Here is a 144,179-nt window from a genome sequence, read left to right as displayed (position 1 = left end):
GCTCTGTGACCTTTTTACCTGTGCTGGACTATGGTGATTTGTTGTATATGAATGCACCTGCCCATTGCCTGAACAAGTTAGATGCCGCCTATCTTTGTCACTAATTGTAAAGCACTTACTCATCACTGTACCCTGTATGCCAAGGCAGGTTTGCCATCACTTACAGTAAAGAGGCTCAGTCATTGGTACACGTTTATTTATAAGGCTTTGTTGGGTAAACTCCCGTATTATATCTGCTCTCTGATAACACAGAGAGTTGCAAGCAGCTATTGTCTGAGATCGCATGATGTAGTATTGTTAGATGTGGACTGTCTTAGGTAAGACAGCTTTTATGTGCGCAGCTCCACTTGCTTGGAACAATCTTCAGCAAGAATTGAAACTGAGCAATCTCATTCCTCTGCATGTTTTTAAAGCTAGGCTAAATTAAATGCTTGTTGATACTATGGGCACTTGTAAATGTCTATAACTATGTAAATGTATCCTGTAAATATAATGTTTATGTCCTTTATTGTTTTATGTTTCATGTGGAACCTTTATGCTGCAGGTTTCCCTTGAAAAAAAGATCTATGATCTCAATGGGACCAATCTGATTAAATAAAGGTTTGAAATGAAATGAAAGGTTACTGGCAGATGCCGCTGACTCCAGAGCCGTGAGTTAACAGCCTTCCGTACACCATGGGGTCTGTACCAGTTCACCGTAGTGCCGTTTGGACTACGTTCCAAAGATGAATGGATCAGGTATTGTTGGGATTGTCAGATTTTGCTGCAGCATATCTTGATGATATTGTCATTCACAGTGCTACATGGGAGGATCATTTGGACCATCTGAAGGCAGTCATTGGACGTCTAAAGGAGGCTGGGTTGACTGTCAACCACTCAAAGTGCCAGTTTTGCAGGACTGAGACTGAATATCTTGGTTATATTATTGGCAACGGAGTCATCAAACCCCAGACCCACAAACTACAAGCCATCCAGTCATGTCAGCCTCCACAGACAAAGACTCAGCTGAAATCATTCCTGGGAATGTCAGGTTGGTACAAAAACAGAGCTACCAGCGCAGCGCCCCCCAGATCTGGCGCCCTAGCCTAGACAACCCCCTATGACAAAAATCGGCCCTGCCTAGTACATACGGTGCATGTCTCAAGACTTAGCAAAAATACACCTTTATTGAACTTACAGTAACACAAATACTACAAATCCACATAACAAACAATCAAAAATGAAAAAGGGTCGACACTTATTATTATTTTAATTTTTTAATTTATTTTTTAAAAATATATATTTTTATTTTTTATTTTGTTTTGGGTACCTGGCTGGCGCCCCCTAGCAGCGGGGCGCATATCTCAGCAGCGGCGCTGCGCCGCCGCTATTTGTATATAGGGGAAACACTGGACATATTTACATGCTTAGACACATGCATCCAATCGGCTCTATACGGGGCTATATGGATGAGGGGAAGAAATGCCCCATACGTAATGGAGAATATAGGTAGAGCGATTAAAAAAGTGGAGAGGTGGTCATATAACTGGGGATTCAAAATGTCAGAAAGCAAGTCATGCTACATGATATTTACAAATAAACGCAAGATTGATGGCCAACAGCTAACAATATATGATCGTTCAATTACAAAGGTGAATGAGTTCAAATACCTAGGACTGTGGTTTGATGGCAAATATACATGGAAAATGCATATTAAACAAGTGGAAACAAAATGCAAAAAAGTATTACATCTATTACGAGCTGTAGCTGGATGCAACTGGGGCACAGACAATCAAGCATGAATAAACATACAGATCAATTATGAGGTCCACAATAGACTATGGTTGTATAGTGTATGGAGCAGCAGCAAAAACATCACTATTACAAATTGATAGACAACAATTTAAAGCATTGCGGCTGTGTGTTGGAGCGATAAAGTCATCCCCTATTAATGCAGTTTTGATAGAAGCAGGAGAGACGCCCCTAGAGATCAGAAGAGAGAAACTTGCTCTGTCATACTGGGTCAGGCTACAAGGAAGTGGAGAGGGAAATATCACAAACAGAATACTACAGGATTGCTGGGAATATACAAAGTTCCAGGGGCGTGGGTTTGGCTGGACGAGTAAGGAGAGAACGAGGGTATATTAAGTGGAGACCATAAAGAAAAAAGAGTGGCAAATAAATAAAGTGGGAATTAAAATGAGTATGTACCTGAACAAAAAGTATTACAATTACCTCAACATTTACACAGATGGATCTAAGAAGCAAGAATGCGTGGGGATAGGCGTGTATATCCCAGAATTCAAAATATCAATATCAAAACTATAGTATCGAATCACTTATCAGTTTATACAGCAGAAATACTCACAATAATTATTGGGCTACAATGGGTTGAAGAGGTCAGATAGGGTGGTGATATGCACAGACTCACTATCTGCTTTGAAAAGCATACAGTCAACAATAACTGTTAGAGAAGATTTAATCATTGAACTTATCCATTGCTTACTGAGACTTCAGAGGAGGGGAATATATGTGCAGTTATGCTGGGTGCCTGCACATGAGGGGGTTAAAGGAAATGAGCATGCTGATAAGTTAGCAAAAGATACGTCACAAAAGGAAATAGCAATACCAGTTTCACTTGGGAAAGGAGAAGGAAAAGCAATAATTAAGAAGAAGGGTATGGAAATATGGCTGAAAAGGTGGGAGGAAGATCAGAAAGGGAGGAGATGCCACTAGTTACAGAAATCCGTCATAACAAAGATCTATACAGAAAGGAACAGACGGGAGGAGATCATCATCACTAGACTCAGACTGGATCATACAGGATTAAACGGCACAATGTTTATAATAGGAAAAAGCGAAGTTGAAGAATGCAGGGGGTGTGGAGTGAAAGAAAATGTGGAACACATCATATTACACTGAAACATGTACAAAACAGAGAGGGGACAACTAGGAGACAGGTTCAGAGAGGCAGGAAGGGAGTGGAGCCTGATGGGGATACTGGGAACACAAGGTGAGGGGTTATGGCTAGAAAGGATCCGTCTAATGTAAATATGACGTCACGTTCTCGTTCTAACTCTCGTTGTAATCGGAGCGGCTCGGCTGTAATCGGAAAGGGTCGGGGTGGGCGGGACGCGGGAACATCGCGGGAACATCGAGAAGAGACGTCGTTCTAACTCTCGTTGTAATCAGAGCAGTGGTAACCACTCAAAGTCCTCAAGAGATAGGAAACGACAGCAGTGTGGGACCTTATTGCGGGAAATTACTGAGCACACATACCACCTACAGGATGAGACGTTCATGTGTACAGTGATATCAAGACTAAATGATCTTTTGGAGGACGTAAAGCAACACACCCCACATGACAGTAGTCTTCCTCTCACCTTCACGTCCCCCCAAACACAAAAGGCAGAAGAGGACCATAACACCTCTCAGTACCAGCCATCGTAGACACCCTTTTTCAGGCCGGGTGGGTCATAAAGCTGAGGTCATGAGATCCAACTACAGAGTGGACAGCTTGAACAAGATTTTAAAAGCTAAGTCCCCAGAGTCTAATGCGGGAGGAGCAGGCAGGGGTACGAAGAGGAGGATAGATGCTTTAGGTAAGAACAAAGTATATTTACTTTTGCCATCTCCTCTATATTCACAAAACACAGCCAATCATCCATTCCAATCCTATGTGACATGGCACAGTTCATTTCACTCCAATAGAAACTGATATAAAAGAGACCATTAGTCTTCTCATTGTGCTTATTGCTGTGGATAGGTGTTAACTATTGTTGTTGTATTGTATCATATCAAAAGTTGTTTTCATCCAAGGCACCACCGCCAGGTGAATGTTGGAAGCTTGGAGATGAATGGAGCTGGAAAGAGGTGCTAAGTAAAACAACCTTTTGAATCCATTGCATGTGATTGATGTAGTTATAAAAAGTATATCATAAGCTGTCATTACAGTCTAAATATCTAACAGTAAAAGGAGGAGAGGAGATGAGGAAAACAGAGGAGAGGAGACAGCAAAAGGAGGAGAGTATGAGGAGAGGAGAACAGGAGAGGAGAGGATACAGCAAAAGGAGGAGAGGAGATGAGGAGAACAGAGGAGAGGAGACAGCAAAAGGAGGAGAGTATGAGGAGAGGAGAACAGGAGAGGAGAGGATACAGCAAAAGGAGGATAGTCTGAGGAGAAGATGAGGAGAGGAGAACAGAGGAAACAGAGAAAGCAGAGTAAAGAGCAGAGTTGAAAGAGAAGTTGAAAGCAGAGCAAACAGTAGCAGGAGAAGTAGAGCAAATGTCAAATTAACTTTGAAAAGTATCAGCAAGAAGATCAGAGTTGCATAATGTTATTTTGTTTTATTCGTTACTGTTATATTAATGTTGTATGTTCATTTTTGTACATAGGATAATAAAGATGATCTTAACCTTGAACTCGATTCATGACCTCATTTCATTATTAAAACCTTAATATCAAATTACAGACTGGATTCAAATTAGGATCTCCAAATGTGTTGATGTAATGTTTGTGATAAACTGAAGGATAAAGTGTTCCTTTATGTGTTGAGAAAATTATCCTCCCTCTTAAGCCAAGTAAGGTGTTTAAAAAGCCTCTTGGATCAGCTGGAAAATACATCATCACAAAGCTGAAAACAGCTGTTTCACTTTACTTTTGAAAGATACGACAGAGACAAAGCGACACATATATGATGATATTATAGAATATGGTGCATTGCTGCAGATTAAACTACCCAACGGGATATAAAGGTAAACACATCTACAGCAGTAACATGCAACATACATTTTATTGCACCAGGAGCTATCTTGGGACTTTTACTGCAACAACGTTGACTTGCCTGTGAATACAAAATAAACCATAGTGTTGCTGATCTACAGTGTTGTCATTCTTCTTTCAACAGCAAGACCGCTAACAAGTATTTACATATTTAATATAGTTGAGTTTCTCGCCATCCCAAACGTAAACATTCAGCCACGTTACTGCGCTTCCGAGCCGCTCCGATTACAACCGAGCCGCTCCGATTACAACGAGAGTTAGAACGAGAACGTGACGTCATATTTACATTAGACGGATCCTTTCTAGCCATAACCAAGGTGAGGGGGTAAGAGCTACCAGGGAGGCCATTATTAAGTATTCGAGTGAAACAGGATTGATTAGAAGAACTTAAAACAACGTAAATACAGTGGTATAATTCCACAAGTGGTGATAAGATGATATGGTGATACACACTCTTGTACAGTAGGTGGCGGTATGCACCTTAAAGTTGTTTACAATCCGCCAAAAACTGAGAGAAGAAGAAGAAGAACCTGGATCCATGTGGCATCTCGTCGCTACGGTTCTCTCTCTCTCTGTCTCTCTGTGTTCCCGATAAAGTGTGTGAGCTCCAGCACTACTGATCCATCATCTGTGTGTCTGGATAAACCTCTGAATGGACTCTGTGCTCTTTTTTCTGGAGCGTTTACCTCGGACTATAGGAGCTAGCTTAGCATGCTAGCTGGAAACACGTTAGCAACACTAGTTGAGGAAGAGAGAAACAACGCTGTATTTAACGAGTTAGCAGGAACAGGTGATCTAGTAAACATGAGTGAAGTCCAAATGCTGCTGTCGTTGAAGAAGCAGCGACTCACTGCTGCTGCTGAAGAGATATTTGCTCTGTTTGAAAAAACGATAGCAGAGCTCGAGGAGGCGCTGTCTCTTTCCAAAGAGGAGAACGAGAGACTCCAGAAATTACTGGACGCTGTTTTACAGCCTCAGCTTCGGATACACAGAGCAGGTATGTTCCCTTTACTCTTAAATAACACTTTAAAGTAGGGGTGTCCAAACTACGGCCCGGGGGCCAAATGCGGCCCTTGGCCATTTTGAATCGACCCTCAGCTAATTCAAAAAGTATAATGAAATATGGCCCACAAATGAAACTTGTGCTTTTCTTATATTGTACTTCTTAAATATAAATGTCCAAATATATTACACAGTAGTATTCATGTGTTGATAAGCCCACTTTTAAAATAAATTCAGTAAATTCGTGTTAACATTTTCTAACAAATCTTAGTTGATACAAAAAAGTCTAATAACTTATTTACATAACAAGCTTGAAATAGACCCTTCATACTTCATCTTATTATAATCACTCTGAGACTTCTGTTTTTAAGGGATGAGCTGCCAACAAGATAAATGAAACCCTATAGAGAGCTGTGATATAGACGTTTTTTTTTTCTTAAAGTCATGTATCGAGCCTAATTTACCTACATGTTGCTAACTTATAACCAGGGTTGAGAGGGTTACTTTGTAAATGTAATCAGTTACTGATTACATGGCTCTGAAAGTAATCCGAATACAGTTACGTGTCTTACCTCACTGAGCCTCTCAGTCTGACAGGAGAGCTCTCCTCCACCCTAGTTGTAGAAACATTTACTTCATATATCCGTTAGCGCAGTTAGCACCAGATTCTAATAACAACAGCGCCGGTACCGGTGCACCCTCTCCCTTGCTCGCTCTCTCGCTACCACGCTTGCACTTTGGCTGTGAGCTGCGGGCGCCTGATAAGCCAACATCCCCCCCTTTCATCACTTACAGAGCCCACCGTACAGAGCAAATTAAACGTGTAACCGGGGTGAAAAGGGTGTTACATTTACTTAATTATGAATGTTGTTACATCAAGGCCGAACATTTGGATGAGCGCAACGGTCAAAAATGTTTTTTCCCTCCCAGAGCTACCAGCCCTAGGCGACCGCCTGTGTCACCTATGCCAGAAATTGGCCCTGCCTAGTATACAGTGGCAATGTCTCAAGATTTAGCAAAGATACAACTTTATTGAACATACAGTAACACAAATAGTACAAATCCACATAACAAACAATCAAAAATGAAAAAGGGTCGCCACTTATTATTATTTGAAGAAGAAAAAAGTTAAAAAATATATATATTTTGTTTTTTTTTGGTACCTTGCTGGCGCCCCCTAGCAGCGGCGCTCATATTTCAGCAGCGGCGCTGCGCCGACACTATTTGTATGTAGGGGAAACACTGATTTAACTTCTGTTAGACAGCTAACAAACTGTGGAATGGCCTCCCTCCCATTGACCATTAGACAAGCCCCTTCACTGTCCATTTTTAAAACTCGCCTAAAAACCCATTTTTATTCCTTGGCTTTTAACCCAGCATGAGACTCTGTTTCTGTTTGTTTTTATATGCTTCATTGGTTTTGTTGTTTTTATATTGTTATTTATTGTTGTTTTGTTTTTGTTTTTTATGGCGTGTACAGCACTTTGTTTCAGCTCCGGCTGTTTTGAAAAGGGCTTAATAAATAAAGTTGAGTTGAGCTATCATACTGAATAAATATTTACTGTGAATGTATGCAAAAATGTATGACATATGGCTGTCTAACCGAAGTTAATTCCATTTCTCTCTTATTCTGACAATGTACTTAACCCCAAATAAAAGAACCCAATAAAAAGAGTTAGGGCTGCACGATATTGAAAAAAACTGACATCACGATTCCCCCCCCCCCCCCCCTGCGATATATATTGCGTTTTTTTTAACTATATTTAACCGGATGAAGGTATTGTCCTCCTGTGCCTCGCTCGTTTTTTACCGGTGTTTTGATTGTCTGCAAACTAGCGGGGCGGGGCCTGCTGTGATCTGATCAAGAATGATTGTGATTGGTGGTTTGCGGTGCATGCAGAGCCTGCATGTCACTCACTCAAGTACCCCTGACATGAGAGCCGTGCAAGTTTTCCTTTTGTAGCAAGCAGCCACAGCAGCCCTGCCTCTGTACTGGCTTGTAGTTAGTTTATAGCATAACGTTAGCATTTTGCTTCTGGCGACGAGATTTATGATTAAAAAATTATAAGAGTAGGGTTGACATGTGGAGATTATCCGGCTGAACAAAACGTGATCCCTCTCTTAAATGTGTGTCAACCACAGACCTTATTTCGAGCTATTTTCCAAAATCCTATGGAGAATTTGCATTGGTTTTTGACGAAGCAACCGGAAGAAGACATATTTTAAGCTCAAATACTTTGTTCTATGTTTAAACCTTCAGACACATTTTGACGTGTTTCAGTTCAGCACATTTTATTTTGTGATGATTTTAAAGTACAATCCAGAATAATATACGTACTCGCCTTTATCTTTTTGCCATCTTAGCCTTTTGACCAATTTCTTCACAGTTTTGCATGATGTCCCTGTAGGACAATGTTTTAAGGATCTCTTGTCGAGCTAGGTTGTCAGTTTGAAATGTCTGGATGAAGATGTAAATTATTTACAAATGTCAAAAAATGTTTAAAAAAATGCGTCTTTTCATCCTCTGTCTGAGGGAAAACCCCAAAAAGCATGACAGGGCGAGCCAGCCCCCTTTAAGTTATTTTATTTATTTGTGTCTGCTTCTGAGAAGCTAATGTATAAGTTATACAGTTATTTCTGCAAGAAAATTACAATACAATTACTGTTTAATCTTCACATCTTGTATTCATGTCTATAATTTTGAACACCAAATTATTGAAAAGTATCGATAAGAGTATCGAAAAATACCGATACCGACAAGCAGTATTCCGGTACCGGTATCGATAAAATCCTAACGATACCCATCCCTAATTGTTATGCACTAGGGGTGTAACGGTTCACAATAGGGCTGCACGATATTGAAAAAAATGACATTGCAATATTTTTCCCCCCTGCGATATATATTGCGGGCGGGGTCGGTTTGTAGCAGGCTGCAGCAGGCAGCAGCAGTCTGCACTCTGCGCAGCCTGCGCTGCTGGCTTCCTCCAAGTTTACAGTAAAACAAACTGGTGGTGTGACCAATGGCCATTTACAATTATTAATATTATTACTATTATTAGCATTAGTCTATATTTTGGTTGAAACTAAGCCAGGAAAAAAAAGAAAAACATAAATAATAATAAAAATATATATAAATAAAATCGAATTTTTTTAATAATCTTCGATTATGGAGACTGTAAAGAATATTCGAAACATTGAATATTCGAAACATCGAATAATCGCTGGCATCCCTAGTTGCTTACCCTTAAATAAGGGGGTTCATCTGTGAATGAAGAAGAGAAGAACCTTTTTATTATCCAAAATAGTTCCAGATGGCAGATGTTGCTTTTCTTTTTGGAAGTAAATCTTCTTTCTCGTCGGTTTTGTCCTCCTGTGCTCATTTTCACCGGTGTTTTGATGGTCTGCAAACTAGCGGAGCGGGACTTGCTGTGACCTGATCAAGAATGATTGTGATTGGTAGTTTGCTGTGCATGCAGAGCCTGCATGTCACTCACTCAAGTACCCCTGACATGAGAGGAGCCGCGCAAGTTTTCCTTTTGTAGAAAGCAGCAAAATAATTGTAACACAACGTGTTTGAGTTAATGTACCTACTTAATATCACATGTCCTAAAAAAAAAAAATTGCACGTCCCTGCGATGCGCATATCGCGGTTATCGCCATGACACGATATATCGTTCAGCCCTAGTTCACAAACATATCGGTTCGGTACGTACTAGAGATGTTAAGATTCACCGATTCGCATCGGTGCACCGGCATAAACGTTCAAGATGCGAGTGCACCGGTTGAAAGACTGCACATCGGCTACAGTTTGGGTTGAACCGGGTTGAACTCGCGATGCATCGATTGCGTAGCGTCTTTGCATCGGTAAAAAAACGATTCATTCATATAAAATCCCCTCATCTTGTCAACGCTCAGCAGAGACGATCTTTGATATTTGCTTCGCCACTACGGAGAACGAGAGTCTCAGTTATCAACACACACGGAAGTTGAGGAGAAAGAGAAACACAGCGCACCGAAAAATACCTACAAATCAAACGTTTGGCAAAACTTCGGATTGTTCAAGAAAGACGGTGTGATAGTCATTTATGCTATATAGTTGAGCGCAGGTCATGGAGAGTAATAAGGTATCCGTAGACCTTTGTATGAGGTATCTTTATTACAGGTCTACAGCCATGATACATAGATCCGTCCTAGATGCGGACTTGCATACACACAGTATCACTCCGCAGCCGCACCCCATCAGTAACGTCCTGATGGTATATGTGCGCGGCACTATTACTACAGACGGTCAACTTGAAAAATCACTCGCAAATTGTTAACGATGCCGAGCCGCTTTAAAGTACACAAGTAGTACGAGGAACTTAGCGACGCACATAAAGAGGCTACGTGGGGTCTGCGGCTGAAAAGAGAAACCTGAAAGTGAGACATATGAGTTAAATCACTCAGTGAGGTGTTCTGTCAGAGAGAGGTGTTTAGCTTACAGCAGCCTGTGACGGCCAATAATAATTTAAATGTCTTCCTTACTGTAAGCAGTTATGAAATACCTGTTTTTGAAAGGTTATTTGTTTTCTTTATTGTTCATATAGAACCCACTGCTTTCTGCTCACTGGTGAGTTAGCCTCTGAGTGTTAAGCACATCAGGCTGGCAGCTGTATGGGCATTGCTCTATGGTAGCTGTTATTTGCACATTGTTAATCATGAGCAATGCATCCTTACATTGTTTAACTGTGAGGTGTTATACAATGGTACTCTGGAGAGCTTTTAAAGTTAAAAAAATAAACGGCATGATGGGATGTGCAGTACCAAATATGTAAAGCACTTTTTTGTTAATGTATGATTTTCTGCATATCAGGAATAAAACAAAAATCCTCTGTCGTACCATATTGAAGTATCATTATTTTTGCATCGTGTTGAATCGCATCGTATCGCCCCGAATCGCATAATGTTGAATCAAATCGTATCGAACTGTATCGCAACAGGGGTGAATCGTATCGTATCGCATCGCCTGGTGTTTCAAAGGTATCGTTAATGTATCGTATCGTGGCAACGTATCGAGATGCGCATCGCATCGGCCTCAGTGATGGAGATGCACATCCCTAGTACGTACCTTGGTTTTTAGGTCACGGTTCGGTACGTTTTCGGTACAGCAGAAAAAATGATCACAAAACATAAAATATTTTTGGGGTTTTTTCAATTATTATTAAACTGTGAATAATGTATTCCCTCAAATAAATACAAAATATAATAAAATAAACATTAAGGTGCAGCATTTCGATGAACTGAAATAATCTGTATTTGAACTTTACTGTACTAGTACCCAAGTGAAGGAGTTCAAGTATCTCGGGATCTTGTTCTCGAGTGAGGGAACAATCGAGCGTGAGATGGGTCGGAGAATCGGAGCAGCGGGAGTGGTACTGCAGTCGCTTTACCGCACCGTTGTGACGAAAAGGGAGCTGAGCCAGAAGGCAAAGCTCTCTGTCTACCGGGCCATTTTTGTTCCTAAGCTCACCTATGGTCATGAAGGATGGGTCATGACCGAAAGAACGAGATTGCGGATACAAGCGGCCGAGATGGATTTTCTCCGCAGGGTGGCTGGCGTCTCCCTTAGGGATAAGGTGAGAAGTTCGGTCATCCGGGAGGGACTCGGAGTTGAACCGCTCCTCCTTCGCGTCGAAAGGAGCCAGTTGAGGTGGTTCGGACACCTAGTTAGGTGCGAGTTTTGCGAGTGGTGGAGGCTTAAAAGCTAGTGGGAGTTGGGTTTGCACTTCAGTTTTTTTCTTTTGGTACCGGTGATATTCATGTTCGGCTGATGCCTTTTCAAATGAGTGTGCAAGTGTGATGTATTGCCAGCCGCGTAACCAGTTTTAGTTGAACAATGCCGACAAACAGCTTTGGTTCGGTCCACCTGTCTTTGTCCGTCATCCTTGTACGTAACTGCGAAAACAAAAATGTTCCCAAACCGGAGACTTCAATGATGCTGGAGGATTTTCGAGCTCAACTTGATCTGCGTTCGCCATTTCGATAGTTCCTCAAATTACTGACTAAGTTTAAACGCATCCCTGTGACCAGCTCTCATAGTATGCCTCTCGTCCAATGAAATGACTTGGTCGCTCTATGATGCGTTGAACCCAATGGGAGCAAATTACTCTGAATGCTGCGACGCAGCACCTGAGATTACTTCCAAAAAGTTGTTCACGTTCTCAATTTTTTCACATGTGTACCGAACCAAAGGGCCCGTACCGAATAATTTTGGTACGGGTACGTATACCGTTACACCCCTATTATGCACACAATTAAAAAGTAGTGTATTGCTTACTTTTATTTTAAACAAATAAGGTTATTTTTAACAGTAGGTCTATTCCCTTTACAGAGTAGCATTTAAAATATTTCTTGTAAATCTCAAAAAACATTAATGTAATTAAATATAAAACCAAAGCTATTTGCCACTGCCAGGGCATTAACGTTTTATCTAGTTTGTTATAGAAAGCAAGTTAGCCTCCGAGTCCAGTGATAAGGAATGTATATTTTTCTGAGAATACTTGCGTACTTTTAATCAACCTATTAAGCCCCAAGCCTGTTTTTCAGGCCTCAGGCTCTAAAATGACATTCCCAGAACAAATGACTATATATTCACTTCTAAAAGGGGTACATTAATAAAAAAAATTCTCTAAGCAATGATAAACCTGTGAGTTAGATTTAGAAAAGTCAGAATCAATATAGATATTTTTTTATTTCAAAGTAAATTCAGATTGAACATAGTAAAAACATGTAAATTATAGTGTCCTTCCAAAAAAAATACATTACTTATAGTGAAAACCACCCTTGAAGGATGGGATCGGAGACTAAAAGCTTTAGGAATCCAAACTATAACATATAATAAGTACCCTGTATCAAGGTTGATGCTAAACAAGTGACATTGTACCTTTTTTAGAGAGGTTTAGCAAAAAGAAAAAAACACTTCTGGGGTCATTTGGGTGTATTTTCCATATTTCCGGCCCCCCTCGGTCGATTTTGATGATTGACACCTATTTTTAACTGTTAGAGACAATAAAATCGAGGGGAAGTCCCTAAAATCCATCTAAACATTATTCATTGGTGAATGAGTGATGCGTAGCCAGAATGCCCAAAACCGGAAGCTGTCAAACACTCTCGTAGCTATCATTAGCAGCTAATATGAAAACTCCGTTATTGACAATAATATGGTGATGGATTATCATCAGTAATCATTTCAAAGTGACACAGACACATTGGATTAACCTTCAGCAGCGTTTTTACCATTTGAATGCCATTGAACACAACTTTTGATCAGAAACAGCAAAAGGTAATATTTCCTGTGTTTGCTCCGTAAAGCTATGTGGTGTGATGTCTGGGTTTGCGTACCCTGGCGCGAGTTTTGGTCACTCACTGATGATACATATATTTATATAATCTATGGAAGCTCAGCTTGCTTGCTGATATCTTGTTTGTGCAGATCCGATAAGTAATAAGGGTATTTTACCAGGAGTTCTATGCTAAGTGTGTTAGCATTTTTACACTCAGGGCTAATTCAGAGCCTTTGTTATTACCCTTGTCTTTCGTTTAGTTAAAAATAGTTAATATTGTCTGATAGCTGAGTTTCTTCCTGTTAAGTGGGTATGACACATTCATAGTTTGTTAAAGGTCCCGTGTCATGGCCATTTCTACTGATCATAATTCCATTGTTGAGGTCTACTAGAATAGATTTACATTGTGCAATTTTCCAAACTCACATTGGTTTCTCATACATCATCTCTGTATAGTATGTGTATTCACTCTCTGTCCTACACGGCTTGTTGGAGCTCCAATCCAGAGTCCTGCATCGGGTCGGGTATCCGCGGGTACCCAACGGGTGACCCGCAAAAAAGGTGATTTGCGGGTGGTATTTTTTCAAACGCTTTTTTCCGGGTTCGGTTCTGGGTAAAACAAAGATGATGCGGGTCGGGTTGCGGGTGTTGCATAATAAATATATTTAAATAATAATAATTTAGTTTAATGTTTAAATCCTCAGACCTCTCCCCCGCGGGACCGAGCATATTCATAACCTCTGCAGCGCATCTATCTGCTGCTGAGCGCGCCACATTCTGAATGGCTGAGGTGAAGCTCTCTGAGAATACAGCATTTTCAATAACTCTTCCTCAAGAGCGAAATCCAACGTCTGGGAGGCTTTTGGTGTCATCCTAGATGCAGAAAATAACCAACATCCCAGGCTTTTTGAGCCAAATATGCAACTGCGTGTGTTAATAATTGCACGTTTTCACTGCTTATATATATGCGGGTTCGGGTCGGGTTGCGGGTCTTGTGCCGGCGGGTCGAGTCGGGTTGTGGAACTATTGGCAATATGTGCGGGTAGCGGGGCGGGTTCGGTATTGCACGTCGCGGGTGCGGGGCGGGAGCGGGTCTTGAAAATCAGACCCGTGCAGGACTCTGCTCCAATCCCCCCTTACCTGTGAGCCCACTGTGCTCTGATTGGTAAGCTCGCCCACTCTGTTCTGATGAGTCCACCACCGTTACAGCGGAACATCTATGGAAGCAAACAAGAGACAGAAGTATTTGAATTTTATCAGACACCGAATTTATTGCATTGAAAATAATTACTTTGAAAATCATGTATCTGAATTTTTTTTATTCCGAATTTACCTATGTGAAATAAAAATGTAAGAATTCAAGTAAAAAAAAATGTGAATGTTCAAATTCAGATCCCAAAAATTCAACTTAAAAAAATTAGAATGCACAATTTCGGTGTTTAAAATTCGATGTCCAAAATTGCGATGCAACATCATCCGGGCTACCCAGACAGGATAAGCAATCGAGCCTGAATGCAATCAAACCGACTTCTGGCCTATCAGAGCATGGCTTTGTCAGTCATGTGATCACAACAACCCAGGAGAAAAATGACGGAGAACAGTGGGGTAAGTAGTCAGTTTGTGCTTTTTATTTTACAAGCAGTGAGGGCTCGACAACATTTGTATCTTACATTAGCTAGCTAAATGAGTGAAGTAGCCTTCATTAATTGAAGTGAATCACAACGTTACCATGTCCTTTAGTGTGTGTGGGGGGGGTGTGACGATTTGTAAAGTAACGCTACGATCAGATAAGTCAAGTAGACCATGCTACACTATACAAATACTATATATATACAAAATCCCTGCATTTAAACATTTTAATGTTATTTTAGTAAAAGTATGCTAGTATAATTAGGAAAGTGTTGTTAAAGTATTTAAAGTAGACACAAGTTATACTATTATATGATATCATTTGTTTTATTGTTATTACTGTTGCAAGAGTTGACTTAACTGTTGTAGTTGGAGCTCATTTTGAACAATGAGCTAACTAATGATTACTTTCATAATGGTTTAATGTGCTGACTATTTTCTACATTAATAGATGGTCTGGTTTGTTCAAACTCTCAAAATAGCAGGACATGCTGTCATAATTACCCAGAGTCCGAAGTGACACCTTTGCAATGTTTCAGCTGTTAGATAAATGTAGTGATGTAAAAACTAAAATATTCAAGATAGTGTAGTGGAAAAGAGATAATGTTTTAAAAACATGTTACTAAAACAAAATCTCTTGTTTTGGACTGACAGTAATGATTCAAGAAATAGTAGATAAATAAATACACACACATCAATCTGTGTGCATTTGTTGTGGATGGAACACAACAAATGGTGCACTTACCTGTGATGCCTCCTCCACACATTATAACCAGCCTGTATCATTCAAACTATAAGTAACAGTTCTAGCTACTTAACTTTAGACAAACAATTCAAAAGACAAAATCAACACAATTTATTGAAAGACTAATCTTTATCTTACGGTGCCTCTCCTTTTGTTTGTATTATTAAACCCTGTCAATCTAAAAAACTGAGCAACTCAACAGTTAACTTTATATTTCTTATTGTCCAAAGCATCTATTACACTATTTGTTCCACTCACATATTCACAGGATGGATTATTAGAGACTTTGGGAGAAACCTCAGCTTTATGAACGTCCTGTCTGTTGGTTTGGCCAGAGAGGGCTGAGGGTCTTTCCCTGCGAGGAGGACCAGACCTGAGGGAGGAGGACCTGCACCAGTTGCACCTACAGAACTTAGCCCATGCTGGGCATAGCTGTTACCACCTACACAGGCCTAGCCTGTCAATTAACAGATTAACATTTAGTGTAATTTATGCATCTTATTTCGTTTTTATTTATTTTTTTTAAATGGTGATGGTTCATGCTTGATAACTTTTGGTTCACATTTCAATAAATTGTATTTGTATTCCTTTTGTCCGTTATCCTTACTGAAAATGTTAAATTACACATTCACATCTGACTGAAGATTGGCACCATTTATTTTTGACGTTGCAAACTCTGCGGTACAAGGCACAAGTATTGTGAAGCTCATAAAGTGAGGCAAGTGCATTTGATCAGCTGACTTTTGTTTTTTTGCCAAACTTTATAGGCCTGACAATAATCACGCTGTCTCTGAGGTGCAACGTAAAACACAAAACAACACAACAATTAAGTTCCTGTTACACTACAAAGCTAGTCAGTGTGCAGGCCTTTGTGTTACAATATAAGTGTCTCTTAGTGAATGTCCTGTACTGCTCTTAAATCTCATAGCTTTTCCTTTCCCTCTTGGATGTTCTTCTGGACGCTCAGAGAAAGAGAACATGGTTAAGCAGTCCTGTCTCTCAGACATGTCCTTTCCTAACAGAAATATCAAAAAAACATATTGCAGAGCAAGTGTGTTATTTAAGATAGAGGTGTGTTTGTTTGTTCAGGGGCTATACATATAATGATTTTTTTTTTATTTGAATGTGTTTTTTAAATCCAACAGTGTACTACAAAGATAATCAGATTATGAATAAACCATTCTAAATTCATCAACATTGAAATAAATGTATTATTAAAATAATATTTAACTGTTATCAAAACTTAGTGCAACTGTAGAAGCTTGCTCTGTTCGGTTGTCTCACTGAAAGAATCACTTTTAACATGTTTTTTTACAGTCAATATGCAGAGACAAAGGGTCGTAGTTCTCACTGTTCAATAATATTTGCCTTAAATACATTGACATGTGAAAGTTGAACAAAAAAGTTATGTTGCTTGGTAAAATGTAACCTTTTGCTAAGAAATTACACTCAACATCACTGATGTGTAGGTGATCTAGCATTTAGTCATGTGTAATGGGATGTACTTTATATCAGTGTATTAGAGTCATTACTTTATGCATTCTTTGTAAAGTCTGAAAAAGGTGTACCTTGGAATCCGTGCTGAAGTTCTCTGCTGTTAGGAGTCCAGATCTGTCTCTCCTCCTCTGGTCCAGGCTGTCTTGATCACCTTAAGGAGACTTTGAACAAACAGATGTAAAGTTACATGCGTGGGTTACAGAATTATTTACATGCAAACTACTTTTTATCTACTTTTAAAAACAGGTCATAATCTAATTGTTATACTTAAGAAATTGCTGGATATCACAGTCCTTATACTGTATCAGTTTGAGTATTATTGTGTAGGTCCTTTTTATTTTACTGTTACTTTGGATGAGTTTTTCATGAGTCAGTCAAATTAATTTGTTTTCATATGCCATATTCATATGTATCACACACGTAAGGCTAAGACACAAACCTATTCAACAAATGAAATGCAATGGATAAGCTTCATTTTCACTGAAGTCACAGATAACGTCATACTGTATCTAATATTTAAACAAATAATTTCCTTGTCACTTCAGCATTGACTACGCTATTCATCGTTCTTAAATGCAGGCATTAAGTTACATGTTCCGTTCTACAGCCACGATAAGGCTGTTTCTCAAGTGTGATGATGATACAATGAAAAGAGGCATTGGTGATAATATTAAAAACAACAATGTTTGGGTCGTTAGTCGGATAGGCGGTTAGCTGCAATAAATAACTCCAGTTCAACAAACCATATTACAATATCTAAGGGAGCGTTATTTCTGGACCATCTTGAAATGTGACGTTCATATTTTAAAGATACACACATTTTATTGTGAGGTTGATTTAATATACACTAAGCCTCTCTTCAACAATACTTTGACGTTAGCTAGTCTATTTTATGCTATAATAGAGCATAGTGAATTGAAATGAACCTTAACAATGCATACAGTAACCTAACTATCTAACGTACAAGGATGACCTTATTTTACCAACCTCGCACAGAAGCCTTTTGGTATACAGTAGCATCCCGCTTAATGTTTTATGTTTCTCTATTACGTTTAACTTGGATACTACGCATAGCATCGTTAGCACAGATGGAGCTACCGATTGCTGAAATGCTAACCCAACACTAAACATTAATTAACGTTAGCTTAATAAAAACACCAGTAACATAACATAAAGTATGCAGGGTTGACTTTCCGAAGAAACTGCATTCATGGACGGTCTGTTTCAACCGCAGATAAATCCTATATTAGCATGACGAATAGTCCACCAGCAACCAACACAACACAACACACATGGCCGAGTTCAAGTAGTGTTCTCCTCATGAGCTAACGGAGCTAGCAGTGAGACAGAGGAGCTAGGAGCAGCAGTCCCGTTGTCATGAAGGGGGAATCTAACTATATACAGAATATGTTCTTGTGGATCCAGGCTAGAAACATGCTCATTGTCTGATGTTAAGTTGGACATTTTAACATAGGGTCTAGGGCAGTGACCAACAACTGGCGGTCCGCGGGCCACATCCGGCCCGCCAGACATTCTCATCCGGCCCGCACGACGGGGGTGACTGCGTTCGCCCCCCACCCATTTTCTTTTTTACAACGTCTCGTGAGTAAGGTGCAGTACCAGAGTCCAACAGAGAGGCAGCAGCTGCGGGACAGTAGACTGCGTACTGCGAAACCTTCCCTGCCTTGAAGAAGAAGTGATTCTTCGTTGTGAAGATTCTGCTTTATGTGCTCCGCAGCAAAGCAGTATCCCCGTTGAGACAGAGTCCAACAGAGAGGCAAAAGCTAAAAGAAAAAAAGAATTTTTGGTGGAAAAGTTTCCTCAAAATGTAATATTCATTACCGGAAGAACTGTGTGCACACTGCACAGAGAGAGAGAGAGAGAGAGAGAGAGAGAGAGAGAGAGAGAGAGAGAGAGAGAGAGAGAGAGAGAGAGAGAGAGAGAGAGAGAGAGAGAGAGAGAGAGAGAGAGAGAGAGAGAGAGAGAGAGAGAGAGAGAGAGAGAGAGAGAGAGAGAGAGAGAGAGAGAGAGAGAGAGAGAGAGAGAGAGATCTTTTTAAAAAATATTTTGAAAGTTAGAAACGGAGATGGTTGGATAAAATGTGCAAGATAACATTTGCATTTATTTATTGTTGAAATGATGACATTTCATAACAGGATAAAATCAAAGTGAATGGCCTGCTGCTGCTGAATGCATGGGGCAAGTGACTGGAAAACGTTTTAAAAGTTATTACATCGTTTCAGATAATAAATAATAATGATAATTCATTCTATTTAGGGGCGCCTTTCAAAGCACCCAAGGACACCTTACAATTCATAACATATTCCAAGGTACAAAGAATGCAGTTCGGGTGATGTTTTTTTATGTGGGCTGCAGATGAGAGGAAGCTGTGCAGAATGACACCAAGATGCTGTGTTTGAGTTCTTGATAAGCCATTACAACAGTAAAACGTCTCCTGTTCACCAAAACATACCCATCTGTTATGGAAAAATAAAGTATTCCAAAAGTATTCTAAACTATATTCTGATTACTTTCAGAGCATGTATTCAGTAACTGATTACATTTACAAAGTAACCCTCCAGTCCCAACCCTGCCTAGAAGTGATCCTTTGTTAGCGTGAAGAGCCTGCTAAGCTTTATGCAGTCCGCAGTACCTGAGCGTGCTCCACTAGCACCCCCCGGTCAACAACTTCAAAATTCTGGGCTATATAAAAATCGCTGGCCTGCGCTAGTGTCTATTGGATACATATTGGCCCTTGGAGAAATGTAGTTGGTGATCCCTGGTCTAGGGGAATTGCTCCCATCTGCATCCATCGCCTACAGCAGGGGTGCCCAACCAGTCGATCGCGGGGAGATTCCCAGTCGATGGCGAGATGTGTCTAAAAATAGAACAACAATATTCTGTGTTGGAGCTATATATCTCTTTATATTATTTACTAGTTTAACATTTATTCTCTTGCTGTTTTATAGTGTTCATTGTAAATGTATTCTTAGTTAGTCTCATAAGTTAAAGTAGTTTCTATGCTTTTATTTTGAAGGCATGTTTTGGGCACTGGGTGATTAGAGCACCTGGTGTAATTGTATATATTGGAGACAGGTGGAAGTGGAAGCCAGAGCACTAGTAGGCAAACGGTTTTTTACCAGGGTGTTTCGAGCCACAGGGTTTTCCAACCACGGGAAAGGAAAGCCATAGGAAAGGCTTAAGGAACAAACCATAGGAAACCTGTTCATTGTCAATGATATTGGATCATAATAAATGTACAACGGAGAATCTTGTCTGGACCTGGATCATTGTCCTGCGTAAGATCTGCTAACTAGTGCCTCAGCGGCTGTATTATTTTAAGTTAATTATCTGTTTTATTTCAAAAATGATTTTGGCCGCTACAAAGTAAAAAACCGCGCCGCCAAAGCGGAATTGTTTTTTGAAGTTATTTTTTGTGGATTTTTGGATTGCCCGCATTTGAAGTGGAGTATTGGATTTCACTTTAAAAAACACACTGGGCCCTGGACGGACTTCAACAACGGCACAGGAACATGGGCGGTATGTAAACATTTTCTCCAGTGGCTGTATAGGAAAACGGCCTCACTATTGGAGTGCTGGAGTCATTGTTTTTTTATTAATGAACAGTGGAAAAAGTCTAAAGAATAGTCGGACATTGGGAACGGGTGCGCACAGTGATTGCACTCTGACGCGCAGGCAGCGTTTTCTCCTGTGAAAAAAATAACACATGTGGATATTTAAATAAGGACAATCGAAGATGATGCAAGAAGTCGCATCAAAGGACAGAAGTGGATCTTCTGACGAGGTAAATCATAAGGACATTGCACCACACATGTTAGGTTTAAAGGACAATAATTCCAGACCACAGAAAGTATTCAGATTATCAACCGCTCATCTGCAATAATTAAAGCTGAAGCACATTTAGCAGTCCTTAAAGAACGCATGGCTGCATTGAAGAGGAAGCATGCATTGGAAGCCCAGGAGGAGGAGCTTAGAAAAGAAAAGACAAAACTTGCTTTTGAACTAAAACTGTCTGCACTCAATGCCAACATTAACATACTGAAAATCCACACAAGGCGTGGATCGAAAGGATCTGTGGAAAATGGTAACAAACAGAAATCTGAAAAGATAAAGTTTCCTTCTGCCCCGACCAACAACTGTTTTTCTCTCCAACACAACCATCACTTACAGGGTACATGTTCAAGCTTCAATATGAACATAGAAAATGAGGAAACAAATTCCATAAAGGTGGATGGATCTAGTTTTGTTTGCCCAGCTGGTCACATAATCAAAGACTATTGGAGATTTTTGAAGTGCAGTGTGTGTCACCAGAAGCAACTGTCAGCCCTTCACATTGAAGATGAGGACACAGGCACATCCTTAATTAAAGCACATGTTTCACCTGGACAGTCAGAGACAAGTGTTCATACTGGGGCCGGTGGACCTGGAGAGGACAATGGATTCAGCTCTGGCTGCCCTGTTACCTCTCAGCTTGCATTGGAACAACAAGAAAAGATGTCCATCAAACATCAGACCCATCAGGATTTACAAGAAAAAACATCAACAGTGCAATGTGAAAAGCACACAGAGTGAGGAGCAGGAAATAGATCACAAAGAAGAGACCAGCTCCAAGACATCAAAGCCTCACCAAAGTCATAAACCTCAGACTGAAACACAGGATGAAGAAATGGAATCCGACCTCCAGATAGGTGTGAACAGTGATGGAGACACAGAGGAGCCTCCTTATGAAGAGGATTTGGATGACGGAGCGAATGGAAATGGCCCAGAAAATAATTTCCAACAGGAGATATTTTCTTTATTGCAAATACAAGTGGACCCTGGATGAGGGAAAGGACGGACAATGATTGGTCAGCTCTGCAAGCCCCAAATGGAAACCAGTGTCATGGAGAGACCTGTTTGAAGATCTGCCTGCTCCTGGATGCAGCAGCGTAGCATCATGAACATTTATTCTTTCTGTTTCTCTAGACTATTTTTCTTTCTCTCTATTTCTTTTCCAGGAAGCTGTTGCCTGAAGATTATAGACGATTATTTGTATGGTTAGGATAAAGATAGAGTATAGCTCCATTTATATATATTTAAGTAATTGTGTGTTTACACTGGCACAATTAGGGGCCGAAATGTTGGAGCTATATATCTCTTTATATTATTTACTAGTTTAACATTTATTTTCTTGCTGTTTTATAGTGTTTATTGTAAATGTATTCTTAGTTAGTCTCATAAGTTAAAGTAGTTTCTATGCTTTTATTTTGAAGGCATGTTTTGGGCACTTGGTGATTAGAGCACCTGGTGTAATTGTATATATTGGAGACAGGTGGAAGTGGAAGCCAGAGCACTAGTAGGCAAACGGTTTTTTACCAGGGTGTTTCAAGCCACAGGGTTTTCCAACCACAGGAAAGGAAAGCCATAGGAAAGGCTTAAGGAACAAACCATAGGAAACCTGTTCATTGTCAATGATATTGGATCATAATAAATGTACAACGGAAAATCTTGTCTGGACCTGGATCATTGTCCTGCGTAAGATCTGCTAACTAGTGCCTCAGCGGCTGTATTATTTTTAAGTTAATTATCTGTTTTATTTCTATATGATTTTGGCCGCTACATTCTGTTTTATCGTTAATGTCCTATAACATAATCTTCCTGTGCCAGAATAATGCATTTGAACGCATCAACGCTTTGTGATTGGCCGGCGTCACCCCATTTGTCGGGGCGTGGCTGGTGGGCAGTGGGCAGTAGTTCACTGACGTTGTCCATGTCAACAGCAGTGACAGCCCGCACACACACAAGACCGCAATTATGGCAGAAGCAAAAAAGCCCAAAATATATTATTTTCACTCCTAGTGGGAGGATGATTATTTTTGTATCTATTCCAATTCAAAGTCCATCTGTCTCATCTGCAATGCGAGTGTGGCTAATTTAGGAGCGGCATTTCAAAACAGTGCACAAACGCTACGAGACGGAATTCCCTCCTAATTCTGCCCTACGCTCCCAAAAGGGGAGGGACCTGAAAGGACAGCTAAATGCACAGCAGTCCATTTTCACCAGGCCCAACAACAAGAGCAAGGCTGCTAACATAGCATCTTATCATGTCAGTCACGTTCTTGCGAAACACATGAAGTCTTTCAAAGACGGCGAAGTTGTGAAAGAAGCATTCCTGGAGGCTGTCGACGCGCTTTTTGGGGACAGTAAACATAACTAGCATTTCAACAGGTTTTTGATATTATAAAAACTCAAGTTAGATACCGTTATTAATCAGCTGTAAGTTTTAGTTTGTTTGAACTTATTCATTATAATTATTGTACAAAATGGTATAAGAATGCAAACATTAAGATCTGTTCTGTTTAAATTGATTATAGTCTATTATCAATTCAGGTTAAGAAACTAGTGTTGCTTGCATCCTATTTTAAAGGCATTTCTTTTTATATTCTACTAAAATGCAAAAAAGAGTTTGATTCTATTAATTTTGTCTTTTTTATTGCACTTTGGCAGCAGATTCCTGTGTAGCTTCAGATCTGAGTTGTCTTATTAGTAAGCCTAATTTATACTTTTGTAGCAACACTATTTTTATATAATGGCAAAGAAAGGATTCAGAGTCTTTTCTTTTTTTCCTGTGTCATATGTGGCAGCACTGTTCAATGTTTCTTGAAAACATTACCCACTGTAGTATGTGACGTGTGAATAAACTCCAACTCTGTATCAACAACACTGTTGTGTAACTTCAGTTAAATACTTGTATGTGTGTAGATTAGAAAGAGGTAAGATAAAGGATCTGCAGTATTTTATGAAGTATTAATTGTACAAAGGTCAGTTTTAAAGGTCAGTTTTATACATTATATTTATAAGTAGAAGTGTGTATTTACCTGGTAGTAGGCTGTCAGTAATGGCTATGCCTCTCTATTTGGACTGGTAGATCTCGGCAGACTGGCAACTTTAAAAGTAGCTCTCAGTTCAAAAAAAGTTGGGCACCCCTGGCCTACAGTTTGCAGCATTGGGCTTCACCGCACTGTCCCGGAGTTCACCGCTTGGCTCTGATAGGCCAGAACTCGGTTTGATTGCATTCGGGCTCGATTGCTTATCCTGTCTGAGTAGCCCTGATGATGTTGCATTGCAATTTTGGACATCAAATTTTAAACATCGACATTTTTGACGTCGAATTTTATAAAAACATTTTCACTTGAATTTTTGGGATCTAAATTTGACTATTAGAATTTTTTTTATTGAATGGTTATATTTTTATATCACATAGGTAAATTCGGAGCAAACAAATTCAGATACATGATTTTGAAAGTAATTATTTTCAATGGTATAAATTTGTTGTCTGATAAAATTCAAATGCTTCTGACTCTTGTTTGCTTCCATAAACATCAGTGATTATGTGTTACAATGGCGTTTGTTAGCAACCAGAAAATGACACCAGTAATGACAAACAGATGAGAATGCTGCGTGGGGTCTGGGTGCCGTGTTGGCGGGACGTTGCGAGGCTCGCTGCTGCTCACACACAGCCTCGCCGCGTCCCGCCGTCTCGATTGAGAAATCAGTGGAGCTGCAGCTGAGAAAAGATTGCGTGTGTGTGTGTGAGGAAGTCCGTGGATTGGTCAATTTGGACCAATCCGCTGACTTCACGTAACGGCTCCGAGGACGTAACGTAACAGCTCCGCGGATTGGTCCAAATTACGCCAAAAGATAATTCTCCAACGAGGCGTTCTGGGGCAGCATAGACAGGCCTTTTCTGTGTTAGAGTTTTACACAGGGTGTACTTTGAGGGTTTGTGACTCTGCAGACCGTTAACATGCATACAAAGCTACATAACTGTTTGATTTTTAGTTGGGGGGGGTGTTACAACCCTGGGTCGTTATGTCATTTGTGTGTAGATATTTTTCCCTCCTCCTGGGTCTGAATGTGTGTGAGTGAGCAAGCAGGTGGTGCCAGTTAGCTGATTAGATACCTTCAACCTGCTGATTGGTCCACCTGAAGAATAGGGGAGCATTTAAGCTGCAACCATGCAGTTCCTCTGCCCTCTCTCTGACTCGACTTCTCCTACTCCCAACATTGTTGCGTTTATACCTGTCCTGTTGTGCTGTGGTCTTAATTATACCGTATACTGGTCCTCTTGCTTGTCTTGAAAACCTCAGAAAATAAACTACTTTAACCTGTCCTTGTTGTACACGCTTTAATTTATGCAAAAGTGTGAAACCCTTTTCTTTTTGTTAATTTTCGTTTTTCTTATTTGTTAGTTCAGATGTGTTCAGAGATGTGTTTGTTTTGTGGGTTGTTGCGTTTCTTTGTTAAAAACTTTGGTAATTAAAATGACCAAACGGCATTCTCTGTCTCTGTGTCCATGTTCTTGGGAGTGGGAAAAGTGGGGAGAGTGCAAATGTTGTGCTGCGCCTAGGTTCCCCTAGATCTGGGCGTAACACGGGTAATAACCAGGAAAGCATGACATGGGACCTTTTTAAATGTTAAGAAGCCCTCAGACGCTGTTTCTTGCAAGATGTTGCGTTTTACACCCGCACATTTGTTATTGCAGTATCATTACTTTTAATTAAGAAGGTGCTGTAGATTTTTCTCTTAATACTTGCATACTTTTACTTCAATAAGGTTTGAATGCAAGATTTTCATTTGTAACGGAGTATTTTCATTCTATAGGCGTAGTGTGAATGATGCCAAACACAATTCCTCGTTTATATTGCAGCTAGTGCTAAACTGGAAGTTGAAAGAGGATGGGCTACATAAGGTGAATTGAGCCAACAAAAATATACAATAGGTGGGACTAAGAAAGATAATATGAAAGTATAAACCCAAAGGCATTAATTTGGGCTGCAAAATTTCTCCCATTGTAATGGTGATTAGATTTTTAAATGCTAACACTTAACCGTTTTTTATTGCTGTGTGTTTCCTGCAGATGTCCAGCTGCTGGTGGTGGTTAAAGAAGAGGTTCTCCCTGACCAGCAGGAGTGGAGCACCAGTCTGGAGCAGGAGGACCCAGAGCCCCCCCCACACATTAAGCAGGAACAGGAGGAACCCAGGATCAGTCAGGAGGGAGATCAGCTTCAGGAGCTGGAGGAGGCTGATATCACCAAGTCCACTTTCACTCCTGACCCTGTGAAGAGTGAAGATGTTAAAGAGAAACCTCAGTCCTCACAGCCTCATCAAAGACAAACTGAACACATGGAAACAGAAGCTGATGGAGATGACTGTCGAGGACCAGAACCAGCCAGGAACTCAGATCCAGAGAGCAGTTTACAACCAAAGACTGAGGACGATACTGGAGACTCTTCTGAACCTGACACTGGAGACTTTTATGAACCTGACACTGGAGAATCTTCTGAACATGATACTGGAGACTCTTCTGAACCTGAACACAGTGCTGATTGGAAGGAGACCAGAGAACCTGCGTCAGGCTCAAACTCACTGAAAAACAGAGAAGAGTCTGTCAGTGTTTCAAGCCGTAGTGCTGTAAAGAAACAATTTGGCTGCTCCGTGTGTACGAAATATTTTACATATGCAAGAGATGTAAACCTACACATGAGAATCCACACAGGAGAGAAACCCTTTAGCTGCTCAGTTTGTACCAAATATTTTGCATTGAGTGAAAATTTAAAAAAACACATGAGAATCCACACAGGAGAGCAACCATACAGATGCTCAGTCTGTAAGAAAGCTTTTTCACAGAGTGGAAATTTAAAGAAACACATGAGAATCCACACAGGAGAGAAACCATACAGATGCTCACTCTGTAAGAAAGCTTTTTCACAGGGTGGAGGTTTAAAGACACACATGAGAGTCCACACAGGAGAGGAAATATACAGCTGCAATGTTTGTGACAAAAGATTTAAATGGCGTAATCGTTTGAAAAGACACAAGTGTGTTGGTCGTCAGTCCTCACAGCTTAATGAAATTCAAACTGAGGATAACAGAGAGGCAGAGCCTCCAATCAGCAGCCCAGCTGAACACGTGGAAACAGAAGTTGATGGAGAGGACAATGAATAAGTCTTCTGACATTTCACACCATGGATGTATAATAAGAACTGGATACAGCGTCAGAGGCGGAGCCTCGTTCTTTCCTATGAGAGCTGCTCATTGGCGCATGAAGGCAAAAGAGCCCAACTTTTGAGAGAGCAAAACGTCACAGATTACCCGTCATGCCTGGCTCTCAGAGCAGAAGTACCCGTATGTGTGCCCATAGAGCATGCGCAGTCGAGTTGCCCCTTAAGCCCCGCCCCCCGAGCTCCCACTCTCGGCTCACTAGAATGAATTTAGAGAGAAAATAAATCTTGATTCGGCTCTTAGTGCATTTTACAACTTTAAGGACCGAATAATTCTAATAAGGGCTATCAAATAGTTCACTGGGTAGTTTATTTTTATTTTTTTAAAACTTCCACCGATTTACAGACGTCTCTTTCCCCATGTTAGTTAATGGGAAAAAGTTGTTTTGGGCCGGGTGACGTCACGGACTGATACAGAAGTTGCAGTACTGTCGTTTGGACACAACGAATATTGGGCACAGCGTCCGTTGCACTTTCTGGGGGCTTGGTTCACACATGAGAAAAATCTGCCTCACTGGATTAACATTTTTGTACAACATCCATATAAGACTTAAATGAACTCCATCTTTATCAACATAAGTGGACAATATGTTTAATGTTTTTGTCATACTGATTTTCTGATGTATACGTTAACCACTGACTGTTGATGAACCATTTTCTTTTTGATTGAGGTCTCCAAGTTTCCATATAGAGATATAGGAATGATTCGATGCATTGTTCTTTATTTCTAAATGTTTTGTATCATTGCTATCCTGTTAGTGAGCCCTGTTTTACATAAATGTACCTGTTATCTGATTGTTTTTGCTTCTGTAACTGTAAGGGAATACATTTGCTTATTTTGTATCCTGATGACCTAATGCCTAGACCCTCCAGAAAAACGTGATTCTGCGATCGCAGAATTTACCGCATAATCAGCAAAATGGCGCAGATTTTTAAAAGGCCGCATATTTATCAAAAGGCTGCATAATCCCCGCATTTTTCCACACAAAGTTGAGGAAAAAAAAAGTGAACTCCTCTTGACGTGACGTCATCAGCTCGCGCATCACAGAATGTAAACAACACTGTATAGAGTGAACGTGTGGAGCTCACACGATAGAGAAAACATCAAGATTAAAAAATCTAATCCATCTCATTTACCGACGAACATTTCTACTAAAGACCGGGCAAAAAGTGGGGGGAAACTAATCTGTACCCCGTGCAACTGTGTGTTGGAGCATAAGAGAAAATCGACGGTGACGACCCACTTTGATTCATTCAAACATTCGAAAATGCTTTCTGCTGCTGCGGACAAGAAAGCCAAAAAACTCACGTTCACCGAGGCATCAACCTCCAAAACCCTTTCGAGGGCTACAAGAAACGAAGTGAGTAGCCTACAAGATTGAAGCTGGTCAGATAACGAAGGAGTAAATGGTGTGTGTGTGTGTGTGTGTGTGTGTGTGTGTGTGTGTGTGTGTGTGTGTGTGTGTGTGTGTGTGTGTGTGTGTGTGTGTGTGTGTGTGTGTGTGTGTGTGTGTGTGTGTGTGTGTGTGTGTGTGTGTGTGTGTGTGTGTGTGTGTGTGTGTGTGTGTGTGTGTGTGTGTGTGTGTGTGTGTGTGTGTGTGTGTGTGTGTGTGAGAAATAGCCCAATTGCTTTTACAATAAATAAACATTGAAAGTGTTTAATTGAATAGTAAAGGGGTTTAACGTTAGTGGCAGGTTGTGTGAGAGAGAATAAATAAGAGAGCCCAATATTTAAAAAAATTGTTATTCTTTTTCCCCGCATATTTTGCTTTCGCAACTTCCTGCAATTTCACCGCATAAAATCACATAAAAACCCCACATGTTTAATCGCATAATCAAGGAATTTAGCCCGTGTTTTTCTGGAGGGTCTTAATGCCGTTACATGTAATACGTTACTCCCTAAGCCTGATTTCACCCACCTGCAACCGATTCGCTAATAATCACAAATGTTCATTTCTTTGACCCCTTGACTCGACAACTTTCTTGTTTAATGATCGTTACACCTCCTCAGGACCAAGTTCCCGTGTCCTGCCTTTCACCTGCTGATCACCCACTGCTCATTTAAGGTGGACTGACCTTTACAATGGACCAGCTAGTCTTAGTACCTCAATGCAAACGTTTTGTAAAGTGATGCTAGACCAAAAACGTGCTGTTTGGTTGTGTGCTCTCTGCAGGACGGTGTCTGTACTCAAAGATTGTTTATGAAATGAGAGTTTTACTCTGTTTTTGTTGTCCAAATGACGCCAACAGAGCGATACGTCTGATAAAAGCTGTATCTTTTTAAGCAATTCACTCCCTTTTTGTAACACAACATTTGCTTCATTATGGCAATCAATTTCTAAAAGAAATAATGAATGTATAGACTCTTCCACTTCCACTCTCACTTCGGGTGTCTCAGCATTTTTACATATGTTCTATTTCTATTTTCAAGGTCATTTCCCTGCAGCTATGTTCTGCCATGTGTCTCTCTGGTGTCACAACTGTCCACCAGAGAGCGCTGCAGCTCCTGAGATGTAACACTGATGCTGCAGAAAGCTTTCTTACTGCTGTTGAATACATTCCAGTAAGTTCAAACATATTATTAATGCCACTATTCAAAGAAGATCTGTTTTTTTTATGCCACCCGTTATGCCATTTGAAATCAACACAGTGCCCTCTTCTTAAGGAATGAATGTCCCACGTGCTGTTTCCCTTTTGTGGAGATTTTATTTTGTGCTTATCTTAAGAAGCTGTTTCATCTCAGTATATTATTCTTAAAAAACTGTGCAATGGTTTTTGTTAACATTTTGTCTAGAGAAAATAACTTGTACTCTTTGATGCTGAAATGTGCTTTGCCTTAGTTTCAAGAAAATTAAAGTTATAAAGAAACAAACAGTCTGTGTGACGGGCTTCTTCCCTCTTAGTCTTCTTCCCCATTTATAAATAGATATCACGTCCACTTCATGACATCTACTGAACAATTTCATAACAGCTGTTTATATCCTAATGCAGTGGTGGTAGATAGTAACTAAGTACATTTACTCAGTTACTGAAACATTTTTAGGTCATTTACCTAAAAAGTATTTACTTTTCCTGCTACTTTATAATCAAATAGTTGTTCATGTATAATTATAGAGCTTTATTGGTCTCTATGAGAAATGTACAAGCTACCCGGCAGTATATAAAGGTACACTTGCTTCCTATTTATCAGAGGCAACATTTGAGCATTAAAGGATTATGATTTATAATTGTAAAGTATAACATAAGTTTTTCTGACACTTTTACTTTTACAAATATAAGTATCATTTGACGACTTAAGGACAAAGTATTCAGCACTTTAACTTAAATAAAAATAGTAATACCACAGTGTGTAGAAATGATCAACACAATACAAATAAGTCCAGCATTTCAATGTGATAACCACATGAATCCATCACTGATTATAATCAAAACGTATCATATATATTATTTTGAAATGGGTCGATCTGCATATTGAATACTTTTACTTTTGGAACTTTAACTATATTTTGATGATAATTGTCGTGGATATTTTAAACTCATCAATACTGTAAAGATGCACAATGAGAGTAATCAATAATAAACTGGTGAAAGCAAACAGCGTTGTCTTGTTGGTTATTTATTTGAAGCTTCAAAGGCAAAGGTCTCAGAGTATAGGATAGTCTGCAAGAGTGTGCGCAATAGTCACAGAATAGCAAAGCTTATATACAAGATAGGGCGGGTGCACTGGTTTGTGTAGCTAGGCGGAACGCCTCAGAAATCTGCTTTCACACGATGTCTCATATCGCTATTAGACACCTGTGTCCTTGAGCTGTAGCAAGTATAACGGTTATCGGAATATGGAAGTTCAAACTTTGTGTGAAGAGGAGTAGTTTCAACATAGTCTGCCAAATCAGCTCTGTGGCCTTGAAGCGCTTAAGAATAATAACCCTCATTAGAGTATGCAGAGAAAACAGCATATATCAAGAAATGGTACAGTAGTGTTAGATAGTGCTTTTAGAAGCATTTGGTTTTTACCATATAAGGTAACATAAGAAATTGCCACTACATAATACTTTTGTACTTTTACTTCAGTAACATCTTGAATGCAGCACTTTTACTGTAGCAGAGTATTCCTACACACTGGTACTTACTTACTCAAGTACAAGGTCTGAGTACTTTTACTTCTACTTTTACTCAAGTACAAGATCTGAGTACTTTTACTTCTACTTTTACTCAAGTACAAGATCAGAGTACTTATTCAACCTCTGCAGCTTACAATAAGTCAATCAACCACGAGGATGCAAACTCCAAACAGCACGAATCCTGCAAGAACATTAGCTTCAGATATGCCAAACATTTCGAATTGCTATACAGATATTTGATTTGTGTACCTGCGACCTGTTTAGCTTAATGATGTTTATTTATTTTCCCTTTTTCCTTTATGAGTATTTTCTTTTAATAGTTTTTTTGGAAAGAGTGGTTTTATTATTTATCCAGTAGTAGGCGGTAAGGCAACGTCCGGATGCCAATCGTTCTTAAAACCAAAAAGAAGAAATCCTTCCCGCTTTTATTTTGACGTCCTCAAACCGCACCGGAAGTGACGTTCCTTGCCAGCAGCCGGTTGGTTAGGATCGAGGAGGACGGACTGGAAGAAGGAAGTGTAGTCGGAGACACGTTGCAGAAAGCTCAGAGAGAATCGGAAAACTCGAAAACATACAGAAACTGTAGCATTGGAATGTTATTTTGGCGGATTCTCATAAACTGTACATTGACTGTATCATCATGTCAACCAGCTCAGATGGTAGCCAAAGAAACAATATGGAATGGAAGGCATCCAAAGCCGCAAAAAAGAAAAGGGCTTTGAGAGCTCAACAAGAGCGCAAAGTTGGTCGGGTGAAGTAGACAAGGCTAGCCTAAACAAAAAATTAAAAGTCAGTCAAAATGACAACCAAGCCACTTTGAATAAAGAACTAGAACATGAGTGGAAAGTTGTAATATAATTAAATTAGGATGGTGGGCATTACCACCCGATTAAACAGACAAAATCTATAGAGAGAGAAATTGGTAAAAAATCTAATTCGCCAAGTTTTTGAGCAACAAACGAGTTTTGATACAAGCAGCAGCAAGAAAAAAATACTTTAAATGACGTCACTCATTGGGGAAAAAATGAAGGCCCATATCTCAGGAGCAATGGCAATTTTGAGAGTCATATCCGGAGTGCCATTAAATATGTCTATGGATGATGTTAAAAAGGAGATTAAAGGAGGAAAAGTAATTGAGGCCAACAGACTTATGAGCAAACTAAATGGTACATTGAAGGAAACACTTTCAGTAGTTATTCAATTTGAGAAAACAATACCGAAGTCTGTGCAAATAGATTGCCAAAGTGACGCGTCCTAAAACCCGGAAATAAACTCCTTCTGGTTCCTTCGAGAAAAAGTAATGCAATTTCTCCATAGGATTTGGGAAAATAGCTTGAAATAAGGTCTGTGGTTGACACAAATTGAAGAGACGGATCATGTTTTGTTCAGCCGGATAATATCCACATGTCTACCCTACTTTTATAATGTCCCTCCATCTTCTCCCGCTTATCCGTGGTCGGGTCGCGGAGGTAGCAGTTCAAGCACAGAGCCCCAAACTTTCTTTTCCCTGGCCACATCAACCAGCTCTGACTGGGGGGTCCCAAGGCGCTCCCAGGCCAGTGAAGAGATATAATCCGTCCACCTGGTTCTAGGTCTACTCCTTGGTCTCTTCCCAGCTGGACGTGCCTGGAACACCTCCCTAGGGAGGCGCCCAGGTGGCATCCTAACTAGGTGCCCGAACCACCTCAACTGGCTCCTTTCGACGCGAAGGAGGAGCGGTTCAACTCCGAGTCCCTCCCAGATGACCGAACTTCTCACCTTATCCCTAAGGGAGACACCAGCCACCCTGCGGAGAAAACCCATCTCGGCCGCTTGTACCCACGATCTCGTTCTTTCGGTCATGACCCATCCTTCATGACCATAGGTGAGGGTAGGAACAAAAATGGCCCGGTAGACAGAGAGCTTTGCCTTCTGGCTCAGCTCCCTTTTCGTCACAACGGTGCGGTAAAGCGACTGCAGTACCGCTCCCGCTGCTCCGATCCTCCGGGCCATCGCACGCTCCATTGTTCCCTCACTCGAGAACAAGACCCCGAGATACTTGAACTCATTCACTTGGGGTAAGGACTCATTCCTTACTTGGAGTGGACAGTCCATTGGTTTCCTAGTGAGAACCATGGCCTCAGATTTGGAGGTGCTGATCCTCATCCCAGCCGCTTCACACTCGGTTGCGAAACGATCCAGTGAGTGCTGAAGGTCGCAGACCGATGAAGCCATCAGAACCACATCATCTGCAAAAAGCAGTGGTGTAATCCTTAGTCCACCGAACTGCAGACCCCCTCCCTCACGACTACGCCTCGAAATCCTATCCATGTACAGTATATTACAAACAGGATTGGTGACAAAGCGCAGCCCTGAGGCCAACCCTCACCGGAAATGGGTCCGACTTACTGCCGAGGACCCGGACACAGCTCTCGCTTTGGGAGTACAGAGATTGGATGGCCCTGAGTAGAGACCCCCTCACCCCATACTCCCGCAGCACCTCCCACAGTAACTCCCTGGGAACCCGGTCATACGCCTTCTCCAAGTCTACAAAACACATGTAGACCGGATAAGCGTACTCCCAGGCCCCCTCCAGGATCCTTGCTAGAGTAAAAAGCTGATCCGTCGTTCCACGATCAGGACGGAATCCGCATTGTTCCTCCTCAATCTGAGGTTCGACAATCGGCCTGACCCCCTTTCGAGTACCTTAGAGTAAACTTTTTTTTTTAATAATGTTCGAATCATAAATCTATTGATTAGATTTATGATTCGAAAAGACGGGTGGTGCCGTGATGGAATGATGAATGTAGCAGAGCTATTAAAGAGGGAAACAAGGCATTTAGGTCTTTAAAGAAAAACTTGTCACAAGACAATATTACGGATTATCAAAGAAAAAGGGCAGTAGCCCGTAAAACAATAAAATACACAAAGAAGACGTCATGGAGAGAGTTTTGTTCCATCATTGGAAGAGGAGTAAAGTTAGGGGATGTATGGTCTACGTTTAAACGGATGAATGGGGAAAGGAAGTCTGTTAAAATTCCCGCTTTGATTGAAGGGGATAAAGTGGCAGTCTCAAATGAAGAGAAGGCAGAATGTTTAGGTAGGGCATTTGCTGCGTTGCATAGTGGGGAACACCTTGATGACAAACATAGACAGCAAAAAGAGTGTGTATTAAGAGAAAATGAAAATGTGAGGGAAAAGAGACGGGATGATAATTCAGCTCTTGATGTAGACTTTTCCATAGCAGAACTTAAATTAGCTTTACAAGGTACAGGATACTCAGCACCAGGACAAGACCATCACAACATCACACTTGTGTAAATGGATGGAGAAGATGATAGTGCATAGACTATCACACGTCTTAGAACAAAGAGGGTTATTGAGTGGTTTTCGTAAAGGAAGATCCACAATAGATGCTTTGGTTAGAGTAAGCCTAACAATCAACATCAGCACCTCTGTTGTTTCCCCGACTCAGACTGCAAGGAATCTGGGTGTGGTCCTAGATAACAAACTGTCCTTCACTGCAAACATCGCTGCTACGACCCGCTGCTGCAGATACACGCTTTACAACATCAGGAGGATACGTCCCCTCCTGACCCAGAAAGAGACACAGATTCTGGTCCAGGCTCTCGTCATCTCACGCCTAGACTACTGCAACTCCCTCCTGGCTGGTCTACCTGCATGTGCCATCCGACCTCTGCAGCTCATCCAGAATGCAGCGGCTCGTCTGGTCTTCAACCTTCCCAAATTCTCCCACACCACACCGCTCCTCCGCTCCCTTCACTGGCTTCCAGTAACTGCTAGAATCCACTTCAAGACACTGGTACTTGCGTACCATGCTGCGAATGGATCTGACCCTTCCTACATCCAGGACATGGTTAAACCGTACACCCCAGCACGTGCACTCCGCTCTGCATCAGCCAAACAGCTCGCTGCACCCGCACTGCGAGGGGGACCCAAGTTCCCGTCAGCAAAAACTCGTGGGTTTGCTATCCTGGCTCCAAAATGGTGGAATGAGCTCCCCATTGAAATCAGGACAGCAGAAAGCCTACACATCTTCCGACGCAAACTGAAAACTCATCTCTTTAGACTCCACTTCCAGAGATAGAATTACTAACAAAGCACTTATATACTAATAAAGGGCTGGCTTTCTAAAGCCAGTTGAGTAGCACTTGAAATGTTTGGCTCTATGAAACCTGATGTACTTATATGATTCCGTTTTCTTAAAGGTTGTATCTTCCTGGTCGAATGCACTTATTGTAAGTCGCTTTGGATAAAAGCGTCAGCTAAATGCAATGGAATGTAATGTAATGTAAAGTAAGCAACGAGGTGGAAAAGAAAGTGAAAATGAAAGAGGTTATGGCAATAGTATATTTTGATATTGAAAAGGCTTACGACTCTATGTGGAGGGATGGGTTACTCATCAAATTAAGTGAAAAGGGTGTTGGAGGGAGAATGTATAACTGGATCATGGCTTTTTTATCAGACATGAAATTCAGAGTTCAAGTAGGGGCAGAGGTTTCGAAAGAGTTCAATATAGAAAATGGTATTCCCCAAGTGAGTTCAATCAGCCCGATATTATTTAACATTATGATAAATTACATATTCAGTCATTTGGACGGATGCATAAAATCTGCGCTGTATGCAGATGACGGGGCCATATGGATAAGGGGAAGAAATGTTCCATATGTGTTTGAGAAGATAGGCAAAGCTATAAAGAAAGTGGAGAAGTGGTCATACAACTGGGGTTTCAAGCTGTCAGCAAGCAAATCTTGCTACATGACATTTACAAATAAATGCAAGATGGAGACTGAGAAGCTTACATTATGGAAAGCCGATGAATGAGGTCAATGAATTTAAATATCTGGGGCTATGGTTAAATAGTAAATGTACATGGAAAACTCATATTAAACATTTGTAAACAAAATCTCCAAAAGTTCTGAACCTATTAAGAGTGGTGGCTGGATGTGACTGGGGGGCAGACAAACAGGCATTCGTTGACATCTATAGGGCAATTATGAGGACAACACTGGATTACGGGTGTTTAATATATGCAGCAGCAGCACAAACGTCATCACTAAAAATGGATAGATTACAATATAAAGCGTTACGGTTGTGTATAGGTGCAATTAAGTCAACCCCTATTAATGCAATACTAGTTGAAGCAGGAGAGACTCCATTGGGGCTAAGAAGAGAGAAAATTGCTCTTGCTTATTGGGTCAGGTTAAAAGGAAGTGGGGAAGAAAATATCACAAACAAAACACTACAGGATTGCTAGGAATATTCCAAGTTTCAGGGGCGTGGGTTTGGATGGACAAGTAAAGGAAAAATAAGGACATATGGCATGCATGATTCAGAGTTCTCACCATCAAATCCATGCAGTAGTGTACCCCCATGGCTTTTTCCAATAGTAAATATTGTAGAAAAGAAAAGAGAGTGGCAAATAAATGAAGTAGGATTCAAAACAAGTTTGTACCTCAGGAATAATTATCACAATTACCTCAAAATATACACAGATGGTACTAAGAACAAGGAAGAGTGTGTTGGAGTTGGTATATACATCCCAGGCTGTAAACTATCAATCTCAAAAAGAGCGTCTGATCAATTATCAGTGTACACAGCAGAAAAGCTGGCAGTAATAATAGGATTACAGTGAGTTGAAGAGGTCAGACCAGATAGGGTGGTGATATGCACAGATTCATTGTCCATATTAAAAAGCATACAGTCAACAACAACTGTCAGAAGACTTTCTCATATAACTTAATCATAGCCTGTTAAGACTTCACAGAGGCGGTATAGATCTGCAGTTCTGCTGGATGCCTGCACATGAGGGGGTGAAAGGGAACGAGTGTGCTGATAAATGAGCAAAAAGTGTACTACAAAAGGAAATAACATTACCAGTTCAACTTGGAAAAGGAGAAGGAAAAGCAGTAATTAAGAAAAAAGGGATGGAGATCTGGCAGAAAAGGTGGGAGAAAGACCAGAAAGGCAAAGAGTATCATAAAGTTCAAAAGACAATTACAATGATTATTTATAAAGAAAGAAACAGAAGGGAGGAAATCATGATAGCTAGACTCAGACTAAATCACACAGCATTGAATAGTACTCTGTGTGTCATGGGGAAAAGTGAAAAGTGTAGGAACTGTGGAGTTAAAGAAAATGTAGATCATATCTTATTACATTGTGACATCTATAAAGCTGAAAGAGAAAAACTAAAGGATAAAGTTATAGAGGCAGAGAGGGAGTGGAATGTGATTGGTGTTTTGGGGACAGAAGGAGAGGGAGTAAGAGCTACCAGAAAGGCATAATGTAACAGTAGGATGATTGTTTTGTTTTGTTTTATTTATTTTATGGTTTCTTATTTTTATTTTCGCTATTTTGTTTTATTAGAGATGGAATGACATGATAATACACACTGAATATGGAAAATGTGATGCAAAGGTTGAATGTTGTAACTGCGGAGGAGATCACAGTGCTGCGTTTGGAGGATGTGAAGTGCAGAGAGAGGCCAGAGAGGTGCAGAGAGTCAAGATTACAAACAAAGTTTCATACGCAGAAGCAGTAAAGAAAGTAAGGGGAACAGTAACAATCAATAAGACCCCTAGTGGAATGGAGCAGAGCATTACAATACAAATGGCAGGAACACACCAAAAAGTAATCTTCAAATCCAACCCCACAGCGCCACCTAGAGTAAAGAGGATGATGATGTTCTAGGAGTGAAAAAGGTGAATTTTGTGGTATTCATATAGAAAAGTGAGATGATCAAAGCCATTGTGGAGGCAGCTGGAAAATTCCTTGACATGAAAGATATTAAAGCAGATCAGATACATGCAATGCTAACTATAAATGGAGAAAATCAGGATGAGGGTTGGATCCTTAATCATGGTGCTGCACATACTACAGTGGAACGCAAGAAGCCTCATAGCTAATGGTCAAGAATTCAAGAAATATATATATGAGCTAGAGGTGGTCCCTGAGGTAATATGCGTGCAAGAAAACCTGGTTACGACCTCAATTAGACTTTGTCATTCCAGGATTTAGCTGTATAAGGCATGATAGAGCTAATAATCAAAATGGTGGAGAGCGTGCCACGTTTCTCAAAGATGGTGTGGTATATAGGGAGGTGCAATCTCCTGATGATATAGACTGTATTATAGTGGAAATCTGCAAACCTAGAAAACAAGATAACATTAGGATAATCAATTTATACATAGCAGGCGAAGGAAGCTTGGTGTGTTGATTTCAATGCACACAACAGTCTATGGGGCAGCAACCATACAGACAGTAACGGAAATATAGTGGAAGAAATGCTGGAGGAAAGAACACTAGTATGCCTTAATGATGGACATGGCACAAGAGTAGATGTACACAGGGGGAAAGTCTCATGCCTGGATCTGACATTAGTGTCAAACTGTTTGGTTCATACATGCAAATGGTTTGTTTTGAATAACTCCACAGTATGAAGTGACCATTATCCAGTGCTTACTAAAATGAATATAATGTATATATGCAGGAAGGAGGTGTAATAACCAGGTGGTGCTTTGCTAAAGCTGATTGGGGGAAATTTAGGATATGGTGTGAGGAGTCGGTACACCTGCTAACATCAGAGGGAAGCATAGAGGTCATTACAAGCCAAATAACGCAACATATACTAAATGCAGCAGAGAACAGTATACCCAAAACAACAATCAAGGGTAGGAAGAAAGTGGTGCCATGGTGGAATGAGGAATGGAGCAGGGCTATTAAAGAGCGAAATAATGCATTTAGAGAATTAAAGAAAAACATGACACAAAATAATGTTATAGAGTATCAAAGGAAAAGGGCATCTGCTCGAAGGACAATTAAATATACAAAAAAGAGAACATGGAGAGAATTGTGTTCTACCATTGGCAGAGGAGTAACATTAGGTGAAGCCTGGTCCATGTTTAAGTAGATGAGTGGGAAAAGGAAATCCATTACAATTCCAGCTTTGGTTGATGGGGAGAGGCTGGCAGTGACAGATAAAGAGAAGGCAGATATGTTAGGAAGGACACTTGCAGCAGTACATAGTGGGGAGCATCTCAGTGATATCCATAGGCAGCAAACACAGCAGTTACTAGCAGAGAATGAAAACGTGAAGGAGAAGAGACGGGATCATAGGTCAGCTCTGGATGTGGAATTTACAATGTCAGAACTCATAATAGCCTTACAAGGTACAGGATATACAGTCCCAGGACAAGATCAGCTATGCTATGTTTAGACAGTTACCTATAGAAACTATGACTTCACAGAGGCGGTACAGATCTGCAGTTCTGCTGGGTACCTCCACATGAGGGGGTGGAAGGGAACGAGTGTGCTGAGAAATTAGCAAAAAGTGCACTATAAAAGGAAATAGCATTACCAGTTCAACTTGGAGAAGGAGAAGGAAAAGCAGTAATTAACAAAAAGGGATGGAGATCTGGCAGAAAAGGTGGGAGAAAGACCAGAAAGGCAAAAAGTATCATAAAGTTCAAAAGACAATTACAATTAATATTTATAAAGAAAGAAACAGAAGGGAGGAAATCATGATAGCTAGACTCAGACTAAATCACACAGCATTGAATGGTAGGGGAGAGTGGGGTATGTTGAGCCATTTTTTAGTTATGCTGTCCTCTAAGCAAGGATAAATGACACATAGTAAAAATGAAAACACACACCTATAATTCAGGATGTCTCCTAGCAATGGCAATGATAATAATTAATATTTGATCAAGGGCAGTGAAAATATTACTTCTTTAAAAAAAAAAGTCTTGTGGCTCAACTTGCCCCAGTGTAGGGGTAAGTTGATCCAGGTCAGGGGGTAAATTGAACCACGGTTCAAACCTGGGCATACCTGTTCAAACCTGGGCATACCTACAACAAATCTTAAAGGTAACTATAAATAATAAATAACAAACCAAATACAAGCTTAGTTTTTCAAATATTTTTAATATACATTTCGATTGAATTGATTTGCATTTTATTTAACATGTTAAAAGGAAAAGTAATCATACAAATGGTGATACAATTTCATACATCTTACCAATCAAACACAGGGTAAATTCAACTTTAAATGTAGCCTACAATAAGCTCTTATTATCAACTTGGCCTACTTTCATTAATTTCTCCATTGAAAAACTGGCTCAACTTACCCCAACGCCCATGGTTCACTTTACCCCATCGCCAACATTTTAGAAAAAATAGCCTAGCATTACAATTCAGAGTCATCTTTAGCTTAATGATTCACATGGTTTAATACACTGCCAACACATCAACATATACAATATATGTGTTTAAACCTGGATATTTTTTTTTTGACATGACAGCCGATATAGCTGACATCTAGAAAATGTATTTTGACAAGCAAAAAACGTTTTTTTGTAAAAATGAGTATCTCTCTTTCACAGGCAATGAGAAATGGGTGGAGCTTGCACAATTTCTGGTCACTTGATTACAACTATAAGGCGTTGCCTGGTTACAGGGGGTGGTTCAATTTACGCACTGGCTCAACTTACCCCCTTCTCCCCTACTCTGTATGTCATGGGGGAAAGTGACAGTGACAAGTGTGGGAACTGTGGAGTTAAAGAAGATGTAGATCATATCTTATTACATTGTGACATCTATAAAGCTGAAAGAGAAAAACTAAAAGATACAGTTTTAGAGGCAGAGAGGGAGTGGATTATGGTTGGTGTTTTGGGAACAAAACGAGAGGGAGTAAGAGCTACCAGGAAGGCACTGTTTACCTTTCTGAGGGAATCTGGGGTAGGAAAAATAATTTAACATTAGGTCAGGAAAGAACATAGATTTTTATTTTTGTTTTATTTATTTTATGTTTTTGTTGATTTATTTATTTATTTGTATTAGATCATAGGTTAAAGAGTTGGAATGATATGATGATTCATACTCATGTACAGTAGGTGGCGGTATGCAACTAAAAGTAATTTGCGATCTGCCATTAAACAAGAGAAGAAGAAGCTCTTTCTAACCTGGATCGAGGAGGCCTCTCGTCGCTACGGTTCTCTCTCTCTGTGTTCCCGATAAAGTGTGTGTGAGCTCCAGCACTACTGATCCACCATCTGTGTGGCTGGATAAACCTCTGAATGGACTCTGTGCTCTTTTTTCCGGAGCGTTTACCTCGGACTATAGGAGCTAGCTTAGCATGCTAGCTGGAAACACGTTAGCAACACTAGTCAGATTGAGAGTTTGATGGAGAGAGAAACGGTGTGTTTAACGGAGTTTGCAGGAAAAGGTGATCTAGTAAACATGAGTAAAGTCCAAATGCTGCTGTCGTTGAAGAAGCAGCGACTCACTGCTGCTGCTGAAGAAGAGATATTTGCTCTGTTTGAACAAACGATAGTAGAGCTCGAGGAGGAGCTGTCTCTTTCCAAAGAGGAGAACAAGAGACTCCAGAAACTACTGGACGCTGTTTTACAGCCTCAGCTTCGGATACACAGAGCAGGTCTGTTCGCTTTACTCTTCATTCACACTTTAAACTTTTCAGTAACACTTTATTATCACATTAATAACACTTTAGACTCTGTATTCTGTATTGTATGGTCACCAACCTTTTTTAGGATGAGGACTACTTTCAAAAGTGAGCTACTTTTACTCCTCTTTTTTTTGTTGTTGTATATATTTAGCACATTTTAACAATATGATATGCTTACCTTTAACCTTTGTGTGCTGTTTAAGAAAATGTATTCAATTTAATTATGTTAACCTGCTTTGTTTGGGGGGGGGCTCACATCCTCTAGGGGGGTCTTCACCTCCTCTAGAGGGGGCCTAACCTCCTCTTGTGGACTGGATACAGCTCTCAACACTCATATTAAAGGGGGCTGTATACTTTTCAATAATCCAAAAATCTTTAGAATGTGATCACAACCAATAACAAATCATTTAACTTGTTTATTCTTATCTTATGTTACCTAGTTAGCATTCTTTCTTTTTATTTATGCATATTTTACTAATCACTCTTCTTTTAAACTGTTTTTTGTTTTTTTTACCATCCTATAGTACACATTGGAATGACTTCTTACTTTATCTATTAAATAGATAAAGGTGTGCTCTCTCTAGCTCTCTCACTCGCTCTCCCACCCTCCCTAGCTCTCTCGCTCTCTCTGTCTCGCTCGCTCACAGAGGCTGTGTGCTCCTCCGTGGCGATGACGGCTTGCGTTGAAAAACATGTCCCCCCTGTCCCCAGTGGAGATTACGCCATGCGTGTGTGTGCGTCAAGTGGAATAGATATAAAGTGGGGCAACAAAGTATTTAGTCAGCCACCAATTGTGCAAGTTATCCCACTTAAAAAGATGAGAGGCCTGTAATTTTCATCCTAGGTATACCTCAACTATGAGAGACAAAATGAGAAGAAAAAAAATTCAGGAAATCACATTGTCTGATTTTTAAAGAATTTATTTGCAAATTATGGTGGAAAATAAGTATTTGGTCAATAACAAACAAACAAGATTTCTGGCTCTCACAGACCTTTAAGAGCCTTCTCTGTCCTCCACTTGTTAACTGTATTAATGGCACCTGTTTGAACTCGTTACTATGAGAGACAAAATGAGAAAAAGAAATCCAGAAAATCACATTAAATAATCTATTTGCAAATTATGGTGGAAAATAAGTATTTGGTCAATAACAAAAGTTCATCTCAATACTTTGTTATATACCCTTTGTTGGCACTGACAGAGGTCAAACGTTTTCTGTAAGTCTGCACAAGGTTTTCACTGTTGCTGGTATTTTGGCCCATTCCTCCATGCAGATCTCCTCTAGAGCAGTGATGTTTTGGGGCTGTCGCTGGGCAACACAGACTTTCAACTCCCTCCAAAGATTTTCTATGGGGTTGAGATCTGGAGACTGGCTAGGCCCCTCCAGGACCTTGAAATGCTTCTTACGAAGCCACTCCTTCGTTGCCCGGGCGGTGTGTTTGGGATCATTGTCATGCTGAAAGACCCAGCCACGTTTCATCTTCAATGCCCTTGCTGATGGAAGGAGGTTGTCACTCAAAATCTCACGATGCATGGCCCCATTCATTCTTTCCTTTACACGGATCAGTCGTCCTGGTCCCTTTGCAGAACAACAGCCCCAAAGCATGATGTTCCCCCCCCCATGTTTCACAGTAGGTGTTCTTTGGATGCAACTCAGCATTCTTTCTCCTCCAAACACGTCTAGTTGAGTTTTTACCAAAACGTTCTATTTTGGTTTCATCTGACCATATGACATTCTCCCAATCCTCTTCTGGATCATCTAAATGCTCTCTAGCAAACTTCAGACGGGCCTGGACATGTACTGGCTTAAGCAGGGGGACACGTCTGGCACTGCAGGATTTGAGTCCCTGGCGGCGTAGCGTGTTACTGATGGTAGCCTTTGTTACTTTGGTCCCAGCTCTCTGCAGGTCATTGACTAGGTCCCCCCGTGTGGTTCTGGGATCTTTGCTCACCGTTCTTGTGATCATTTTGACCCCACGGGGTGAGATCTTGCGTGGAGCCCCAGATCGAGGGAGATTATCAGTGGTCTTGTATGTCTTCCATTTTCTAATAATTGCTCCCACAGTTGATTTCTTCACACCAAGCTGCTTACCTATTGCAGATTCAGTCTTCCCAGCCTGGTGCAGGTCTACAATTTATTTTCTGGTGTCCTTTGACAGCTCTTTGGTCTTGGCCATAGTGGAGTTTGGAGTGTGACTGTTTGAGGTTGTGGACAGGTGTCTTTTATACTGATAACGAGTTCAAACAGGTGCCATTAATACAGTTAACGAGTGGAGGACAGAGAAGGCTCTTAAAGGTCTGTGAGAGCCAGAAATCTTGTTTGTTTGTTATTGACCAAATACTTATTTTCCACCATAATTTGCAAATAAATTCTTTAAAAATCAGACAATGTGATTTCCTGAATTTTTTTTCTTCTCATTTTGTCTCTCATAGTTGAGGTATACCTAGGATGAAAATTACAGGCCTCTCATCTTTTTAAGTGGGAGAACTTGCACAATTGGTGGCTGACTAAATACTTTGTTGCCCCCCACTTTTTTGCCCCACTGTATATGCAAGTAAAACTCTGCCCCTCATGTGCAGTATAGGCTGGCATGACTAAGGCTGTTCAATGGGTGTGGTATCTTACGTTGTGTTATTATTACATGTTATTGCATTTGTCCAGCAGGGGGCAAACTCACTCTTGGTATTAAAAGAACCTGTTGTACATGCTCCCACGAGGAAGTCCCAGCAGCATGTTACCGAAGTAAAACCAGTTAACTTACTCCTATGATGTGAACATACAATTATTGATCACAAGATACAACAATGGGACTGGTGTGTTGTGTAGAATCTGCCAGAAGGAAAATCACGGTCAAACTACTTATGAAGCGGGGAGGTGCCACATTACTTTTCTTCCCGACTGCAACGCTGGTCCCGCAAATCTCAAAAGAACGTGATTGGTCGATATTCATTGTGGGGGTGGGGGGAGGAGGGGTGTTGGATAGATATAGAGTTGTACTAAGTAGATAGAGTTCGCTATGATTTAGGTCTTGTTTATGCATAGGGTTGATTCTTTTGATTACAAAAAAAACACGCTTAACTAACATCCTGAGATTCCACAGATTTTAGAAATATAAATATCATCCCTGAGTGATTAGAACTCGCGACAGGGGAAGAAAATGCAGACAACTCACAACGTAGCTTTAGGTAGCAAAACACGGAGATATGCTCACCTTTTAGCTGTTATTCTGATCAAAAGTTGTGTTCAATGGCATTAAAACGAGAAAAAACGTGGCTGAAGGTTAATCCATAGGTTAATCCAATGTGTCTGTCACTTTGAAAAAATTATTGATAATCCATAATTCAATTTGTATGCAAAAATCGGAGAATAAATATTGGCTGCTAATGGCAGACACCAGAGGTTAGCGCAGCTTCTGGTTTTTGCTACACGTCACTCTCACTCCTTATTTGGTAACCTGTGTGTGTGTGTGGAACTTTCCCTCGATTCCATTGGCTTTCGCGGTTAAAAAGAGATGTCAATCATCAAAATCGACCAAAGGGGGCCAGAGATAGGTCAAATCCACCCAAATGACCCCGGAAGTGTTTGTTTTTGTACTAAATCTCTCTAAAAAGGTCAAATTTCACTTGTTTTGCATCAATCTTGATACAGGGTACTTTTTATATGTTGGTTTTCACTATAAGTAATGTGTTCTTTTTGGACGAACACAATCATTTAAATAATTTACTTTAAAATAAAAATAAATCTATATTGATTCTGACTTTTCTACATCCAACTCACAGGTTTATCATTGCTTTGAGAAAAAAGATTATTAATTTTGCAGTTATGGTCATTTGTTCTGGGAATGTCATTTTCGAGCCTGAGACTTGAAAAACAGGCTCGGGGCTTAACAGGTTAATGTGTATTAATGTGTTTATTAATGTTTATTAATGTGTTTCAGCTGCATTTACCGACCGCTGCAGTGCTGCTCTTCCACGGGAGTTTATTCTCCCGTTTGTTCCGGGTTAGCTCACACGGCAGCGGCCTCTGTAAAGTATTCACAGGCTGTTTCTCAATGTCGAGTATACCTGCTGCAGAGCCACTATTTCAAGTATAGTAAGTCATCGAGTGGCGCCGAATGCTGGGCATTTAACATGCATTTAAACAGTCCTTCGGCGCCACTCGATGACGTAGTATACTTGAAATAGTGGCTCTGCAGCAGGTCTACTCGACATTGAGAAACGGCCACTGTCTGACTGTCACACAAGCCTTATTCACGCAGTCCCCTCTGAACAGTGGATGTTAAGATTGTCTGCTCCTTGAGCTCTGTGATCATTTATGTGGGCTCTAATCTGAGGTGTTTTAATTTGCGGGTTCTGAGGCTGGTAACTCTGATGTACAGGTGCATCTCAATACATTTGAAAGTTTTGGAAAAGTTAATTTATTTAATTAATTCAATTCATGAAGTGAAAGTCATGTATTACATGGATTCATTACACCCAAAGTGAAATATTTCAAGGCTTTATTTGTTTTAATCTTGATGATTACGGCTTGCAGCTAATGAAAACCCCAAAATCAGTATCTCAGAACATTTGAATATTTCATAAGACCAATACAAAAATAAAGTATTTTTAATACAGAAATGTCTCCCTTCTGAAAAGTATGTTCATGTGTATGCACTCAGTACTTGGTTGGGCCTCTTTTTGCATGAATTACTGCATCAATGCAGCGTGGCATGGAGGCGATCAGCCTGTGGCTCTGCTGAGGTGTGATGGAAGTCCAGGGTGCTTTGATAGCGGCCTTCAGCTCGTCTGCATTGTTGGCTCTCGTGTCTCTTATCTTCCTTTTGACAATACCCCATATATTCTCTATAGGGTTCAGGTCAGGCCAGTTTGCAGGCCAATCAAGGACAGTAATTCCATGGTCACTAAACCAGGTCTTAGTACTTTTGGCAGTGTGGGCAGGTGCCAAGTCCTGCTGGAAAATGAAATCAGCATCTCCATAAAGCTTGTCAGAAGAAGTAAGCATTAAGTGCTCTAAAATGTCTTGGTAGACTGCGTTGACTTTGGACTTGAGAAAACACAGTGGACCAACACCAGCAGATGACATGGCTCCCCAAATCATCACTGACTGTCGAAACTTCACACTGAAAAGCAACATGAATTGTGTGCCTCTCCACTCTTCCCCCAGACTCTGGGACCTTGATTTCCAAATAAAATGCAACATTTACTTTCATCTGAAAAGAGGACTTTGGACCACTGAGCAATAGACCATTTATTTTTCTCCTTAGCCAAGGTAAGACACTTCTGACGTTGTGTCTGGTTCAGGAGTGGCTTGGCACGAGGAAGGCTCAGTTGTAGCCCACGTCCTGGATATGTCTTTGTGGTGATGCGTAGTGGCCCTTGATGCACTTACTCGAGCCTCAGTCCACTCCTTGTGAAGCTCCCCCAAATGTTTGAATGGCCTTTGCTTGACAATCCTCCTAGGTCTGCGGTTATCCCTGTTGCTTGTGCACCTTTTCCTACCACACTTTTTCCTTCCACTCAACTTTCTATGAATATGCTTGGATACAGCACTCTGTGAACAGCCAGCTTTTACATTACATTACATTGCATTTAGCTGACGCTTTTATCCAAAGCGACTTACAATAAGTGCATTCAACCAGGAAGATACAAACTTGAAGAAAACAGAATCATATAAGTACATCAGTTTTCATAGAGCCCAAACATTTTAAGTGCTATTCAACTGGCTTTAGATAAGCCAGTCCTTTTATTATTATATAAGTGCTTTGTTAATAATTCTATCTCTGGAAGTGGAGTCTAAAGAGATGAGTTTTCAGTCTACGCCGGAAGATGTGTAGGCTTTCTGCTGTCCTGATTTCAATGGGGAGCTCATTCAACCATTTTGGAGCCAGGATAGCAAACCCACGTGTTTTTGCTGATGGGAACTTGGGTCCCCCCTCGCAGTGCGGGTGCAGCGAGCTGTTTGGCTGATGCAGAGTGGAGTGCACATGCTGGGGTGTACAGTTTAACCATGTCCTGGATGTAGGAAGGGCCAGATCCATTCACAGCATGGTACGCAAGTACCATTGTCTTGAAGTGGATTCTAGCAGTTACCGGAAACCAGTGAAGTGAGCGGAGGAGCGGCGTGGTGTGGGAAAATGTTGGAAGGTTGAAGACCAGACAAGCCGCTGCATTCTGGATGAGCTTCTTTAGCAATGACCTTTTGAGGCTTACACTCCTTGTGGAGGGTGTCAATGACTGTCTTCTGGATAACTGTCAGGTCAGCAGTCTTCCTCATGATTGTGAAGCCTTCTGAACCAGATTGAGAGACCATGTAAAGGCTCAGGAAACCTTAGCTAATTAGAGTGTGACACCGTGAGTCTACAATATTGAACTTTTTCACAATATTCAAATTTTCAAAGATACTGATTTTGGGGGTTTTCATTAGCTGTAAACCATAACAATCAAGATTGAAACAAATAAAGCCTTGAAATAGTTCACTGTGTGTAATGAACCCATATCATATATGAGTTTCACTTTTTGAATTGAATTAATTTTCCACGATATTCTAATTCATTGAGATGCACCTGTATTTATCCTCTGTAGCAGATGTAACTCCTGCTCTTCCTTTCCGGGGGGGGGTCCTCATGAGAGCCAGTTTCATCATAGCATTCAATATTTTTTGCGACTGCACTTGTGCAAGGCTGTGGCTCAGTGGATAGCGCGCTGAACTTTGAATCAGGGGGTAGCACGTTCGAGTCCCACTGCAGTCAGCATGTCGTTGTGTCCCTAAATTGCTCCTGTGGGTATTGCCCACAGTACTGAATGTATGTAAGTCGCTTTGGATAAAAGCGTCTAACAAGTGAAATGTAATGTAATGTAATGCACTTGAGGATACATTCAAAGTTCTTGACATTTTCCGGATCGACTGGCCTTCATTTCTTAAGGCCCCAAGCCTGTTTTTCAGGTCTCAGGCTCGAAAATGACATTCCCAGAACAAATGACCATATCTTCCCTTTTAAAAGGGGAAAATTAATAATCTTTTTTCTCAAAGTAATGATTAACCTGTGAGTTGGATGTAGAAAAGTCAGAATCAATATAGATGTTTTTTATTTAAAAAGAATTCAGATTGGACATAATAAACAACTGTAAGTTATAGTGTCCGTCCAAAAATTCCTTTTTACTTATACATATAAGTACCCTGTATAAAGATTGATGCAAAACAAGTGACATTTGACCTTTTTTAGAGAGGTTTAGCAAAAAAAAAACACTTCTGGGGTCATTTGGGTGGATTTGACCTATCTCTGGCCCCCCTTTGTCGATTTTGATGATTGACATCTCTTTTTAACCGCTAGAGCCAATAGAATCAAGGGAAAGTTCCACATACACACACAGGTTACAAAATAAGGAGTGAGAGTGACGTGTAACAAAAGCCGGAAGCTGCGCTAACCTCTGGTGGCTACCATTACCAGCTAATTTTTCTTCTCCGATTTTTGCATAAAAATTGAATTATGGATTATCAATAATTTTTTCAAAGTGACAGACAAATTGTATTAACCTATGGATTAACCTTCAGGCGCGTTTTTTCTCGTTTTAATGCCATTGAACAGGACCTTTGATCAGAATAACAGCTAAGCATATCTCCGTGTTTTGTTACCTAAAGCTACGTTGTGTGTTGTCTGTATTTGCTTCCCCTGTCACGAGTTCTGATCTCGGACTCTCAGGATGTTATCTGAGCTTGTTTGTGCAGATCCAATAAGTATATCGATCGGTATAGCTAGAGTTCTGTGCTAACGGCCTTAAGATCTTTTCGTACAGGGCTAATTCAGATGCTCATTGTTAGCCTTGTGTTTTTTGCAACAAAAAAAAAAAAATCATCACTTAGCTGAGTTTCTTCCCGTTACGTGGATATAAAACATTCATAGTTTATTCAATCTTAAGAAGCCCTCAGACACTGTTGCTTGCAGATGTTGTGGTTTCGGCCCCTTCGGCGGGTCCGTGGGGCTTAAGAGGTTAAAGTGATGATGGACGGTCGTTTCTCTTTACTGAGTTGAGTGGTTCTTGCCATAATATGGATTACAACAGCAGTCAAATAGGGCTTTCCATTGTGCACTAACTCTACCTCAAACACATTAAGAAGGCAAGTCATTCCACACATTGACTCTTGACAAGGCTCACGTGTTAATTGAAAACCATTCCAGGTGTCTACCTCATGAAGCTGACTGAGAGAAGCCAAGAGGATGCAAAGCTGCCATCAAGGCAAAAGGGGACTACTTTGGAGAATCTAAAATAAAAATCATATTCTCGATTTTTGTACTTTTTTGTTAACTAGATAATTCCATATGTGTTCTTTCATAGTTTTGATGTCTTCAGTATTAATATACAAAGTAGGAACAAGTTAAAATAAAGAAAAACCATTGAATGAGAAGGTGTGTCCAAACTTTTGACTGGTACTGTGTATAAAAAAACATACATATTTTAATATTTTGCAGGTTCCCTCATCTATAATCATTTATACAAGTGCAACTTTGAACATGTACAGCAGTAAAATGCAACATACAAAAATAATCAAGAAACATCATAAATTAAACTCTGACAGGGAACATTTTACTGCACCATCATTACTGTTACATAAGAAGGTGCTGTAAAAATGTTCTGATGATACTTGCATACTTTTACTTAAATAAGGTTTGAATGCAGGATTTTAATTTGTAACAGAGTATTTTCATTCTATACTGTAGGCGTAGTGTATCTGTGAACGATCCCAAATACAATTCATTGTTTACATTGCAGCAAGTGCTAAACCAGAAGAAAAAAAACTTTTTCATTTTTAACTGGAAGTGGGAAGGGGCTGGGCTATATAAGGTGAATTGAGCCAACACAAATACAGGAATAAGATAGATAATATAAAAACAAAGGCATTCATTAGGGCTGCAAAATGTCTCCCATTTTAATGGTGATTAGCTTTTTAAATGCTAATACTTACAGTTTTTTCTGACTGTGTGTTTCCTGTTTCCTGCAGACATCCAGCTGCTGGTGGTGGTTAAAGAAGAGGTTCTCCCTGACCAGCAGGAGTGGAGCTCCAGTCTTTACCAGGAGGACCCAGAGCCCCCCCCACACATTAAGCAGGAACAGGAGGAACTCAGGATCAGTCAGGAGGGAGAGCAGCTTCAGGAGCTGGAGGAGGCTGATATCACCAAGTCCACTTTCACTCCTGACCCTGTGAAGAGTGAATATGATGAAGAGAAACCTCAGCCCTCACAGCCTCATCAAAGACAAACTGAACACATGGAAACAGAAGCTGATGGAGATGACTGTCGAGGACCAGAACCAGCCAGGAACTCAGATCCAGAGAGCAGTTTTCAACCAAAGACTGAGGACGACACTGGAGACTCTTCTGAACCTGAAACTGGAGACTTTTATGAACCTGACACTGGAGACTCTTCTGAAAATGACACTGGAGACTCTTCTGAACCTGACACTGAAGACAGTGCTGATTGGAAGGAGACCAGAGAACCTGCGTCAGGCTCAAATTCACTGAAAAATAGACAAGAATCTTTCAGTGATCCACGACGTAGTGCTGGAAAGAAACCATTCAGCTGCTCAGTCTGTAAGAAAGCTTTTTCACAGAGTGGAAATTTAAAGGCACACATGATAATCCACACAGGAGAGAAACGACACAGCTGCTCAGTCTGTAAGAAAGCTTTTACACACAATAGAAATGTAAAGGAACACATGAGAATCCACACAGGAGAGAAACCATTCAACTGCTCAATTTGTGAGAAATCTTTTTCACAGAGTGGACATATAAAGGCACACATGAGAATCCACACAGGAGAGAAACCATACAGCTGTTCGGTTTGTGATAAATCTTTTGCAGCGAAAAGAAATGTAAATGGACACATGAGACTCCACACAGGAGAGAAACCACACAGCTGCTCAGTCTGCAAGAAAGCTTTTTCACAGAGTGGACATTTAAAGGAACACATGAGAGTCCACACAGGAGAGGAAATATACAGCTGCAATTTTTGTGACAAAAGATTTAAATGGCGTAGTAATTTAAAAAGACACAAGTGTGTTGATCCGCAGTCCTCGTGGCTTAAAGAAATTCAAACTGAGGATAACGGAGAGGCAGAGCCTCCAATCAGCAGCTCAGCTGAACACATGGAAACAGAAGCTGATGGAGAGGAGAATCAATAAGTCTGATGACAGTTCACACTAGGGGTTGACCTATTATCGACCTGGCCGATTATCGAGGCCGATATTCTGCATTTTACAGATGATCTGTATCTGCATTTTCTTTATCCAATTGCCGTTAAACTTTGGCTCTGATGCGGCCGTTTCTCTGGCTGCAGTCACCACTCTGTGTTCACGAGCAATGTCCCGCACACAGCGCTATCTGATAGGCTATTACTGAAGTGTCAATCAACATTGAAGATTTTCCGGGCTGAAAAAAAATTGTTCTCAAAAAAAAGTTAAAAACCATCATTTGAAAATAATGTGTGTGTGTGTGTGTGTGTGTGTGTGTGTGTGTGTGTGTGTGTGTGTGTGTGTGTGTGTGTGTGTGTGTGTGTGTGTGTGTGTGTGTGTGTGTGTGTGTGTGTGTGTGTGTGTGTGTGTGTGTGTGTGTGTGTGTGTGTGTGTGTGTGTGTGTGTGTGTGTGTGTGTGTGTGTGTGTGTGTGTGTGTGTGTGTGTGTGTGTGTGTGTGTGTGGAGCCATTTTGAGAGAGAGAGAGAGACAGACTTCTGGTGCTAGCGAGCTACGCTAATGGATATAAGGAGTTTTTTCAACAACGAAGTGGAGGAGAGTCCTCTCCTGTCAGACTGAGAGACTCAGTGAGCTAAAGGACTACTATAATACTAAATTACAGTAAAACAAGAATAAAGTTTAAAAGGGTGATTTGTAAAATATCCATAAAGAAAAAGTAAATCTGTTTAGATTTCTATTTCAAATGGGTGTTGAGAGATCTATCCATAGATCTCTTAATTTTGCTCTCAAAGTGCACCAGATTGATGCTTTTAACTTCAATATTTAAAAATAAATCTTCCCGGGGGAGCTTTCCCCCGGAACCCCCTATGTGATGTCCACACACCACCTATAAAAATAGCACTTTACCCCTGCTTACACTTATATGCCGTGAGCTGATTATCGAGCATTCATTGTAACAGTCATGGGTACACTGTGTGTGCGCGTGGGGATTGTTGCAGTAGAAAATTCCACTGTAGCGACCGGTACATTAATCGGAAACCCTAAATGTTTGAGCACCCTCTATGAAACGTCAAGCTACCCCACAGCACCCCCAAAAGAAATCTCTGGCGCCGCCACTGAGCCTGAATTGTGTTAGGGGGGCCCGACTTTTTTTTTTCTCCTTTGGGGGGGCCTGAAAGAAAAATGTTGAGAACCACTGCAGTAAGTTCATACATATTATTAATTCCACTATTCAAAGAAGATCTGTTTGTTTTATCGCACCCGTTATGCCATTTTAAATCAACACAGTGCCCTTTTCTTAAGGAATGAACGTCCCACATGCTGTTTCCCTTTGTGGACATTTTATTTTGTGCTTATCTTAAGAATAAGCTGTTTGATTTCTTAAGCTTTTGATTTCAGTATATTATTCTTAAAACTGTGCAATGTTTTTTGTTGACATTTTGTCTAGAGAAAATAACTTGTACTCTTTGATGCTGAAATGTGCTTTGCCTTAGTTTCAAGAAAATGAAAGGTATAAAAAAAAAACTGTGTGTGTGTGACGGGCTTCTTCCCTCTTTGTATTCTTCCCCATTTATAAATATATATCACGTGCACTTCATGACACCTACTGAACAATTTCATAACAGCTGCTTATATCCTAAAGCAGTGGTGGTGGATAGTAACTAAGTACATTTACTCAGTTACTGAACCATTTTTAGGTCATTTACTTGAGTATTTACTTTTCCTGCTACTTTATACTTATAATCAAATAGTTGTTCATGTATAATTATAGAGCTTTATTGGTCCCTATGAGAAATGTACAAGCTACCCTGCAGTATATAAAGGTACACTTGCTTCCTATTTATCAGAGGCAACATTTGAGCATTAAAGGATTCAGATTTATAGTTTTAAAATATAACATACATTTTTCTGAATATTACGTTTTTCAGGTACTTTTACTTTTACAAATATAAGTATCATTTGATGACTTAAGGACAAAGTATTCAGCACTTTAACTTAAATAAAAATAGTAATACCACAGTGTGTAGAAATGATCAACACAATACAAATAAGTCCAGCATTTAAATGTGATAAACACATGAATGCATCACTGATTATAATCAAAACATATAACATATATTATTCTGAAATGGGTCGATCTGCATATTGAGTACTTTTACTTTTGGAACTTTAATTATATTTTGATGCCATTACTTTTGTACTTTTACTTCAGTAACATCTTGAATGCAGGACTTTTACTGTAAAGGAGTATTCCTACACTCTGGTACTTCTACTTTTACTGGAGTACAAGATCTGAGTATTTCTACTTTTACTCAAGTACAAGGTCTGAGTACGTCTACTTTTGTTACTTCTACTTTTACTCAAGTACAAGATCTGAGTACTTTTACTTAATGCAATTAAGTCAACCCCTATTAATGCAATACTAGTTGAAGCAGGAGAGACTCAATTGGAGCTAATAAGAGATACAATTGCTCTTGCTTATTGGGTCAGGTTAAAAGGAAGTGGGGAAGAAAATATTACAAACAAAACACTACAGGATTGCTGGGAATATTCCAAGTTCCAGGGGCGTGGATTTGTAAAGGAAAAATAAGGACATATGGCATGCATGATTCAGAGTTCTCACCATCAAATCCATGCAGTAGTGTACCCCCATGGCTTTTTCCAATAGTAAATATTGTAGAAAAGAAAAGAGTGGCAAATAAATGAAGTAGGATTCAAAACAAGTATGTACCTCAGGAATAATTATCACAATTACCTCAAAATATACACAGATGGTACTAAGAACAAGGAAGAGTGTGTTGGAGTTGGTATATACATCCCAGACTGTAAACTATCAATCTCAAAAAGAGCGTCTGATCAATGATCAGTGTATACAGCAGAAATGCTGGCAGTAATAATAGGATTACAGTGGGTTGAAGAGGTCAGACCAGATAGGGTGGTGATATGCACAGATTCATTGTCCATATACAAAAGCATACAGTCAACAACAACTGTCAGAGAAGACATTCTCATATAACTTAATCATAGCCTGTTAAGACTTCACAGAGGCGGTACAGATCTTCAGTTCTGCTGGGTGCCTGCACATGAGGGAGTGGAAGGGAACGAGTGTGCATGAGGGGGTGAAAGGGAACGAGTGTGCTGATAAATTAGCAAAAAGTGTACTACGAAAGGAAATAACATTACCAGTTCAACTTGGAAAAGGAGAAGGAAAAGCAGTAATTAAGAACAAGGGATGGAGATCTGGCAGAAAAGGTGGGAGAAAGACCAGAAAGGCAAAGAGTATCATAAAATTCAAAAGACAATCACAATTAATATTTATAAAGAAAGAAACAGAAGGGAGGAAATCATGATAGTTAGACTCAGACTAAATCACAGAGCATTGAATGGTACGCTGTATGTCATGGGGAAAAGTGACTCTGGAGTTAAAGAACATGTAGATCATATCTTATTACATTGTGACACCTGAGAAAAACTAAAGGATAACGTTTTAGAGGCAGAGAGGGAGTGGAGTGTGGTTGGAACAGAGAGGGTTTCTGAGTAATTGAGTGGTTTTCATAAAGGAAGATCCACAATAGATGCTTTGTTAAGAGTAAGCAACGAGGCTTTTTGATCAGACATGAAATTCAAAGTTCAAGTAGGGGCAAAGCTTTCAAAAGAGTTCAGTATACAACATGATCAGTTCAATCAGCCAAATATTATTTAACATTATGATAAATGACATATTCAGTTATTTGGACGGATGCATAAAATATGCGCTGTATGCAGATGACGGGGCCATATGGATAAAGGGTAAGAAATGTTCCACATGTGTTTGAGAAGATATGCAAAGCTATTAAGAAAGTGGAGAAGTGGTCATACAAATGAAGCTCAGCGTAAGTTCAACCAGGAAGACCTTCTTTACTCATTCATTCACTATTTCCATGTTACTACTCTCTCTCCTCTCAATAAGTGATAGGGGGCGTCAGTCCCCAGCTTAACCAATCACGTCGCTCTATTCTCACAAGCCTATCATAGTGCTCCGCTAAACCTTTTAAATCTGCTCTCCCCTCTGACAGCTGTCATTCAGGTGAGTCAACACAACCCTCCTCCACCCCTTTTCACATCCTGTCCCTCTGAATCCAGGGTCAAGCTAAGCCCCTCCCCTTCAGACCGACCCTAACTATCCATTCACCACCACCAGGGTCAAGCTAGCCCCTCCCCTTCAGACCGACCCCAACTATTAATTCACCACCACCAGGGTCAAGCTAAGCCACTCCCCTTCAGACCAAACCCAACTATCCATTCACCACCACCAGTGTCTAGACCCCGGGGGGTTTCATCGGATCGGTTCTCCCCTCCCGAATGATACACCTGCACAAAGGGGCCTAATCACCAAAACTCCATTACATTCATTTGTGTATTCCTGGCAATAAACATGTATTCTTACATCAAAACCGTCTCTTCTGATTGAACTGGGGTTTCAAGCTGTCAGCAAGCAAATCTTGCTTCATGAAAATTCATGAAATTGACTAATAAACGCAAGATGGAGACTGAGAAGCTTACATTATGGAAAGCCGATGAATGAGTTCAACAAATTTAAATATCTGGGGCTATGGTTAAATAGTAAATGTACATGGAAAACTCTATTAAACATTGGGAAACGAAATCCCAAAAAGTTTTGAACCTATTAAGAGCGGTGGCTGGATGTGACTGGGGAGCAGACAAACAGGCATTAATTGAAATCTATAGGGCAATTATGAGGGCAACACTGGATTACGGGTGTATAATATATTTAGCAGCAGCAAAAACGCCATTACAAAAAATTGATAGATTTACAATATAAAGCGTTACGGTTGTGTATAGGTGCAATTAAGTCAACCCCTATTAATGCAATACTAGTTGAAGCAGGAGAGACTCAATTGGAGCTAATAAGAGATACAATTGCTCTTGCTTATTGGGTCAGGTTAAAAGGAAGTGGGGAAGAAAATATTACAAACAAAACATTACAGGATTGCTGGGAATATTCCAAGTTCCAGGGGCGTGGATTTGTAAAGGAAAAATAAGGACATATGGCATGCATGATTCAGAGTTCTCACCATCAAATCCATGCAGCAGTGTTCCCCCATGGCTTTTTCCAATAGTAAATATTGTAGAAAAGAAAAGAGAGTGGCAAATAAATGAAGTAGGATTCAAAACAAGTATGTACCTCAGGAATAATGATCACAATTACCTCAAAATATACACAGATGGTACTAAGAACAAGGAAGAGTGTGTTGGAGTTGGTATATACATCCCAGACTGTAAACTATCAATCTCAAAAAGAGCGTCTGATCAATTATCAGTGTACGCGGCAGAAATGCTGGCAGTAATAATAGGATTACAGTGAGTTGAAGAGGTCAGACCTGATAGGGTGGTGATATGCACAGATTCATTGTCCATATACAAAAGCATACAGTCAACAACAACTGTTAGAGAAGACTTTCTCATAGAACTGAATCATAGCCTGTTAAGACTTCACAGAGGCGGTACAGATCTTCAGTTCTGCTGGGTGCCTGCACATGAGGGGGTGGAAGGGAACGAGTGTGCTGATAAATTAGCAAAAAGTGTACTACGAAAGGAAATAACATTACCAGTTCAACTTGGAAAAGGAGAAGGAAAAGCAGTAATTAACAAAAAGGGATGGAGATCTGGCAGAAAAGGTGGGAGAAAGACCAGAAAGGCAAAGAGTATCATAAAATTCAAAAGACAATCACAATTAATATTTATAAAGAAAGAAACAGAAGGGAGGAAATCATGATAGTTAGACTCAGACTAAATCACAGAGCATTGAATGGTACGCTGTATGTCATGGGGAAAAGTGACTCTGGAGTTAAAGAACATGTAGATCATATCTTATTACATTGTGACACCTGAGAAAAACTAAAGGATAACGTTTTAGAGGCAGAGAGGGAGTGGAGTGTGGTTGGTATTCTGGGAACAGAAGGAGAGGGAGTGAGCTACTGGGGTGGGAAAAAGAATTCAACATTAGGTTAGAATAGATCATGGATGATTGTTTTGTTTATAGCCTGTTGTTTTATTTACTTTATGTTTTGATTAGATCATAGATATACGTCCATGAGTTAAGATAGGAATTATATGGTGATTCACACTCATGTACAGTAGGTGGCGGTATGCACCTTAAAGTTGTTTGCAATCTGCCAAAAACCAAGAGAAGAAGAACAAGAAGTGAAGTTCCCAGCTCTTTGTAACCTGGATCGAGGAGGCGTCTCGTCGCTACGGTTCTCTCTCTTTGTGTTCCTGAGAAAGTGTGTGTGAGCTCCAGCACTACTGATCCATCATCTGTGTGTCTGGATAAACCTCTGAATGGACTCTGTGCTCTTTTTTCTGGAGCGTTTACCTCGGACTATAGGAGCTAGCTTAGCATGCTAGCTGGAAACACGTTAGCAACACTAGTCAGATTGAGAGTTTGATGGAGAGAGAAACGGTGTGTTTAACGGAGTTTGCAGGAAAAGGTGATCTAGTAAACATGAGTAAAGTCCAAATGCTGCTGTTGTTGAAGAAGCAGCGACTCACTGCTGCTGCTGAAGAAGAGATATTTGCTCAGTTTGAAAAAACAATAGCAGAGCTCGAGGAGGAGCTGTCTCTTTCCAAAGAGGAGAACGAGAGACTCCATAAACTACTGGACGCTGTTTTACAGCCTCAGCTTCGGATACATAGAGCAGGTCTGTTCCCTTTACTCTTAATTAACACTTTAAACTCTTCAGTAACACTTTATTATTACATTAATAACACTTTAGACTCTGTATTCTGGATTGTATGGTCACCAACCTTTTTTAGGATGAGGACTACTTTCAAAAGTGAGCTACTTTTACTCCTCTTTTTTTTTGTTGTTGTATATATTTAGCACATTTTAACAATATGATATGCTTACCTTTAACCTTTGTGCGCTGTTTGGGTCTGTGGGACATTTTGCCCAGGGTGAAAAGGGTGTTATCTTTACTTAATTATGAATGTTGTTACATCAAGCCCGAACACATTTGTTTTTGTTTTGTATTATATTTCCATTTAATCTTGTGGACGTGCAGATTCCCTGTCCTCCATCAGGGGGTGCTGCTCGAAAATGACAATAGCCGCATTCACACCAAGTACTTTGCCGTACTTAGTGCCGGCATTTAGTACCCCAGGGCACTTAGTACCCCAGGGCACTTAGTACCCCAGGGCACTTAGTACCCCAGTGCACTTAGTACCCCAGGGCACTAAGTACAGATCGCGTTCACACCGGAATAAGTTCCTTGAGGGAAGATTACGCAAATGAGCCGCTGACGTCACTTCGTCTTCTTCTACTTTGGGTTTAACTGGCAGGCCACAAACCACTTCACGGCGAGTACAGTAGGTGGCGGTATGCACCTTAAAGTTGTTTGCAATCCGCTAAAAAACCAAGAGAAGAAGAAGAAAAACTTCTCGCGTATATTGCCATGCCCACCCGCTGTACGCTTCTGTTTACCTTCAGACCTCAGACATGATGGAGATGGAGTCGACAGAAGTTGTGCTGTTTGTACTCATGTTATTCAGCTTTGTAACTGAGTTAAACTGAGCCAACTATGCCTTCGACACAAATCCGGAGCCGCCACCCGTCGAATGCTGTAATCGCAAAGCTGGTTCAGCATCAAAGGCGGTTCAAAAGCCTTAAGAAAAGGATTGGACGACGAAAAGCACGCAGTATGGCCATGTTTCACCGTAGGATGGCTAAGAACAGCAATGGTAAGTTCAGTGAATCACAATTATTAATACTAGGGGTGCACCGAATGGGAAATTCTTGGCCGAAACTGATACCGAAAATAGGAACCAGTTGGCCGAATGCCGAAAGGCCGGAAATGATTAAGAGAAATATATATATATATATATATATATATATATATATATATATATATATATATATATATATATATATATATATATATTAGGGCCGGGACTCGATTAAAAAAATGTATCTAATTAATTAGAGGTTTTGTAATTAATTAATCAAAATTAATCTCATTTTTAATCACATAAATATTTGACCTGAGAACAGTGAGAAGATGTCAATAAAGTGTGCCTTCACACAGAGGTAATTTGAATTGCTTACCGAGGTCCAATGATCCCCTGTCAGGGCAACACATTCGGCTTTCTCCAATAAATTCTCTTTATCTTCCTTTTCATTGTCATAAAGCTGCTGGATTCTTTTTGTCCCTGTCTTTCTGCATGGCAGCTAATATGTTGTGTCAGACAATGCAATCTGTAGTACCTTTTGCAGCTCCTTATCTTCTACCACTCCAAGTGGTCTACAGTCGAGTGCAATCCAGTGAGCTGGTTATTTTTTCAGACGTGGACTTAGTTATCCTGGCCCTGAAACCAGTCATCTGGTTGAGTGTGGGTTGGGTGTGGGTCATACTTGTCAACCCTCCCGATTTTCGCGGGAGACTCCCGATTTCATTGCCCTCTGCCAGTTTCCTCCCGGGGTCATATTTCTCCTGCATTTCTCCCAATTTCTGACAAAATCAGATTTACACACGACTGTTTCCACTCTGACTTTAATACAGCTGCACCATTGTTTGGTTTCCATGGTAACACGTCTCTTTAGTAGTGCGCGCAACTCAAAGTCTGAGAGGGTGAGGCAGATATTCACAGAAAACAGATAAAAGAATCGACAACTACTCCACTCTCTGCTCACTCCTTTCCTGTAAAATGCAGGTCCAGTCCACACATATGCTCCATCAAGGACGGTGCTACAGGCCGCAAGGCAGTGCACTTAAAACTACAATAAGCATGTTAATGTTAATCTAACAGCTCCGGTGATCCACTATTTTTGAGGGCAACTATGGTGTGGGTTCGTGTACTCGGAGTCGGGCTAACGTCCACGCTAGCTTCCACGCTAACTGCTATATGTTTTGCATGTAAGTACTACCTTAGGGCCGGGACTTTAACGCGTTAATTAAGATTAATTAATTACACAAACATTAACGCGTTAAAAAAATTAATGCATTTTAATCGCACTTATTTTTGCCCTGCGGAACGTTTCTCACTGGATGAGTTTCAGGCGTACCGATTATACTGGAGCACCAACTAACGTTCATGACTTCAGACAACAACAAACCACAGTGAACAATAGTCAAACATGAACGAAGAAGCTGATGAGACCGCTTTGGTTGGCCCCGTGGATGGGACATTTTGTTTTAAAAAACGGACGGATGGAAGCGTCGACAAGAGCACGGTTGTATGCAAATTATGCAAAAAGGAATTCGCATATCACCGCAGCACATCAAGCCTCAAGTATCACCTCAATGCAAAAAATATAGCAGCTAGCGTGGAAGCTAGCGTGGCCGTTAGCCCGACTCCGAGTACAAGGACCCACACCATACTTGCCCTCAGAAATCGGGAGCATTTCAAAATGCAAAATTGGGGGGCTGCTAGTGGATCGTCGGAGCTGTTAGATTAACATTAACATGCTTATTGTAGTTGTAAGTGCACTGCCTTGCGGCCTGTAGCACCGTCCTTGATGGAGCATATGTGTGGACTGGACCTGTATTTTACAGGAAAGGAGTGAGCAGAGAGTAGAGTAGTTGTCGATTCTTGTTCTGTTTTCTGTGAATATCTGTCTCACCCTCTCAGACTTTTGAGTTGCGCGCGCTACTAAAGAGACGTGTTACCATGGAAACCAAACAATGGTGTAGCTGTATTAAAGTCAGAGTGGAAACAGTCGTGTGTAAATCTGATTTAGTCAGAAATCGGGCGAAATATGACCCCGGGAGGAAACCGGGAGAGGGCAATGAAATCGGGAGTCTCCCACGAAAATCGGGAGGGTTGACAAGTATGACCCACACCCAACCCACACTCAACCAGATGACTGGTTTCAGGGCCAGGATAACTAAGACCACTTGGAGTGGTAGAAGATAAGGGGCTGCAAAAGGTACTACAGATTGCATCGTCTGACACAACATATGAGCTGCCATGCAGAAAGACAGTGACAAAAAGAATCCAGCAGCTTTATGACAATGAAAAGGAAGATAAAGAGAATTTATTGGAGAAAGCCGAATGTGTTGCCCTGACTGAGGATCATTGGACCTCGGTAAGCAATTCAAATTACCTCTGTGTGACGGCACACTTTATTGACATCTTCTCACTGTTCTCAGGTCAAATATTTATGTGATTAAAAATGCGATTAATTTCGATTAATTAATTACAAAACCTCTAATTAATTAGATACATTTTTTTAATCGAGTCCCGGCCCTAATATATATATATATATATATATATATATATTTCTATTAATCATTTTCGGCATTCGGTTTTCGGCCAACTGTTTCCTATTTTCGGTATCGGTTTCGGCCAAGAATTTCCCATTCGGTGTACCCCTAATTTCTACCGAGAGTTCTGTGCTAGCAACTCCCTCCTGGCTGGTCTACCTGCATGTGCCATCCGACCTCTGCAGCTCATCCAGAATGCAGCGGCTCGTCTGGTCTTCAACCTCCCAAAATTCTCCCACACCACGCCGCTCCTCCGCTCCCTTCACTGGCTTCCGGTAACTGCTAGAATCCACTTCAAGACACTGGTACTTGCGTATCATGCTCCGAATGGATCTGGCCCTTCCTACATCCAGGACATGGTTAAACCGTACACCCCAGCACGTGCACTCCGCATCGGCAAAACAGCTCGCTGCACCCGCACTGCGAGGGGGGACCCAAGTTCCCATCAGCAAAAACACATGGGTTTGCTATCCTGGCTCCAAAATGGTGGAATGAGCTCCCCATTGACATCAGTACAGCAGATAGCTTACACATCTTCCGGCGCAGACTGAAAACTCATCTCTTTAGACTCCACTTCGAGCGATATCATTTCTAACAAATAACTGCTAACAGAGCACTTATATACTAATAAAGGGCTGGCTTATCTAAAGCCAGTTGAGTAGCACTTGAAATGTTTGGCTCTATGAAACCTGATGTACTTATATGATTCTGTTGTCTTCAAGGTTGTATCTTCCTGGTCGAATGCACTTATTGTAAGTCGCTTTGGATGAAAGCGTCAGCTAAATGCAATGTAATGTAATCTAATGTAAAAGTGTGTTAGCATTTTTTGCTCAGGGCTAATTGAGAGGCTTCTTGTGAGACTTGTGTTTTTGTTTTGGTACGAATCGTATCGTCAGTTAGCTGAGTTTCTTCCCGTTAGGTGGGTATGACACATTCATAGTTTGTTAAATGTTAAGAAGCCCTCAGACGCTGTTTCTTGCAGATGTTGCGTTCATGCCCCCGCCCGCGGTAAAAAGGTAATGAACTGAACAAATTGTAAATAATGTGAACTTACAGAACTGTAAAAAACAAACAAAAAACAAGTATTTACTGCAAAAATACAGTAGTACAGAGCAACACAGGTGGGGCATACAGGAATGCTGCAAAAGGCCTAACGGTTCTTCTGGAGGAAGATTAAGGTATACACATAACATACCTGACCAGGCCCGGTTCTACGGGGGTGCATAAGGGTGCATTGCACCCTCAGTTGAGTCGTTATCGTCGTTATGCGTCGTTTTTCATTTGAAAAATGAAAAGTGAAATAAATAAATAAATGAAAAGTGAAAAATATTATAATATATAATATAATAATAAGAAGAATTTAGTTGAAATAAAATAAATTGTAATTGTGGTTAAATAACGTTGTCTGCTGCATTTATTTGGTCAATTTAACGTTATCATGTCAGGTATGCGTGACCTGTGCCGCTGCGCGTTCGTCATTTGCAAAGTGCTTAAACAGCAGTCAATGATGGACATCAGAAAATGGTTAAAACAACCAGCCCTTATCGCCAGCCGTAACGCTGCATCTACTGCAGGTAATAACAGTTCAGATCATGGGGACATTACGTTACCCGCGGCTTCTGTCGTAGACACTAATGCCGCAGCCGTCTTCATTGCCCCAAACACTGCCACCCCACAGCGGCCCGCAAGTGCCAGAGGACCTCGGCAAAACAGAGCCTGCCCAGGTATATTTTAAAAAGTACCCAACTCGCCTGTACAGTGGGGTAAGGCGCTCATTTTGCAGCTCATGGTTTCAAAATAGAGATTGGCTGGAATATTCATGTAAAAAAGATGCCATCTTCTGCTATGCATGTAGACATTTCGGTTCAAGTAAGTCAGATGCCTTCACCACAACTGCATACCTGCCAACCCTACCGATTTGCGGTACCGCTTCTGACATGTTTCTACCGCCTACGGACTTAGCTGGCTTTCCCTACCGATTTTCAATCTTCCCAAACTATAACAAATAAAAATGACACTCCATAGACACTGGACTCGACTTTTGGCGGACACCGTTTGCACCGTGTGTGTGATCGCATCATACAAACAGTCCTCTGTGTTTCTGAAAGAGAAACAACGTGCAGACCGGGGGTAAGGCAGCGTTACCCCCGACGAGGCATTTGAGTCCTGCAGGATTTTCCCGTTAATATCAGTGTCTCGAAAGACATCCAGTGTTTGGTCTTTTCCGGAAGGATCCTACAATGTCTCAACTGAAAGAGGACCACAAAGAGGACCACAAACACACACAAAATATAATATAATACCATTTTGAGATTTGGGGATATTTATCTCCCATTCTTTCACTTTTACTGACATTTTCAACACCAAACATGTAGTTAATGTCTCTGTTTAGTGAATTACAGCAATCTGAAAGCCTGTTCATTATTTATATCACACTTTATCAGTAGAAAAATGCAGGAAATTACTTTTTTAATGCAGTATTTTCTGATTTATGGCGCAACACAAAGATATTTTGCTCTATGCAAACCTTTGACTCTAATATGTCAACAACATGAAACAAGAATATGAACCTGGCTTTATCCAATGTTCACACAAGAGTTCTACATCCTGACACATCCTTCATCTACACTGTCTCAACTGAAAGAGGACCAGAAACACATTACAAATATAATAACATGTGGAGACTTTGGGATATTTATCTCCCATTCTTTTACTTTTCTGGCATTTTACAGACCAGACATGTCGTTGATGTCACTATTTACCAAACTACCACTTTCTCTGAAAAATTCATAAAATTATGCAATATATGTTAAATACATGGTTTATACATATAATTACTGGGGTTCCATTTCTTCTGATTACCTAATTTGGGCGTGCACATTTGCCGCGCGCAAACCTACCTCTTTTGGATTTGGAAAGGTTGGCATGTATGCAACTGGCTACTACAACTGGCGCCATGCTCTTGTACGTGATAAGGGACTGGGAAGGCATGAATCAAGCAAAGAGCACATAGATCCATGGATCTCTTAAAGTGCACCAGATTGATGCTTTTAACTTCAATATTTAAAAAAAAATCTTCCCGGGGGAGCATGCCCCCGGACCCCCTTAGAGGAGGTGAGGACCCTCCTAGAGGAGGTGAGGACCCCCCTAGATGGTGTTAGGTCCACTCCCCCAAAAATAGCACTTTACCACTGCACCCTCTCTAATCTCAGATGCACCCCGAGTCATTTTGTTCTGGAACCGGGCCTGTACCTGATGTGGTAACATTACTTGTGGATGGGGCTACAGAACAACCAGAAAGAGAGTCGAAAACGGTATTTATATATGTTTAGTAGGTTGTGGAAGTGCACTCCAAAATATGTGTGGATCTTTATTGTTATTTATTATTTTTATATTGTTTATTTAAATGTATAATTTATTTTATTTTTTTAATTGGTTTTTCAGTTGAATTATACTTAAAGTAATCAACTCTTAAAAACATACTGTTCAAATTATTATTAATGATTTTTTAAAAGTTCAATAAATGGATGTTTTCAAAGTCAATGAATAATCGTATTTAATAATCGTGATATCAATATTGACCAAAAATAATCGTGATAATGATTTTTTCCATAATCGAGCAGCCCTAATATTTGTGCAATATATATATACCTGGCTGATAAATCCTAAAACTGTTACAGGATGTGTATTTTGTAAATTGTGCAACTTTTTATTATATTTTGTATTAAATCATTTACTTCAATACTTTCTAATTCATGTAACATATATAACATTAAGCTGGCTCTTTTTCTGCTGTAACAACGTACATTTCCCCTCTCTGGGACTGATGAAGGTATTCTGATTAACACTTTAAACCCTTTGTTAACCCTTTTTACAATTAACTAATAAGTGAATTATCATAAAATTATATTGACCAAAAAGTAATATTAAAAATAAATGTGGAAAATATGTAACTCCATGAAATATGAAACGTTATCTTTTGCAATTGTTCCACTATTTATCTCTCTTCTTTTTTAATGTTCCCCGCTATAAATGTATTTTGAAATGATTTATTCATTGTCAAATGTATATATTTATATTTAAAGAAAATCGACTAAATGTTAAAAAGAAAATAATAAAAAATTACATTTTGGGTGTATTCAGATTGCGAGTTCCCTCTTCTATCATCATTTATAGAAGTGCAACCTTAAACATGTACAGCAGTAAAATGCAACATTGACAATAATCAAGAAACATCATAAATCAAACACTGACACGGAACATTTTATTGCAGTGTCATTACTTTTACATAAGAAGGTCCTGTTCATTTTTCTGTTAATACTTGCATACTTTTACTGAAATAAGGTTTAAATGCAGAATTTAATTTGTAACCGAGTATTACCATTCTATAGGCCACTAGGCGCAGTGTATCTGTGAAAGATCCCGAATACAATTATTTGTTTACATTGCAGCTAGTGCTAAACCAGAAGAAAAACCCCTTTTTCACTTTTAACTGGAAGTGGAAAGGGTTGTGCTACATAAGGTGATTTGAGCCAACAAAAATACACAACAGGTGGGACAAATGCCCCTTTCACACCAACGCAGTTCCCGTTCTAGCTCCGTGCTAGAGCTTTTCTGGTTGGGAACCGGTTTTTTTTTTCAGCCCCCGTTTTGTTCACACCACCGAGAACCCGACTGGTGCTGCTGCGTCATGACCTCACTGTTTACGTCGCTGATTTTCTCCCCAACGGCGTTGAGTCGATGATCGTGTTGCTTTTAATCATACAAAGCCAGATTAAATTAAATATCTACTTCTCAAGACTATCTACTTCTGAAATTTCGGACATGAGTCATGACAACCTGTGCAGCCCATGTATTGATTCCATCCGATACCTGCTATAATACAAAACAAAACGTCTGCCTGCTCTCCACAATGATCAATGATAGTGAACAGATGGTCAAAGTAGGGTACAAATAAACAGAATCACACTAAGCCTGGTTAGTATGCCTGACTTTATAAAGTGTGCTTTTTTTAATAAGTGTGGTTGGGTTCTAGTCACTTTGGTCAGCGCTACTGCTTGTTACAAATTTCATTTGCCGTACTCGCCATAAACTGTTATTGCTGAGGTTGATCCCGCCCCTGCACCCGCCTCCGTAGTAAGCGGTTCTTGCTTCTTGAAAAGCACCGGGATTCGGAGCTTAGAGCCGGCTCCGCTGCGGTGTGAACAGGAAAAGACTGTACCTTTCAGGCTCTAGCTCCGAACCGGCCCTGGAATCGCGTTGGAAAGCCCCATCAGAAAGATAATATGAAAGTATAGAAACAAAGGCATTAATTAGGGCTGCAAAATGTCTCCCATTGTAATGGTGATTAGATTTTTAAATGCTAACACTAAACAGTGTTTTCTGACTGTGTGTTTCCTGTTTCCTGCAGATGTCCAGCTGCTGGTGGTGGTTAAAAAAGAGCTTCTCCCTGACCAGCAGGAGTGGACCACCAGTCTGGAGCAGGAGCACCCAGAGTCCCCCCCACACATTAAGCAGGAACAGGAGGAACTCAGGATCAGTCAGGAGGGAGAGCAGCTTCAGGAGCTGGAGGAGGCTGATACCACCAAGTCCACTTTCACTCCTGACCCTGTGAAGAGTGAAGATGATAAAGAGAAACCTCAGTCCTCACAGCCTCATCAAAGACAAACTGAACACATGGAAACAGAAGCTGATGGAGATGACTGTCGAGGACCAGAACCAGCCAGGAACTCAGATCCAGAGAGCAGTTTACAACCAAAGACTGAGGATGACACTGGAGACTCTTCTGAACCTGACACTGAAGACAGTGCTGATTGGAAGGAGACCAGAGAACCTGCGTCAGGCTCAAACTCACTGCAAAATAGACAAGAATCTGTCAGTGATTCACGACGTAGTGCTGAAAAGAAACCATTTGGCTGCTCTGTGTGTAAGAAAGCTTTTTCACAGAGTGGAAATTTAAATCGACACATGAGAATCCACACAGGAGAGAAACCATTTAGCTGCTCAGTTTGTACCAAATATTTTGCATTGAGTGGACATTTAAAGGCACACATGAGAATCCACACAGGAGAGAAACCATTCAGCTGCTTAGTCTGTAAGAAAGCTTTTTCACAGAGTGGAAGTGTAAAGGCACACATGAGAGTCCACACAGGAGAGAAACCATACAGCTGCAAAGTTTGTGACAAAATATTTAAATGGCGTAATCATTTCAAAACACACAAGTGTGTTGGTCATCAGTCCTCACAGCTTAAAGAAATTAAAACTGAGGATAACGGAGAGGCAGAGCCTCCAATCAGCAGCTCAGCTGAACACATGGAAACAGAAGCTGATGGAGAGGACAATGAATATGGTTTTCAATTCTGACAGAAACGTCCCAGGTAGGCGGGACTTTCAGCGGTGCGTCCCCATTGGCCCATCCAAACAAAGTGCCGCGAGGGACTAAACAAGAGAAAAACATTGTGGACGCGCAAAAAACTCAGTCTTTCCAGCAGTATGCGTTTGACCTTTTATTTCCAAAGCAAAACATTCCATATCCATATGCGTAGGCCTATATTCCTTTACGCTTGCGTGCGTGCAGTCAACTAAAATTGTCCTTCTCCAGCTCACTCCACCTCCATCTATTACAAAGTACGCAGGTAAAAGCAACCGGATATAACCACAAACGTGGTGCCTCAAAAAACATGTATCGTAACAAACACAGAAAGATACTTCAAATGTGGCTCCTACAGCTACCTTTAGATCCATAACAATGCAAGCTAAGTAGCAGGGACAGTTAGCCACATAGCTAGCAGTGAGTGAGCATTCAGACACCGGCACACACACTCAAACGGACTTGTGTGCCTGACTCTACCAACAGGCTTTCATGATTCTGTTTAGATATGCAAGTATAAGCCATGATAGCTTATTTTATTAGCATGCTAATTTGATATGAAAATCAATGGAGGCTGAGTTAACTTTGTAGGAAAACCTACCGTCCATGACTGCCCCTGAGCTATGTTTTATTTTTTAACTTCCTATTTGTCATTTCCTAAATCATTAATGTTCCTATCTTAAAAGTGTGGATCATTGAGACAGCGTGGTGTCCACAGTCTTATCCCGTTTTCCCACTTCCTCTGAGGGGACAGCATTAGATCCTAGGAGAGGGGGCATGAAGAAAGACCTGCACCATCTTCATCCACGCTGGGCGTTGCTGTTATCACTGGCTCTGTCATTTCATTCATGTCTTTACATATGCATTTCATAGATTTTTAATATTAACCACCTTTTAGTTTAATGTTCTTTTATTTAAAGCATTCTTTGAGACTTCATCTTCTGTTTCAAATTTCAATAAATGTAATTTGTAAAATGACTATTTTTTTCTACATGAAAATGTTAGAGATTCCATTCAAACCTGTTGATTATTCAGATCTTCCTCAGGCTAGGAATAGTATGTCGATTTTTCAATGCTAAATGTATGTCATTTTCTCACAGGATATAGAATGAGACAACACAGTTTGTATCCATTGTGTATCTGCTTCAGCTCTTCAGACCAACATAGCAAGATGTGAGCATGTTCCTAATTGTGTTGGTATGCAGCCTAGGTCTGGTCTGTTTAATAAAGCAAATCTGCCACTTTTATATTGAAGAATTTGTTAAATTAAAGCAGTCTTTAATTGTTTGTCCTAAACATAGCAATATATTCTTTTGAAATGTAACATGTCTTATTATTTTACAGCAGCACTGTGTTCAGTTATTAAAATATTTAAAGTTGGAATAAAGTATAAACTACACAACACAAGTATAATGTACAGCAATCCATAAGATAAGTCCGATATGTTCATGAAACTCCCCAGGAGACACCAACACTAACGTGGCCGAGTGGACTCCGGAGTTTGCTGCATGAGTTGCACTGTATGATCTGTGGTGTAGTGGGCTGTCACTCAAAAACTGAGTAGCCAATGGGGACGCACCGCTGAAAGTCCCGCCCACCTGGGACGTTTGTGTCAGAATTGAAAACCAAAAATGTAGGAGCGCAAACGAGAGAGCTGCAGCGAGAGCAAAAGTCTAATCATTGAGAAAGAAGCAAAGAGAACTGCAAACAAAAACCTATGTTAAAACAAAGAAAAAATACTTATAGTTTACATAATTACACAAATGATTTGTTTGCAACTTATAATTTTATTTTTGAAATTAAATGCATTTTGCTTGATTCAGTTTTTTTTTTTAAACTCTTAGTTTTGCTTGATTCTGAGGAAGTGTTGCTTTATCTTTATGAAACAAAACTAATCCCATACGTAAAGGCATAATATAACAATGCAAGGGACACGAGGAGGTAAGACAATAATGATCCCTCACGGAAAAATAAACGAAAACATTAGACAAATTAAATGAATACAATCAAACCTATAAGATACTTTTTTTTTTACTTTTGGAACTTTGGTGTATTTTTAGACTTTTACTTGAGTAACATTTTGAATGAAATACTTTTACTTGTAACAGAGTATTCATACACTCTGGTACTTTTACTCATGTACAACATCTGAGTATTTCTTCCACCTCTGCTGCTGAGGCACATCAAACATTAAAATAGAAGTTCTCACCTTGTTGAACACATCCTCAAACTGTGCGTCCGTCACACAGCCAAGCCTCCTCAGCACCTTTGTGTCAATAATGAACATAATCAGAGGTGGGAAGTAACTAAGTAGATTTACTCAAGTACTGTACTAAAGTATCATTTATAAGTACTTGTACTTTACTTGAGTATTTCAATGTTATGCTATTTCATACTTCTACTCCTCTACAGTTCAGAGGTACATGGTGTACTTTTACTCCACTACTTGTATTTAATACCTTTAGTTACTTTACAGATGTGGATGAATGATGTGAAATATAATCAAGTCTTAAATCAGACTTTAGTTCCACCTGGAGTAAATTCACACTGGGTCAGGCTACAAGGAAGTGGAGAGGAAAATATCACAAACAGAATACTGCAGGATTACTGGGAATATACAAAGTTCCAGGAGCGTGGGTTTGGCTGGAAGCAGTGGCGTGCACAGACATTTATAGGGGCAGGTGCTCAAGAGAAAAAAAAGGGCGCCTTCTGAGTCGTCGTGGCGGTCGCCCGCGCGACGCGAAGCGCGCGTGCACCGAAATTGTGCATGAAAATTTGCCGGATAATGGCGGATTTTGTTAGTTTCTTTTCGGTTTTTGGTTACTTTATTTCGGTTTTAGGGTTAGGGTTAGATTAGGATTCTTATTTAATTCTTATTTTTACCTGATTTTACTGATTTATTATCAAAAAATTAAATATTTTAACATTTATTTTTATTATTCTAAATGACTCCTAAGTCATTTAGAATAATAAATGAATGTTAAAATAATCCAATCTGAAGCTAGGGGGGGGACGAAACTGGTAAATTATTGTAACAATTTAAATAAGCAACAACAGAACAAACAAAGATTGCAGTGCCACATTGTGCATGCATGCTTTAGTGTCTATGAAATAAATAACTGACTAAATAATGACTTGAGTGAGCATTGATTGATTGACTAAATACTTTATTAACAAGTGACTTTTAAAACCTTTTTCATACCTCAGAAATAAATCAAATGAAATGAAAAAATTGCATTTCTGCATCAAAGGTAATCAACAAACTACTATAAAAACTGGTCAAACATTGGCTAAATTGTCAAATAATATAAGACAGCCATCTACAAGCTCACAACGCCTCGCATTGCATGGCATTGTGAGCAAAAGTGCACAACGAGACTAAATGGATGGATGCAAGAAAATAAGTGAAGTTATAGTTTAGTTTGGCATCTGATTTAGGGGATTAAACAATACACTCGTTGTATTTGTTACCTGGTGGTTACTTACTTGGTCGTCACTAGGGCACTTTTAATCGTGTTGCTGCGTGCTGCTGCACCACACACCCACCGTGGCCTGTCTGACTGAGTGACTGACTGTCTGCTCTGCGCGCTGCGCGTTCACGTTGAGAGCAGGGAAGGGAGGGGCTGCAGCCAGGGCATGTACGGGAGTGCCGCGGGGCACGTGTGGGGATGTCTGACAAAATTACAACACGCATTTGGGGCGGTGTTGTATATATTAGAAGCTTTTAATCCAGAATTGATCGATGTTACCATGAGCCACATACAGTACACTGTAAAAAATAAAAAAATAAACTAAAAAACGAACTTTCAAAAGGGCACATTGCTGTCCAGAGGGCAAAACGGGCATATGCTCAAGCACTACCTAGATTCTATGGCCCATTCCCAAACCGCCCCCTATACCCTACCCCTACACCCTACCCCTCCGTTTGCGCGTTCACACGGAGGGTCCGCCATATTGAGGGCTGTTCCAAACCAACGAGTGTGGAGCTGTGTGGAGCTGTGTGGAGGGGGAGTGGGCTATCAAGCCCTCAAACAGCGAGTCTGCAGCGGTGCTGACTTGAGACCGGTCTCTACCTGACCGGAATCACGCTGTGTGTGTCCGTCAGGAAACACGCTGTTTACAAGTGATTGATTGATTGATTGATTGAAAAGTTTATTAACAGCTTGTATATTGGGTACAGTACAGTACAGCTCAAAACATACAATTGTTAAGGGGATGCAGACCAGAGAAAGACTTTCGTCTTGTTTACATCAGGGTCCCCCATTTCCAATTCATCATATCATTTAAGACATATAAGACATAGTAGTTCCAGCAAACATCAGGTTTAAAACTAAAAGATCTTTACAAAAAAGTAACACAATGAAATATGTTTGGAGTTTTATTTGAGTTATTAATTTAAATGTTTTGTCTAGGAGATGCTGATTTGAAGCCATTGTTACTGTTAAGTATTATTATTTGATGACGCCCTTAGTCTGTGTACTACGGTAGCAGTCGCACTGTTATTCTGTTCTTGTATGAAGGTACGTCCTAATGTGACGTCACTACGTTGACTGTTGTCAATCTGTGAATAAACTTACCGGAGACATGCTGAAGAGAATACCGAGTCTGATTTACTTATTGTTCATACGCGATTCATGTGCACCCAAGCTTAACAGGTTATGGGCCCAGGCAGAGTTGGACACAAACCGACTTGGAGATAAGTGAGTTAGATTATCGGAAGAAGTGTTACGCGACGTATTACGCGTTAGCCAATTAAGCTAACAAGCTAGCTTAGCAAGTGAAGTATATTAGCAAGCTAGTAGCCCTCGCGGTAAAGTTGGCGCGCAAAAATGGCAAGCAGAGCAACAGGTCTCCTGGCACCGCAGCTCTTATTCAAAGGATGTGAAGATAAGTATGACCTTTGGGAAACAAGATTCCTAGGCTGCTTACATACTCTGAGGCTAAAAGAGACTATCTTACATGAGCCCACCGATGCTGATCAAGAACAGCTAGATGCAGATAGAAGGAAGAATGCTGATTGCTATGCTGAGCTAATAAGGCTGATAGATGATAAGAGCCTGTCGCTAATAAGACATGAGGCCGCAGATGACGGCAGGAAGGCTCTGAAAATACTGAAAGAACATTATTCAGGGAAAAGCAAGCCGAGGATAATAAACTTATACACGTCGTTAACGAGGCTGCACATGGCAGACAACGAGAGTGTTACCGACTACATGATAAGGGCCGAGAACGTGATTACAGCCCTGAGAGATGCAGGCGAGACCATGAGTGATGGACTGACCAGACTCCTTCAAGCCATTCGCCGTCCATGTAACACAGAACGAAGATAACGTTACGTTCACAGACTTTAGAAGAAGATTAAGGGTCTATGAAGAGTCGGAGAAAATGAACACAGCAGAATCCACAGATAATGTGATGAAAACATGTGCAAGGCAAGGCCGAGGCACCAAGACGCACGCTAGCAACAGAAGAGATGAAGATGCCAATGTGACGTGCTACAAGTGTGGAATAAAAGGACACATATCAAGAAAATGTTTTCGAAAAGTGTGGTGCGGTTACTGCAAAAGGAATACACACGATGAATCACTCTGTAAGAAAAAGGGGGGAGAAGATGGTGCCAGAAAAGTCGCAGAGGAACAGAATGGCGACCAAGACCATCTCTTCAAGGCCAAGCACACAAAGAGCGGGAAACCACCAGACAACGTGAAGATGAAAGGCATCATGGTGGACGCAGGAGCGACATCCCACATCGTGAACGACATCGGAAAGTTTAAAAGCTTCGACGATTCATTCCAGCCCGAGTCTCATTCAGTGGAGTTAGCTGACGGGACCAAGTGCAATGGAACAGCACAGAGAAGAGGAACGGCGGTGATATGTCTATTAGACGACGCCGGACGACAACACAGAGCACAGCTACGGGATGCACTGTACATGCCCTCATACCCACATGACATCTTTTCGGTGGCAAGAGCAACAAACGGAGGGGCGACAATCACCTTCAAGAAAGGGGACAGTCACATGGTTACCAAAGACGGCAGCAGGTTTGACATCCATGAAAGTGTAAATTTGTATTACTTACCAACTGTTGAGGGGAATGTTGACCAATGTAAAGGGTGTCACGACATGCAAACTTGGCATGAAATTTTGGGTCATTGCAATTACGAAGATGTACAACATTTACAAGGTGTAGTGAAAGGCATGGAGATAAGAGGAAGTGCAGTCAAACCAGCTCAGTTGTGTGAAGTGTGTACACAGGGCAAGTTCACCCAAACGAGAAATAGGGAGCCAGACAAAAAGGCTAAGATGCCCTTAGAACTAGTCCACACAGACTTAGCCGGTCCCATGTCAACACCAAGCATAGAAGGGCACAGATATACACAGTCTTTTACAGACGACTACTCTGGTACTATTTTTGTGTATTTTCTAAGGTCCAAGAGTGATACAGTGCAGGCCACAGAAAGGTTCTTAGCAGACATAGCACCTTACGGAGAAGTTAAGTGTATCCGTTCAGATAACGGCACTGAGTTTACAAGCCGAGACTTCCAGGCACTGTTAACCAAAAATAGGATTAGACACGAGACGTCTGCACCCTATTCACCCCACCAAAATGGTACAGCAGAGAGAGGTTGGCGAACTCTCTATGATATGGGCAGATGCTTACTGATAGAAAGCAAGTTACCAAATAAACTATGGAACTACGCCATACAGACAGCAGCTTATGTAAGGAACAGGTGTTACAGTAGGCGCACAAAGAAAACGCCATACGAGCTGTTCACAGGCAAAGAACCAAATATATCCAAACTTCAGAAATTTGGGTCAGTGTGTTTTGCTTACAAACAAGAGAAGGGAAAGCTCGACCCTAGGTGTGAGCAAGGTGTTTTCATAGGCTATGATAAAAATAGCCCAGCTTACCTGGTGTATTATCCAGACACAGAGAGGGTCCAAAAGCACATATTGGTAAAATTCACAACAAAGGGGGATAAAGAAAAGGAAACACAAACACCAGAGTCATACAATGAATATGGTGATAGTGATGTACATCCCAGGGTCAAGGACAGCGATGAAAATGTTGTTGATGAATGTGATGTTGGAAATGTGCCAGGTCAAGATACTCAAAGTGGTGCTTCTGGGACTTTACCTGAACAGACTGAACGTACACAGCCGGGTAAAGTCACCGAGACTCCAAACAGAAAAAAACCCACCCAGAACCAGGAGGAGACCAGCTCACCTACAGGAGTTTGAGACTGACGATACGGAGGACAAACTGCAAACATGCATGGATTTTTGTTACAGAGCAGTATGCGACATTCCTCAAACCTTCCAGGACGCCATAGCGTCACCCAAATCAAGGCAGTGGAAAAATGCCATGAACGAGGAGATGAGATCACTGGAGGAGAACGAGACCTTCAACCTCACCCAATTGCCACCAGGCCAACGGGCAGTGGGGGGTAGATGGGTCTACGCACTCAAGAGTGACATTGATGGGTCAGACAAGTACAAGGCGCGATTTGTAGCTAAAGGCTACAGTCAGAAACCAGGAATCGACTATGATGAGACATTCTCACCCACAGCTGATATGACAAGTGTAAGAGTACTCATGCAAAAGGCAGCACAGGAGAACTTAATCTTACACCAAATGGATGTTAAAACAGCCTATTTACATGCACCCATTGATTGTGAAATATATATGACACAACCAGAAGGTTATGAGAAACAGTCAAAAACAGGTGAAGAGTTAGTATGCAAGTTGCACAAATCTCTCTATGGTTTAAAGCAGTCAGGCAGAAACTGGAATGCTATGTTACATACATGTTTGACTGAAAATGGTTTTGTACAAAACCCCGCTGATCACTGTGTGTATACAAGAGAAAAGCACAGCGAAAAGGTAATCCTAATAATATGGGTTGACGATCTCATTATAGCAGCCAGCAACGAGGGTGTATTGGGAAGTGTAAAGGGGATGCTCACTGAAAGGTTCAAAATGAAAAACCTGGGAAAGTTGAAATATTTCTTAGGTATAGATTTTGAGAAAACAGAAGGTCAAGTCAAAATGTCTCAAAAGAGATATGTGAGCAAAATACTGGAGAGATTTGAAATGCAGGATTGCAAGTCCAGAGACACACCATGTGAGCCAAAACTAGAATACACAGCAGACGCTGAAAACATTAAAGAGCCAAGAAAGTACAGGGAGGCAGTAGGAAGTTTAATCTACTTGTCCACATGCACTCGACCAGATATATGTTTTGTGGTCAGTAAACTATCTCAGCACTTTGCTGAACCAACTGAAGAGCACTGGAACACAGTAAAACATGTGTTCAGATACCTTAAAGGTACAGCAGAACAGGGGTTATGCTTTAAGAGAAATGACACAGATAGACTAGGTCTGAGAGTGTACAGTGATGCTGACTGGGCATCAGACGTAACAGACAGACGTAGTACATCAGGATATTGTGCCAGTCTCAGTGAAGGAAGCTCCTTGATCTCATGGAAGGCAAGGAAACAACCTACGGTTGCACTATCTACCTGCGAGGCAGAGTACATGGCCTTAGCATCAGCCATACAGGAATACATATACTTAGAACAATTACTCAGAGGTATAGACAAATACAAATATGCACAAACAAAGGTGTACGAAGACAACCAAGGTACTATAGCACTAGCCAGAAACCCAGTAAACAGGCAAAGGTGCAAGCACATTGATATTAAGTACCATTTCATAAGGGAGACTGTAAATAGTGGAAAGGTAATTTTGGAATACTGTCCTACTGAGCAAATGATCGCTGATGTGATGACAAAACCAGCCACCAAAATAAAGCTAAAGAGGTTTGCTCAGGATATGTTTGGCACCTAGAAGGGCAAAGGGTTAACATAGTTAAGGTAAAAGAAAAAGAAGCCTTATTTTGTTTTGTTCTCAGGTAACCCAGTAAGCTAAGAGCGAGTGGGGGTGTTAAGTATTATTATTTGATGACGCCCTTAGTCTGTGTACTACGGTAGCAGTCGCACTGTTATTCTGTTCTTGTATGAAGGTACGTCCTAATGTGACGTCACTACGTTGACTGTTGTCAGTCTGTGAATAAACTTACCGGAGACATGCTGAAGAGAATACCGAGTCTGATTTACTTATTGTTCATACGCGATTCATGTGCACCCAAGCTTAACAGTTACATACAGTTACGGCATTTCCTGTTTCTGCCGGAGAGAGGGGAGGCCGTCCCAAAGCTTGCCGCTGTATTTACACCCTCCATCTGACAGGAGGGAGCCTCGTTGAGCTGTGAGTGTGGCTACAGACGGAGTTCACTCCGTCACGGAGGGGTAGGGTCGAGGGAGAGGTTTGGGATTGGGCCTATGTGTGCACGTCTCTGGCTGGACGAGCAAGGAGAGAACGAGGGCATATGGAGTGGAGACCATCACGTTTGCCAAAGCAACCCCATTTAGCAGTGTTCCTCCATGGCTTTCCCCAGAAGCTAACTGAGTTTTGAGTATCATAGAAAGGAAAAAAGAGTGGCAAATAAATGAAGTGGGAGTTAAAACCAGTATGTACCTGAACGAAAAGTATTACCTACAAATATACAAAGATGGTTCTAAAAAACAAGGAAGAGTATGTTTGAGTTGCTATATATATCCCAGACTTTAAAATATTGATCTCAAAAAGAGCGTCTGATCAATTATCAGTGTACACATCAGAAATGCTGGCAGTAATAATAGGATTACAGTGAGTTGAAGAGGTCAGACCAGATAGGGTGGTGATATGCACAGATTCATTGTCCATATTAAAAAGCATACAGTCAAAAACAACTGTCAGAAGACATTCTCATAGAACTTAATCATAGCCTGTTAAGAATTCACAGAGGCGGTATAGATCTGCAGATCTGCTGGATGCCTGCACATGAGGGGGTGAAAGGGAACGAGTGTGCTGATAAATTAGCAAAAAAGTGTACTACAAAAGGAAATAACTTTACCAGTTCAACTTGGTAAAGGAGAAGGAAAAGCAGTCATTACAAAAAAGGGATGGAGATCTGGCGGAAAAGGTGGGAGAAAGACCAGAAAGGCAAAGAGTATCATAAAATTCAAAAGACAATCACAATTCATATTTATAAAGAAAGAAACAGAAGGGAGGAAATCATGATGACTAGACTCAGAATAAATCAAACAGTATTGAATGGTACGCTGGGGAAAGGTGACAGTGACAAGTGTAGGAACTGTGGAGTTAAAGAAAATGTGGAACATATATTGTTACATTGAGACATCTATAAAGCTGAAAGAGAAAAACTAAAGGATAAAGTTATAGAGGCAGAGAGGGAGTCGAATGTGATAGGTATTCTGGGAACAGAAGGAGAGGGAGTAAGAGCTACCAGAAAGGCACTGTTTACCTTTCTGAGAGAAACTGGGGTAGGAAAAATAATCTAAAATTAGGTTAGAATAAATCATGGATGATTGTTTTGTTTTATTTATTTTATGTAGATTTTTAAAAATGCATTAGATTATGTTTTGATTAGATCATAGATATACGTCCATGAGTTAAGAGATGGAATGATATGATGATTCACACTCATGTACAGTAGGTGGAGGTATACACCTTAAAGTTGTTTGCAATCCGCCAAAAAACGAGAGAAGAAGAAAAAAACTGAGAGAAGAAGAAGAAGACGAAGAAGCTGGATCAATGTGGAGTCTCGTCGCTACGGTTCTCTCTCTCTCTCTCTGTGTTCCTGATAAAGTGTGTGTGAGCTCCAGCACTACTGGCCCATCATCTGTGTGTCTGGATAAACCTCCGAATAGACTCTGTGCTCTTTTTTCTGGAGCGTTTACCTCGGACTATAGGAGCTAGCTTAGCATGCTAGCTGGAAACACGTTAGCAACACGAGTCAGATTGAGAGTTTGATGGAGAGAGAAACGGTGTGTTTAACGGAGTTTGCAGGAAAAGGTGATCTAGTAAACATGAGTAAAGTCCAAATGCTGCTGTCGTTGAAGAAGCAGCGACTCACTGCTGCTGCTGAAGAGATATTTGCTCTGTTTGAAAAAACGATGGCAGAGCTCGAGGAGGAGCTGTCTCTTTCCAAAGAGGAGAACGAGAGACTCCAGAAACTACTGGACGCTGTTTTACAGCCTCAGCTTCGGATACACAGAGCAGGTCTGTTCCCTTTACTCTCAATTAACACTTTAAACTCTTCAGTAACACTTTATTATGGCTTTAAGAATTAAGACCCTTTATCAGCACTTGCTGCAGGTAGTAGATCCTCCTGAAGTAAAAGTACCAGGGCCGTTTCTTCCTATAGGCGGCTATGCGGGGGCATAGGGCCCCCGCGGCCACTAGGGGCCCCCAAGCTGAAAGTATTTTATTAATTTTTGTATTCATCCGAAAAACAAAAAAAGTTTAATTCATACACACAAAGATGAACAAAATTAGTAGAAGCGGGATGTATTCATCCTAATACAGCGGAATTATTGCGTCAACAATGTATAGAAATGAAGGAGTACAAAGAAATAAAGAAAACAGGAGAAATAATTAAATAAAAGTTAAGGCAGGAAATCAATAAATGCATATATATATATATATATATATATATATATATATATATGAAAACTAGATATAGGGTCAAGTTTCAACTATCTTTTTTTGGAAATTAAAATACTATATATAAATATATACATAGGTACACATGTACTTTGCAAATTAATAATAATAATAATAATAATAATATATGCATAATTGCATATAAACATTGTGAACACTTATTTTCAAGTGACTTTTTTTACATTCATATGTTCACGCTGTGGTTTGGAACTGCTTTTGAATGTTATTAGGCATTTTGTTATGGAAAATGTTGTGCATAATCAGTAATGTTTTAAGCTGTACTATCTCAACACATTTGAATAGATTGAGTATTTTTAAATATGGGAGTTGTGTGTTCATATTTACCAACACCACAGACTATTCGTAATACTTTTGGGATGTTATTATTTTTTGTAGATTTGTTGAGTAGGCTACGTGTTTGTTTCCCCATATTTCGGAGCAGTAGTAAAGGTAAGGGAGAAATAGACTGTTATAAAGAGTATCTTTTATTCAAGAATGTTCTTAGTATTGTAACGTTCACAGATGGAGTCGGAAACACGCTTCCAGTTATTAGGCTTTAATAACTCTTATTTTCTTGGATGATCACAGGTACAGATATAGCTTGCAGGTTCAACCTCACACTCTCTGACTCTAACTTTCACACACACACCCATTTATATCCCTGTCTACGTCACAACTTCCCGCCCTCCCCCGTCTGCTCCCCCAACCACAGGCCCGCACCTCAACCAGCATCCCGGTACAGCTCTATGATTGGCAGAGAGACAGGGGATACCTGAGTGACACCCTCAGCATCCTATCAGGGTCGCTACACTATGATACAAAATACCTGTTGTTTTTGACAGTTTAGTCTGTATATAATTGATATGGTGCTTCCAATTGAGTTTCTCGTCAACAAGCAGTCCTAAAAATGTACATGCACCAACTTTTTCTATCTCTGTATTGCAAATCTGTATAATGCAGTCATTTCTACTCATGTAATTTGTTTTGGCCACATTAAGAGATAATTTATTAACTGCAAACCAGTTACATAGTATTTTTAATTCTGCATTCACGATTTTAACAAGATCGCCAAGAATATGATGGGAGGTCAGAATTCAAAGTTCAGGTTCCAGTGCATGACATTAAGGATTTTGGGATATGGGCCTGTGGGCCATCTAAGCTAATTTACAGATGGCCCTGAGCCCAATAGAGATTGCCCTGAAAAATGCACGCGGACGAAATGGCACGAAGGGTTTGGGGGGCCTCCCCCCTAGAACATTTAGATTTTTCCAGGTCTTACTGTAGATGCTGTCTGGTGCATTCTCTAGACTGAATTATAAGATGAACCACCACAATATTATATTGTACAATTTCAATTGTATTCTTCATTTCACTTGTTTGTTTGCTCTTGTTTGCTCGCTTGCATGCCCTGCCTAGCTATAAGAAATACTTAAGTTGTTGGTCAAGACACTTTCCATCTGATGAAGGCAAATGCCTTCCCAGATGTAAAAAAGTAGAAAACATTACATTCGGTTATAACTGCCAAAACAAACATTATTTACACTATTATGGCCTCTGTTAAAAATGTTTGTAATGTTATCTACTGTAAGTTGGTCGAATGAATGCTTCCTCATCTGGAAGCTGACCGAGCAGACCCGAGCAGCAGTCGAGAGGAGCTGAGCACATCCGCGAAGCACACAACATGGTGACGTCGGAGTTCCCGTTAGCCGGCAAATCTAAATCTCTTCGGTCAAAATAATTTCCCTTTAGCGCAATACCGCTTCAGTTGCGCCACTTATGTGACAGACAAGAAGAGTATGTTACAGACAAGAATAGTCAATTCTAATATCTAACACGTAATGTGGAAAAAGAGATGTCCTGTCTGGGTTGATTGTGCGTTGATCTGTTGGTAATGCCTCGGGGTTCCGGTGGGCATGTAAACAAATGCATAATGCTGCGCTATACTTTGTGGCCTCACCCGGTTGCATAGCGACACTTATTGTTTAGGTGTCTTTTAATAAGCAGGTAGTCATATCATTAGCTAGAACTAGCTGGATCTGATCGATATGGACATAAACGCGAGTGAAGTCTAATCTGACGGGAGAGAGAGATCAGCTGCTGCTGACGAGTCGACACGCAGCTCTGCATGATCACATGCAGCGGTGTGCGGACAAAACACACACTTCAAGTTAGAATATCACACGTAGCTATTTTAATTACCTCTCAAACTACCTAAACTAGTTATAGATATGTTTAGTTTGACTGTCGGGTCACTCATTACTGGATCCGCGAGCTGCATGATACTGGCATAATAGATTGCCCGATCAGGCAACCAGCAGGTGAGGCTTCATTGCCCGAGCTAAATAATAGATGGCCCCGGGACATCGGGCGGCCCTTAATGTCGAGCCCTGGGTTCAGCCTCAATATATTTGGGGAGAATTAAAATGAGCCATCTTTATTTGTAGACAGCCAAGCCCCCTCCCGTGTTCGCAATGGCGTTTTTATATGTACAAAAGTGGTGGGGCACAAAAAACGTAGATGTCTATATATAAGCTTCTGCAGTGAGGTTCATGGCTGGTGAGGCACTGGCACTGACTCTTCAGGTTTACACATATTATATTTCAACCTAAATCAAAATATAATATTATTTTCAAAAGCTTTTTTTGTCTGATGCTTCGATTAATTTTAAAAACACAGTTCAACAGAAGGATACCCAAAAAATGTAATTCTATCATTTAAATATTGAATTGTTCTCTCTTATTAAGATCCCATTTTCAATAAAATGGTGGTCTTACCTTGACTTGAAGATGAAGTCCATTTGCCTACCCTTCTGGACAAAAATCTCTATTACTTTTTTGTAAAAGCCCTCCTTATCTTCTTGTAGTTTCAAAAGTCTATCATAAATCTAATCGATAGATTTATGATTAGAAAATTATAAAAGTAGGGTAGACATGTGGATATTATCCGGCTGAACAAAACGTGCATTTATCAAACAGCTACGTTTCCCACAGATCTTATTTTGAGCTATTTTCTCCTATGGAGAAATCTCATTGCTTTTTTGAGGAGGGAAGCCATGCGCAGCTTACTTCCGGGTTTTAGGACGCGTCTCTCTCCTCCTCTTCACACACCACACTTTTCGCGGCAGACGTACTTACAGCCAATCAGCTCTGAATTATGTGAGACGAAGTATGGTGGGGATGGCAGCTCTCTGCGCCTATGGTCATTATTTTTTTGTCAATGTAGTTTTTATAGTCACCGTTCACTTAGACAGGGAGAGGGAGGGGCATGATCGGGTTTTGTCCCACATGGCTCTAATCACCTCAATAGGCACACACTGTAGACACTAATTAGAAGAACACAGACTAAAACAGCAATGAGACGAATCAGATGATTAAACATGATCTTAAAATATATTTTATATATTTTGTTATTTATTTTTTGCATTTTCTTTTAATCATTATTTGTAATCTGCTGACACTAGCTGGGCCCCACCTGCCCCTAATGACGAGTCGCCACTGTGTTTTCGGTGAAGAATTAAATGCTTAAAAATCCAATGTAGGATATAAACACCACTAAACTGCAATGATAGCAAAGCTGTGGCTTGGGTTTTTGGGGTCATAAAGTCCAAATCATCGTTGGGCTGACAGCATTTACCACTAGCAGTTTTTTTTAATGCCATTTTCCTGGATTTATTTACCAATATGTACAGCGTTGCTGCCCATAGTGACATCCCTATGGTTTAAATCTACTACCCACACATAAACATATGGACCTGGGTTACTATTTAAAACATTTTAAAAATGTATTTAGGAACCTGTCCATGTGATATTAAGTGGGGGTGGACCTCAAATCCTCTAGGAGACGAGACTAAGGTGTTAATTGTGGACTATCGGACATTCAAAATGCAGGGTCTTGTCTGTCGAAATGCATCTTACGTTTCTGAGTCTCTCTGTGTGCGGGGGGTGGGACCTAACAGACGCTGCAGCGGCAGACAGAGATCTGCCCTAGATATTACACAAGTAGAGTGTTAAGAGAGTAAAATGTTGCTTTACTAATTTCAACACTTGATACTGTCACCTTGATTCCAATTTCAGATGACTGTATTTGCCTAACTGAATTAGTTTAAGGAGAGAAAACATTTTGACTCAAAGTTGACTAAAATGCAATGATTTTTCATCGACTAAAACTAGATTAAAACTATGAAAGATAAAAAGGACTAAAATGTGACTAAAACTAATAACCATTTTCGTCTAAAGACTAAATCAAAGATAGCTGCCAAAATTAACACTGAAGTGATGATGGACGGCCGTTTCTCTTTACTGGGTTGAGTTGTTCTTGCCATGATAGGGATTACAACAGCAGTCAAATTGGGCTTTCCACTGTGCACTAACCCTACCTCTGCACAACACAACTGATGGTCTCAAACACATTAAGAAGGCAATTCATTCCACACATTGACTCTTGACTAGGCACACCTGTTAATTGAAAACCATTCCAGGTGTCTACCTCATGAAGCTGACTGAGAGAAGCCAAGAGAGAGCAGAGCTGTCATCAAGGCAAAAGGAGACTACTTTGAATAATAAAAAAAATAAATTAGATTCTTGATTTTTAAACACTTTTTTGTTAACTAGATAATTCCATAAGTATTCTTTCATAGTTTTGATGTCTTCAGTATTAATCTACAAAGTAGAAACAAATTCAAATAAACAAAAAACATTGAATGAGAAGGTGTGTCCAAACATTTGACTGGTACTGTGTATAAAAAACACATATTTTAACATTTAGCAGCTTCCCTCATCTATAATCATTTATACAAGCGCAACTTTGAACACGTACAGCAGTAAAATGCAACATACAAAATAATAAATAAAAGAAACATCATAAATTAAACACTGACAGGGAACATTTTACTGCACCATCATTACTATGACATAAGAAGGTGCCGTAAAATGTTCTGATGATACTTGCATACTTTTACTTAAATAAGGTTTGAATGCAGGATTTTAATTTGTAACAGAGTATTTAAATTATATTCTGTAGGCGTAGTGTATCTGTGAACAATCCCAAATACAATTAATTGTTTACATTGCAGCTAGTGCTAAACCAGAAGAAAAAACCCTTTTTCATCTTTAACTGGAAGTGGAAAGGGGCTGGGCTACATGGTGAATTGAGCCAACAAAAATACAAAATAGGTGGAACTAAGAAAGATAATATGAAAGTATAAAAACAAATGCATTAATTAGGGCTGCAAGATGTCTCCAAATGTAATGGTGATTAGATTTTTAATTGCTAAAACTTAAAGAGCATCTTGCAGGGTTTTTTTTCCTTCTACATTTATGCTTAAACTTGCTTGAAAATTACAATTTAAAAAAGTAAATGTAGGATTTGATATGTTTTACGAGACGTAAGGGCAGGAATTCAGAGGGAAAGGAGCAATTTTGAGCTCTGCTCTTAAAAACGGCTTTTTTTTAAGGTCTTACGTCAAACGCGTCATATTACATAACAAAGGGGAAACATCTCCACTCTCTGAACGCGGGTATAGTTATTAGTTGTGTTGAGTTGAGCGGTTGTGTTTTAGTGAGCTGGTATTTTTCGGTAGTTTTACATTGTATTTCATCATTTGTAATCATGGTGCAGTATTGTGTTTGTGCAGGTTGCACAAATACCAGCCTGTCAGGTCATCGATGCCACAGTAAAAAGGACCGGATCTAGCGTTCGTTCCTGGGTGCGTTGTGCATCCACCTCCCTGCAGCACATACTCTCCACAGCTTTATCAGGAAACCGTATTACTTCTCTCTCTCCCCCCCCCCCCCCCCCCTTCGCTGCTCTCTCTCTCTCCCCTCCGGTACACGGCACCGTAAGACGTAGTGTGGAGTTGCATTAGGTAACGTTGTGGTGGCTGTACTGCTCCAGCCGTCTCCTTTGTGTTTGTTTGTTTCCCCCTGTCTGTGTTGTGTTCGAAACTAGCATTGGGATCCATGTTTATTAATACGTTACACCGGCCGCTCTCCCCCTTGTTTCCCCCGTGTTACGTCACACGCGGGAGGTCACGTGCGGAGGCTTTTTTATGCGGAAGTGAACATTTCTTACAAAAACGACGCCAGATGTCACTGTAGTGTATATTTCTTTATATTTTTTTGAAAATCTAGTGTATTCATCATTTTCCTACACATTTATTCACAGGTGTCTTTAACCTGGAAGTTGCTCTTTAACAGTTTTCTTTGACTGTGTGTTTCCCGTTTCCTGCAGACGTCCAGCTGGTGGTGGTGGTTAAAGAAGAGCTTCTCCCTGACCAGCAGGAGTGGAGCACCAGTCTGGACCAGGAGGACCCAGAGCCCCCCCCACACATTAAGCAGGAACAGGAGGAACCCAGGATCAGTCAGGACGGAGAGCAGCTTCAGGAGCTGGAGGAGGCTGATATCACCAAGTCCACTTTCACTCCTGACCCTGTGAAGAGTGAAGATGATAAGGAGAAACCTCAGTCCTCACAGCCTCACCAAAGACAAACTGAACACATGGAAACAGAAGCTGATGGAGATGACTGTCGAGGACCAGAACCAGCCAGGAACTCAGATCCAGAGAGCAGTTTACAACCAAAGACTGAGGACGACACTGGAGACTCTTCTGAAACGGAAACTGGAGACTCTTCTGAACCTGACACTGAACACTGTGCTGATTGGAAGGAGACCAAAGAACCTGCTTCAGGCTCAAACTCACTGGAAAATAGACAAGAATCTGTCAGTGATCGACAAGATAGTGCTGGAAAGAAACCATTCATCTGCTCAGTCTGTAAGAAACCTTTCGCACACAACAGAAATGTAAAGGAACACATGAGAATCCACACAGGAGAGAAACCATTCAACTGCTCAGTTTGTGAGAGAGCTTTTTCACAGAGTGGACATATAAAGGCACACATGAGAATCCACACAGGAGAGAAACCCTTTAGCTGCTCAGTTTGTGAGAAAGGTTTTTCATGGAGTGGACATTTAAAGACACACATGAGAGTCCACACAGGAGAGAAACCCTTTAGCTGCTCAGTTTGTACCAAATCTTTTGCATTGAGTGGAAATTTAAAGACACACATGAGAGTCCACACAGGAGAGGAAATATACAGCTGCAATGTTTGTGATAAAAGATTTAAATGGTGTAGTGATTTAAAAAGACACAATTGTGTTGGTCGTCAGTCTTCACAGCTTAATGAAATTCAAACTGAGGATAACGGAGAGGCAGAGCCTCCAATCAGCAGCTCAGCTGAACACATGGAAATAGAAGCTGATGGAGAGGACAATGAATAAGTCTTATGACAGTTCACTCATGAGAAAAATCTGTCCGACTGGATTAACATTGTTGCACAACATTCATATAAGACTTAAATGATCTCCATCTTTATCAATATAAGTTGACAATATGATTTTCTGATGTATATGTTAACCACTGACTGTTGATGAACCATTTTGTTTTGGATTATGGGCTTCAATTTTCCATATAGAGATATAGGATGATTTGATATATTGTTCTTGATTAATTATGAAATGTAATATATTAATTGGCTTATTTAATACTCTTATACTAATCACTTCCTGTATTCCCGTGATAAAAGGGACATGCGCAATAAAACGTGTCACTTCCGGTTGAAGCAAAGCCGACGGTGTATGTGTGTATTTATTCCTCTGTCACGTTAAACTATGTTCACGGTATTCCTGCCCTAAGATCATGGCATCGTTAACAGGTTATGGACCCAGGAGGGACCATGGAAGCCGGTGGAACCGTTTGTGTTTCTACGGAGATGAGAAGAACTACGAGTTACGGGAGACAACGTTTTTTGGGTCACCTGCGACTGCTAGGATTGAAGGCTGCCATCCCAGAGGAGCCAGGTGAAGATGAGGCTGATGATCAGAAAGCCTTAACTGTGAAGTGTGTACTCGAGGTAAATTTGCTCAGAGTAGGAACAGACAACCAGATGCAAGAGCTAAAGCAGCGCTCAATCTTGTGCACACTGATTTAGCAGGTCCTATTGAGCCAGAGGCTCAGTATTTAGAGGACTACGAATGTAAAGTACAGTGTGACGACCAGAAGTATGTAAATATTGACTACTGCTACAGAGTAATGTGTAATGTACCAAACACCTTTAAAGAGGCCATGAATTCAGCAGAGTCAAAACTCTGGACTGATGCTATGCAAGAGGAATGAATTCTCTTAAGGAAAATGACACATTCACATTGACCACACTACCAGAGGGCACAAATGCAGTGGGGGGTAGATGGGTCTATACAATCAAAGAAAAGACTGAGATATATAAAGCAAGAAATGTTGCAAAGGGATATAGTCAAGTCGCAGGAATAGACTATAAGGAGACATTTCCCCCGACTGCAAACATGAGATCAGTAAGAAGCTTGATGCAACTGGCAGCTCAACATGACTTACACCTACATCAGATGGATGTTAAAACTGCGTATTTACATGTTCCAATTGATTGTGAGCTGTATGTATAGCAACCTGAAGGTTTTGAGGTCAAGTCAGACACAGATGAAAAGCTAGTCTGCAAGCTGAACAAATCACTGTGTGGGTTAAAACAATCTGGAAGAAACTGGAATAAAATGTTGCATGATCATCTCTGTGAGAACAGTTTTGCACAAAACCCAGCTGATCACTGTGTCTACAGTAAAGGAATAGAAAATGAGAGGATCATTCTGATTATTTGGGTGGATGACTAAGTTATCGCAGCTAATGATATTCACACAATTAATACTTTGAAAGAAATGTTGAGCACTAAAAATTCAAAATGAAGGATCCTGGGAAACTTAAACATTTCCTAGGCTTTGACTTTACTCTGGAAAAGTTTGGTATGATGACTGTAAGCCAAGGTTCACCCCATGTGAACAGAAACAAAACTTTGATGATGACGGGGAAGCTGTTGATGCAATACAATATCGTGAAGTGGTAGGCAGCTTAATATATTTAATGACATCTACACGGCCTGATCTGAAGTTGGATAGTCAGTAAACTGTCACAGTATTTTTCAGAGCCAAAAGAACAACACTGGTTAACTGCTAAACATGTATTGAGGTACTTAAAGGGCACAATTATTCAGGAGTTATGTTTTAAACAAGATGAAAAAGTAAAACTTGTTGCATACTGTGATGCGGATTGGGCAACAGACCAAAATGACAGACGGAGTATACTATAGGGTACTGTTTTAGTCTAACTAGCAATGGGCCTGTTATTTCTTGGAGATCAAAGAAACAGCAAACAGTAGCTTTGTCGACATGTGAGGCAGAGTACATGGCACTGGCTGCCACAGCACAAGAGAGTTTGTATCTTGTGCAGCTAATAGAGAGCATGGACAGTGAGGGTCAATATACTCCTGTGAAAATCTTTGAAGATAACCAGGGTGCAATTGCTCTATCCAAGAACCCAGTATGTCGTCAACGATGTAAACATGTGGATATCAAGTATAATTTTGTTCGAACGGTACTGAGTGATAATATGATAACCATTGACTATTGCCCTACAGCTGATATGGTTGCTGATATTTTCACTAAGCCTGCAACAAAGGTCAAAAGTGAGACATTTGTAAAGTATTTGTTTGGAATGTAAATAATCCCAGAAATGTAAAACACTGTGTTATTGTGCAAGTGTATAAGGTGTTTAAATTTGAGTTCATGTTGAGAAATTGTGCAGTATAAGAGTAAGTGGGGGTTTGTTTATTTAATACTCTTATACTAATCACTTCCTGTATTCCCGTGATAAAAGGGACATGCGCAATAAAACGTGTCACTTCCGGTTGAAACAAAGCCGACGGTGTATGTGCGTATTTATTCCTCTGTCACGTTAAACTATGTTCACGGTATTCCTGCCCTAAGATCATGGCATCGTCAACAGTTCTTTATTTTTAAATGTTTAGTATCATTGCTATCCTGTTAATGAGCCCTGTTTTACATAAATGTACCTGTTATCTGATTGTTTTTGCTTCTGTAACTGTAAGGGAATACATTTGTCGATTTGGTCTCCTGATGACCTAATGCCGTTACATGTAATACGTTACTCCCGAAGCCTGATTTCACCCACCTGCAACCGATTCACTACTAATCACAAATGTTTATTTCTTTGACCCTTGACCCGACTATTTCTCGTTTAATAATCGTTACATCTCCTCAGGACCAAGTTCCCGTGTCCTGCCTTTCACCTGCTGATCACCCACTGCTCATTTAAGGTGGATTGACCCTTACAATGGACCAGCTACTCTAAGTGTCTTAATGCAAAAGTTTTGTAAAGCGATGCTAGACCAAAAATGTGCTGTTGGGTTGTGTGCTCTCTGTACTCAAAGATTGTTTATGAAATGAGAGCTTCACTCAGTTCTTGTTGTCCAAACGAAGCCAACAGAGCAATACGTCTTCTTTCCAGCAGATGGCATAAATGTTACATCATCCAGCTCAACTGTCATCCACACATTAATGATTAAAAACAGCAATGTGTAAGATATGGCTAGTAATTGACAATTTCAACAGAATGTGAAGAGGTTACAGTCTTGAGGCCGTGTCCAATATGTTTATGTTTTGTTTGATCAAATCTACTGAAATTAGCATTTAATGACTAAATTATTCTTAATTACTGTCATTACATCATGGGTTTGCATTGCAAAATTAGAACGCATAAAACCCAACTCTATTTCTTCTAAGTTGCGGGTGTTCATTGTTTAGAAGTCCGCTGTGTTTCATCCAAGCTTCTACTTCGTGCTCTGATAATGCTGAAAGTATCTGTTGTATGCTTTACCTGCTCCAGTAACACAAGTGTAATTCACTGGACAGAAACAAGAGATAGAGGATGGATCCAGAGGAGAACCAGAAGATAGTCCCTATAGAGCCCTCAGGTTCTGAAAAGTATCAGGGATAGAGCTAGAAAGATATTCCAAAAACCTGAATAGAGCTGGAAGATAGCCAGTACCAAGCCAATAAAGACCCAGTAGAAAGACAGGAAGGAGCCAAAAGAGTTTGTATTTTTTATTTTTAACATTCAAGCTCTTCTCTTAATGTATTAGAACTTCCTATCTCAACATGTATCCTTTTACTCCAATTAAAAAAAACGTACATTGTTGCTGCAAATTATTCAGATTGTTTCACAGCTTTCTCTTAAATATTTTGACTTTTCTCTTTACATATAGATTACATAGGATGAACAGCACGATCCACTCTGCTGGATTCTTACCAAATCTGCTCCAAATGCATGCAAACATCTGGCTTCATCCATACTCCTGCTGTTGTATTGTTCTGGATTCATAATGAAGTGTATTAGATGTTCTGCACGGTTATTGTTATGTATATAATATAAAGTGAAATACCCATAAAAAAAGTCAGAAAAGAAAAGAGACTCACTTAAGGAAGAAGGTTCTGAACCAGTGAGAGTTCTTCATTTTCACATAAACCTGGTAAAATAATTAAAGCTGTGACGCCCGCTGCACACATTTAACGCTTTGCATTTTATTGATTTATTTTGCCTTTTATACCACACTGCAAGTCTGACATTTATTAATGAGATGACTGGAAGTTACACTGCAGATTTAAACACTTATTAACACAGCTCAAGTCTTTCACAGCCAGAAATATCTCTCTGTGTCACCTTGTCTATTATCTTGCCCTTTTTCACGGCTAGAAATATTAAAGCAGAGAAATCAGTGCCTGTTAAATCAAAGGGAAAGCAATCATCTCTAAGACAACATTTGTGTAGCGGATAAGATCAACTCAGCGTACAAGACACATCCTTTAAATATCCATTTTATTGGGTTCTGTCCTCAGAAAAAGCTGTATATTTTTAAGAAATGTACTCACTTTTTGGTCACACAACATTTGCTTCATTGTGGCAATCAATTTGTAAAAGAAATAATGAATGTATAGACTCTTCCTTTTCCCCTTTTCCACTGTCACTCCATCATTTCACGAAATGCCATGAGACTGGGTTGGATATGCACAGACTCACTATCTGCTTTGAAAAGCATACAGTCGACAATAACTGTTAGAGAAGATTTAATTATTGAACTCAACTTATCCATTGGTTACTGAGACTTCAGAGGAGGGGAATAGATGTGCCGTTATGCTGGGGGCCTGCACATGAGGGGGTTCAACAGAACAGAAGGTGAGGGGGTAAGAGCTACCAGGAAGGCAGTTATTAAGTATTTGAGTGAAACAGGATTGATTGGAAGAATTTAAAACAACGTAAATACAGTGCTATAATTCCACAAGTGATGATAGGATGATATGGTGATACACACTCTTGTACAGTAGGTGGCGGTATGCACCTTAAAGTTGTTTAAAATCCGCCAAAAACCGAGAGAAGAAGAAGAACCTGGATCATGTGGCATCTCGTCGCTACGGTTCTCTCTCTCTCTCTCTCTGTGTTCCAGATAAAGTGTGTGTGAGCTCCAGCACTACTGATCCATCATCTGTGTGTCTGGATAAACCTCCGAATGGACTATGTGCTCTTTTTTCTGGAGCGTTTTTACCTCGGACTATAGGAGCTAGCTTAGCATGCTAGCTGGAAACACGTTAGCAACACTAGTCAGACTGAGAGTTTGATGGAGAGAGAAACGGTGTGTTTAACGGAGTTTGCAGGAAAAGGTGATCTAGTAAACATGAGTAAAGTCCAAATGCTGCTGTCGTTGAAGAAGCAGCGACTCACTGCTGCTGCTGAAGATATATTTGCTCTGTTTGAAAAAACGATAGCAGAGCTTGAGGAGGAGCTGTCTCTTTCCAAAGAGGAGAACGAGAGACTCCAGAAACTACTGGACGCTGTTTTACAGCCTCAGCTTCGGATACACAGAGCAGGTCTGTTCCCTTTACTCTTCATTTACACTTTAAACCAGGGGTGTCCAAACTACGGCCCAGGGGCCAAATGAGGCCCTTGGCCATTTTGAATCGGCCCTCAGCTAATTCAAAACGTTATAATGAAATATGGCCCAAACATGAAACTTGTGCTTTTCTTACATTGTACGTCTTAAATATAAATGTACAAATATATTACACAGTATTCATGTTTTAATAAGGCAAGGCAAGGCCATTTTATTTATATAGCACTTTTCAGCACGTGGCTATTCAAAGTGCTTTAACAAGCCCACTTTGAAAGTAAATTCATTAATTATTAATTCATGTTGATAACATTTTCTAACAAATCTTAGTTGATACAAAAAAGCCAACTTATTACAACTAACAAATTATTTACATAACAAGCTTGAAATAGACCCTTCATATTTTAACTTATTATAATCACTCTAAGACCTCTGTGCTAAGGGATGAGCTGCCAACCAGATAAATGAAACCCTATAGAGAGCTGTGATGTAGGCGGTTTTTTTCTTAAAGCATATTCATGTGTTGAGCCTAATTTACCTACATGTTGCTAACTTATAACTTAACTGATGAGGCAATATACCTCACCACAATGAGTGGCCCAGCCCTTTGTATATTTTTCTGTGTGTGGCCCTTGGTGAAAAAAGTTTGGAACACCCCTGCCGTAAAGTCTTTGGTAACACGTTAAACTATTTGGTAACACTTCTGACTGTTTGTCTGTGATTAATTGCATTGTTATGCACACAATTCAATAATGAATTCAAAAGTAGTGTATTGCTTACTTTTATTTTAAACAAATAAGGTTATTTTTTAAAAGTAGTAGGCCTATTCCCTTTACAGAGTAGCATTTAAAATATTTCTTATAAGTCTCAAAAAACATTAATGTAATCAAATATAAAACCAAAGCTAGTTGCCACTTCCAGGGCATTAACGCTTTACTTAGTTTGTTATTAGGGATGGGTATCGTTACGTTTTTAACGGTTACTGCTTATTGATCCGGTCCTTTAACGATACTCTTAAAAATACAGTGGTACAGAGTAGGGATGCACCGAATATTCGGCCGCCAAATATTATCGGCCGAAAATGGTTAAAAAGGCCCTTTCGGCCTTTTAAAAAAATATATATTTAAAAATGTCAGAGAAAAAGGCGCGGATTGCAATTTGTAAAACGTGTTCAGCTGACATTTCTCGAGGGGGTGTAACTGCAAAGATTTTCACCACTTCGGGATTACTCCACCACTTGAAATCAAAACACCCGGACAAATATGCGGAGTAAGATCAAATCACGAGCACTGACAGCGAGAGACTGTTCAGCACTGCCTCTCATGTGCTTGATGAGAAGAGGAACAGACTTATGGCTGATAAAGCAGAGAAGCTACTGTTCATTAAAAAGAACCTCCCACTTTTCCTTAATAAGTAGACAAGGCTGGCTTATCATAAGCTTATCTAGTTCTACATGTCTACTCTATACCCACTTTCCTGAAAAATGTTCATTGTGAGTTATAATTCACCATCTCAGGTTATCATTAGGGGGAAATGACAGCAGCACAGTGTTCAATATATTGTACTTTCGGTATCTAAATGATACAATGTGGTTTACATTGCTCATGAGGACAGACAGCCTTATTTGCAGATTCTTGAAATTGTAATTTAATTTGTAATTGATTGTGGATTTTGTATCCAGTTTTCACTTTATATATCTTTGTACAATGTTTACTACTTTGCTTATGAGGACAGACAGCCTTATTTACAGATTCTTGAAATTGAATTGTAATTTCATTTGTAAAAAGTTACATTCATGTGGATTTATCCAGTTTGCACATTTGTATGCATGCACTTATAGGTGCATTTGTTGTTGTTGAAGGCCTGGCTGTTACAGTCTTTATTTACACTACTTAGTTGTAGGCCTCCTGGCCTAGATGTTTATGCAGTTTTAAAGCACCTTGGCTTTGTTCTGAATGCACTTTGTTATAGTTATCCTACAGAGAAAAGAAAATGCACTTGACTTGGAATTAATGTACTGTATGCATTCAAAAGTGCTGAATAAATGTTTTATGGACCCATAATAGTGATTATTATTTAAGTTAAGTGTAGCCATAATCATGTCTTTTTCCATAATCAGTAGCTGAACAACATTGGTAAAAAATGTATACATTATATATATATATATTAATCATTTTCGGCCTTTCGGCATTCGGTTTTCGGCCAACTGTTTCCTATGTTCGGTATCAGTTTCGGCCAAGAATTTCCCATTCGTTGCACCCCTAGTACAGAGCAACACAGGTGGGGGGGCAGACAGGTATGCTGCAAAAGGCCTAACGGTTCTTCTGGAGGAAGATTAAGGTATACATAACACCTGACGTGGAAACGTTACTCGTGGATGGGGCTACAGAGCTACCAGAAAGACAGTCGAAAACGGTGCATTTCTCCGTCTGAATGTGGTGCACTTTTACAAGATGTAGGCTCGAAAATTACATTCCCAGAACAAATGACTATATCTCCCCTTTTTAAAAAGGGGTAAATGCATAATCTTGTTTCTCAAAGCAATGATAAACCTGTGAGTTGGATGTAAAAAAAGTCCGAATCAATATAGATTTTTTAAAATTTTAATGTAAATTCAGATTGAACATAGTAAAAAAATGTAAATTATAGTGTCCGTCCAAATTTTATTTTTTACTTATAGTGAAAACCACCTTTTGAATGATGGGAAAGTAGACAAAAAGCTTTAGGAATCCAAACTATAAAATATAAGTACCCTGTATCAAGATTGATGCAGAACAAGTGAAATTTGACCTTTTTAGAGAGATTTAAAAAAAAAAAAAACACTTCTGGGGTCATTTTGGTGCATTTTCCATATCTCTGGCACCCCTCGTTCAATTTTGATGATTGACATCTCTTTTTAACCGTTAGAGCCAATAGAATCGAGGGGAAGTTCCTCAAATCCATCTAAACATTACCCATCGGTGAATGAGTGCTGCGCAGCCAGAATGACCCAGAACTGGAAGCTGCGATACACTCTGGTGGCTACCACTAGCAGCTCATTTAAATTCTCCGATTTTTACAAAAAAATTGAATTATTTCAAAGTGACAGGCACATTGGATTAACCCAGTGGTTATCATACCTTTTCTGTCAGGCCCCCCCTTTGGAGAAAAAAAAAGTTGGGAGCCAGAGATTTCTTTTGGGGCTGCTTTTGGGGTAGCTTGATGTTTCATAGAGGGTGCTCAAACATTTAGGGTTTCTCATTAATGTACCGGCCGCTACAGTGGAATTTTCTACTGCAACAATCCCCACGCAAACACACAACGTACCATAGGTTTTTAAATAGTAAGAAGCCCTGAGACACAGTTTCGTGAAAAAACTACCCGCCAGACCCGCATTAGGGTCCTCTCGGGCTTAACAGGTTAAACCGCCCCGCCCCCTCACACACAGGCGTGAGAGAGAGAGAGATCTCGTCTGGATCGGAAAGGTCGAAAATACATCATGGATGCATTTTGTGTCTTATTGCATTTTAGAAACGGAGTTGGCAAAACTAAAACTGCAATATAATGTTTATGTAGCAATAATACATATGACATATATTTTTTAAATGTCTCCAGTACCGATAAAAAGACCGATAACGTTGGAGCTTAACGGTACCACGGTCTTCAATAATTCCGCCCCGGGGCCCGTTTAATACCGGGGCTCGGTACCCATCCCTATTTGTTATAGAAAACAAGTTAGCCTCTGAGTCCAGTGATAAGGAAATTCAACTTTGCAGTGGTTACACATAACTCTGGTTCTATCAACTCCGTTGCCTGGAACGGATGAAAAATGTCCATGTAAGAGTTTGGTACCGTTCTCCATGCGTGAGTGGCAATAACTCTCCTTACCAGCAGGCGGCGGTAGTGTGTATTCGTCATTCAAAAGAGGCAACAACGGGATGACAGACTGCGTGATAACCGAGAGAAGAAGAACAGACTGCGTGATATAAACAAACAACCAATAGCGCGTTCATTCCATTTTCACTCTACAGCAAGAAGCTCATGGGGCTTTCACGAACCTGTCTCGAGAGCTGGAGTTAAATGAAATCTCAGATTTGTCTTCTTAATAATTTGTGTGGGTCACTCACTTCCGTTTCACTTCTCATGCACTGATTCGCTAGCTGAACAGGCAATCAGAGTGATTTCTTTTGCAGAAAGCCAGTGGCGGCTCCAGAGTATTTTTGTAGGGTAGTCTATGGTAGGGCTAACCCATACAGTCCACCGGCTTAAGTCAGTATTTGCAATGTAATTACATACACGCTCCCCTTGACAGTGAAACGCCACGCGTGAGGTTTTGATTATTTCCCTGTCTCAATCCAAATTGAACTGTATGAAATAAAAAGGCACATTTGTCTTGTAGGGGTGTAACGGTTCACAAACATTTCGGTTCGGAACGTACCTCGGTTTTTAGGTCACGGTTCGGTACGTTTTCGGTACAGCTGAACAAATGATCACAAAACATAACATATATCAGGGTGTCCGCGGGGTCTTAAAAAGTATTAAAAGTTGATAAATCAATTTAGCGAAAATTAAGGCTATTAAAAAGTATTAAACGGCATTTTCCAAGGTATTAAGAAGGTTCACAGCAACGACAACATGAAACACCCTTTAATTTACTGAAACGACATGTCGGGAAACCCCCTAAGGCGGCCCCATGCATAGCGCGCCGTAAAATGCTGCTTATTATTTTAAGTTTCGTTGCCTTGCTCCGCTCTGTGTGTGGGGGGGGGGGGAACTAAACGACTACGGTAACGGGTCCCAAGGTGGGTAGACCGGCATACGCAACGCTCTGGGGGTCCAACGGCTCCGTGTGTAAGCCCGTTATGATCATTTTCTGATAACGATGAAATAGCCCGCCTCCCTCTCCCCACGTCTCCTGCTGCTGCTGGGCTGTCAGAAGAGGGGGAGGAAAGGAGAGGCAGCCACCGTTTATTAAATAATATTATATTATTATACAGAGAACAGAGTCGTTATCAATTTGTTTTAAAGCTCAATAAATAACAAAGAAGACCTCTGACCGGCACTCTTCTAATTTTGTACGGAAGATTTAAACTTTAATGGACATGTTGACCGGCGGAACATTTTCTTTACGGAAACTCAGCCGCACGGTCCCCTCGTTCCTCGGAAGAGGCGGAGAGGTGGGTGTTTTTCATCTGCTGGTGGACTACCTGAGAGATACAGCAGGAGAACACGCCGCCCACCGCGGAGAATAAACAGAAGGGCAACCATGGCAACCATGCTCCGGGGTCTTCTTCGCTGCTTTTGGTGTATTTCGGGCGGCAGCAGCGCCATTTACAGGCCTGACATATGTACTACATCGTTTCCAGCATTTCCAGCGATCTAGTGTGAACGGACACGTTAATGAATCGAATGCGTGTGAACGGAAGACTTTTTTGCGCTTGCGTATGCGTTTTACCGTATGCGTCCTCGGGGCCGGGGTCTAAGCCAAACTATATCCGGTCACAGAGATCTGCTATTTTAAAGTAAAGTCAACACATATAGACCCTAAATATAGTCTATATTAAGAACGAGAAAAGTCTTAACATAGCCTATATATCCTTTTTTGTAAACATATGACAAATGTGTGAGGGTGATGACGTCAGAGCATCGTCCTATGTGCCAGGGCTTAGCCCCGGACAGCCCCAGCCCAATTTAACCCCTGGGTATTTGTGAGGGAGCTCCTATATGGCATTACCCCGCTGAAGCTCACCAAAGTTTAACATATTTCATTGTTCAAAGTTTTGTCAATTGTTTTGTTTATTGGTCAAATACTGGTTTCTGAGGAGTTTTACTGGAATGAAAGAGCACAGAGTACAGAAGCAACAAAGCAGCATACTGCATTAAACCTGACCTTCACAGAGAGGTTGAAGTTCATGTGGAGAGGAGGCTTCAGTAGTCTGTCTGCACTCTGTTTAGTTTTGCTATCTTTCAATTAATATAGTAAATGTGAGGTAAAGTGTGTTGCCAATGTAACCGGTTAGAACTCAAAGTGGCGATGAGGTCTTAAAATGTATGGAAAGGGTCTTAAAAAAGGTCTTAAAAGGTATTAAATTTGACTTCAGGATTCCTGCATATACCCTGTGTATATATATATATATATATATATATATATATATATATTTTTTTTTTTTTAATTATTATTAAACTGTGAATAATGTATTCACTCAAATAAATACAAAATATAATACAATAAACATTAAGGTGCAGCATTTCGATGAACTGAAATAATCTGTATTTGAACTTTACTGTACTAGTACCTAAGCAGCCAGTTTGACATTATGACTTGCTTGTCATTGTATTTTCATGTTTTTTTTTAAAGAAAGCGTAACTTGTCCACATTGCTTGCCGAAAGGGCAGATCTGCTGGCACTAACAATGTCTCCTGCTGTGGAGAACACTCTCTCGCTAGGGACAGAGGTAGCAGATACAGCCAGGTAGCGCTTTGCTAACATGGTCCCACATTACCCCGATACTCAGATCACTTCACTGGCTCCCTGTAACTTATAGGATACAGTTAAAAATCCTCACTCTCACTTACAGAGCATTGCACGGTCAGACTCCTGCTTATGTGGCTGACCTAATTCATCCATATAGATCAGCCCGCCCTCTCAGGTCACACATGCACAATTTACTGTCTGTCCCACGTACCCACCTTAAGACCCGCAGTGACCGAGCGTTCGAAGCCGCGGCTCCTAAGCTATGGAACGCTCTGCCCGCTCATCTACGGTCTGCTGACTCTGTTGACTCTTTCAAAGCTAATATAAAGACACTCCTGTTTGGGCAGGCGTTTCGGTAACCGGTGTGCTTGATTTTATTCTATTTTATACTACGTTTTTTTAATTTTTTGATTGTGTTATTATGTTTTGGTGCTTTTCTGACTTATTAACACGTGGCTTGTGTGTTCATTTATCATTGTACGATTCCTATGATGATGTTTTATTGTTTTACTTGCAATTCTATTCAGGCAACTTAATTGCTCTTCGATATTTCCATTTATTTATGTTCTCTTGAGTGGGAATGTGCTCTTTTCCAGTAGGAATTTCCTCTTTTGTGTATACTTTAGGCAGCTGATAAAAAATAATTGTCTTCGATCAAACTCACTTCAAGACCTTTGACAAAGGAAGTGTCAATAATATTTTCCTGACACATTGTTTTTAAAATGTTTTTTGTTCTCTTGCCCTTGGCATGCAAATCTTGTTGAAGGGCTTCAGTACAAAAAACGTGCAGTGCTTCCCTGATCCATAAATGCGTAAGTCTGCACAGTCTGGTTCGACTTTGACAACTTTATTTGAACTGGGATAATTGGTAGGGTTTGTTGACCACCGGCAGGGCCGGCCCGTAGCACTGGCGTTATAGATGTTCGCCTAGGGCGCCAGATCTGGGGAGGCGCTGCGCTGGTAGAAAAAATGTTTTGACCGTTGGTGCTCATCCAAATTTTCGGCCTTGATGTAACAACATTCATAATTAAGTAAATGTAACACCCTTTTTTGACCCCGGTTACACTTTTCATTTGCCCTGTACGTGATGAAAATGGGGGATGTTGGCTTATCTGGCGCCCGCAGCTCACAGACAAAGTGCGAGTGAGCTTGGGAGCGAATGAGGGAGAGAGGGAGGGTGCACGGGTACCGGCGCTGTTGTTAAAAGAATCTGGTGCTAGCTGCTCTAACGGATATTCGAAGAAGAAGTTTCTACAATAATGTGGAGGGAGAGTCCTCTCCAGTCAGACTGAGAGGCTGATAACTACAGCTCAGTGAGGTAAAGGACTCTGAGTGTTTAGATAGTTAACTTTAGTCTAAGTTATCTCAGTGGGTCTCAAACGGTTTGGTCACAATTTATGTAAACAAATATTTCCAAGGCACTCCTTTATAATTATTGGGATAAAACAGGTTTGAAATCATTTCAATGTATAATATAGGACAGTAAACCAAAAATATTGTTTTAAACTGGAGAGATTAAAAAAAATGCACGAATAAATAAATGTTAATAGGTCAAATAAGATATGAATGAACAACAAAAATAAAATAAGTTACATTTATTTGTTATTGGCTATGGTAGGTTATTGGTTATGTTCACATACTTATTTGATTAATAAAATGTAAACCAATCTTTTTCATATGGGGGTTTAGAGTTGTACCCCCTAGATCTAGTAGTAATTCTGCTTAAAGTGCACCAGATTGAAGCATTTTACTTTAAAGGTCACATGTCATGGCCATTTCCACTGATCATAATTCCATTGTTGAGGTATACTAAAATAGAAAAATACTGTGCAATTTTCCAAACTCACATTGGTTTCGCATACAGCATCTCTGTAAAGTATGTGTATTCAGCAGTATTCACTTTCTCCACTAAACGTCTCACTGCAGCTCCTTCCTCCCCCCCCGCCCCTCCGTGATTTCCTTGTTTAGCGATACACAGCCAAACACAGCCAAACTCAACTTGAACACACACAAAGTCACAGCCGAAATAAAAACAATAAGTGTGGCTTGATATTGACATGTGACCTTTAAAATGTTAAAAAAATCTTCCCGGGGGGGCATACCTCCGGACCCCCCTAGAGGATGTGACGTCCACCCCCCATTCTATTGTGTATTCCTTGGATACTCTATTGATATTTATCTTTTCTATTGTACGATTCTCTGGCTGGGGCGCCAACTCAAATCTCGCCTAGGGCTGCAAATTGTCTAGAGCCGGCCCTGACCACCGGCCCCAGTGTGGTTTCTGCCATTTAAAGAGACTTATGCACTGCTTACGGAAGCTGCTTGGGTGTATTTATCAGAGTTGTCTTTTTGTTCAATCCTTTTCTTGTAGATGTGCAATATTGTTGGATGTTTCATTGAACAAACTTCACATTTCATTATTTTCTGACAGTCTTTGCTTGGATGTCCTTTCGTTAGACAGCCAAAGCAAATTCCTTGTGCTTTTAAGCAGTCAATCTTTTCATTGTGAAATGTTTTGTTCATGTTACATGTTTCAGGGGTGTGTTCTCCTGCACAAAATACACAGCGCCTCTGAACAGTAATGCCTGTGAGTTTCTACATCCAACTCACAGGTTTATCATTGCTTTGATAAACAAAACAAAACATCTGATTTGATGTTTTGGAAAGGTTTTTGCTCCTCACTGATTATTGGGCTTGTCACAGTAACAAAACTACTTCCCTTATAACCATGAGCAGGCTTATTGCTGGGTGATTTGTACACTTTAATATCCCTTTTTGGCATGACATCCTGTATGTCTCCAAACATGGGGTCTGATGCAATGCGGGCATGTTTTTCAATGAAGTCGACCAATATTGGAAACTTTGCTCTTGTCTTATTGTGTTCATAATATGCAGTTGTTCTCCACTTTTCCCTAAGTTTAAATGGGAGTTTCATGATCACATTTCTCATGTTTGATGTGCTATTAACCTGTTAAGCCGCCAGCGGGGACCCTGTTTTTTTTTTTTGAGGACACTGTGTCTCAGGGGATCTTAATATTTAAGAACCTATTAATGTGTTATACCAGATTAACGGAAATAATCTCAGCTAACTGATGATATAAACTATTTTTACCAAAACAAAACACAAGTCTCATAAGAAGCATCTAAATGACCCCTTAGCGAAAAATGCTAAAGGACATTGGCACAGAACTCAAGATAAAAGTACCCTTATAATTATTTATAATCCATAATTCCATTTCTATGTAAAAATCGCAGAGCAAAAGTTAGCTGCTAATGGTAGCCACCAGAGTGGCTGCTGCTTCCGGTCTTGGCTATGCAGCAGTATAATACACACACATGACCAAATAAGGACTATGTTGGAGTTCTCCTCGATTCCATTGGCTCTGACGGTTAGAAAGAGATGTCACATGTCAAAATCCAGCAGGGGGAGCCAGAGATATGAAATATCCACCCAAATGGCCCCAGAAAAGGTTTATTTTGCTAAATCTGTCTAAAAATGTCAAATATCACTTGTTTTGCATCTATCTTGATACAGGGTACTTATTATATGTTGTACTTTGGATTCCTAAAGCTTTTAGTCTACTAACCCATCATCCAAGGTTAGTTTTCACTATAAGTACAAAATACGTTTTGGACGGACACTATAATTTACAGTTTTTTACCATGTTCAATCTGAATTTTCTTTAAAATAAAAACATCTATATTGAATCTGACTTTTCTACATCCAACTGACAGGTTTATCATTACTTTGAGAAAAAATATTATTAATTTAACCTTTTTAGAAGGGAAGATATGGTCATTTGCTCTGGGAATGTCTTTTTCGAGCCTGAAACCTGAAAAACAGGCTCGGGTTTAACAGGTTAATTTCATCCAAAATCTCAATCTTCCATTGTGTTGCAACATCCACGAAGAAAGATAGCATAAGAATGCAGTGCTTTTCTATCTTCACTCTTGATTGCATTCCAGTTCAACATTTTGTCCAAACAAGCTGCTGCGATTAAGAGTTGATGTCCATAGTTCTCTTGGAGCAGTCTTTTGCTTCCAAAAAGCCCTTTTTAGAATCCATGTATTGGCAACTTGTTACCAAGTCTTTAGCTTGGCCTTCTGTATACTGCTCTGGAAAGAACAGCCTGTCTTTGTAATTGTCAGTTTTATCTTCTATTGTATGTTCGAACATTCTGATGAGTGAAAGGTACTGTAATGGATCTCCTTTTTAAAGATGTAGGCGCCGTGGGAATTGTAATGCTTTATAGTGACAGACGTCACAATTAGGTGGCCTTTCTTATAGAATCACAATTCTGGCTCTAACATATATATATATCATTGAAATCTGTGGAATCTCAGCTTTCATATGATATCTTGTTTGTGCAGATCTGATGAAGTATAAAATATGTCTACAGTGAGTTATGTGCTAAGTACGTTAGCACTCTTTCGCTTAGTGCTAATTCAGAGGCTCAGCGTTAGACTTGTGTTTTGTTTCGGTAAAAATGGTTCATATCATCAGGTCGCTGAGTTTCTTCCCGTTAAGTGGGTATTCATAGTTTGTTAAATGTTAAGAAGCCCTCAGACGCTGTTTCTTGCAAGAAGTTGCAGGAGCCCGGGCTAAACAGGTTAAATACCAACCGACTATATACTATATGTGAGATATATATTTATGCCGTTAATAGCTGTGCAATATATACCTGGCTGCTAAATCCTAAGAACTGTTAAAGGATGTGTATTCTGAAATTGTGTAACTTTTTTAAAATTTATTATATCATAACTTCTTCTTTTTTTGTTGACATTATTACTTTTTAACCTGTTAAGCCCCAAGCCTGTTTTTCAGGCCTCAGGCTCGAAAATGACATTCCCAGAACAAATGACTAAACTTCACTTCCAAAAGGGGTAAATTAAGTCTTTTTTCTCAAAGCAATGATAAACCTGTGAGTTGGATGTAGAAAAGTCAGAATCAATATAGAATTGTTTTTATTTGAAAGTAAATTCGGATTGAACATAGTAAAAAAAATGTAAATGATACTGCCCGTCCAAAAAAAACACATTACTCATAGTGAAAACCACACTTGAATGATTGGATCAGAGACTAAAAGCTTTAGGAATCCAAACTATAACATTTAATAAGTACCCTGTATCAAGATTGATGCAAAGCAAGTGACATTTTACCTTTTTAGAGAGATTTAGCAACAAAAAAACACTTCTGGGGTCATTTGGGTGGATTTTCCATATCTCCGGCCCCCCTCGGTCAATGTTGATGATTGACACCTCTTTTGAACCGTTAGAGCCAATAAAATCAAGGGGAAGTCCCTAACATCCAGAATGCCCAAAACAGGAAGCCGTCATACACTCTCGTAGCTATCATATAAAAACAGCTAATATGAAAACTCCGTTATTGACATAAATATGGTGATGGATTATCAGTAATCATTTCAAAGTGACACAGACACATTGGATTGGATCACAACTTTTGATCAGAAACAACAAAAGGTAAGACATATTTACCGTGTTTGCTCCGTAAAGCTACGTGGTGTGATGTCTGGGTTTGCTTCCCCTGGCGCAAATTTTGATCGCTCACTGATGATACTTATATTTCTAGAATCTATGGAATCTCAGCTTGCTTGCTGATATCTTGTTTGTGCAGATTCGATAAGTAATGAGGGTATTTTAGCGTGAGTTCTAAGCTAAGTGCGTGAGCAATTTTTCGCTCAAGGCTAATTCAGAGCCTTTGTTATTACCCTTGTTTCATTTAGTTAAAAATTGTTAATATTTTCTGATAGCTGAGTTTCTTCCCGTTAAGTGGGTATGACACATTCATAGTTTGTTAAAGGACCCATGTCATGGCCATTTCTACTGATCATAATTCCATTGTTGAGGTCTACCAGAATAGATTTACATTGTGCAATTTTCCAAACTCACATTGTTTTTTCATACATCATCTCTGTATAGTATGTGTATTCACTCTCCGTCCTACACGGCTTGTTGGATCTCCTGCCCCCTCCCCCTCCCTGTGAGCCCACTGTGCTCTGATTGGTCAGCTTGCCAACTCTGTTCTGTAAACCACAGTTACAACGGAACATCAGTGTTTATGAGTTACAATGGCATTTTTTAGCAACCAGAAAATGACACCAGTAATGACAAACAGATGAGAATGCTGGTGGGGTGTGGGTGGCGTGTTAGCGGGACGTTGCGAGGCTCGCCGCTGCTCACACACAGACTCACAGCCTCGCCGCGTCCCGCCGTCTCAGGGTGAGAAATCCGCGGAGCTGAGAAGTGTGTGTGTGTGTGTGTGTGTGTGTGTGTGTGTGTGTGTGTGTGTGTGTGTGTGTGTGTGTGTGTGTGTGTGTGTGTGTGTGTGTGTGTGTGTGTGTGTGTGTGTGTGTGTGTGTGTGTGTGTGTGTGTGTGTGTGTGTGTGTGTGTGTGTGTGTGTGTGTGTGTGTGTGTGTGTGTGTGTGTGTGTGTGTGTGTGTGTGTGTGTGTGTGTGTGTGTGTGTGTGTGTGTGTGTGTCAATTTGGACCAATCCGCGGACTTAATGTAACGGCTCCGCGGACGTAACGTAACTGCTCCGTATTGGTCCATTTGGGTCGTCGTTATGTCACCTGGTACCAGGAAGAAAAAGAGAAATCTCCAACGAGGCGTTCTGGGGCAGCATAGACAGGCCTTTTATGTGTTAGAGTTTTACTCACGACAGGGTGTACTTTGAGGGTTTGTGACTCTGCAGACCGTTCACATGCAGAAAAAGCTACATAATACACAAGGGGACGGGTAATAACCAGAAAAGCATGACATGGGACCTTTAAATGTTAAGAAGCCCTCAGATGCTGTTTCTTGCAAGATGTTGCATTTTGCCCCAGCGAAAATTTTATTGCAGTATCATTACTTTTACCTACGAAGGTCCTGTACATTTTTCTGTTAATAATTGCATCCTTTTACTTAAATAAGGTTTGAATGCAAGATTTTCGTTTGTATCAGAGTATTTTCATTCTATAGGTGTAGTGTGTCTGTGAACGATGCCAAATACAATTCCTTGTTTACATTGCAGCTAGTGCTAAACTGGAAGTGGAAAGGGGCTGGGCTACATGAGGTGAATTGAGCCAACAAAAATACACAATAGGTGGGACTAAGAAAGATAATATGAAAGTATAAAAACAAAGGCATTAATTAGGGCTGCAAAATGTCTCTCATTGTAATGGTGATTAGATTTTAAAGGCTAACACTTAACAGTTTTTTTTACTGTGTGCTTCCTGTTTGCTGCAGATGTCCAGCTGCTGGTGGTGGTTAAAGAAGAGCTTCTCCCTGATCAGCAGAAGTGGAGTACCAGTCTAGACCAGGAGGACACAGAGCCCCCCCCACACATTAAGCAGGAACAGGAGGAACTCAGGATCAGTCAGGAGGGAGAGCAGCTTCATGAGCTGGAGGAGGCTGATATCACCAAGTCCACTTTCACTCCTGACCTTGTGAAGAGTGAAGATGATGAAGAGAAACCTCAGTCCTCACAGCCTCATCAAAGACAAACTGAACACATGGAAACAGGAGCTGATGGAGATGACTGTCGAGCACCAGAACCAGCCAGGAACTCAGATCCAGAGAGCAGTTTACAACCAAAGACTGAGGACGAGACTGGAGACTCTTCTGAACATGATACTGGAGACTCTTCTGAACCTGACACTGAAGACAGTGCTGATAGGAAGGAGACCAGAGAACCTCCGCCAGGCTCCAACTCACTGAAAAATAGACAAGAGTCTGTCAGTGATTCAAGCCGTAGTACTGTAAAGAAACAATTTGGCTGTTCCGTGTGTACGAAATATTTTACATATAGAAGAGATGTAAATCGACACATGAAAATCCACACAGGAGAGAAACCAATCAGAAGCTCAGTCTGTAAGAAAGCTTTTTCACAAGGTGGAAGTTTAAAGGAACACACGAAAATCCAAACAGGGGAGAAAGCCTTTAGCTGCTCATTTTGTACCAAATCTTTTCCATTTAGTGACAGTTTTAAAAGACACATGAGAGTCCACACAGGAGAGAAACCATACAGATGCTCAGTCTGTAAGAACAATTATTCACAGAGTTCAAATTTAAAGAAACACATGAGAATCCACACAGGAGAGAAACCATACAGATGCTCAGTCTGTAAGAACACTTATTCACAGAGTTCAAATTTAAAGAAACACATGAGAATCCACACACGAGAGAAACCATACAGATGCTCAGTCTGTAAGAAAGCTTTTTCACGGAGTGACCATTTAAAGGCACACATGAGAATCCACACAGGAGAGAAACCATAAAGATGCAATGTTTGTGACAAAATATTTAAATGGCGTAGTGATTTCAAAAGGCACAAGTGTGTGTAGGTCATCAGTTCTCAGAGCTTAATGATATTCAAACTGAGGATAATGGCGAGGCAGAGCCTCCAATCAGCAGCTCAGCTGAACACATGGAAACACAAGCTAATGGAAAGAACAATGAATAAGTCATATCACCGTTCACACATGAGAAAAATCTGTCTGACTGGATTAACATTGTTTCACAACATTCATGTAAGACTTAAATGAACTCCATCTTTATCAACAGAGGTGGACAATATGTTTAATGTTTTTGTCATATTAATTTTCTGATTTATACGTTAACCACTGACTGTTGATGAATCATTTTATTTTGGATTGAGTTCTCCAAGTTTCCATATAGAGATGAAGGATGATTTGATGTATTGTTCTTTATTACTAAATGTTTTGTATCATTGTTGTTGTTAATGAGCACTGTTTTACATAAATGCACCTGTTATCTGATTGTTTTTGCTTCTGTAACTGTAAGGGAATACATCTCTGCAGGACGGGGTCTGTACTCAAAGATTGTTTATGAAATGAGAGCTTCACCCTTTTTGTTGTCCAAACGACGCCAACAGAGCGATACGTCTTCTTTCCGGCAGATGGCATAAATGTTGCGGTTGTTCATTGTTTAGAAGTCCGCTGTGTTTCATCCAAGGTTCCACTTCGTGCTCCGATAATGCTGAAAGTATCCGTTGTATGCTTTTCCTGCTCCAGTAACACAAGTGTAATTCACTGGACAGAGACTAAACGGCGGATAAACTGTGGCACGCTTACACTAATTGCGCCGCATAAGCGTATAGTAGTGCGCCGCATTTGTGCTTCAGATGAGGAGGTGAAGCCCCCTCATAACTGCATGAACCCGTATGGCACAATACAACTCAGACTGGCTTACCTGTACGTCAATCAAGTGGCAAATGCCATAGTAAGGATGGATGATAGGCTAACTTTGTTTTTTTTCAATGCCATGCGATCTACCCACACTACCCTCGATCGACGTATTGGGCACCCCTGGTATAGAGCATTCAGGTTCTGAAAAATATCTATAGCTAGAAAAAAACTCCAAAAACCCGAATAGAGCTAGAAGATAGCCAGTATCAAGCCAAGAAAGACGCAGTAGCAAGACAGGAAGGAACCAAAAGAGTTTGTATTTTTAGTGTGAATCCTGTGCCAGCATTCCACAGTAGTGCTTCAAATCTTTATTCTTCCCCTTATTATTTCAGCCAATACTTTGGCTCTCCATAACTTCAAGTTATTTTCAACTACAGAAACCATTCAAATATTAAACTATTCAGCCTGTTCAGGAATCGATGGAAAACCTTCAACTTTTAAAAAATATTTTATAATTTTGGAAATATTCAGCTTTTTAAACTCTTTTTTTTAACATTGAAGTCAATGGGAGATGAGCCAATATTTTGGCTCTCCATAACTTCAGCTTATTTTCAACTACAGAAACCATTAGAATATTAAACTATTCAGCCTGTTCAGGAATCGATGGAAAACCTTCCACTTTTTAAAAATATTTTATACTTTTTGAAATATTCAGCTTTTTTAACTCTTTTTTTAACATTGAAGTCAATGGGAGATGCCTTCAAATCCACTTTTCCTACACTTTGCGCCAAATGCTTCTCCTTCCACATACTTTCAGCTAAACACTTCATTCTAACTTTCAAATGGTCACAAGACCTTCAGCTATTCAATTCCTATTCAGATCTTTGATATCTTTTTAACTTTTTGAGATATTGAACTTAGTTTGGAGCTTGGTAGAGAGGCCTTTTTAAGATTTTAACATTAGTGTGGATGGGAGATCAAAGTCCAGAGTACTTTGATCTCAAAACAGAGTGGAGCAGTGCTTGAAATTCTCCCCCAAAAATGCTTTAAACTTGCCATAATTCCCAAACCCTACCCTCCTCAGAACATATTTTTTCATTAAAAACGTAGGAAAACCTCTCCTAGGTTGGAAAATACAATTTTAAAAACAAAACAAAATGCCTCTTGAGGGCATGAAGAGACAAAAGGTCCAGCTAGCTCCCAATTGATTCCCATGTTAAATTGTTCCGGATCTTTCTTCAGAGCAGAGAGAACTACCCTTTAGACAAACTGCTCGCATTTCCACATTTCACACACAAAACCTCCCAAAAAAGCATATTTCAGTTCATTGGGGTTCCCTGATGCTCACGGTCTGGCAATTCTTTTATAGGAGCCATAGTTTTTGAACAGGTGGCACAATTGTCAGATATACTAATCAATGCATTCTTATGGGGCTCATTGCTGCAGCTGGTTGTCATGGTGTTGCTGGGCAGATTGGAGCCACACACACACACACACACACACACACACACACACACACACACCCACGAGTGACATCATCCAATCAGAGCAGACACCATGGAAACCTTTGATCTCTGGGTTTACACACACAGGTGTTTGTAAACATTCAATCACTACTACATTTGATATCTTTATTTAACTCCTTCAGCCTAATTTCAGCTGCAGGAACCATTCAAATATCAAACTATTCAGCCTTTTCAACACATGATGGGAAACTTTCACATTTTTCAAAATATGTTATACTTTTTAAAATATTCAGCTTTTTTAAAGTCTTTTTTTTTAACATGGAAGTCATTGCAATGCATTTGAGCTGTAACAATACACACACACACACACACACACACACACACTCTCTCTCTCTCTCTCTCTCTCTCTCTCTCTCTCTTACACAGACACACACACACACACACACACACACACACACACACACTCTCTCTCACACACATACACACACACACACTCTCACACACACAGACACATGCACCTCTCTCTCTCTCTCACACACACACACACACACCGATCAGGGCTGTATCCAGGATTTCCTAAATACCGAGTTATGCTATATGCTAGGGGGGTTCGGTGTCTATATTGTAAATGAAGACTATTGTTATAGATATATAGATAGATGGATAGATGGGGTTATTAAGCCTACATTCTTCTGTGTGACTGTACCTGCAGTTCCTCCCTGACTTCCATCCCTTTCTCATTCTCTCTGCCTGTCCTGTCTCTTCCTTACCAAAGCTGAGCTTCAACTCACAAAGTCTTTTCATTATATCTGAGTCAGTGTAAAAAGAAAACAATGCAATGTTATATCTTCAATGTTTTACTCAAATTGAAATGAAAGAAAAACATTACAACGTGTGTTAAAAGGTAATCCTTCTGACATTGGATGAATGTAGTTAACTTTACCTCTCTAGCTAGTTTATTCACGCAATTTAAACCAAAGTTTAGCCTCTGGAGCTCTCCTCCCTGGAGAACAGAAGCACAAGCAGCCCGCTAGACTCAGATCTCTAGATACCTCATCACTCCTCCGCTGATCCGGTACAAGTCCGGGCTGCTGTTGTTTGTTGATACATGTCGTCTTCTTCTGTTTGCTTTAATCAAGCTACGTAGTTATGCAGCGTCCCCATCGGCAGTAAATGGAAGTACTACAAAATACCCCGTTTAGTGCAATTATTTCACAAGTTTTGTTAAATACACAGCTCGGAAAAAATGACCGAGCTCCGAACCTCGGTGACCTCAACGGTGGATACGGCCATGACACCGATGAAGATGAATGATCAAGAGAAGAGAGAGAGGGCGATCAAGAGAAGAGAGGGAGAGCGATCAAGAGAAAAGAGAGAGAAGAGATAGAGGGTGATAAAGAGAAGACAGAGCGGGCGATCAAGAGAAGAGATAGGGTGAGCAAGAGAGAGAGAAGAGAGAGGGTGATCAAGAGAAGAGAGAGAGGGCGATCAAGAGAAGAGAGAGCGTAATGTAACCTCCTAATGTAATGTATAACTCCTATGAAAATGTTATAAAAGTGCTCAAACTTCACATGTGTGCTAACAGTCCAGCCGTGAAGAGATCTATGGGACAGTTTTGAGATTTCTTCAAGTGCCGTTGCCATGGCAACACAATGCTCACCATGAAAAACTCACAAAAACTCACCTCTTCAATCTGGCTTTTAATGTGTGATTGTTTTTGTATTATTTGGCTTTAACTTTAACTATATATTTATTTGTTGTTCCTTTCTTCTCTTTTCTTTTCTCTTCACTGTTATCTGTAAAGCGTCTTTGAGCACCTGTAAAAGCGCTAACAAATTAAATCTATTATTATTATTATTATGAAACACGGTTTTCTCATGACTTCAGGGAAAATGCTTGAAATGGCCATAAACTTCACAGGTTTGCCAACGATGCAGCCATCAACACATCTAAGCGTATTATGGGGTGTCATCAAATGCCGTTGCCATGGCGACATATCATTCACCATCAAGTTAGTTCAAAAGTTTGCAGTTAAAATATTCTGCTGCTTTCCCAAGCCTTTTTACTTTCTTTTCTCATCTTAATACAAATTCATTCACTACTACTTACTGATCTGATATTTAACTCCTTCAGCCTATTTTCAGCTGCAGAAACCATTCAACTATTACATTATTCAGCTATTTCAGGACATCACGTCTATACATGTTGTTGTTTCTACCTTTTTTTATACCTTTTCTTTTAAATATTAAGCTTTGTCTGCATTTTTGTAGCTAAAAGCAGCTACCATTCAGCTAATAACATATTCAGCTTTTTCTTTATTTTCAGCTAAATTCAGCCATAAATGTTCACAGTTTACAGCATTTGCACGCATTTTCTGCAGGAAATGCATTTTCTAGTTTATTTTCAAGTTCTTCTCTTAAGATATTAGAACATGTATCCTTTTATTCCAATTTAAAAATAACTTACATTTTTGTTGCCAATTATTGAGATTGTTTCACAGCTTTATCTTAAATATTTAGACTTTTTTTTCTTTACATATAGATTACATAGGATGAACAGCACGATCCATTCTGCTGGATTCTGCTCAAATCTGCTCAAAATGCATGCAAACGTCTCGCTTTATCCATACTCCTGCAGTTGTATTGTTCTGGATTCATAGTGAAGTGTATTAGATGTTCTGCACTGTTATTAATTAATATAAAGTGAAATACCCATAAAGTCAGAAAAGAAAAGAGACTCACTTAAGGAAAAAGGTTCTGAACCAGTGAGAGTTCTTCATTTTCACATAAACATGGTAAAATATTTAAAGTTGTGACCAGATGGCGTCGCCCTCTGCACACATTTAACACTTTGCATTTTATTGATTTATTTTGCCTTTTATACCACATTGCAAGTCTGACATTTATTAATGAGACGACTGGAAGTTACACTGCAGATTTAAACACTTATTAACACTGCTCAAGTCTTTCAAAGCCAGAAATATGTCTCTGTGTCACCTTGTCTATTATCTGCATTTTCACAGCTAGAAATATTCAAGCAGAAAAATCAGTGCCTGTTAAATCAAAGGGAAAGCAATCAGCTAAGACAACATTTGTGAAGCGGATAAGGTCCACTCAGCGTACAAGCCACATCAATCCTGTGATTTTTGGTCATAATCCAGGCTCTATGTTCACATAGAGAAGGATATTACAGTGTTTGAGGGCCTATGTCGGTTAAAAGCCAGCAGAAGGGTGTATTAGTCTGGGAAATAACTCATTATAAAGTTGTAAATTAACAAGAAAGAAATTGTAATAATGTTTATGGCTCACCAACCTTAAATGTTAACACAGAGAGAGATCAATAAAACACAAACACAGACATGGTTGAGATGAATTATTATTCGCAACAACAATAATAATCTTGGAGTACATCACCTGCCACAGCAGTCAATCGTAGAAATGCCCCCCCGAATACCAGAAACAGAGGGCAGATATACGTTTTCTAAATGACACACAAACATGTTCCCTAACCATGTTTAACGCACACACATGATCAGGTCTCCTAAACTTGGACATTTTCCAGATGTAGAAAGGTCATCATCTCATGACGTCTTCAGGAGTCTTGTAGGATAGGAATTATCCAATAAACAAACTGTAAGTCTGCACATGAACGCACATTTCTTAAATAAAACACGAACCTCAATGTTTTCCCTCTAACTCTATTATAATCTAAACATCCTCTTTGTCAGTTCACTTCAAGTGAATAATTAGCAAAGAGACGATTAGCCTTGGCTCTGAAAACTGTAATTTAATAACATAGTTACTATGACCAAGATTGATATAACAATACCTTAACAAAAATAAGTGTTTGATAGAGGTTCACCCAACCTTGCAAGGGGAGCAATGGCACCAAAAAAATAAAATACTGACAACATAATTATTTTTATTATTTTCCCCCCAAATGTAGGAATTTGATATACTTTTGTTCTTATTAATGGCTGTTTTTTTCTGGTAAATTAACCTTACAAATCTCAGTGAATATAAACATTTGTTTACGATCAGTGGCGGCGCCAGGGTATGGCTGGGGTAGGCTATAGCCATACCAAGAAATGGCTTAGCCCTACCTTAGCCCGACCATGAAAATTATGTTAAAGTAAGCATGTTGAGAACACGGATTGCGAAAATCTACCGGTCGTGTCCACAACACACAAACTGATCCTGAAGTGCACGTTACTGAAGCAATATGGTTGAGACCATTCGGGCTTATGCTAGAGGGGTGTAAGGAATAGTCTAAGTAGTGGGGGAGTTTTATACACTAAAGGTGTGGAAATTCTCTCGTGTTATAATATCAGCACGGCCGCGGTCAGATCAAAATGCCTCCGAATGCAATTTGAATAGACCTACAGCCAATCAGAGCAACGAAACGTTGGGTCTGCTGCGTCATGCATTACTGATACGTCACGTTCACAGTGAAAAGTCCCCAAACGCACACCGAGTAAATTGCAGACAGACAGCAGAACTTCTAGGATTAATTGTATATTTTGGATGGATAGATTTGTTCTTAAACGCCCTCGCATTGAGGTACAACAAGTCGATCAGGCGCTTTAATGCGACCCTACAAGGATGCCTTTACGGATTTACACAGACTCATATGCATTTCCCTGACTCTGCCTGTGACCTTTGCTGGCTGCGAACGCAGCTTCTCCTGTGTCTGTTGCATCAATAATTATCTAAGAAACAGCAGTGGTGATGCATGGAACAGCAACCTGGGCCTGCTGGCTATCAATAAGCAGAGGAGTAAGGCACTGGATGTCCAGCGTGTCATTGACATTTTCGCTTCCAACCACAACAACCGGCGGATCGTGCTGCTTTGAGAACGTCAATAGTGAGTTTTGAATATATTTTGTAATAATGGGTCATTTGAAAAATTGTTTTGTATGACAATACAGGCCAACTGTTGTGTGCTGTGTCTGTCTCTCTCTGTTTACCTGTGTGTGTCTGTGTCTCTCTCTCTCCCTCTCTCTCTGTCTGTCTCTCCCTCTCTCTCTCTGTCTCTCCCTCTCCGTGTCAATTCTATATGCCAACTTTTCTTGTTTCTGTCCCTGCGTAGCATATTGTAACGACGTGGAATTAGCAGAATAGGCTATTGTATTGTTTAACTCACACCTGTTGCTCTCGATGTAATTTAGCTGATAAAAGGAGACTAATAAAAGCCTCACGCGTGGCGTTTCACTGTCAAGGGGTGCGATATAGCGTGTATGTAATTACATTACAAATACTGACTTGAGCCCCACCACTGTATGGGTTAGCCCCAGTGGCGGTCGGCCCATAGGGACGCAAGGGGCGCCGCCCCCCCTCTTCCCACATGTTTGATTGTCAATCAAAATAAAAAATAAATTAAAAAATATATTTCCAAAAAATATATATATTTTTTTTTTTTAAAGAACAAGGTAAATATTATATAGTTGGTATCAGTAAAATGTATAATCTATAATAAAATCTCATTTAAAATTGTTTTACGATCTCTAAAGTTACTGATAAGTCACATGTTTCCTGCCTGGCCGCAGCGTGTATCATTACCCTCTCTCGTCCGGGCGGTAGAAAGGAGCCCTCAGCCAGAGCAGCAGCAGCCAACAAGCTGACTGTTGCTATCTGTAAACTATGCCGCTTAAACATAATTTCAGCCAATCAGCGTCGTCAGATCTGATGCTCAAAGGGCGCCCTTTCAGCGCCCTGGCCTGTGTGTCTGTGAGTTGTTTAGACTCGTATCCAAGGTGACGCTACAGTAGGGGATGGCTGCGTCTGCAGGTGTAGACTCCGGTGCTAGTGGATAGCCGGAGCTGTAGATTAACATTTGCATGCTTATTGTAGTTGTAAGGGCAATGCCTGTGGCACCATGGAGCATATGTGTGGGCTGGGTATTTTACAGGAAAGGAGTGATCAGAGGGTCGAGTTGTCGATTCTTTTCAGTTTTCATCTTCCTCACCCTCTCAGACTTTGAGTTGCGAGCGCTGCTAAAGAGACGCGGTACCATGGAAACCAAACAATGGTGTAGCTGTATTAAAGTCCGAGTGGAAACAGTCGTGAGTAAATCTGATTTAGTCAGAAATCGGGAGAAATGCGGGAGTGTCCCGCAAAAATCGGGAGGGTTGGCAAGTATGACACACACACACACACACACACACACACACACACACACAATGTTCGTATATTTAGTCTCCTGATTTTAAATGCCCTAGTATGGTTTTGTCACCATTTCCATAGCCCCACCAAAAATATTTTCCACCAGCCGCCACTGGTTAGCCCTACCATAGACTACCCAACAAAAATACTCTGGCGCCGCCAATGTTTACGATTGAATCTTGCTTATTTTCTTGGAATATTACCCTCCCCTCTTTCTACAATCTACTAATCTAAGAATCTACAATGGCCCTAAAACACTGCTGATAATAGACAACCCTTCGTCTCGTGTCAGTGGAATGTATGAATAAATACATATTAAATATGGAGCCTGAGGTTTACAAAAACACAGCTCTTAACGTTAAATAGGATACACTGCCTTCAAACATATTTTGAATTGAATCAAGCTAATATCGATTTCAGTTCAATCCCATCTCAATCTCAGCTGACCGTAATCCCTTGCGTTGTACCACCATCAAATCTATCGCATCATATTTGGAACAAGGACCCTTAGTCATGAATATAATTGGTTTGATTGCCAGGCAAATTATTGTAAACATATTTTCCAAATGATGTTTTGTCTCCACAGTTTGGTTGGACTCATGTGAGTACTGATCGTGGTGACTCAGTCTCACCTCATCATTCACAGCCTGTCTGAGGGGATGATCTGGTAAATAAACAATCCTTTATCGTCTTCAGATAGATAAAGCTTGACCTTACTAGTTTCTTAAGTTTCTGTCTTTAAAAAGAAAATATTCCGCTGTGTTTTACCATTTCAATAAACTTGAACAATTTTCCCATTTTATACTCACACTGTGCCTTAGTGCATTTAAATAAATAAAAAATTGCACCTACTATCTTTATCGTGTTTATGGCTAGAAAAATCTAAATGGATTCCTACATGCCTTGTTTTACAAAACTTGTTTTCTCTAAATCTCTTATTTATGAGTCTCATGTTAACTCTTCTCTTCTCTCAGGTTCATTGTGCCAATTTCCTGTAACGACATTATGGCCTACATGTTTGGTTTCTTCTTCGAGCGCACCCCTCTCATCAAGGTTGGTTGCCTATTATTGTTTTTCCTATCATGAAAAACTGTTAATGCCAGCAACAGATCCAGTCCAGCCTGTGTTTCATCAATAAAACTCACATGTTTCTAGTAAATAGAGGGGAGGGAGGCTGTGGCGCAGTGGATTTTTAGGTATTCTCCATAATATTGATATTAACGAGGCGGCCGCGGCAGTTAGCAGCTAGCGGCTAGTTAGCAGCTAGCGGCTAGTTAGTAATTAGCTCTTAGTAGCTCTGTACGTGTTTCTTTTCCTTGTGACTGTTGTAAGTAAACATATTTATTCTATATTTCCTTCTATATGTGGATTTGAATGTATGTCACAGTCCTCAGTTTATTTATTGTTAAGAAACCCGACACATGGTTTTCAACAGTGGAACGATTTATGTGAATGTCAACAGCAACATCCCAAGCTTCTTTCAACTGTAACTGACCGATTTGGTGTATTTTGTTTGCAAGTCTGTGTTCAACATACTACTTGGAGTACGCTTAACAAGTCTGTACTGAACATGGACACGCAAAACTCTCAACAGGTCAGTTTTTTTTCTTCATATCTGATACCAAATCTTGCTGAAATATTGCCACACTGGAGATGTATAGTGTATGTAGTTAAGGGTTTAGTTATTGTACATTTCAATTGTGTTATTTATGTTAAATGTACAGTATGATGTATTCAATGTATTCAAAGTGTTCAATGTGTTAAAATAACTACCCAAACATTGTATTTGTTAAATGTTTATTGTTCATTGTATATGTAAGTTATTTATATGTATGTAAGTGTTGTCTCGTGTGTATGTACTGTTTGTGATCATTGTTGTGCCCTCAATCATGGCCTGCACCTTGACGTGGTGAGTGGGCTTTAAACTAAGGCAGGCCATTTATGTTTGAAATATCATGCAAACAAACCTGCAATTACAGAATTGAATGATCGTGGTTAAATATGTTCATGTCTTGCTGACATTATTTGTTATCCTTTTCCACATAGCCTCTCAGATGGATTCCTGTTTCATCTGTTGGTTTGCCACTGTCCAGTTTCTGCCAGCTTGCTCCCTCTCAGAAAAGTGCCATCTTCTGTCAACAGGAAGAACTGTTGAACACTTGTCACTATATGAAGCTCAGCGCAAGTTCTTTCAGGAAGACTGGGTATGTATACATTCATTCCGCAGCTGCTTATAATCAGCTCATCACGGGCGCTGTCTTTAACCTATTAGATTCACCTCATTCTCCAGCAGCCAATCACCGTGCTGCAGCCAAACTTTAAAATGGTTCTCCTCTCTCCTGCAGTCAGCTGTGATTGCAGGTGTACATGCTGCCGCCCGCCTCCTCTCCACCCACCTTCGTTCATCACATCCAGAGCCAGGAGAGCTAATCCAAAGATCTCATCACACCTCCTCTTCATCCCATCTCCTCATCAAATCCAGATCTTCAGCATCATCATCACCAGTGTCTAGACCCCGGGGGGTTCCCTATATGCTCACGGCTTTTCCCCCTTTAGATATAAGATTTCAGGATGAGGGTCTAATCGCCAAAGACTTAACATTTATCATATGACATTTGTCAATAAATGTTCTTTAAACAAAATTATGTCTCTCCTGATTGAACTGTCTGGACCCCATCCTCAACTTTTTTTCAAACCATGAAATGCCTTCAGAGGGCTTTCCTGTTGATCATGTTTGGTGGATTTTTTAATATAATAATTGCAATCAATATTATATATATTACCTTTTAATCTATATAAATTGTATTTACATTTGTTGTCACTATGTGTTCCACCTATGCCAGCCATCAGAGGTATACATGTGTTAACTGTGTTAATCTCTTTTAGGTTTCATTTCTTATTTTTGTGAATTTCTATATAAAATGCTGATTTCTACCTGAAATGTATAGCCCTTATTAAAAACATTCGTTCCTCAAGTTGTAAAAATGTGCTAATAACGTTATTCTGAGAGTTATATCCCTCTGCATTATGAACGCGCATCTAACCCACGGGACCGCGCCGCCCGGCACGTTCATGTTACGTGTTCACTAGGTTCAGCACTACATGCGTTTATCTTTACCCATGGATGCACAATAACAACGGACCCATATCGTCTCACTGCCAGACCACGGAGCTGTAATAATGGATATATTGCACATGTTTGCTGTAATTCATCATTTGTAGAATATTATACTACATGGGCTGTATGATTAAATCTTGTACCGCAAATGTTGTATTAAATACAGTTAATATAACCGACGTTAGATTAACGTCCCTGTAGCTTCTTATTGCACTAAGGAGCTTATTGCACTGTATATATGCAGTGCAATAATTCTTTCATTCTAAATGAAGCTCTGTTGCTTGGATATCACTAGATCCTGTTACAGCGTAATATAAGTACATAACGATTGATGTGCACATTAGCATAATTACTAGCTAGCTGCTAACTGCCGCCTCGTTAATATCAAATCCATCATAAAAACAATCCATTACCATGCTGTCATGAACGTGCGTTGCTGTTACGTGTACGCAAATTGACGTGCTTTATGTGAACGAGCATTTTGGTTAAAGTTGCGCATGCGCTATGAGCGCACATACGGGTACTTCTCCGGCATTTCGGGTAATCTGTGACATTTCGCTCTCTCAAAAGTTGGGCCATTTTATCATCATGCGCCCTCCCGCGCGGTTATGGCTAGAAAGCATCCGTCTAGTGTAAATATGACGTCACGTTCTCGTTGTAACTCTCGTTGTAATCGGAGCGGCTCGGAAACACATCTACAGCAGTAACATGATGCAACATACACATTAATGTGTGCAATATTAATAGAGAAACATCAGACATAATAGTAAAACACTGCAAGGGAACATTTTATTGCACCAGGAGCTATCTTGGGACTTTTACTGCGACAACGTTGACTTGCCTGTGAATAAAAAATAAACCAGTGTTGGTGATCTACAGTGTTGTCATTCTTCTTTGAACAGCAAGACCGCTAACACCCTATTTCAACAATCACACTCCCTGTAATTGACATAATTAATAGATAGTTTAGCTTCTCATCATCAGTTGCTGTGGCCCACTGATGTTAACGATCGTTACTGGAAGGCTGCCTGCCAAACGTAAACATTCACCCATGTGACATTCAGCCAAACTCTCGCGAGAGTTTTACACAAGACGGATCCTTTCCAGCCATAACCCTCCCGCGCTGCTGGCCAATGGAGACTGACGTTGCCACATGGCCGCCATCTTGCTACAGGCAGTGCTCTCATTCATAACATTATGGTTTACTATTTAAATAACCATAGGTTGCTCAATTTTCAACCAATTTTCAAACGGTTTGGTTTTTTATAAACATCAAAGATGTAGTTATGATACTGCATACTTATAAACATGGACTTTGTTATGAAAATAACATTAAGCAGATAAAGCAATAGCTATACACACACACACAAGGTATTTATATTAAATATTTGCCGGTGTATATATTTCCATTTATTTTATTATATTGTTAATATTTAAAATAAATTATAAAATTAAAATATATTTATATTTTATATATAAAAATTGGTCTCATGTTACCACTCTGTAAGCCAAGAGTTGTTCATTTAGCAATGCCTTAGCTTGAAGAACAGTGACACAACTAATGACAATAGCATATGGTGGTATATTATTTAGATATTCACACCTTTATCAGAAGAACCAAACCAACATAAAATGAGCTCACAAACAAGCCAGTTCTGTCTCATTTATCACAATTATTTTTGACATCAGATCTTCATAAGGTCCTAGTTTTGTATTTAGTTTCTAGATTTGTAAACAAATCCAGAACCTTTGAAATACGTTACCACTTCACAGCACGGTGCGCTGAGTTCTTGTAGTCGAAAAAAGCCCAAGAATAATATAAACTGTAGGCCTACCCTGTGTCATTTTGTGTCCTTCTGTAGTCCATTTACTGTTGTTTGTCTTGTCTTACCCCGGCTGATATCTCACTAAATCCACTGTTTTAATTGTTCCCTATATTGCCCCTATGCCCTGTAAGGTGTCCTTGGGTGTTATGAAAGTGTTTGCACATGTTTATTCAAGTGTATGAGTGACATAGAGCAAGAGAGATGGCCAGTGGTTCTCAAACTTTTTACACAGAGTACCACCTCAAATTATATTGGGCTCTCCTAGTAACACCATCATTGACCTTCCTGGGTACCACCGAGATAAAGGATTTAATATGAAAAGCCATATGATGCTCTCATTTGTTAGTGACATTCCACACGCAAATAAGATAAGATAAGATGGTACTTTATTGATCCCAATTTGGGAAAACATTGTTAGTTACAGCAGCATAAGGGACAAGGCATTTTACAATACATTAGAAATAAGCAAGAAAAATAAAGAAAATAAAGAAAGAGGAAAATATACATATTGGATTTGGTAGGATATTATATATATATATTAGGGCCGGGACTTTAACGCGTTAATTAAGATTAATTAATTACACAAACATTAACGCGTAAAAAAAATTAACGCATTTTAATCGCACTTATTTTTGCACCGTGGAACGTTTCTCACTGGATGAGTTTCAGGGGTACCGATTATACTGGAGCAGCAACTAACGTTCATGACTTCAAACAACAACAAACCACAGTGAACAATAGTCAAACGTGAACGAAGAAGCTGATGAGACCGCTTTGGTTGGCCCCGTGGATGGGACATTTTGTTGTAAAAAACGGACGGATGGAAGCATCGATAAGAGGACGGTTGGTTGCGAATTATGCAAAAAGGAATTTGCATATCACCGCAGCACATCAAGCCTCAAGTGTCACCTCAATGCAAAACATATAGCAGCTAGCGTGGAAGCTAGCGTGGACGTTAGCCCGACTCGGAGTACAAGGACCCACACCCAATTCGCGTTGATCAAACAGTGGCCTATGCAACAGAGAGATTTTATTTTTCATCAGGATATTGGAAGAATAGGAGGGATTGAGGTCAATCACTGGCACTTTTTTATTTTATTTTAAATGGTACACTTTATGTTGAACTATTTATTACGTCGTTGGTGCAACTGGCACTTTATGTTGAACTGTTTATTGTTTTGGCCAAGGTTATTGAGAGAGTTGGACTGAAATTGATTCGATTTTTTAAATCAACTGTTGGTAAATCAACAAAGTCTGTTATGGCCTCTGAAGCAACAGAGAGATGTTTTCTAATAGTCAGGGTTTCCAATGTTCTGAATGTACTTGAAAGTATTGTGTTTTACTTAAAAAACAAAGTGTTATAGTTTACAGAAGGTCTACCTACCTATAGGCTACCTGAATCTCTGAAATGTACTATATTCCTAAATATACTATTGCTACACTTTATGGCAAAAATTGCACTTTTCTGTTGGTCTTTGTTAAGTACCACCTTGAACAAAATAAACAATGTTTTGTTGCTTAAGCTTATGTATTCAGTCATTATTCAATGGTATACTAAAATCCATGTGAAAAAAATTGCTTCTCACTGTTCTCAGATCAAATATTTATATGTGATTAAAAATGCGATTAATTAATTACAAAGCCTGTAATTAATTAGATTAATTTTTTTAATCGAGTCCCAGCCCTAATATATATATATAATATAGATATACATAAATATAAGGCATATGGAATATTAATGTTAAATATTAAATATTGAACAGATTATATATGTGTAAAATGTACAACGTGGTTATATTCAAGAGAAACTATGGAGCAGAGAGTTATCTTCCAGCCAGAGGTGATTTATTGTACAGAGTTATAACACTGCGGAGCTGCAGCAGTCTGTTGGAGAAGGAGCTCCGTTGACTGTCCAGCTGCAGGTGGAGAGGATGGGTGGGTTCTTGTTTGCAGACTGCGGTGATTAGAGCATCCGTAGGCTGCACAAAAGTCAGGCATAGTCAGGTACTTCTGTAAACACAAAGCCAGCAATTTCCTGTATCATAATGTATCTAAAATGTAAGATATTTTTAACAAGCCAAACCACTTGGAAGAAATCATGTGTAACTTAAGTTATGTTGAAAAGAAAGAGCAGTTATGCCTCTCCCACTGGTGTAAAGTTGCTGGGTCAACTTTGTAATACTAGGTCTCACTCACGGCCTCTTGTTATTAGCCAGCTAATAAATACAACCACATACACAAAGAAAAGCTGCAATTTCAACATGTCCAAGCATCCTGTATCATAGCCATGCTAATAATGTTTATAATAAACCAAACCGTTTGTAAATCAGTCAAGATTTCAGCGATTTAAGAGTATTTTTCACTCACCTTACAACAGCCACCATAGCGCGTACCAGAGTAGCTTTTGACTGTAGCAAGATGGCGGCCGGTGAGCTACGCTGGAAAATCTCCCATGAGCCATCTAGTGTTTACATATATCTATGGACACACCAACCTGAGTAGGGCGCCACGAATGCCCGACTGCCTCTGACGGCCTCTAACTCCCAAAATCGTGTAGGTGTGTCAGGGCCTTAAGAGCTACCAGAAAGGCACTGTTTACCTTTCTGAGGGAAACTGGGATAGGAAAAAAAAATGTAACATTAGGTTAGAATAGATCATAGATTGTTGTTTTGTTTAATTTGATTTATTTATGTTTTTTTTTTGATTAGATCATAGATATATACGTCCATGAGATAAGAGATGGAAATTCTGATATGATGATTCACACTCATGTAGAGTAGGTGGCGGTATGCACCTTAAAGTTGTTTGCAATCCGCCAAAAACTGAGAGAAGAAGAAGAAAAAGGAGGAGGCGTCTTCACCGGAAGTGAAGTTCCTGGCTCTTTGTAACCTGGATCCATATGGCGTGTCGTCGCTACGGTTCTCTCTCTCTCTCTCTCTTTGTGTTCCTGAGAAAGTGTGTGTGAGCTCCAGCACTACTGATCCATCATCTGTGTGTCTGGATAAACCTCTGAATGGACTCTGTGCCCTTGTTTCTGGAGCGTTTACCTCGGACTATAGGAGCTAGCTTAGCATGCTAGCTGGAAACACGTTAGCAACACTAGTCAGATTGAGAGTTTGATGGAGAGAGAAACGGTGTGTTTAACGGAGTTTGCAGGTGATCTAGTAAACATGAGTAAAGTCCAAATGCTGCTGTCGTTGAAGCAGCGACTCACTGCTGCTGCTGACGAGATATTTGCTCTGTTTGAAAAAACGATAGCAAAGCTCGAGGAGGAGCTGTCTCTTTCCAAAGAGGAGAACGAGAGACTCCAGAAACTACTTGACGCTGTTTTACAGCCTCAGCTTCGGATACACAGAGCAGGTATGTTCCCTTTACTCTTCAGCAACACTTTAAACTCTTCAGTAACACTTTATTATCACATTAATAACACTGTTTCATTGCACTTTAGACCAGGGTTTGAGTTATAAACTGAGCTATATGGGGGTCTATATGTGCCTGTCGAGCCGTTAGTGGCCGACTCCGCCTACTAAGTGCTCCTCGGCAACTCTGCAGAATCCTATGCGTGACGTCACGGACCCTACGTCCATTTATATATATATACAGTCTATGGTGTGCAAACATTCACACACGCACACACAAGGCCGGACTGGGACAATAAGTCAGGCCGGGAATTATACACTTCTTTTTGTGCCATTTTGCTGGATTTATTCGTGAATATTTACAGCGTTGCTGCCCATAGTGATAGCCCTATAGTTTAAATATACTACACACAAATAAACATATGGACATGGGTTACTATCTAAACATTTTTTAAAATGTATTTAGGAACCTGTCCATGTGATTTTAAGTGGGGGTGGACCTCAAATCCTCTAGGGGGGGTCCGGGGGCATGCTCCCCCAGTAAGATCTTTTTTTTAATTTTGGAGTTAACTGCATCAATCTGGTGCACTTTGAGGGGATAATAAAGAGACTAGATCTATGGAAACACCCATATGAAACAGAACTGTATACATTTCAATACTCATAAGAACATGGCCATAACCAATAACATACCATATCCAATATTAAAAATCATTGAAACTTGTTTATTTATTTATTTTCGGTTCATTTATAGTTGCGAGTGTGTCTGGGCTCCTGAACCAGCCTCTCCCTCCTCTCCCCCCTCTCCCTCTGCTCCTCTTTGAGGCACCAGCAAAGACTTTAAAATTGTATCTTACATTTTTTCACCTATTTAACATTTTTTTCTTTTTATTCATGCATATTTTACTAATCACTCCCCCCTCAAATGGAAATATGTGTTTACATAAATGGTGACCAAACTATTTGAGACCCACTGAGATAACTTAGACTAAGTTAACTATCTAAACACCCAGAGTCCTTAACCTCACCTGAGCTGTAGTTATTATTAGAGGCTCTCAGTCTGACAGTAGAGAGCTCTCCCTCCACCTTGTTGTTGAAACATCTCCTTAATTAGCGCAGCTAGCTAGCACCAGATGCTAACAACAACAATAAAAGTAACCGATGCGGGCACTCTCTCTCACTTGCGCCACACATACACAAACCCTCCTGAGCTTGAATGACAAAGAGAGACCACTCAAGGGCTTTGATGTATGATCGGTATGACAGTGGCCATGTCGGCAGGCCACATCACGTAGACAGCCAGTCACCAACAGGCCACTTAATATTAGGGATGCACGATATTGGTTTTTTGAAACCGATACCGATAACTTCCTGCTTCGCAAATCTGTATAATGCAGTCATTTCTACTCATGTAATTTGTTTTGGCCACATTAAGGGATAATTTATTTACTGCAAACCAGTTACATAGTATTTTTAATTCTGCATTCACAATTTTAACAAGATCGCCAAGAATATGATGGGAGCACAGAATTCAAAGTTCAGGTTCCAATGCATGACATTAAGGATTTTGGGAGATGGCCCTGTGGGCCATCTAAGCTAATTTACAGATTGCCCTGAGCCCAATAGAGATTCTCCTGAAAAATTCGCGCGGACGAAATGGCACGAAGGGTTGGGGGGCCTCCCCCTAGAAAAGAAAATATTTTTGAAGGTCTTACTGTAGATGCTGTCTGGTACATTCTCTAGACTGAATTATAAGATGAATCACCACAATATTATATTGTACAATTTCAATTGTATTCTTCATTTCACTTGTTTGTTTGTTCTTGTTTGTGTTTGCTCGCTTGCATGCCCTGCATAGCTATAAGAAATACTTAAGTTGTTGGTCAAGACACTTTCCATCTGATGAAGGCAAATGCCTTCCCAGATGTAAAAAAGTAGAACACATTACATTCAGTTGTAATTGCCAAAACTAACATTATTTACACTATTATGGCCCCTGTTAAAAATGTTTGTAATGTTATCTACTGTAAGTTGGTCGAATGAATGCTTCCTCATCCGGAAGCTGACCGAGCAGACCCGAGCAGCAATCGAGAGAAGCCGAGCGCATCCGCGAAGAACACAAAAAGGCGACGTCAGAGTTCCCGTTAGCCGGCAAATCTAAATCTCTTTGGTCAAAATAATTTCCATTTAGCGCAATACCGCTTCAGTTGCGCCAGTTATGTGACAGACAAGAAGAGTATGTGACAGACAAGAATAGTCAATTCTAATGTCTAACCAGTGTTTCCCCTAGGATGGAGTCATAGCAGCGGTGCTAAGGCACGCGGGCCCAGCAAAATGTGAGCGCGGCGCGCATGGACATTTTAAGTGTGTGCGCGTGCGAAGTGTTTCCCGCCATTATGTTTCTATTTGTCTGCCAGCACAAGAAAGACACATACATCATTAAAGGCTTCAAATGTATTCAGTATTGTATGAACATAATTGGTGGTTGGACATCACATCCTCTAGGGGGGTCTGGGGGTATGCCCCCCCGGGAAGATTTGTTTTTACATTTTAATATAAAATGCTTCAATCTGGTGCACTTTGAGCACACAATGACTAGAGACTAGATCTAACTCTAAACACCCATATGAAAAAGATCGTTTTACATTTTAATAATCAAATAATTGAACATACCAATAAACTACCATAGCCAATAACACATATGTAACTTATTTTATTTTTGTTGTTCATTTACATCACTTTCATCAGGCAATTTTTTTGTTTAATATCAGGTGTCAAAAGAGCATGGCACCTAGTAATGAATGTGCCAAATGTCTCCACTTCGTTCCACTGCCCCAGTGACTTGAATATCTTGGGTTCTGCCAAGGGGTTTACTTCCTTAGTTTTTCTCTCATATATCATTTGTCCTGCCTTGTTTCTTGATCCATATATGTTTTCTTTATACTCTATACATAAAATGATGTTTTTTTTATGCTCTATACATAAAATGACTCACTCCATTTAGTGATGATGGCACAGTTGGCATCCTGCCTGAGAGCACTTTATTTTTCTGGGGGTCTTAAAGAATAGCTCTAAGGCTCTCCTAAAGGGAAAGTCTCTGGTTGGGGGGCCATTGATGCTCAATCGCATACAGGTGGCAAGGTGTTCCCCCTGCAAGCGATTTCTCAAGTCAGTCTTCACCTGTAAATACAAACATAATAATCAACAGACGAGTGGATGTGGAGCCCATGGGGTTGAGATTTGAATAAAGTCAAATAATGATATCACTTGTTCAAGTATCCTACCCGGTTCAATGTTGAGAAATCCCTCTCACAGTTTACACTGGAAACTGGGATGGTCAGGCCAATGGCAGCCAGCTTGCTCAGAGATGGGTAAAGCAGCCCCCATTCACCCACCTCTGATGCCAGTTCCTGCATCACCTGCTGCTGATCCAAGTCCTGAAACACAACATGAACATCAATCCAGGCTATAGAACTCCTGAAAAGGAATGTTACTGTAATTCATTATGATACCTTGAATGGCCCAACTATCAGCTGCTGTTTAAAAGAGGACCATTCCTGCAGCACCTCATTACAGTCAGCCTGTAGAAATTTGCTGGCAAGGAACTGCACATTGGCCTCATCTCCAGTTGCTGCCTGAGGGCTCAGCGCATGGAAGGCCCCTAAAAGGTCCAGATTCTGGAACCTCCTCTCCAGGCTCTCCAGCAGGCCATCGAAATATGGATCCATCACTTAACCATAACAGCAACAGATTATTAAACTGAAACTTGTGTCCATATTCAAACCACTTAATAGGCATCTAGTATTAACAGGATCCTCCCTCTTAAGCACCTTTTGTATTATTGTTTGCTACGATTGCACTTTGACTTTAGCTCTAGATTATGCTCTTAGTCGCTTGTTTAGAAAGGAGATACACTTGTGAGTTCTGGTGAGTAGAAGCGTCTGCTAAATGCTAAATCCAAAACAAACATACCTGGCTTCTGAACCGGGCCCAGAGCTCTTCCCTGGTCAGTCCCTTTCTTGTCCCCCTCTTGTTCCTCTCCTCCTCATGGACAATACTGTAAGCCCCAAGTCCCGCAGGGTTGTCCAGGTCTGCGTGGAGCTTTGAAAGGAAAGACCCTGGTGGCTGATGGTCTCCAGCATCTTTAATTGCTCGGAGGCAGGCCATTGTCACAGGAACCTAATAACAAAGACAGAGTAGGTGTAAATGCAGCAGCAGCAGATATCTGGTTAGTATGAGCAGTGTATGGACAGTGGTGTTAAAAATAAAACATTGGAAAGTATACCTGCACTTTCAGAGCAAGGAAGTTGACATTTTCCTTCTGGAACAGCCTTGACAGCCTGCTGATATGTGGCAGCACATCTGCTTGCAGGTAGACCGATGCCACAAAGCGGTAGGTGGCCAGAAAGCCATACAACCCCTTGGCTGTTGGGCATTTCTTATGCTCCGTCTCCTCAGCCAAGGCTGCCAGGACAGCGGTCAGGTTCCGCTGTAGGTTGGAAACAGCCATGGCTTGCGAAAGCCAGCGTGTGTCCTTCACTTCCTAAAAATATTTAGAGCCACAAGATGAAAGCATATTAAGTCATATCAGGTGCCTCCAAATATGGAAGATGTTTTTTCCCTTTTAAATTACCTTCACTTTCAAGTTATCCAGGCCCAAGCACTCTGCTGCAGCCTGGAGTACAGCTGTGCGATTCGCACTGTTCCTGAAGTACAGGTGTAGCTGCTCTAGAAGGTCCCTGAAAGAGTTCATGTAAGCCACTCCTGATGAGGCGTCCTTGCAGCACAGGGTGAGGCGGTGTGCGGCACATGCAACCGACACCATCCATGGGAAGGTGTCCTGTAGCTGCTTGGCCACTCCATTCACTCTCCCTGTTTCAGGACAAACATGTTTTATGTCATGTTTTAGTTTTTAAGCTGCAGTGAATATCAACCTTGTTTTTGTTGGTAGTTCATACCAGTCATAACAGCTGCTCCATCTGTCCCCAGGCCATAAATCCTCTGGGTGGGAATGTTCTTTTTTGTAAGGATCGTTCTTATTGCCTTGACTATGGTGTCAGCTCTGCCATCGCTGACTGTCACCAGGTCAGGAAATTGGCTGTAAAGCAGCCCATTTTTGTCCATGTATCTGATGAACATATTAAACAGTCAGACTGACTCAACAGATGTAGGTCTTTGGGATAAGCCTTATTTGTTTATTATTACTACCCAATCAGTGGCGGTGGAATATGTTGTTGCCCCGATCAGATTCAATCCAGACTACGTGAAAGAACAACAAGCTAGCAACCGCCAACCAACTGTGATTGGTTTAAAGAAATAGAGCGTTTCCCCCGGAGCCCCCCTGTCCCCGAGTGGTAATGAGTCCAGCCAGACTTTTCTTCAGCGCTGGCACAGTGTAAACGAAGTGTGGAGATAGGTCTGGCTATGCAAGACTATATTAAACATAATAAAGACACGTCAATCAAAATTATTTTAAGTCTTAATTGTTGTCATTCTTGGAATAAAATTATACCTAACGTGAACATCGAGCTGCTTCTTCACAGACACATCTGTGGTCTCGTCCACCTCAAGCCCAATTGCCACAGAAGCACTGATGTTTGCCAAGATAGGCTCTTCAACGACAGTGCCCAGGATTTCTAACATCTCATCGATGATTCGGTGAGATGTGTAGTTGGTCCTCCCGATCTTAAAGAAAACAAATGCACTTAAGATTAAATATTGCACACTTTTTTTGTGATGAAGTTGATTAAAGAAAGCATTAACTTACCTTTAACTTCTCAAAATACTGGCAGCCAAGTAGTTCTGCGAGCTCCAAAAGGTCAGCATAGTTCGTATGGTGAGCATGTTCTTTTTTCGTGAGGTGGTAGAGGCACTTAAAACCACCAATCACCGCTTCGTGTTCAAGGGTGATAACTGGGTCAAAGGCGACCAGCACTGAGGACCCTGTTGAAAGGTAAACAAAAATAAAAATAAAAATTGTAATGTATTATAGCCTACTGTGTTGTTTGTACTATGTTGACCTGCTGAGGGACTGCAGATGAAAACTAGCTTAGGTCTACTAGCTAAATCTGTCACATTTACATTGATGTAAAACCTGATATGTTGATTAATGTGCATTCTTTTCTTTAAAATAAATAAACTGAAAAAAATAAACTAAACCAGAGAGTTTTGTGAATAATAAGCTAAAAATAAGATACAGTAGGCCTACAGTATTAGTGAATTTTACCTTGAATCAGTGCGGCGTGTGCCTTCACACTCTCTTGATGGTGCCGAGTGGCAGCATGCTTATCAAGGTAGTCGCTTCGGAAAAGCATGCACCCAACCTCAATAAATGGCCGTGTAGACACCCCCCGCTTCGGTGCTTGCTTGTGTTGGCGGCACAAGCGGCAGAACATTCCTGTCGGGACAAGATCTTTGATATATATTTATTTTCTTTAAGAGGTTTTGGCTACTGTATGATCGTTAAAACATCTGAGAGATCAAGCCCCTAACTGCTCCATATGTTAGATTCTCACCATGGTTAGCTATGTTGTACAGCCAAGGTTTGAACCTCGGGTCCTCCATCCACCCTGGATCAAATCCTGATTGCCGGTGCCTTGCTCTTTCTGATCCTCCTACCTCTGACCCTCTGACAGCAGCAGCAGCTGCACCTTGCTCCTCTCTTCTATCCTGACCTGCTCCTTCACCTCCTCTGCTCTGGCCTACTCTCATCGCATGTCCTGTCTAGTACGAGATATCAGTCAATACAATTGTAAATTTAAACAACTACTTAAAAACGATTTCCCAAAAAGTGTGTATCCATTTGCTCCCCTTTCAAAACATTGCTGCCAGACAACAGAGACCCACCTCCCTAACTTCACCCAACTAACCTCCTCCTCATCACCACGATCATCACTTCTCTTTCGTTTGCTGACAAGCCAGCCTTTTAAACTCATCTGAAAATAACATAAGATGTGATGAACAATCTATTACACTGGGTGTTAACTAGCTTTATTACATGGCTTAGTTGAATACTCTATTCTGATTGGTCAATTCAGAACACGTGACACGTTGTTAATCCAGAACAGACAGACCGCTGTCAAGGACTTATTGACCGTTGTTAAGGACGCTTACAAAGAACTTCGGTCGATTTAACTGTATACAGTATGGCCGAAAAGCAAACTGCATGCAGTTTGCTTTTCAAACTGGGACAAGAAAAACAGCGGAGAATTAACGGGGCAGAAACCCTCCTTTTTACGCAACGGTCCAGACATAGACATCAAACGGCGACACATATTCAGTTGCCAGTTACTTTGGCATTAGGGCAGGGATATCTAGATACTTTCCAAGCTTTGACATAATGAATTGTGCTACTTTTAAAGCAAGCAGCGATGTTTTCAAATCTGTAATCAGAAAGCTCCTCAAAAACCTTATCGAAGCAGTTACTGCCGTTACTACGTTAGTTCAAACAGTAACAAAGGACTATTTTTCTTAGCGGATGCATGTCAATTTAAATAAATAATAGCGTACTATTTTTTAAATCAATAAAAACATTTTCTAAATCTATAAAAGCATTTCAATTAATATTGGGAGTCATATCGTTACTTTGTTGAGAATGTGGCCATGTAATAAGCGGGATAATGTGCAGCGACGCGGTCATTATGGGGAAAAGAACACCCGACAGGCTGATCAGGAGCCCGACGCGAAGCGGAGGGATCTAGATCTGCATGAAGCGTCCCACATTATCCCTTACAAACTAGCTAAGTTAGCTAGATGTAATTCATTCTTAACTGTAGGCTTTTATCAAAGTATTAATTTACTTAATCTAAATGTAACAACATTTTAAATTATAATAACTTACATTTATGGCGTTATGACCTTCTTCTTGAGGTGATTGTGTCCAAATAAAGTTATGTCTGCTTCAACTTGCTGTTGTCTGTCTTGTCAGGCAGTTTTCCTTCAGCTCTGAAAATGACAGCTTTCCCGCGTATCGGTGGCTCGAAGTTGCCGCGAGCGCTAGGGGGCAGCACTTATAATTCTTTTTTTTTTTTTTATCTGTTGCCCCCTAGCAGCGGCGCGCATATTTCAGCAGCGGCGCAGCGCCGCTGCTGAAAACATATAGGGGAAACACTGGTCTAACAATTAATGTGGAGAAAGAGATGTCCTGTATGGGTTGATTGTGCGTTGATCTGTTGGTAATGCCTCGGGGTTCCGGTGGGCATGTAAACAAATGCATAATGCTGCGCTATACTTTGTGGCCTCACCCGGTTGCATAGCGACACTTATTGTTTAGGTGTCTTTTAATAAGCAGGTAGTCATATCATTAGCTAGAACTAGCTGGATCTGATCGATATGGACATAAACGCGAGTGAAGTCTAATCTGACGGGAGAGAGAGATCAGCTGCTGCTGCTGACGAGTCGACACGCAGCTTTGCATGATCACATGCAGCGGTGAGCGGACAAAACACACACTTCAGGTTAGAATATCACACGTAGCTATTTGAATTACCTCTCAAACTACCTAAACTAGTTATAGATATGTTTAGTTTTACTGTCGGGTCACTCATTACTGGAACCGCGAGCTGCATGATACTGGCATAATAAGATTGCCCGATCAGGCCACCAGCAGGTGAGGCTTCATGGCCCGAGCTAAATACTAGATGGCCCCGGGCCATCGGGCAGTCCTTAATGTCGAGCCCTGTATATATATTAAATGTACCTGTAGTTTTTTCCTCGTTTTAGCCCTGGGGTCGTCTCTGGCAAACTTCTTGTCTTTTTCAAAAGCTTCGTCGATAAGTAAAAGCCCCGGTGCCTTTGCAGCTGGCTTTGGATTCGCCTCTAGTTTAGCAGCGCAGGCGGCGTACGCTTTTAACACACCATCGTAGCGATGGCGATGTTTCAGGTGACTAATCAGGTTGGAAGTATTATAGCTCGTTGCCTTTTTCCCTCCTCGTGGAACTTCTGAATTGCATTTGTTAATACAAATAGCAAGCGAACTATCTAACTCTGAAACTTTGAAATAGTCCCATACTACCGACGACATGTTTGTTTACTGTCCTGGCTTCACGGCCGCACACCATTTACGTCACAGCCAGGCATGAGTTAGGGAGCGCTGGATTTGTGAAAAACTCCACTCTTCCTAAACCACTAATACCACAGTACTGGCAAAACGGGAGGAGCCGAGTGAAAAACAAGCGCCCCTCGTCCCAATCCACCCACACCGCAGTATTTCTTGCTTCTTCTTTTTTTCCAAAAAAGATATTGTATATTATCGGGGTTATTAATACTTTTATCGGGTTTATCGGGATGACGTCATAATTCCTAATATCGGACCGATAATTATCGTGCCGATAATTATCGTGCACCACTACTTTAATATACAATATCATACGACACGATATACTTTATTGTCCCGGTGAGGAAATTTGTTCTGGACTCTATCCTGGAGTTCCACATGTACATATACAAACATAGTGGACATTAAGAGACATACAAATATCATCAGTCATACACCGTTTGAACAAACACATTACACATACTGACAATGGCAACCTATTGCACAACCCCCATGGCCAACATTTAAAAAGTACATTTTATTATATTTGACTACATTTCTTTTCATGTGAATGTTAAGAAGCTTAATGGACATAGGTAGGAATGAGTGCTTATAGCGGTTCAGCCTGCTCTTGGGAACCCTGAATCTTCTACCAGAAGGTAGGAGCTGGAATTCTGGGTGGAATCAGACACAATTTGTTTTGCATGTCTGATAATGGACTGCTCGTATATGTTTTGGAGGCATGGGTGTTTTTTAACCCCCATAATTTTCATAGCAGTCTGTACCAGGCGAGCGATCTGTTACTTTTACTGCACTGTCAAGTTACCATACCAGGCAGTGATACCATACCTTATGATGCTCTCCAACACTGCATGATAGAACAGTCACATGAAAATCTGGTCGACTCCGAAAGCCCGGAGTCGACACAGAAAGTACAACCGCTGTTGAAGTCTAGAGCACAGACCTTGAACATGCGCCTTCCAGCTGAGTGTATTATCTACATGGAAACCAAGGTATTCATAGGAGCTGACCTGAGTTATGGGTTCATTGTGGATAACCACCGGCCTAAGGTCACCCACTGCCTTTGGATCCCACACCATCTCCTGAGTCTTCTTCACATTCCTGGGCTTGACAGTAACGGTTGCCAGGTTGCCATTAGCAACCATTCAGAAAAAATGTCAACCACTTATTGGCCTTGGGTTGCCATCAGTGGCAACCGGTTTCTAACATAAATAAATAAATAAGAACAGCAAACAGCAAAATGTGCACCCCAAAAACAGATAAATGTTAATTATTTGTTGTATTAAGACCAGTGTTTCCCCTAGTTTTACTGCCTTGGCAGGGTGCTGCTCGTGTACCCCGAAACATTTTTATCCTCTGGAGCAGAGAGAGGAGCTGTGGATTATTGTTATTGATATCGTACAGTAACAAAGTATTTGTACATTAAAAATTAATAAAGTAAAGTGTTACACTGTATTACTTTAATTCAAACTGTATTCCCTTCTTATCATGTAGCCTACACTTCTTCCTTTCATTGATACATTTAAATCACCTGACTACAGCATATAACATACCTGCTGCAACCCTGTGCTGCTGTTGCTTCTCTCTGCCTCATCCTCTATTGCTGGAGGCAGCTCCACCTCATCTGATCTCTGATATGAAAGCAATCGTGTTATGATCATATTGAGCTATTGGTGTGAGTCTAACATTAAACAAGCAGTCAGCTTGTCATACATTGCTGACGATACATTTTAAGTGGCAATTTGTTGAGTCACTGCCGCTAAATGCCGGTAGCATCAAGCTAGCAAATCCTGCATTAGCTTCACATCAACAGGTGTAGACAGAACATCCAATTATCCGGAGCTAATTTACTGAATAAACCAACTCACATCTCCTGTCTTTTTTTTCACCCAACTCATGAGACTATTCTCCTGCTGGCGTTTCATTGTTGTTTTCTGTCGAATTCAATACTGTAGTTCAAAACCGCGGTACCTTCTCACCATTTGTGAGCTATTTTTAGAATGCGCACGCTACGTTCGTTGTCGCGTCCGCGCGCGTCCACCTGGGCAGGCTGTTTGTGTCCTTCTCCGGGGAGCGGAGCCCCGCCCTTCAGAAACAGAACGGAGGGAGAATGTGAATACGCACGGCAGTAGACACTGAAACATGCACATTGGATAAATAACATAGGGGTTTAGTTTATTTAATAAAAGAGCACATGTTCAATGTGAAACGTGACCGTAGATAGATTACTTCAGTTACAATTTGGTGCTATATATATATTTAATTCTTTTAAATAATAATAAAAAAAATGTAAAAAAACAAAAAAAACACCTTGAATTTCTGGCAGGGCGCGGGGCTCTGTTGGCAGGGCGCAGCGCCCCGCCAAGACAATGGTAGGGGAAACACTGAAGACTGATATTCAGTGTTTGTACGGGTGCTTGAAATCCTTGAAAATGCTTGAAATTTGACGTGGTGTTTTCAAGATTGGGAAAGTGCTTGAATTTTGAGAATGGTGCTTGAATTTGGGATAAAGTGCTTGAAAATGTAAATGCTTTACTTCACTTTTTAGATTAAAAGAAAATAAAGAAGTTGGAACGCGCTTAATTGCTTCTCTTTTACATAAAACAGCTCCGCTCCGGCCTTCCCGCGCTATGTGCGTGACCTGCAAGTGTTTGTGTTAAGTGTGACCTGGGCATTCTGATGAGAGTGATAGATGACAGTATGCCAGGAGGTTGCAGTTTCAACTAGCGTTGGCTAGCAGAAGACAAATACAAGCAATGGCTAAGACGAGGGTCAAGCCCACGAGTAGCCTCCTGCAAAGTTTGCAAAAAATAACGATGGGAGAGTCGGCGCTGACGAGCCACATGAAAGGTACCCCGTAGTCGAGCATTTTAGATTAGGTTAACGTTAGGTTTGTTTAAGCTAACGTTAGCAAGCTGAATAGGGTGCTCTGGTACCACGTACACTTATGAGCATCCTTATGTTCAAACATGGTGTTTGTTATGGCCAATCCATGACTAGCACAGAAGTCCAGTAACAAACCACCACTCCGGTTCAGATCAGGGGGGCCGTTCCTCCCAATCACTCCACTCCAAGTGTCTCCATCATTGCCCACATGTGCGTTGAAGTCTCCCAGCAAGATTAAAGAGTCCCCTTCAGGAGCCCCATACAGGACTCTTTCCAGGGTCTCCAAGAAGTCCGTATACTCTGAACTGCTGTTGGGTGCATAAGCACACACAACAGTCAGAGTTTTCCCCCCCATAACCTGCAGGCGTAGGGAGGAGACCCTCTCGTCCACTGGGGTAAACTCCAACAACGAAGCACCCAACCGGGGACTTGTGAGTATCCCCACACCCGCCCGGCGCCTCACACCTTGAGCAACTCCGGAGAAGAATAGAGTCCAACCCCTATCCAGAAGTAAGGTTCCAGAGCCGACGCTGTACGTAGAGGTGAGCCCAACCAGATCCAACTGGTAAAGCTCCACCTCCCGCTAGGGCTGGGCGATATATCGAGTTTACACGATACATCGTGGATTGCACTCCATGCGATGTCGTAAATGACCACATCGTGAACATTGAGTATTATGTTGTCAAATAAATTTCCCGCCGCGGCCAAAATGAGCTTTCCTTTCTCCCTCATAGACACAGTCACACACGCAGGCACACACGCAGGCACACACGCAGGCACACACGCAGGCACACACGCAGGCCCCGTCTAACTTGCACACAAACATTACACACATGCACAGTGACAGAGAGCAGGGCTCGACATTATAAATGGCCCGCTGGCTCGGAAGCACTATTTAGACACCCCGGGCCAGCATAACGTACTTTCCACTTGCCTGCTCGGGCCACTAAAAATATTGCTTAAAAAAATAAAATTGTCCAGTGGTATAGGTACTTTGACAATCAATGTTGTTAAATTGTTTCGTTTATTAACGCTACAACATAGCGTTTCGTGAGGCGGTTGTCGTTGTTGGGTGAAAGGCAAACGGGAGCCGGGCAAAAAACTATCTTTAAATAAAAGAAAGTCACCGGAGGAGTTAAAGGAGAGTGACAGGGAGTATGAGAAGAAGAGGGAGAGAAAGTTTCAGCCAGCTTGATCGATGGAGTTGGCTTCTAGTGGTGCAGTGACGCGTCCTAAAACCCTTTTTATAATCTATCGATTAGATTTATGATTCGAAAATTATAAAAGTAGGGTAGACATGTGGAGATTATCCGGCTGAACAAAACGTGCATTTATCAAACAGGTTTGTTTTCCACAGACCTTATTTCCAGCTATTTTCCAAAACCCTTTGGAGAAATCCCATTGCTTTTTTGTCGAGGGAACCAGCAGCTTACTTCCTGGTTTTAGGACGCGTCACTGCACCTCTCAATATGATGCCAATATAAACAAGGTTTTCTGTCTGCTCTGTACATCAATGCCGACCTATGCTGACAAGTAAGTGAAGAGTAGACAATATAAAGGTATTGGCTATAGGGAAATGTCCCAGCAGTTTAGGAGAATGAAGGTTCTAATCTAATCTAATACATAGCCATTACATTTCTAACTCCTGATAATGACAGGAAGACAGAAAGCGCATTATACTAATAATAATAATAATACTCATATTAATAGCAGATATTTTTGAACAATGACCACAATATCATTATTTTAATAAACCAAATATGAACAATTGAGGAAAATGAGGAAGAACTGATGATTCAAATGTTGTAGTACAAGTAGTAATGTAGTTAGTGCATAAATTACTATTGCAACAAATGTGTTAATTTTCTTCATTATTAATCGATTTTTTTAATGCAGACATATGTTGCAGGGACTACTAGAATTTTTTTTTTTTTAGAGGACATTTCAGTATATCGCGATATATATCGTATATCGCGATATAGTCAGTAAATATCGCGATATCATTTAGAGACCATATCGCCCAGCCCTACCTCCCGCACAAGCTCCGACTCCTTTCCCCCCCAGAGAGGTGACGTTCCACGTCCCCAAAGCCAGCTTCTGTCGCACGGGTCTGGTCCGTCGAGACCCTCTGCCTTCTCTGCCACCCTTCTGGCAGCTCACCCGACCCCATCGCTGTTTCCCGTAGGTGGTGGGCCTGCGGGACGGAGAAGCGGAGGTGTTGCCCACGTTGCCTTTTCGGGCTGTGCACGGCCGGGCTCCGTGGCAAACCCGGCCACCAGACGCTCACCGACGAGTCCTCCTTCTGGGCCTGGCTCCAGAAGGGGACCCCAGGCTTCCTCCGGGCCGGGTATCCTCACTTCGTGTGTCGTCTTTCATGAGGTCTTGTGAACCAATCTTAGTCTGGCCCCTTGCCTGAGACCAATTTGCCATGCGAGACCCTACCAGGAACATAACGTTCCAGACAACACAGCCCCCAGGTTCATCAGGGCACACAAACCTCTCTACCATGGTAAGGTGCTGGTTCTTCAGAGAGGTGCTGGTTCTTCAGAAAGGAGATAAGCAAATCAATGAATAAATATGTTCAATAATAAATTATGATCATCTAAAATGTTACTTGATAAAGAATAGGGGAACTAGTACAAAGGTCATTAAAAGTGGGGTAGGTAATTTTGGAGAAACCAGCTCTAGTGCGCTAGAATTTGAAAATACACAGCTGGAAAAAATCTGCCACTTCCTTACAGAGCCCCTCCTCCAACACACGATGACCAATGAGGGCACGAGATACGTTTGTGCACAGATGGAAGGCTGACAGGCAGGTAGGCCTAGGGTGGCAAAGGGGCAGAAAGTTTCCATGGGAAGTTAAGCTGGGGAATTTTGGAAATATTCGATGCAAAATTAAACAAAAAAACATGACATTTCTTTTTTTAAGTAGAACAGAACAAGTTTTAATTATTTTATTGAACAATTATTTTTTCCATTGAAGAACAGAAACAGGAATGTTGAGTTAAATGTTACTCATCCACCCCAACCCCACTCTTTACAAAATGAACAAAAATGCACCCCCCATCCAAAAATCCCCACAAAGTCCCATTCAAAATGTTAAATGAAAAGAGCCCTTCTCCCTCCACAAAGTCCCATTACACATGCAAATCTTCCTTCAAGCACTCCTCTGCATTTTGCTGAAGCCTTTCAGTCAATGGGCTCTTCCTGGGCCTCATCAACATCCAACTCTGAGTCTTCCTTTTCAGTGTCACTGTCCAACCTTGTTGAGGATGGCTCTGTGTCAGGTTCAAGAGCCTTAGGTTTGCTCGAATGCCAACCCGTTTTTCCACTCTCACATTTGTGAGCCTGTTGCGAACCTTTGTGTGGTCTCAATAGCCATGCAGTAAGCAGTGTACTATGGCATGGATATTCAAGTGTACTTGAATGGCATCTGTTTGTTTTAGTCAAGATTATGCTAAAATATACTTTCCCCAACTATGTTTAAGTTCCATATGAAGAGCCAACCTTCAATTTTGAAAATTCCCAGTTTATTCCCTTTAATTCCCGTGGTAATTTGTATCTTTGAAAATTCCCGGAATTTTGCAACCCTAGGTAGGCTATCGAGTTATTTTAGCCGGGCCGGCTAAAATGATTGGTCGTGCTTTTTACAGTACAACGGCTTACACAGATGACTTAATTTTTTGTCAAAGCACTGAAGATATTCATTGCTATCGGGGTGTTAATTGCATTCCATGGAATATCACAAAAAGTGTATCTTGAGCCGGTTTCTCAAACTTACCTACCCCACCTTTAAGTAGTTAAAACATTAATAAATGAGAAGGTGTGTCCAAACTTTTGACTGGTACTGTAAATACGAAAACACACCTATTTTAATATTTAAAATCATTTATACAAGTGCAACTTTGAACATGTACAGCAGTAAAATGCAACATACAAAATAATCAAGAAACATAAATGAATCACTGACAGGGAACATTTTACTGCACCATCATTACTATGACATAAGAAGGTGCTGTAAAATGTTCTGATAATACTTGCATACTTTTACTTAAATAAGGTTTCAATGCAGGATTTCAATTTGTAACAAAGTATTTTCATTCTATACTGTAGGCGTAGTGTATCTGTGAACGATCCCAAATACAATTCATTGTTTACATTGCAGCTAGTGCTAAACCAGAAGAAAAAAGGCTTTTTCATTTCTAACTGGAAGTGGAAAGGGGTTGGGCTACATGAGGTGAATTGAGCCAACAAAAATACACAATAGGTGGGACTAAGAAAGATAGTAGGCAAGTATAAAAACAAAGGCATTAATTAGGGCGGAAAATCGTCTCCCATTGTAATGGTGATTTGATTTTTAAATGCTAACACTTAACAGTTTTTTCTGACTGTGTGTTTCCTGTTTCCTGCAGACGTCCAGCTGGTGGTGGTGGTTAAAGAAGAGCTTCTCCCTGACCAGCAGGAGTGGAGCACCAGTCTGGACCAGGAGGACCCAGAGCCCCCCCCACACATTAAGCAGGAACAGGAGGAACCCAGGATCAGTCAGGACGGAGAGCAGCTTCAGGAGCTGGAGGAGGCTGATATCACCAAGTCCACTTTCACTCCTGACCCTGTGAAGAGTGAAGATGATGAAGAGAAACCTCAGTCCTCACAGCCTCATCAAAGACAAACTGAACACATGGAAACAGAAGCTGATGGAGATGACTGTCGAGGACCAGAACCAGCCAGGAACTCAGATCCAGAGATCAGTTTACAACCAAAGACTGAGGACGACACTGGAGACTCTTCTGAAACTAAAACTGGAGACTCTTCTGAACCTGACTTTGGAGACTCTTCTGAAACTGAAACTGGAGAATCTTCTGAACCTGACACTGAAGACAGTGCTGATTGGAAGGAGACCAGAGAACCTGCGTCAGGCTCACAATCACTAAAGAATGGAAAAGAATCTGTCAGTGATTCAAGCCGTAGTGCTGTAAAGAAACAATTTGGCTGCTCAGTTTGTAAGAAATCTTTTTCACAGAGTGGACATTTAAAGGAACACATGAGAATCCACACAGGAGAGAAACCATTTAGCTGCTCAGTCTGTAAGAAAGCTTTTTCACGGAATAGAAATTTAAAGGAACACATGAGAGTCCACACAGGAGAGAAACCATTCAGCTGCTCAGTCTGTGAGAAAGCTTTTTCACAGAATATAAATTTAAAGACACACATGAGAATCCACACAGGAGAGAAACCATTTAGCTGCTCAGTTTGTACCAAATATTTTGCATTGAGTGAACATTTAAAAAGACACATGCGAATCCACACAGGAGAGAAAGCACACAGTTGCTCAGTCTGTAAGAAAGATTTTTCTCTGAGTGAAAATTTAAAGGCACACATGAGAGTCCACACAGGAGAGGAAATATACAGCTGCAATGTTTGTGACAAAAGATTTAAATGGTATAGTAATTTCAAAATTCACAAGTGTGTTGGTCGTCAGTTCTCACAGCTTAATGCAATTCAAACTGAGGATAACGGAGAGGCAGAGCCTCCAATAAGCAGTTCAGCTGAACACATGGAAACAGAAGCTGATGGAGAGGACAATGAATAAGTCTGATTCCTCTCAGTTCACACATGAGAGGAATCTGTCTAACTGGATTAAAGGGCCCATGTCATGGCCATTTCTAGTGTTCATATCTCCCTTGTTGAGGTCTACTAGAATAGAGTTAAATTGTGCAATTTTTCAAACTCACATTGGTTTCTCATACAGCATCTCTGTATAGTATGTGTATCCACCAGGTATTCACTCTCTGTCCTAAACGGCTTGTTGGAGCTCCTGCCCCACCCTCCCTGTGAGCCCAGTGTGCTCTGATTGGTCGGGACGTTGCGAGGCTCGTTGCTGCGAGGAGCGGACAGGCTTCCGGGTTGGCGATACAGCGAGAAATAGCGAAACTCATCCTGAACACACACAAACACGCACAGCTTGATATTGAGTAAGAAAAATGTTTATAACTTGCTCAGTGAGGTATACTCAGATGAGTACCTGGAGTCAGTGGTTGGTACTCCAACTTCTGGCTCCACTCAAAGTTATTAGATGAAGCCCTCTGTATCGCAAACGTTAAAGGGGGTTGAGGGGGGGGGCTAGTGGAGTACTCCGTGACCACAGAGCGTGAACGTTGTGATCAGCTGTTTTAGCGCAGTTCTCCAGTGAAGGGGGGGAGTCTCCCTCCGCGGCCGGTTGGCGTAGTTTTGGCACAATTCCGTTGTACAGACCGACGTTAACAGCAGCCCTGTCTGTGCACACGGAGACCGAATCTAACCGCCTTCTGGAAAAGCTTCACAAGTACGTCGGTACGCAAATACGCTTAGTGACACAAGTGACGGTACGCAGTTCAGATTGTTGCCGCACCTGCCTACCAGTTATGTGCACCCCTGTTTATAACGCTGTAAGAATGGGTCTGCGGAGAGCATTTCTCCGCGATACAAACTTGTCTATTACCAGCGTTCAGGGACTCCCTGTTAGTTAGCCAAGGGATCATAGTGTGTGAGGTGCTCCGCGGATTAGTCCTTATGGGCCAATCCGGTCATTTGTTGTTGATTTGGGTATTCACATGTCACAGTACCCAGGAAGCAAACAATGGAAAATGAGAAATCTCCAACGAGGTTAGAGTTTTACTCGCTACAGGGTGTACTTTTAGGGTTTTTGACTGTGTAGACCGTTTACATGCATACAAACCTTCATAACACATAAGGGGACGGGTAATAACCGGGAAAGCATGATATGGGACCTTTAACATTGTCGCACAACATTCATATAAGATTTAAAGGGGACCTATTATGCGAAATGCACTTTTGAATGAACATAAGTGGAAAATATGTTTAATGTTTTTGTCATACAGATTTTCTGATTTAAAAGTTAACCACTGACTTTTGATGAACCATTTTATTTTGGATTGAGGGCTCCACGTTTCCATATGGAGATATAGGTTGATTTAATGTATTGTTCTTTATTTCTAAATGTTTTGTATCATTGCTATCCTGTTAATGAGCCCTGTTTTAAAATAGATGTACCTGTTATCTGATTGTTTTTGCTTCTGTAACTCTAAGGGAATACATTTGTCTATTTTGTATCCTGATGACCTAATGCCATTACATGTAATACGTTACTCCCTAAGCCTGATTTCACCCACCTGCAACCGATTCGCTAATAATCACAAATGTTCATTTCTTTGACCCCTTGACTCGACTATTTCTTGTTTAATAATCGTTACATCTCCTCAGGACCAAGTTCCCATGTCCTGCCTTTCCCCTGCTGATCACCCTCTGCTCATTTAAGGTGGACTGACCTTTACAATGGACCAGCTAGTCTTAGTGTCTGAATGCAAATGTTTTGTAAAGTGATGCTAGACCAAAAACGTGCTGTTGGGTTGTGTGCTCTCTGCAGGACGGTGTCTTTACTCAAAGATTGTTTATTAAATGAGAGCTTCACTCTGTTTGTGTTGTCCAAATGAGGCCAACAGAGCGATACGTCTTCTTTCCATTAGATGGCCTAAATGTTACATCATCCAGTTCAACTGTCATCCACATATTAATGATTGAAAACAGCAATGTGTAAGATAGGGCTAGTAATTGACTATTTCAACAGAATGTGAAGAGGTTACAGTCTTGATTAAATCTACTGAAATGAGCATTTAATTACTAAATTATTCTTAATTACTTTCATTAGATCATGGGTTTGCATTGCAATATTAGAACGCATAAAACCCAACTTTCTTTCTTCTAAGTTGCGGGTGTTCATTGTTTAGAAGTCCGTTGTGTTTCATCCAAGCTGCTCCGCTAATGCTGGAAGTATCTGTTTTATGCTTTACCTGCTCCAGTAACACAAGTGTAATTCACTGGACAGAGACAA

At 40.5% G+C, this 144,179-nt stretch overlaps 7 protein-coding genes and 2 long non-coding RNA genes across 16 annotated transcripts; 6 read left to right on the top strand and 3 right to left on the bottom strand.

Moving 5' to 3' along the window:
• The first annotated feature begins 5,272 nt into the window (after window positions 1-5,272).
• Window positions 5,273-27,816, top strand: LOC307044033 (uncharacterized protein). The gene is made up of 2 exons (XM_079689052.1): window positions 5,273-5,759; window positions 25,878-27,816. The coding sequence occupies exons 1-2, from the start codon at window positions 5,474-5,476 to the stop codon at window positions 26,963-26,965; spliced, it is 1,374 nt and encodes a 457-aa protein (XP_079545178.1). The 5' UTR covers window positions 5,273-5,473; the 3' UTR covers window positions 26,966-27,816.
• A 12,904-nt stretch (window positions 27,817-40,720) lies between these two features.
• LOC307044029 (uncharacterized protein) lies at window positions 40,721-69,833 on the top strand. Of its 3 annotated transcripts, none has more exons than XM_079689048.1 (2): window positions 40,721-41,577; window positions 67,467-69,833. In XM_079689048.1, exons 1-2 carry the CDS (start codon window positions 41,325-41,327, stop codon window positions 68,417-68,419), a joined length of 1,206 nt encoding a protein of 401 aa, XP_079545174.1. In that variant the 5' UTR covers window positions 40,721-41,324; the 3' UTR covers window positions 68,420-69,833. The 3 variants fall into 3 exon arrangements, with proteins under 3 accessions (XP_079545174.1, XP_079545172.1, XP_079545173.1); XM_079689046.1 differs by lacking the exon at window positions 67,467-69,833 and adding an exon at window positions 50,607-52,078 and having other exon boundaries at window positions 40,722-41,577; XM_079689047.1 differs by lacking the exon at window positions 40,721-41,577 and adding an exon at window positions 57,999-58,495.
• Window positions 69,834-79,049: 9,216 nt separating this feature from the next.
• On the top strand, window positions 79,050-87,621 carry LOC307044036 (uncharacterized protein). The gene is made up of 2 exons (XM_079689055.1): window positions 79,050-79,554; window positions 86,227-87,621. Exons 1-2 carry the CDS (start codon window positions 79,305-79,307, stop codon window positions 87,270-87,272), a joined length of 1,296 nt encoding a protein of 431 aa, XP_079545181.1. The 5' UTR covers window positions 79,050-79,304; the 3' UTR covers window positions 87,273-87,621.
• Window positions 87,622-92,352: 4,731 nt separating this feature from the next.
• Window positions 92,353-108,613, top strand: LOC307044040 (uncharacterized protein). The gene is made up of 2 exons (XM_079689064.1): window positions 92,353-92,795; window positions 106,520-108,613. Exons 1-2 carry the CDS (start codon window positions 92,546-92,548, stop codon window positions 107,548-107,550), a joined length of 1,281 nt encoding a protein of 426 aa, XP_079545190.1. The 5' UTR covers window positions 92,353-92,545; the 3' UTR covers window positions 107,551-108,613.
• A 4,978-nt stretch (window positions 108,614-113,591) lies between these two features.
• Window positions 113,592-120,023, top strand: LOC307044052. 3 transcript variants are annotated; one of them, XR_013809507.1, is made up of 5 exons: window positions 113,592-114,749; window positions 116,634-116,714; window positions 117,022-117,641; window positions 118,094-118,251; window positions 118,393-120,023. It is a non-coding gene; the product is annotated as an uncharacterized lncRNA (long non-coding RNA). The 3 variants fall into 3 exon arrangements; XR_013809508.1 differs by having other exon boundaries at window positions 117,022-118,251; XR_013809506.1 differs by lacking the exon at window positions 116,634-116,714 and having other exon boundaries at window positions 117,022-118,251.
• Window positions 120,024-122,687: 2,664 nt separating this feature from the next.
• LOC307044054 lies at window positions 122,688-123,904 on the bottom strand. Its single transcript, XR_013809510.1, has 3 exons — window positions 123,786-123,904; window positions 123,359-123,604; window positions 122,688-123,001 (listed from the first exon to the last, which is right to left on the bottom strand). It is a non-coding gene; the product is annotated as an uncharacterized lncRNA (long non-coding RNA).
• On the top strand, window positions 123,846-143,497 carry LOC307044031 (uncharacterized protein). Its single transcript, XM_079689050.1, has 2 exons — window positions 123,846-124,351; window positions 140,704-143,497. The coding sequence occupies exons 1-2, from the start codon at window positions 124,111-124,113 to the stop codon at window positions 141,879-141,881; spliced, it is 1,419 nt and encodes a 472-aa protein (XP_079545176.1). The 5' UTR covers window positions 123,846-124,110; the 3' UTR covers window positions 141,882-143,497.
• On the bottom strand, window positions 127,350-128,093 carry LOC307044051 (uncharacterized protein). The gene is made up of 3 exons (XM_079689079.1): window positions 127,863-128,093; window positions 127,635-127,787; window positions 127,350-127,530 (listed from the first exon to the last, which is right to left on the bottom strand). Exons 1-3 carry the CDS (start codon window positions 128,076-128,078, stop codon window positions 127,351-127,353), a joined length of 549 nt encoding a protein of 182 aa, XP_079545205.1. The 5' UTR covers window positions 128,079-128,093; the 3' UTR covers window position 127,350.
• On the bottom strand, window positions 128,098-132,365 carry LOC307044024 (zinc finger protein 862-like). 4 transcript variants are annotated; one of them, XM_079689034.1, is made up of 9 exons: window positions 132,191-132,365; window positions 131,220-131,285; window positions 130,866-131,073; window positions 130,577-130,762; window positions 130,118-130,293; window positions 129,863-130,035; window positions 129,309-129,478; window positions 128,984-129,222; window positions 128,098-128,893 (listed from the first exon to the last, which is right to left on the bottom strand). In XM_079689034.1, the coding sequence occupies exons 2-9, from the start codon at window positions 131,283-131,285 to the stop codon at window positions 128,609-128,611; spliced, it is 1,503 nt and encodes a 500-aa protein (XP_079545160.1). In that variant the 5' UTR covers window positions 132,191-132,365; the 3' UTR covers window positions 128,098-128,608. The 4 variants fall into 4 exon arrangements, with proteins under 4 accessions (XP_079545160.1, XP_079545161.1, XP_079545162.1 ...); XM_079689035.1 differs by having other exon boundaries at window positions 130,577-130,747; XM_079689036.1 differs by lacking the exon at window positions 131,220-131,285.
• Window positions 143,498-144,179: the final 682 nt, after the last annotated feature.

The sequence above is a fragment of the Notothenia rossii genome (assembly GCF_949606895.1).
Source record: "Notothenia rossii genome assembly, chromosome: 6".
Classification (NCBI taxonomy): domain Eukaryota; kingdom Metazoa; phylum Chordata; class Actinopteri; order Perciformes; family Nototheniidae; genus Notothenia; species Notothenia rossii.
This window is presented reverse-complemented; position numbering and strand designations above follow the sequence as displayed.

Bases quoted from the DNA above. Each gene is read 5' to 3' on its own strand.
- LOC307044051 (XM_079689079.1), bottom strand. From the start codon at position 128,078: ATGGATCCATATTTCGATGGCCTGCTGGAGAGCCTGGAGAGGAGGTTC. The intron at 127,788-127,862 runs GTATCATAATGA...GTTGTGTTTCAG, and splicing joins TGATAGTTGGGCCATTCAAG to GACTTGGATCAGCAGCAGGT. The intron at 127,531-127,634 runs GTAGGATACTTG...TTGTATTTACAG, and splicing joins ATTTCTCAACATTGAACCGG to GTGAAGACTGACTTGAGAAA.
- LOC307044024 (XM_079689034.1), bottom strand. From the start codon at position 131,285: ATGAGTTTAAAAGGCTGGCTTGTCAGCAAACGAAAGAGAAGTGATGAT. The intron at 130,763-130,865 runs GTGAGAATCTAA...TATATATCAAAG, and splicing joins GTACAACATAGCTAACCATG to ATCTTGTCCCGACAGGAATG. The intron at 128,894-128,983 runs GTAATTTAAAAG...AAATATTTTTAG, and splicing joins TGGATAACTTGAAAGTGAAG to GAAGTGAAGGACACACGCTG.
- LOC307044033 (XM_079689052.1), top strand. From the start codon at position 5,474: ATGCTAGCTGGAAACACGTTAGCAACACTAGTTGAGGAAGAGAGAAAC. The intron at 5,760-25,877 runs GTATGTTCCCTT...TGTTTCCTGCAG, and splicing joins GCTTCGGATACACAGAGCAG to ATGTCCAGCTGCTGGTGGTG.
- LOC307044031 (XM_079689050.1), top strand. From the start codon at position 124,111: ATGGAGAGAGAAACGGTGTGTTTAACGGAGTTTGCAGGTGATCTAGTA. The intron at 124,352-140,703 runs GTATGTTCCCTT...TGTTTCCTGCAG, and splicing joins GCTTCGGATACACAGAGCAG to ACGTCCAGCTGGTGGTGGTG.
- LOC307044040 (XM_079689064.1), top strand. From the start codon at position 92,546: ATGGAGAGAGAAACGGTGTGTTTAACGGAGTTTGCAGGAAAAGGTGAT. The intron at 92,796-106,519 runs GTCTGTTCCCTT...TGTTTGCTGCAG, and splicing joins GCTTCGGATACACAGAGCAG to ATGTCCAGCTGCTGGTGGTG.
- LOC307044029 (XM_079689046.1), top strand. From the start codon at position 41,325: ATGGAGAGAGAAACGGTGTGTTTAACGGAGTTTGCAGGAAAAGGTGAT. The intron at 41,578-50,606 runs GTCTGTTCGCTT...TGTTTCCTGCAG, and splicing joins GCTTCGGATACACAGAGCAG to ACATCCAGCTGCTGGTGGTG.
- LOC307044036 (XM_079689055.1), top strand. From the start codon at position 79,305: ATGGAGAGAGAAACGGTGTGTTTAACGGAGTTTGCAGGAAAAGGTGAT. The intron at 79,555-86,226 runs GTCTGTTCCCTT...CGTTTCCTGCAG, and splicing joins GCTTCGGATACACAGAGCAG to ACGTCCAGCTGGTGGTGGTG.